The 141,016-nt window shown below is 42.6% G+C and overlaps 2 protein-coding genes across 5 annotated transcripts in view; one reads left to right on the top strand and one right to left on the bottom strand.

Annotated features, from left to right (window-relative positions):
* Positions 1-59,706: 59,706 nt before the first annotated feature.
* TNFAIP8L3 (TNF alpha induced protein 8 like 3) lies at positions 59,707-100,180 on the top strand. The gene is made up of 2 exons (XM_024741854.1): positions 59,707-59,958; positions 98,665-100,180. Exons 1-2 carry the CDS (start codon positions 59,907-59,909, stop codon positions 99,225-99,227), a joined length of 615 nt encoding a protein of 204 aa, XP_024597622.1. The 5' UTR covers positions 59,707-59,906; the 3' UTR covers positions 99,228-100,180.
* Positions 100,181-132,202: 32,022 nt separating this feature from the next.
* The window catches only part of AP4E1 (adaptor related protein complex 4 subunit epsilon 1), a 65,020-nt gene continuing 56,206 nt past the window's right edge, over positions 132,203-141,016 (bottom strand). For all 4 annotated transcript variants that reach the window (XM_024742003.1, XM_024741946.1, XM_024742135.1 and 1 more), the window contains 4 exons: positions 137,085-137,642; positions 135,784-135,974; positions 134,098-134,255; positions 132,203-133,065 (listed from right to left, as the gene is read on the bottom strand). In XM_024742003.1, coding sequence (XP_024597771.1) covers positions 132,905-133,065; positions 134,098-134,255; positions 135,784-135,974; positions 137,085-137,642 — 1,068 coding nt within the window. In that variant the 3' untranslated portion in view covers positions 132,203-132,904. The remainder of the gene's footprint in view (positions 133,066-134,097; positions 134,256-135,783; positions 135,975-137,084; positions 137,643-141,016) is intronic.

Here is a 141,016-nt window from a genome sequence, read left to right on the forward strand (position 1 = left end):
TTTTACTTCCTTTTTTTTTTTTTTTTTTACCGTGCCACAAAGCTTGCGGGATCTTGGTTCCCAGGCCAGAAGTTGGGCCCGAGCTCCTGTAGTGGGAGCTCCATGCCCAAACCACTGAACAAACAGTGAACCTCGGACCCCAGGGAATATCAATTGGAGTGAGGCCTCCCAGAGGTCCTCATCTCAGCACCAAGACCCAGCTCTATCCAACTGCCTGTAAACTCCAGTGCTGGACGTCTCAGGCCAAACAACCAGTAAGACAGGAATACAGAACCACCCATAAAAAAAACCAAAATGAAACGACAAAAAATTATGTTACACATGAAGGGGAAACGTAAAAACCTACAAGACCAAATAAATGAAGATGAAATAGGCAACCTACCTGGAAAAGAATTCAGAGTAATGATAGTAAAGATGATCCAAATCTCAGAAACACAATGGAGAAAATACAAGAAACATTTAACAAGGATCTAGAAGAACTAAAGAGCAAACAAACAGTGATGAACACAATTATTAAAATTAAAAGTACTCTAGAAGGAATCAATAACAGAATAACTGAGGAAGAAGAACGTACAAGTGACCTGGAAGATAAAATGTTGGAACTAACTGCTGCAGACCAGAATAAAGAAAAAAGAATGAAAAGAAATGAGGACAGTCTCAGAGACTTCTGGGACAACATTAAACGCACCAACATTTGAACTATAAGGATCCCAGAAGAAAGAGAGAAAAAAGAAAGGGATTAAGAACATATCTGAAGACATTATAGTTGAAAACTTCCCTAATATGGGAAAGGAAGTAGTTAATCAAGTCCAGGAAGCACAGAGAGTCCCATACAGGATAAACTCAAGAAGAAACAGGCCAAGACACATATTAATCAAATTATCAAAATTAAAAACAAAGAAAAAATATTAAAAGCAGCAAGGGAAAAGCAACAAATAACATACAAGGGAATCCCCATAAGGTTAACAGCTGATCTTTCAGCAGAAACTCTGCAAGCCAGAAGGAACTGGCAGGACATACCGAAAGTGATGAAAGGGAGAAACCTACAACCAAGATTACTCTACCCAGCAAGGATCTCATTCAGATTCAATAGAGAAATTAAAACTTTTACAGATAAGCAAAAGTTAAGAGAATTCAGCACCACCAAACCAGCTTTACAACACATGTTAAAGGAACTTTTCTAGACCGGAAACACAAGAGAAGGAAAAGACCTACAGAAACAGACCCAAAACAATTAAGAAAATGGTAATAGGAACATACATATCAATAATTACCTTAAATGTAAATGGATTAAATGCTCCAACCAAAAGGCACAAACTGGCTGAATGGATACAAAAACAATACCTGTACATATGCTGTCTACAAAAGACCCATTTCAGACCTAGGGACACAGACAGCCTGAAACTGATAGGATGGAAAAAGATATTCCATGCAAATGGAAATCAAAAGATAGCTGGAGTAGCAATTCTCATATCAGACAAAATAGATGTTAAAGTAATGACTATTACAAGAGACAAAGAAGGACACTACGTAATGATCAAGAGGTCAATCCAAGAAGAAGATATAACAATTGTAAATATTTATGCACCCAACATAGGAGCACCTCAATACATAAGTCAAATGCTAAGAGACATAAAAGGGGAAATGGACAGTAACACAATAGTAGTAGGAGACTTTAACACCCCACTTTCACCAATGGACAGATCATCCAAAATGAAAATAAATAAGGCAACACAAGCTTTAAATGACACATTAAACAAGATAGGACATTCCACCCGAAAACAACAGAATACACTTTCTTCTCAAGTGCTCATGGAACATTCTCCAGGATAGACCATATCCTGGGTCACAAATCAAGCCTTGGTAAATTTAATAAAACTGATATCATATCAAGTATCTTTTCCAACCACAATGCTATGAGACTAGATATCAATTACAAGAAAAAAACTGTAAAAAATACAAACACATGGAGGCTAAACAATACACTACTAAGGAACCAAGGGATCACTGAAAAAATCAAACAGGAAGTCAAAAAATACCTAAAAACAAATGACAATAAAAACATGATGACACAAAACCTATGTGATACAGCAAAAGGAGCTCTAAGAGGGAAGTTTATAGCAATACAATCCTACCTCAAGAAACAAGAAACATCTCAAATAAACAACCTAACCTTACACCTAAAGCAATTGGAGAAAGAAGAGCAAAAAAACCCCAAAGTTAGCAGAAGGAAAGAAATCATAAAGATCAGACTGCAGAAATACAAAGGATCATGAGAGATTACTACAAGCAATTATATGCCAATAAAATGGACAACCTGGAAGAAATGGACAAATTCTTAGAAAAGCACAACCTTCCTAGACTGAACCAGGAAGAAATAGAAAATATAAACAGACCAATCACAAGCACTGAAATTGAAACTGTGATTAAAAGTCTTCCAACAACAACAACAAAAAGCCTAGGACCAGATGGCTTCACAGGCAAATTCTATCAAACACTTACACAAGAGCTAACACATATCCTTCTCAAACTCTTCCAAAATATAGCAGAGGGAAGAACACTCCCAAACTCATTCTACAAGGCCACCATCACCCTGATACCAAAGGCAGACAAAGATGTCACAAAGAAAGAAAACTACAGGCCAGAATCACTGATGAACATAGATGCAAAATTCCTCAACTAAATACTGGCAAACAGAATCCAACAGCACATTAAAAGGATCATACACCATGATCAAGATGGGTTTATCCCAGGAATGCAAGGATTCTTCAATATATGCAAATCAATCAATGTGACACACCATATTAACAAACTGAAGGAGAAAAACCATATGATCATCTCAACAGATGCAGAAAAAGCTTTTGAAAAATTCAACACCCATTTATGATAAAACACTCTCCAGAAAGTAGGCATAGAAGGAACTTACCTCAACATAATAAAGGCCATATATGACAAACCCACAGCCAACATCGCTCTCAATGGTGAAAAACTGAAACCATTTTCTCTAAGATTAGGAACAGGACAAGGTTGCCCAGTCTCACCACTATTATTCAACATAGTTTTGGAAGTTTTTGCTTCAGCAATCAGAGAAGAAAAAAAATAAAAGGAATCCAAATCAGAAAAGAAGAAGTAAAACCGTGCACAGCAATGAAAACCCAACGCAGCCATAAATAAATAAATAAATTTATGAAAGAAAAGAAAAAGAGTCATGTACCACAATGTTCATTGTAGCTCTCTTTACAACAGCCAGTACATGGAAGCAACCTAAGTGTCCATCGACAGATGAATGGATAAAGAAGATGTGGCACATATATACAATGAGGTATCACTCAGCCATAAAAAGAAAAGAAACTGAGTTATTTGTAGTGAATTCACTACCAAATGTAAAATAGATAGCTAGCAGGAAGCAGCTGCATAGCACAGGGAGATCAGCTCAGTGCTTTGTGACCACCTAGAGGGGTGGGATAGGGAGGGTGGGAGGGAGATGCAAGAGGGAGGGGATATGGGGATATATGTATATGTATAGCTGAATCACTTTGTTATAAAGCAGAAACTAACACACCATTGTAAAGCAATTACACTCCAATAAAGATGTTAAAAATAAAAAAAACTCAACAGAAAATGATGATATTATAAGTAAACAGCCAGTCAAAATCGTATCTGCCCAACCTGCTTGATGCCATGAAGAATATCCACTCAGCTTCCAGTCCCCAAGAGCAGGAAGCCAGGTGATTACCTTCCAGATCCTGTCTCTGAAAAATAGAATTCTGGATGGACATTTCCTGTCTCTCACCGTCTGGTGTTTCTTTGTGGGGAGAGGGGTATTCTCCAAGTATCTGCTTTTGAAAACTGACTTCAAAATGGAATTTAGGAAATCACTCTCATCTCTACACCACCTCTATCTCCTCCCTAATCTCTCTCCTCAACACCACATTACATCCTGCTCCTATATGGCGTGTGGGTCCCCAGAAGTCTACTGCAGGAGAACATGTATGACCTCTGGTCAGTTGAGGTGACTTTCTCCTGGACAGGTGTCTTGTGCCAGCTGGACCTGGTGACATGATGGTAGAGGTGCCGGCAAGGCCTGACTCAGAGTGGCAGTGCTGGTGGAGAGCTCCAACTATCTCCCCAAGGCCCTCTCTTGCTCCTTAGGCAAAGGAGGCTCAAGGAGTGTTGTGAGCAGAGCCCAGAACTGATTCCTAGACCAGGGCCCCTTCCACCAGGACATTTGCTGAGCTGTTTCACTCATGCACTAATCAATCACACATTTAGACAACTACTTAGTCTACAAATGTTCAATAAGCCTCTACCGTGGGAAAGCACAGAGCTGGGGTCACTAAAAGGAGCAGGAAGAAGTGCTGGTGCTGAATTCATTTATTAGTTCCAACAGTTTTTTTAATGTGTGGAATCTTCAGGATTTTCTACATATAGTTCATGTCATCCGTGAATCATTTTACTTCTTTGTTTCCAATTTGGATGCACTTTATTTCTTTTTCTTGCCTAACTGCTCTAGCTAGGAATAGGGAGGGCTTTTTAAAGGCTCTGCCTGTGGCCCTACAAGGCTGTCTTCCTCCCTTCCCTAAATCCCCAGTATGCTAAACTAATTCTTTTGGCTTAACTGACTCGCACACGTCACAGCTAATATTTGGTTAAGGAAGGAATTAGTCTGAGAACTATCCGACCACAGATCAATCAGGCTCTTTCCACTTTCTCTTGAGCTAAGTGATCTATCATTATTAAAATGACATCATTAAATTGAACAGGTAACACCCACTGACACCTCAACATAGATTCCTTTAGAAAAGGGAGTTTTCTAAAGAAGATTAGGTCAGTATTGACTCTGGGGGAGCAGAGAAAGATTTAGAATTGGATCCAGGAGGGAATGGGGCCTCTGGAGAGCAAAGAAAAGGCAGTGGAGGCCCCTAGGTAAGGGGTGGAGGAAAAAGGAGTAGAGTTGATGGGGGGCTATGTACACTATGATTGAGGTGGCTACCTGTTTCCCATACTCCCATCCATGGGGTATCGCCAGCATGATTTTTGCTATTTTCTAGGACCATTTGTACTATTATTGACTCTGTTTTTCTAAAAATAAATATTTTTTCAAAGGAAACTTTGTATCTCTACTCAAAATCCCTACCAGAATCATTTGCCATAAATAGAATGTAACTGTAGAAAATACATACAATGAAAACAATATCATATTGTTCAATTCTAACTAAACAGTCGTCTGACAAAGGATGCCAGTCTGGGGCTTATTTTCTCTGTTAAATAGAGAGAATAGCATGAGTTAGGGAGGTGTGGAAAACATTACCACCATGCTAAATTTCTCCTTGAAACAATTAGAAAAATGAGGAAACAATTAAAATGGGAATAACTTTCTCACCCTCTAAGTCAAAGTTATTTTATGTTGGGGTGCTGTCCTATCTAAAATTACCTCCCACACCTCCAATGGAACATATGCTTAAATAAAGAAATTCTGAGGTGGAGAGAATCAGATCTGCCTTGTTTTTGTGAAAAGAGCCCAAAGCTCCCTGCCAGAGAAGACTTGAGAAATGAGGGTTATGGCTGGGAAGGGAATCTGGAGCATTTCTAGGGAGGTAACAGCGTGGAAGTTCACTAGAGGCAGTAGGGAATGAAGGCGGAGCAACACAAACATCTCTCATCCCCACAGTTAGCTTTCCTCGCAGAATCTGTGGGGAAAGCAAAAGCCATTTAAAGGCTAGAGACAAGAAAGGGAGCTAGCAAGGTCTGCTATGGCTTCAGTTAGTTCTCTGTTTACACTCCTTTTCATCCTCTTTTCCCTTCTCCCTTCTCTCTTCCTTCTCTCTCTCTCTCTCTCTCTCTCTCTCTCTCTCACTTATACATGCAGGAAAAGATGGAGGGAGGCATGCCAAAATGCCATAGGTGTATACTTGAGGGTTAAGAGTGGAAGGAGCAGGGCTTGCTTGACAGGGACCTTATTTCATGTACAAACTTTTATATGATTTAAAATTTTCAACAAATATGTACTAACTCAGTTAAAAACATTTTCATGTCTTGAATAACAACAACCAAAAAGAATGACTCAACAAGCACTATGGTAACTGTGTTTCTGCCTAATGGGAGATCTGTTTTCTGTTTAGACTCAATATGAAAGTTACTCTTTTCACCAAAGAAATTAAGTATAACGTCCCACCACCATCACATTGGCAGCAGAATATGGAGTGTTCAAATTAGAGAGGTGTAGGAGCAAGACTATAGCATAATCAATTTTTTTAAAAGCTATTGAATATTTTAATAAATAGCAAGTAGCAAGCAGTTAGCAAAAAGCATACTGAAAGATTTAATTTCTTTTAAATACCAACGATGCAGGATGCATATAAAAAGAAATTTAGCAAGTAAATGCAAATCATTTCCTACAATGCCTCTGAAAGTAGTTTCTACCATTATTTTCTACATTCACTCCTTGCTGCTTTTACATGGTATTTAACAAAATTTAAAGTTGTTTTAATTATTTGTCATTTATTTTTAGTCTTTCCCTCTCCCCATAGAATATAAGTCCACAGGAGTGGGAACCATATCTGTCAATTACAGTCTCTGGCAAATGATAGGTGCTTAATTAATTTGTTGGATGAACGGATGGATGAATGAAAACAATGATAAAGATCTTTTAAATAAGAAAATAACAATCTCAGAACAACTTACTGTTGGATAAAAATAGAGTAGAAAACTCCTTAGAGATCAAAAAACCTGCAGGATATAAGAAGAGAAAATTGGCAGATTGTAGAGAGAATACTTGGCTAAGGGTTTTCATCAGTTTTTTAGTGAAGAGAAATTGCAAATTACTACCTTAGTTTTACTGCCTAAAACAATATCTAAAACTTATAAATTGGAGTGTGTGTGTGTATACTCAAGTTAACTATAGTATAAACTCTACAGATTTCTCCAATTCATAATGCAAGTTTGGTGTTTGGAAAGAGGATGCATTTGTGGCCAGACCAACGTGGGTGTGAATTCCAGCCCCAACACTATAGAGGAGTGTGTGTGTGTTCCTGATTCAAACAAACTGTGAGGAAATATTTACAAAACAATTGGGGAAATTTGAACACCAGTAGAAAGTGAATGATGTTAGGCCATTGTTCACTTGGTTAGGTGGTACTAACAGCGTTGTGGTTACATTTATAAAGGGTCCTCATCTATGGAGACGTGTATTGTGGATGGAGTGGTACGATGTCTGGGATTTGCTTTAGAATAATCAGAGTTGGGGCTGGCTAGGAGAATGGATAAAACAAGATTGACTGTGAATTGGTGGTTGCTGAAGCTGCTGTTGGCTGCACAGGACTTCACCATTCTATTCCCTTTATTTTTGTATAAATTTGAAATATTTTCATAATCAAAAGTTAAAGAACAACCCAATACATATGTACAGGTTAGAATAACACACTAGTTCAGTGACTCTGGGTAAGTTTCAAACCTTTTCTGAGTCTTAGTTTCCTCATCTGTAAAATTGGAATATGGGGTTGGTCAAAGAAGTTTGTTCGGTTTTTTCCATAAGATGGATCTAGTAGTGCTTAGTTGTCTTTAACTTCATTCAAAACAATTTTGTTAGATTGTACTGTGACCCCTGTCACATCAGCATGAATTTTAAAAAAAAACTTATCGGGCTTCCCTGGTGGCGCAGTGGTTGAGAGTCTGCCTGCCAACGCAGGGGACAAGGGTTCGAGCCCTGGTCTGGGAAGATCCCACATGCCGCGGAGCAACTAGGCCCGTGAGCCACAATTAATGAGCCTGCGCATCTGGAGCCTATGCTCCGCAGCAAGAGAGGCCACGATAGTGAGAGGCCCGCGCAGCGCGATGAGGAGTGGCCCCCACTTGCCGCAACTAGAGAAAGCCCTCGCACAGAAACGAAGACCCAACACAGCCATAAATAAATAAATAAATTTTTTAAAAACTTATCAAAATTGGTGAATTTTAGGGCTTCCCTGGTATCACAGTGGTTAAGAATCCACCTGCCAATGCGGGGGCACGGGTTCGAGCCCTGGTCCGGGAAGATCCCACATGCCGCGGAGCAACTAAGCCTGTGCGCCACAACTACTGGGCCTGCACTCTAGAGCCCACAAGCCACAACTACTGAAGCCCGCATGCCTAGAGCCCATGTTTCTGCAACAAGAGAAGCCACCGCAATGAGAAGCCCACGCACCGCAACGAAGAGTAGCCCCCGCTTGCCACGACTAGAGAAAGCCTGCACGCAGCAATGAAAACCCAACGCAGCCAAAATTTTAAAAATTAATTTTTTTAAAAAAATTGGTGAATTTTTATGTAGCCATTTTCATATTGCAGATGGAAGAAAAAAGCAACGTTTTCAGCATATTATGCTTTATTATTTCAAGAAAGGTAAAAATGCAACTGAAACACACAAAAAGATTTATGCAGTGTATGGAGAAGGTGCTGTGACTGATCGAATGTGTCAAAGTGGTTTGCGAAGTTTCGTGCTGGAGATTTCTTGCTGGACAATGCTCCACAGTAAGGTAGATCAACTGAAGTTGATAGTGATCAAATGGAGACATTAACTGAGAACAATCAACTTTATACCACGCGGAATATAGCTGACATACACAAAATATCCAAATCAAGCGCTGAAAATCATTTGCACCAGCTTGGTTATGTTAATCGTTTTAATGTTTGGGTTCCACGTAAGCTAAGTGAAAAAAACCTTCTTAACCAAATTTCTGCATGCGATTCTCTACTGAAACATAACGAAAACGTTCCATTTTTAAAACAAATTGTGACAGGTGATGAAAAGTGGATACCGTACAATAATGTGGAATGGAAGAGATCATGGGGCAAGCGAAATGAACCACCACCAACCACACCAAAGGCCAGTCTTCATCCAAAGAAGGTGATGTTGTGTATATGGTGGGATTGGAAGGGAGTCCTCTATTATGAGCTCCTTCCAGAAAACGAAACGATTAATTCCAACAAGTACTGCTCCCAATAAGACCAACTGAAAGCAGCATTCGATGAAAAGCATCCAGAATTAGTCAACAGAAAACGCGTGACCTTCTATCAGGATTATGCAAGACCGCATGTTTCTTTGATGACTGGGCAAAAACTGTTTCAGCTTGTCTAGGAAGTTCTGATTCATCCACCGTATTCACCAGACAGTGCACCTTCAGATTTCTATTTATTTTGGTCTTTACAAAATTCTCTTAATGGAAAAAATTTCAATTCCCTGGAAGACTGTAAAAGGCACCTGGAACAGTTCTTTACTCAAAAAGATAAAAAGTTTTGGGAAGATGGAATCATGAAGTTGACTGAAAAATGGCAGAAGGTAGTGGAACAAAGTGGTGAATACGTTGTTCAACAAAGTTCTTGGTGAAAATGAAAAATGTGTCTTTTATTTTTACTTTAAAACCGAAAGAACTTTTTGGCCGACCCAGTAATAATACTTATGTCATAGATAGCTATGAGGTTTAAATAATGTAATACATATATCAAACATAAGAGTGACTGGCACATAGGGCTCATAAATATTAGCTGTTGTTGACATTAATATCATTAGGGAGGGAGACAGCACAAAATCTGGATACATATGAAGCAAAAGGTCAATCTAGGCACAGGGATTATGGGTGATTTTAATGTTCTTTTTTTGTTTGTTTAAATAACTAATATTTTTAACAGTGACTATGGATTATTTGTATAATAAAAATTAGGCTTGAATGCTGCCTCAAATCCTTTCATGAATGAAATGGAACTACCTAATGAAAGTTTAATGAAATTGAATTAATCATTAATTGAAAATTGTCAAGGATCAAGGGAAGAAGTCACAGGAAGGAAGGTGGGGCAAGGTCCAGGGGAGTGGACAAAGCTGCAAGTGACAGCGAGCCCTCTGGAGAGGAAAGAGGCCTCCAAAAGCTCTCCAAGGACAGCCTGCCCCGCACAGCAGTCCTTTCTGCTTAGTTGTTCTTTTCCTCCACTATAAAAATTGGGTCCTTGCCTTTTTACTGTCAATATATTTTCTCTTTAGAAGAAAGCAGCCTTCAAGCAGCCTCAATTATCACTCTCTCAAGGACAACTCTCAAACCCACATCACCAATTCTCACTGTCTCTGAGCTGCCTGCCAAGCAATTTCAACTTAGTATGCTCATTTTCACCTTAAATCTCAATATTTCTATAATGGCATAAATCCTGTTCCACTCCCACAATATGACACTTATTATGACACTTAGTACTGCCTTTCCAATTCCACTAGGACTCCAGTCTCCAGAGGAAAAACCTCCCTCTCTGCCCTCACAATTGATTCTATTTGACAACATCATAGTAGCCTATTATGTGCCAGGCACTAGGGTTAGAAAGATGAAAATATGTGGATTCTGCTCTCAGGAGTCAGTGCTTATGCCAGTGTCCCTGTCTGGAGCGTCCTTTGATCATTTTTCACTCCGTAAACTCCTATTCACCCTTCAGTGCCCAGTCAAATATTACCTCTTTTGTGACATCTTTCTGACTTCTTTCTCTGAGGTCTCAATTTGGCACCTGTTGCCTTGTATCATGATTACTTGCTGTGGAAGAGGCTGAGAATTGTCTTCAAATATTTAGTATCTCCTCTTTTCTCATAGCAATAGATTCCCTAAGTTTTAGCCCAAGAAGTGACCTCCCAGAATAAAGACTGCATTTTGCATCCTCCCTTGCAGTTAGTTGTGGTCACATGACAAAATTCTACACAATGGGATGTGAAAGAAAGTGAGGCAGACAACTTCCAGGGAGAAACTTTGAAAGGCGGGATTATGGTCTTCTTTCCCACTCCCTCCATCCTTCTGATTGGAGCAGAGATGGACTGTAAGCCCTCTTGGTTCAGGCAGATAAAGGCAACACCTGATGAAGCAAAGCCACCACACCAAACCTGGGATGCCTACCTCCAGTCTATCAAGTAAAAGAGAAGTAAACCATTTTATTTAAGCCACTGTTATTCCATGTCTCTGAAATAAGCAAGTAAACCTAGTTCTTAAATAATATACTTGCCTACGTCTGACCCCCCCACCCCGCCAAAGTTGTATAATTCTTGACGGTATTACACACATGTAATTGGAGTCTCCAAACAAGAGGAAGAAAAGCATGAGGCAGAAGGAATATTTGAAGACATAATGGCTGAGAATTTTCCAAAACTGATAAAAAACCCCAAGCCACAGATTTAAGAAGATGTATGAACTACGTACATCTATACAAGCAGAGTAAATACAAAGAAAACCATACCTACCATGCCATATTTTTAAAACTGGTAAAAATAAAAGACAAAGAGAAAAATCTTGAAAGCAGTCAGAAAAAAAGACACCTTTATTTGCCTAGTGCTTGGAACAGATCAAGCTCCTGAAAAATATTTGCTGAATGAATGAATGATGACTTGGGTGAGTGTTTGATTGACTCAGATCACGTTGTTGCCCAGCATGTTGTGGTAGAAACACTGGAATGGGTATCAGGAGACCCGTGTTCTAATTCCAGCTCTGTCTTAATTAGCAGTAGGAAACTAGACAACCATTTACTTCCTCCAGACTTGTTTCCTTGCTACAAAATGAAAAAGCCAGATTTCTGACTCTGATAATGGCAGAGTAGCTTGTGGCAGACCAACCCTCCCACTGAGAACATCTCAAAACCTAGACAAGATATAAAAGGCAAAAAAAGTTTAATAGTATTGGAGAGAAACCTTGGCAGCCAGTACTTAAGGAGACAGGATCTCAGAGAGAAGGGAACCAAATGAAGTGAGTTCAACAATCTGCCAGCACTTTGCCCCACAATGTTCTTTCTGATTCATCAGTAGTTCAGGATGAGTGAATAAAAACTCCAGCAGAAAAAAGAGCCTAAGAGTTTGGGAAGCTAACCTTAGCTCTCAGCAGCTGCACAGGGTTGAGGAGACAAAAACATGTCCCTTGTCCTGGAAGCTATAAAAGTTCTAATTTAAAATAAAATCTAGTAAGTCATGGATGTGTGTTAAGATCTCTGAGGTAACCACTAAAAGAAGAGTAAAAGAATTATAATAACAAGCTAGTAGAAGAGGAAATTCAATGATAAATATATTTCATTTATCCATAATCCATGGAGACAGAATGCACATTTGTGGTTACCAGGGACAAGGAGGGGAGGGGGAAATGGTGAGCAACTGCTTAATGGATGCAGGGTTTCCTTTCCGGGTGATGAGAATATTTTGAAACTAGATAGAGGTGGTAGTTGTGCAACACTGTGAATGTATTACATGCCACTGTGTTGTCCACTTTAAAATTGTTAAATTTTATGTTATATGAATTTCACTTCAATAAAAATTTTAAAATTTCAATAAAAATGACAAAAATGTGTAAAATACTTGATTTATACAAAAGAAGGCAAGGAAGAAAATTTAAAAAGGAATACAGAACAGGTGAGACAAAAGAAAATAAGAAAAGTAAGATGATAAAATTTAACTCAATGTATCAGTAACTACATCAAATGTAAATGATCCTAATATATCGATCAAAAGACAGAAATTATCATAAAACTCAACTATACTGCTTATAAAAAACACACTTTAAATATTAGAATACAGGAAGGTGAACTGAAGGAAGAAGATATACCATATAAGCATAAACCTGAGGAAAACAGTGGAGCTGACTAATACCAGACAAAGCAGACTCTGAGGCAAGAAGCATTACTAAAGATAAAGAGGAACAACTCATAATTAAAAAACTCAGTCCACCAGGAAGCAATAGCAATTCTAAATTCAATTGTACCTCACAGCACGACTTCAAAAATATGAAGCAAAACTTGACAGAATTAAAGACAAATAGGCACTCCAAAAGTCATAATGGAAGATTTAATATGCCTCTCAGTAACTGATATAACAAGCAGGGGGAAAAAAAATGACAAAAATATCCAAGATTTGAACACCACGATATACAGACTTGATCTTATTAACTCATAAAGAATGTTGTACCCAACAACTGTAGGATACACACTTTTCCCCATGTGTACCAAAATTTTACATATACCAAAACTGATCATTCTCAGGGCCATAAAGCAAGTCTCAACACAATTCAAAGGACTGAAATCCCACAAAGAATGGTCTCTGACAACAGTAGAATTAAGCTAGAATCAATAACAAAAAGATAACAAGAAAATCCCTAACTGTTTGGAAACTGAGCAACACACTTCTAAAATGAGGAGACCAGAACACATGCTCTCCTGGGTCCCTTCAAGGTCTGACAGTCTCTGAGTCTGAGCGCTTCATTTGCCAGCTTTCCACTTCATGCCAAGCAGTGCAGGCCACAGCAAATTTTCCTCATGTCTTTGGAGGCTAATGGGATTGTCAGCTTTTGCTCCATTCTCTTTGTGCGTGTGCACGCACACGCGCACGCACGAGAGAGAGGGAGAGGGAGAGGGAGAGGGAGAGGGAGAAGAGAGAGAGAGAGAGAGAGAGAGAGAGAGAGAGGGAGAGAGAGAGAGAGAGATTGATTCCCTGGGCAAAGTGAGACAATCTCCTATTTGCTCTCCTTCCTCCCTTTGCCTCCTGGGGTTCTGCAGGAGACATTTATGTTCCCCAATGACCATTTTTCCCAACTAGAGGATATACCTTCCAGATTCCCATGAGGCTCTCCCAGTCTAATGACAGTAGCCACTCCATTTCCAAGGCTGCTCACAGGAGGGGCAGCAGCAGCCACGCAGAAAGTGATGCCTGGTCTACGTACAGACTCCTCAGACAGAAGCCAGGGAGACTGACAGACCAACAGCTTGGAGACATCATTCTGCCCTGAACTCTCAGAGCTGGGCCACTTGTGGCCACCTTATTTGGGCTCCTGAAGGTGGCTGAAAGCAAGTCATATAAACCTAGCATCCCTTGATTGGAAGAGTAAGTAAGGCCTGGTGTAGACCAATACCCAAACGGCCAAGAGCTCTCTTCAGTTATCCTGTCCAGACTTGCCATGTGCTTATTTGTTGGGAAAGATTGAATACTCCTTTACACTAGGGTAAACATGATTGATAACCTTTAACAGGCATCCAAACCTTATTCGCTCAACATACTTTTATTAAGCTCCTACAACATGACAGGTACTCTGCTAGACACTAGTGTTACAAAGAGGAATCAAATGGATTCGTAAGTAAGAGAATTAAGCTCTAAAGTGTTGGGGAGAGTGTTTTCAGGAATATCCATGGGGACTATCCCATGGATGAGTCTAAAGTCCAGCATCTTCCTGAAATCAGAACCTGAGCCATAGCCAATCCTGGAGCCTAGAATGGTACAGGTCTTACTGCTCCACAGTAAAAGCCAAGAGTGGCCTTCCTCCAACACCAATCTCAGCACCAGTGCTCCTGCATCATACATTACTGGGTTCAGAAATTTTTGGAGATGGTGACAAAGTAAACATATGGATATGGGGCACATAAACTTGTTTACAGCAGGCAAAGCCACTATTACCCACAACCTTGTATTATTGGTATTGTAGCAGAGCCTCTTGGTCCCAGGGGTTGTACTGAGGCACTGAGAGGGCTCACATGTCATGCTCAGGCAGCACTGTACTTGTATTTTCACAAGTGGACAAAAAGAGCAGAAGATATGTTCCTGTGGGAGAATGGGAAGGAGGGCTGGTGCTTTGAGTGATGGCTATACGGACCGGTGTAGGGAGAGGGTGTAGCTGAGCCCAGATGGCCTAGCTGAGATAGGCAGTGAGCGCCCATCAGCCCTCCCTGGAGGTCTGCTGGGCCAGCTCTGGGCTTCCCTGCCGGCAGCTGTGATGTCTGGTGCACCTCACTCAGCTACCCCAGTAGCTCTCTACCCTAACTCCTGCCTCCCAGTGCACCTGTAACTCTGTGCTCAGAGACAGGGACCTGCACAGATCACTGTCAGCTTACCTCCTGAGTTCTGGAGCCAGGCCACCCTCAAGGCCACAGAGCTTACCCACAGTCCCATGTCCAGGTAAAGTGACTGGCAGTCAGCTGAGTACAGGTCCCATGGGCATCACAGAATCAAAGTAGAAGAGGTCATTCAGCTAATCCCTCACGGCTGGGTGAGGAAGCAGGTACAGAGGTCTCCTGCCTCCCCAGACCTAGAATAAATCCTTCCTCCATTTCTTCCCTGTCCTCCACCTAGCAGGTTCCTGTGGAGCTGTGAGAAAACACACACACATACGCAGGTAGACCCACACATGTGCACACACACACACACATCAGGTGCAGAGCTGAGCCCTGACCCGTGGCTGGTGGTTCTGGGTGTCACCCATTTGACAGTACTCACTTCCTATTTGGCTTCCCTGAGGCTTGGAATGGACACAGAGGGGTCACAAACAACCTCTCCTGCAGGGTGGGGGCAGAGGCTCCCGGAGAGACCCGCAGCTAGTCCACAAAGGCAGGGGGAGGTCACCAGCTCCTTCCCAGTGCCCTCCAGTCCCTGTGGAGTCCCTCAACACTATTTCCCAATCTGACAAATGTGAACCAAACCTGGCTTCTCAGTGACAACACCTACTCCTAGCATAAAGGGTGAGTGACAACATTCTAAAACAGGAAAAAGAAGATGAATGCCTCCCTCTATGAGAAGAAGTCCTTTGGGGACAGCCAAAGGGGAAGGAAATGAACATTTACCATGCACTTGCCATGCATCTTCACATATGGTCTCAGCAACCATCGGAGGAGGATTATCGTTTCCAGTTTTACACAAAGGGAAACTGAGGCCCACAAATGCTAGTTATGCAATTTGCCCAAAGTCACAGCACTACTGAGTGGTGGGATAGCATTCAAACTCAGGTCTCCTTAATGGGCAAGGAAAAAAGCCTCGAAGGCCAACGTGGTGATTTGAGAAAGAAACAGTATGCGGAAAGGGCAGAGCTGAGTATAAAAGCAACACGTGCATTTGAGTTCATTTTTAAAAGCCCAAATTTCTGGACTTGAGGATATGGGGAGGGGGAAGGGTGAGTTTTGACAGGGCAAGAGAGAGTCATGGACATATACACACTAACAAACGTAGTAAGGTAGATAGCTGGGGGGAAGCAGCCGCAAGGCACAGGGATATTAGCTCGGTGCTTTGTGACAGCCTGGAAGGGTGGGATGGGGGGAGTGGGAGGGAGGGAGACGCAAGAGGGAGGACATATGGGATCATATGTATATGTATAGTTGATTCACTTTGTTATGGAGCAGAGACTAACACACCATTGTAAAGCAATTATACCCCAATAAAGATGTTTAAAAAAATAAAAAATAAAAAAAATAATAAAAGCCCAAATTTCTAAAAGAAAGGAATTTATATATGGGATATGTTACATTTCTGGTAGATTTTCAAAAAATAATAGACCCTTCCCCCCTGAGCGAATTTATATCCAGTCTGAGTCCAAAGACTTGAGCCATGTAACCTTGGATGAGCCACTTAATCCTTTGGAGAGAGGCAGATTGGAGACAGCCCAGAAATGAGTTGGCAGAAGGAGGAAACTGAAGGCTGCTGATGTGAATGACAAATGCTAGAAATGTGGATGTGGAAGGGCAGAGAGAAGCAGACATCTGGGAAGCGGGATGAGGGCTGATGGCAGTGGGCAAGCAGAGAGAGCATGTCTGAGGCCAACCATCTGAGGACCTACAGACAGGGGAGGGCACTCAACTATAATCTCCATGTAGCTAAGAGCTCGTCTGATTCTGCCACTGCCCCAAGGCCTGAGGCCTAGGTGGTATTCAATGACAAGCTAAGAAAAGAGCAAAGAAGAAATTCAATCCTGTGCTCCAATGGAGAAGGTAGGATTCTAAGAGGTTCCTGAAAGGATAGTGTCCAGGGGCCCAGAACAGTGCTGGCACAAAGTAAAAGATCAATATCTGTTTATAAGATGAATTAATAAATCAGGATATCTAGTTTCTGACCCAACTCTGCTTCTCCATCAATCTAAAGAAATCAATTTAATCTCTCAGGATCTAATTTTCATCAAATGTAAATTGAAGAGCTTAAACTGGACAACCTCCAGCTCAGGTGCTCTATGGCCCCAAGGCTGAGGACCCCCCTGGGCAAAGCACACCCTCTCACAGACGAGAGTGGGATGAATGCCAATAGACCATGGAGTCCATGGATGCCAGCCCAGGGGTCAAGAATCTTCTTTGAGGAAGAGGTAGTGAGTAACCTCTGGGCTGGAACACAGGAGATAGTACAGAAAATTTATCCAATCTCTCTCTCATGCTTTCTCTTTCTCTCTCTCTCTCTCTCTCTCTCTCTCTCTCTCTCTCTCTCTTTCTCTCTCTCTCTCACACACACACACACAGAGTCCCTCTTACCTCCCAGATCACACTTACCAGCCTAGCAAAGGTTTCAGCCATGTGTGTCAGCTCAGGAAGGTCTAATCCTCGGCCCCCAACAACTCCTCAGACTCCAATGCATGTGGTCCTGTGTTATTTCAAATGTGAGATCCATTCCCCATCTTTTCCACTGCATCCCTATCCTTCAGCCATGTCTGCCACTCATCAAGCCTCCCACAGTGCCAGGGGGCATGGGCACAGGCTCCAGCCTCAAAGCACCTCTCCAGCACTGACTCCCCAGCTGACTTCGGGTAGTCATTTAACCACTCTGACTCCAGTTCCTCATCTGTGAAATTAGGAAATAATGCCTACCTGCAGGTTTTTTGCAAAAGTTAAATAAGAGAGTGAACATAAAAGAACCCTGCACACTGTAATAGGGGTATTGCAGTAGGGGAGACAGGTGAAGTTCAACTCCAAATTCAACAAGGACAAGTGGGGATTCACAACCAACAAACAGAGTGAGGGGTCAGTGGATGGAAAATCACTAAGAGGAGACATAAATGGTAGGGGGCTTCTTGCTAAACTGACTTAACAGGATGCATGCTGAAGGCAGGCCAGGATAGTCAAATACCAAAGGTGGGAGATGAGGAATTTGATCATAGACAGTGATTAGATATCAAGGGTGGGGGATTCTGTCTAAACTGACTTAGGATTCTTACTAAAACTAGGCTTAGCAAAAACAGACATGGAAGCCCAAGGTCAAAGCCTAATCAAAAAGAGGGTTCAAAGGAGCCTAACAAATGTTTGGTCAAGGAGAGTCTTGATAACCTGCCACAACTGTCCAACAATTATCAAGCCAAACACAGGGCCTTAGTGTTCTGAGTCCTCAAAATAACCCTGGAAGGAGGATCAAGAATCATCATCCCAGTTTCATCTATAAGAAAATAAGGGCACCAACAGCCCAAAGTCACACTGCTGGTGAATGACAGAGCTGGAATTTGAACCCAGAAAGTCTGGCTCCTAAGCCCATAGCCTTAATCACCAGATGACACAGCTTCCCATCTAGTTCATTTTTGATGGATTTCATGCTTAATTACTCTCTCCACAAATTTGGGGCACAGAGACCCAAAGAGATAGGGCTCTCATGCCATCCTGCTTTACAATGGGCCATCCCTTCACATCCTAATCATTACTTTGGGGCCTAGAAAGATAAGCCACTGTAATGGATGCTCCATAATGTGATTTGACCAACAAAAACATTGGTACACAAAAGAAGAAACCAGAGCAGATTTCTGCGTTAGTTTCTATTTTTGTTGTGTTCTGCTTTTGTTTGATAATAAGGGGGAGGAGACTGAACTTGAACACTCATCTGCAGCAAAAAATTTTTTATCACCCGGGCCTGGAAAACAAAATGAGTTTTAATTTCTTCCAATTTTATTTCAACTTTGCCAGTGAACATCTGTTCTCATGGGCTTGGAAGCCATAATACACGGCTAACACTTTCCAATAATTTTCTTTTGATAATTCCTCTGACAGTGTGAATAAAAGGGCCTGAATATGGATTAAACATCACATGACAGTACTTTCCCAATTCTGTGTGATAAACTGATACTTTTCTTTTTCTACCAAGATAATAAGAGGGGAAAAAATGATTTATCAGAAGGGAAAAGCATTGGACTAGGCATCAGGAAAGTCAGGCTCTCATTCAGGCTCTGCTACCTACTCTTTAGCTGTGTGACCTGGGGTGGGCAACTTCACATCTCTGGGTGTCTTTTTCAACAATGGGAGGTGACAATCTTATTCTACCTTATCCCCAAGTCCCTCCCAGCTCTGAAATTTCCTGCATCAATAATACAATATAGTGCCAGGAGACCCTCACAGCATCAGTATTTTGGCTTTGGACCTAGTTTGAGTTAACCTGGCTTGCTGGCTAACATAGGGGAAAATCCACAATTAACTGTATACATTTATGAGCATAAAAAGGACAACGTTTATGTCAGGGATCCCACATGACAGGTGACATAAGGGAGGGCATCAGAGTGAGCAAGTAAACAATAGGGAGAAGTAGGAACAGTGGTGAACAGTGTCTCTGAAGGTGGCAGCAGTAGAAATGCAGGCCCAGTGTGACCAGAGTCTGAGTTTTCAAGAGAAGATAGAAGTCTAGATTTTTATGTGAGACTTCCCAATTTTTAAAATACTACTGGAGCCAAAGAAAACATACTCAGGGTCCCAGTTAGCAAATACTGGGTCACGTTTACTGGGTCTCCATACCCCTCTCTTTGCTCCCAGAGCTACAAGTATGAACAGCATTCATTCTGTTTACTCATCTATCTCCTTGCTGGGCCTAGAACATCTTAAGGGTCCTGGATTCTATGTCAATCTTGAGTAGCACATTGTGAATAGTTAATGGAATAAAGGAATCATTATTTACAACTAAAACCTCACAAAAGACCACAGACTGGGTGGCTTAAACAAGAGAAATGTATTTTCTAACAGTTCTGGTGGCTGTAAACTCCAAGATCAAGGTTCCTGCAGGATTCAGTTTCTAGTGAGGCCTCTCTTCCTGGCTTACAGGCAGCGACCTTCTTCTGTGTCTTCACGTGGCCCTTCCATAGTGTGTGAGCACAGAGAGACAGAGAGCTCTCTGGGGTCTCTTTTTATAAGGCAATAAACCTATCAGGTCAAGCTCCACCGCCCTATGACCTCTTTTAAACTTAATTACTCTCTTGGAGGCCCCATCTCCAAATATAGTCATACTGGGGGTTGGAGCTTCAACATATTAATTTGGTGGGCACACAAAAATTCAGTCAAGGGGGGAAATTCTCTGGCGGTCCAGTGGTTAGGACTCCATGCTTTCACTGCCAAGGGCCCGCATTCAATCCCTGGTCAGGGAACTAAGATCCTGCAAGCTGCTTAGTGTGGCCAAAACAATTTTTTTTTTTAATTTAAACATTGAAACAAAAATTCAGTCCATCACAGTCACCTAATTCCAATCCACAAGAATTGACTAAAGGGATGGAGGAGGGAAAGGATAAGAAACTGAGTCTGGAGGGCAAGTCAAGAGGGGCAGGAGATGCAGAGGCCCTCAGCCAGGTTTGCCTGAACCTCTTTCCTTTTCCAGTGGCCTGCATTTTCTCAAGCCTTACTGATGCTCCTCGCCCCTCCATTACCCACTGAGCTAAGCAATGGGCTCTCTCAGGACCATGGCCTTGAGCTTTCCTACAAGCTGATACACATACAGTATTGGCTGGGCCACCTCCAGCACCCACATAGTCTCCCTTCCTCACAGCAGACCTGCCACGGAGGCATCATTATCCTCACTTTCCTAACGAGAAAACTCAGGCCCAGGCAGGTGGAGTAACAGGTCCAAGTTCATATGTCTAGTGAGTGGCAGGGCCCAGATTCAAACCCCAGTCTGCTTGGCAATAAGGCCTTTGCCCCACCCCCTGAGCATCACAGCTTTCCTGCCATCCACCTCTCCACTAGCTGCCCTGTCCCCAACCTAGAACCTTCAGATATCAGAAGCCAGCACCTGCACCACAAACTTCTGTTTACCAGGAGTCAATCCTCATATTCCCCAGATACCTCATGCCTCATCTGATCATCATTTTCCCTCAGAGGCAGTCTTAGCATGTTACAAGTAAGAAATGATCCATGGTGAGTGGCTTCTGGGGTCCCAACAAGGCCCTCCTCACTTCTTAAGCACGTTAAGTGCTTTCTTAACACTCTGCTTTCTGGTACCTGAAATTCCATTTTTTGAGCTTCCTAAATCAAACCCTAATGATAAAGCCTGGTTAATCATCAGATCATTCAGGAAGCTTTTTATTTTTTATATAATGAAAAAGCTCACTGGTTCCCCCCCCATTTATATAAGTAATAAATGTTTATTGTAAAATGTTAAACAATACCTAAAGATATAAGAAAATAAAACTCACCTGAAATTCTACCCTGAGATAACCATCACTAACACATCAATGACCTTATTTATATATATATAGGTTTTATGAGGTCTTATCACACATGCCACTTTTATTGCTAACTCTTTAAATGTGGTTTGGGGAGGGGAGGTTACTTTCTTATTCCACCTCTGTCCCCTATCACCCATAGTCTTTGGCCCAGGTCACCAATGTTAACAACCTTTCTCTATGCTCATCAATCATATGTACATACACAGACAGGCACAGACTGATAACGATGATGATAATGATAGGTTTAAAAGGGAGATCTGGATTATTCTTTGATTTATCCTTTAAAAAAAAAAAAAGAAATCGGGACTTCCCTGGCGGCACAGTGGTTAAGATCTGCCTGCCAATGCAAGGGACATGGGTTCGATCCCTGGTCTGGGACGATCCCACATGCCGCGGAGCAACTAAGCCCGTGCGCCACAACTACTGAGCCTGAACTCTAGAGCCCGTGGGCCACAACTACTGAAGCCCGCCTGCCTAGAGCCCGTGCTCCACAAGAGAAGCCACTGCAATGAGAAGCCCACTCACGGCAGCTAGAGAAAGCCCACATGCAGCAACAAAGACCCAATGCAGCCAAAAACAAACAATAAATTAAATAAATAAAATAAAATAAAAAAATTTGAAAAGAAATCATATACATTTCTCTGACTTGATTTTCTCGGTTAATAATAGCTCATGGGAATACCTTAGTCATCTTTTTTAAAACTTCAAAGTATTCCATGATATTGATAATCACAATGCATTGAACTATTCCCCTATTGATGGAAACTTTATGTCCTATTTTTGTCACTATGCAACAAATATTCTAGGACATATCTATCCATACACACTGCCTCTATTCTATGAAAGAGATTCTCTGGAATGGAATTGCTAGGTTGAAATGACGTGTTTTTAATTTTAACTGCTAATGCCAGATTTCTTTCCAAAATGTTGTAGCAATCTACCTCTCTACCAACACTCTCCTGCTTCCCACCAGTAGTAGGTGTTATCATTCTCTAATTCTGTCAATCTGATGGGTGGAGAGTGATAACGCGTTGTTACTTTTTATTTTTTTCATTTCCCTGTCTACCAGAGAGCTTGAGCATCTTTTTAATGTTCATTAGTCATTTGGGTTTGTGTTTCTGTGAATAGTCTGTCCTTATTCTTTGCCCATTTTTAACTGGATTGGTTGCCTTTTTTAAATTTTTATTTTATATTGGAGTATAGTTGATTAACAATGTTGTTTTAGTTTCAGGTGTACAGCAAAGTGATTAAGTTATACATATACATGTATCTATTCTTTTTCAAGTTCTTTTCCCATTTAGGTTATTTCAGAATATTGAGCAGAGTTCCCTGTGCTATATACAGTAGTTCCTTGTTGGTTACTGGTTGCCTTTTTACTATCAATTTGTAAGATATTAATCCTTTGGAATAGAGACAGGCTAACAGTTCACCTAAGCTTTTTCTTCATCCGCCTAAGAACAGCCAGACTACATGCCCCAGCCTCCCTAGTGCTTAGACATATCCAAAGACTTAGTTTCAGCTGCTGAATCATGGTGTAAGTGTGTGTTCCACTCCCAGACCCAGCCCATAAAATTGCCCACTTGTGAGTGTCCCTCCTAATTGTCCTTCCCCAACAACCTGGGAAGCCACATAGTAACGATGGAGCTGCAACAAAATGGAAAGAGCCTGGGTTCCTGAAGCCCTCCCTGGAAGAGAGCTGCATCCAAACAGGTCACCTACTGTGGACTTCATATGAGTGAGAAACTCATTTCTATTGTGTTAAACCATAGGGAGTAATGGGTTGATATGTATAGCAGTTAGTCGTGTCCTAACTAATACACCTACCACCTGCCATATGTTTTACAACTCTGTTCCCCAAACTATCACTGTGTATCAACTTTGCTTGTAGTAAAATTTAAATTTTTAAATGCCTATATTTTCTTGTACTCCTTCATTTTATTGTTTCTATATTCTCTATCTAAAATGATCTCTTGGAAGATTTTCAGGAATACAGATTCTAAAATCCATCCTAAAAAATTCTGCTATAAGAGACTGTAGTGGAGCCAGGAAATCTAGATATTTTTAAAGCTCCCTGGGTGATTCTGTTACTTTCCCAGGATTGAGGGTATTGCCTAGGCCATTAAAGTGCCAGCCCCTACCAAAACAGAAGTAACTTGGGGTAATGACCCCCTTATTACTCATTGATGCCACTGAGAATAATTTACCTGTCTTCTAAAAGTAGACTCCTGGAGGCATCTGGAGAGATCCTAACCTGAAGCTATGTGTTAGCCCATCACTGTAGGAGGCTACAATGGGTTCATATCCTGACTCCTCTACTTGTGTGTCCTTGGGCAAGTGACCTACCTTCTCTGGGCCTCCTTTTTCCTCCTCTACAAAGTGGAGGGTGATTATAATTTCTACTTTGTGATATGAATACTGACTTAATTTTCAGGGTCAAGCCAAAGATAAAGATACACATAAGTATATTTAATTCAAAACCTGGCACATGAGAGCAGCCCAAGAAATTGTTATTATTAATTCTAACTTAGAGAGACACTAAATACAACCTTGTGTAATCTATAATTTTGCCTGTGGACAGTTCCACTGGACATCTTCAGGCACTAAGCCCTTTCAGTTAAAGAAATGCAAATCAGAAACATCAGATATAAATAAATATTTAAAGAGCAATTAGTTTTACAAGCATAAAAATATCCCAGAAATTCTCTGAATCTCTCAAAACTTGCTCAGTTTGGTCTGTATTGTATTAGTGTATTTCTGTATTTGTGTGTGTGTGTGTGTGTGTGTGTGTGTGTGTGGGGTTTGGTGTGTTGCGGAGCAGGGGATGTTTAAAACGTTAGGTTAAGTATAAGGACTGCAAGCTCTTAAGAAAAATAATTGCTATCAGAATGACTATCATCAAACAGTCTAAAAATAACAAATCCTGGAGAGTGTGGAGAAAAGGAAACCATGATACACTGCTGGTGGGAATGTAAATTAGTACAGCCACTACAGAAAACAGTATGGAGGTTCCTTAAAAAACAAAAATAGGACTACCACATGATCCAGCAATTCTACTCCTGGGTATATATATGGAAAAAATAATTTGAAAAGACACATGCATCCCAGTGTTCATAGCATTATTTATAATAATAGCCAAGACATGGAAACAACCCAAGTGCTCAGAAAACTGGATTAAGAAGATGTGGTGTAGTAAAACTCCTAGAAGAGAACACAGACAAAACATTCTCTGACATAAATCATACCAATATTTTCTCAAGTCAGTTTTCCAAGGCAATAGAAATAAAAATAAATAAATAAACAAATGGGACCTAATCAAACTTACAAGCTTTTGCACAGCAAAGGAAACCATAAAAAAAAAACCAAAAAACAACCTATGGAACATGGGAAAATATTTGCAAATGATGCAACCTACAAGGGCTTAATCTCTAAAATATACAACAGCTCATAAACAAAAAAAAACCCAATTGAAAAATGGGCAGAAGACCTTAATAGACATTTTTCCAAAGAAGACATTACAAATGAACAGTAAGCACATGAAAAGATGCTCAACATCATTAATCATTAGAGAAATGCAAATCAAAACTACAGTGAGGTACCACCTCACACCAGTCAGAATGGCCATCATTAAAAAGTCTACAAATGGGGCTTCCCTGGTGGTGCAGTGGTTAAGAATCCGCCTGCCAGTGCAGGGGACACGGGTTCGAGCCCTGGTCCAGGAAGATCCCACATGCCGTGGAGCAACTAAGCCCATGTGCCACAACTACTGAGCCTGTGCTCTAGAGCCTGCAAGCCACAACTACTGAGCCCACCTGCCACAACTACTGAAGACTGCACACCTAGAGCCCATGCTCCATAACAAGAGAAGCCACCTCAATGAGAAGTCCGCACACCACAACGAAGAGTAGCCCCTGCTCGCGGCAACTAGAGAAAGCCCACGTGCAGCAACGAAGACCCAGGGCTTCCCTGGTGGCGCAGTGGTTGAGGGTCTGCCTGCCGATGCAGGGGACACGGGTTCGTGCCCCGGTCTGGGAGGATCCCATGTGCCGCGGAGCAGCTGGGCCCGTGAGCCATGGCCGCTGGGCCTGTGCATCCGGAGCCTGTGCTCTGCAATGGGAGAACGGGAGAGGCTGCGACAGTGAGAGGCCCACGTACCTCAAAAAAAAAAAAAAAAAGTGGTACATATATACAATGGAATACTACTCAGCCATAAAAAAGAACAAAATAATGCCATTTGCAGCAACATGGATGCAACTAGAGATTATCATACTAAGTGAAGAAAGTCATAAAGAGAAAGACACAATACCATATGATATCACTTATATGTGGAATCTAAGATATGGCACAAAAGAACCTGTCTACAAAACAGAAACAGACTCAGACACAGAGATCAGACTTGTGGTTGCCAAGGGGGTATGGAGGAGGGAGAGGGATGGACTGGGAGTATGGGGTTAGTAGATGCAAACTATTACATTTAGAATGGATAAACAACAAGGTCCTACTGTATAGCACAGGGAACTATATCCAATCTCCTGGGATAAACCATAATGGAAAAGAATATAAAAAAAGAATGTGTGTATAATGAGTCACTTTGCTCTACAACAGAAATTAGTACAACATTGCAAATCAACTATACTTCAATTTAAAAAAAAAAAGATGTGGTATACACACACACACACACACACACGTACACAACAAAATATTACTAAGCCATAAAAAAGGAATGAAATATTGCCATTTCAACGTGGATGGACCTAGAGAATATTATGCTTAGTAAAACTAAGTCAGAGAGGGCTTCCCTGGTGGCGCAGTGGTTGAGAGGCCGCCTTCCGATGCAGGCGACACGGGTTCGTGCCCCGGTCCGGGAAGATCCCACATGCCCGCGGAGCGGCTGGGCCCGTGAGCCATGGCCGCTGAGCCTGCGCGTCCGGAGCCTGTGCTCCGCAACGGGAGAGGCCACAACAGTGAGAGGCCCGCGGACCGCCAAAAAAAAAAAAAAAAAAAAAAAAAAAAAAAAAAAAAAAAAAAAAATAAGTCAGAGAAAGACAAATACTATATGATATCACTCATATCTGGAATCTAAAAATAATGCAAGTAAATGTATATACAAAACAGAAACAGATTCACAGACATAGAAAACAAATTTATGTTTACCAAAGGGGAGAGGGAGGGTGGGAGGGACAAATTAGGGGTATGGGGTTAATAGATACAAACTACTATACATAAAATAGATAAGCAACAACAATTTACTGTATACCGCAGGGAATTATACCCAACAATCTTATAATAACTGATAATGGAATATAATCTGAAAGAAAGAAAACTGAATCACTATGCTGTACACCTAAAACTAACACAATATTGTAAAACAACTATACTTCAATCTTTTAAAAATGGATGCTGGGACAATGATTCATGAATAACTGCTCAGGGTAAGTCCAGTTAAATCCCAGAAAAACAACTGCCAACATTAATTAAGGGAACCCGAATTTATTGAGGGCCTACCCTGTGCCAGGCTGTGTGCTAAGGATGTTATTTGCCATCTCCTTCATCCCTTGAATAGGCCCATGAAATTGCATGTTACTATTCCCACCTAGGAGATGAAGAAACAGGGGCTTAGAGAGGTTAAATAAGTTGTCCACAGCTACACAGCTATTAAAGAGTGGAGTCAGGATGTCCACTCAGGTACAAGGTTGCTTTTGGAGATGGTGAAAATGTTCTAAAATTAGATCATGATAATGCTTGCACAACTCTGTGAGTATACAAAAAAAAATCACTGAACTATATACACTTCAAACCAGTGAACTTTATGGTATATAAAGTATATCCCAATAGAGCTGTTTAAAAAAAAAAAAGTGCACCAGGTCTGTCTGACTCCCACACCAGACTCGTGTAAAATGCTTTCTGGCTTAAAAAGTGCTTTCACGTGCATCACCTTGTTAACGTCCAAACCGCCCCCCTTCCCCCTCCCAACACCACACTGTAGCTGTGGAAATCCCACAGGCCTACAGAGACACGAGGGATGGATAAACAAAGCCAAAACTTTTACATGGCCTCTCAGGCCAGATGGTCAGCAAAATCACAGGGGTCAGAGTGGGTATGGAAGTCAGGTATCAGAGTCTGAATGTGTGGGAGAGCAGAGCAGCCAATGCAGCTGGTGCCTTCCCATGCTCACCAAAACTGTCACAAAAACCTCTTCAGTCCACTTACAATGCCGGCTTGCTAACCTTTATTTAAAAATCAAATCTGATCTCATGGATCCCACTAGAAGCCCTCAGTAGCTCGCCTTTGCATTAGGGTTACAGGCAAAGATTTTAATGCAAAACCCAAATCCCTCAAGACCTAAGGCCTCATGACACCCTCCACTCTAGCCACACCAGGCATGGCCAGTCCCTGGCTGCCAGAGAGTGCTCAAGTCTTCATACTTCTGCCATCATTGCTCCTTATCTGCCTGAAGGATCCCAAGCAGCATCGGAGTCAATTTTAACTCTGCTCTGTGGGCCCTGCTGCCCTCCCTCACCCACAGCCCGTACCTTCTAGTTCTCTACTTACATTTTCTTCATATCTTTTTTTTAGCATTTTCACACTTCATTGGCACTATTTGTTCCTTGCCATCTTCCCCTCTCTCCACAGCCTTATCACTACAAATCCATACAGCCAACTGCCCACTTGCCCACTTACCCTCTCCACGTGGAAGGAGCACAGGCACTGTTCTGGACTGAACTGTGTTCCCCCAAAAGGGAGAAGTCCTAACCCCAGGTTCCTGTATGATGTTATTTAGAAATAAAGTCTTTGTAGATGTAATTAGTTAAGATGAGGTTGTACTGATTAGAGTGGTCCAACTTCAGTATGACTGATGTCCTTATAAAAACAGAAGACAGACATACACAGACATTCAGGAATAATGCTGTGTAATGATGGAGGCAGAGACTGAAGTGATGAAGCTACAAGCCAAGGAATGCCAAGCGTTACCAGCAACCACCAGAAGCTAGGAAGAGGCAAAGAAGGACCCTCCCCTAGAGATTTCAGAGGGAGCATGGCCCCTCCAACACCTTGATTTCAAACTTCTAGCCTCCAGAACTGTGAGAGAATACACTTCTGTTGTTTTAAGCCACCCATTTCTGTGGTTTTAAGTGAATAATCCAGGTTCTTTATTACCATAGCCCTAGCAAACTCATACAAAAACTTTATACCCATTAAGGTGAAGGGTAGCAGAATATGTCATCCCAAATATGTCACTTGAACATAAGGATTTATGACTGAAGGCAACTGAGAAGGAGCAAGTAAAAGAAAAGCTTTCTGTCCTCCCTCTATTTGCCTAAAAGCAGGATATAAATTTGTAAAGGTGTCCCTCCCTCCCCTCTAAAACAGGAAGGATAGAAACTAATCATCATAGACAACTCTAGACCCTTATTGGTCCAGAGAACCACCAGAGGAGTCTACAAAACAAAGTTTACTAACTAGCCCTTATCTTCCGTAAGTCCCCCATATATCTGCCTTTCTCGGAAGGAAGATAACCCAAAACAATGTCCTCCTCTCTCTTTAGAAAGACTTTCTAAACATTCTTTAACACCATACACAAAAATAAACTCAAAATGGATCAAAGACCGAAATGTAAAGCGGGACACTATAAAACTCTTAGAGAAAAACATAGGCAGAACACTCTTTGACATAAATTGCAGCAATATCTTTTTTGATCCACCTCTTAGAGTAATGAAAACAAAAATAAACAAATGGGATCTAATTAAACTTAAAAGCTTTTGCACAGCAAAGAAAATAAAAACAAAAATAAACAAATGGGATCTAATTAAACTTAAAAGCTTTTGCACAGCAAAGGAAACCATCAACAAAACAAAAAGACAACCCTCAGAACGGGAGAAAATATTTGCAAATGATGCAACGGACAGGGGATTAATTTCCAAAATATACAAACAGCTCATGCAGCTCTATGTCAAAAAAACAAACCCAATCAAAAAATGGGCAGAGCTTCCCTGGTGGTGCAGTGGTTGAGAGTCTGCCTGCCTATGCAGGGGACGTGGGTTTGTGCCCCGGTCCGGGAAGATCCCACATGCCGTGGAGTGGCTAGGCCCGTGCACCATGGCCGCTGAGCCTGCGCGTCCGGAGCCTGTGCTCCGCAACGGGAGAGGCCACAACAGTCAGAGGCCCGCATACCATATATATCTGGAAAAACCCCATAATTCGAAAAGATACATGCACCCCATAGTTCACTGCAGCACTATTTACAATAGCCAAGACATGGAAGCAACCTAAATGTCCATTCAGAGGGACGGATAAAGAAGATGTGGTACATATATACAATGGAATATTACTCAGCCATAAAAAAGAACGAGAGGTCTAGCACAAACAAGCGAGAGGGAGGAACCCCCACAGTGGCGCCCGCTGGCACTGGCTTGTCACGGTAGAACGAGCGCCTAAATATTTCTGCCCCAGCATGAGCTGAAGCTGCCCTCCGCCTCTTCAGGAGACTCTCCAAGACCAGCAGGTTTCCTGAATGAAGAGTTAGTGGGTGAGCTGTGTGACATCTACGGGGGAAGTGGAAAGACTGAAGGGCTTCCCTGTATTGCTCTCTTTCCTGAATTACTATCTACTTAGAGTCCCTCTCAAAGCCAGAGTCCAAGGGAAAGATATCCAAGAATGAGAACTAGAACCTGGATTTTGGTGAATTTAACAAGTGCAGAGAGAAGGAAGTTGATGCTCTTATCTGCAAATTTTGGAGAATTCTGACTAGGAATCAGAAAAACTGATTTTAAATATTTCTTATTTTTCTATCAACCAACTGGATGACCTGAGATCTGCCACGTATACACTGAATCACTGAACAAGCCATAAGATCTTACTTGAATAGCTTCTCATATGGTCACTGTAGCCATCAGACAAGAAAATATGTACAAATTACTTGTAATAACTCAAAATTCACTATATGCTACTTGCTATATTTTCGTGACACATGGTAGAATTATAAGTGTTACAAGAGATACTGAGAAGGTTTTCTGAAAATTCAGTTGAATCACAAGATTTGATATCATTCAAATCTTATTTAATTGGGTATAATAGGGGGATAAATGTTAGTCAAACTTCTACTGTTACGATATACTCCTTTCTTTCAGTCTTCCATGTGCTTGTGTAGATTTCTACTGATTATAAACAAATAAAAGAAGGAAAAAGAAAGTGAAAGTCTGGAAAGGTGAAAAAAAGAAGGAAAGTAGGCAAAATTGAAAAATGACAAATAAAAGACCAAAAAAATTTGGAAAGGAGACTAAAATAAAAGTATTAGAAGGATGCGGAATACTAGGGAGAGAAGGATAATGTTAAAAATAATTCAAGTGAGCATATTTTAAAGATCTTAATAGCTTTATTCAATGATTCATGAATCGAACAGCATCCAATCTAGCAGACAGAGAGCTCTGAGGAGCTGTAGAAAATGCAAAAGACTTAATATGCAGAAGGGAATGGGAACAAGGGAGTTACACTAGGCAAAAAGCAGAATGGTTATGGCAAGGCCACTTTCCTTTAGGGGATGGCAGATTACCTAACTAGTGCTGATTAGTTGATTCCTGACAGACTGGTTTAAGATTCCATTTTTGGGAGAGCAGAAACTGTAATTAAGTCTCCTCTCAGTTTCGTGACATGAGGCTTAGCGTAAGTGACTCCATTTGAGGCCTATTGTCTTGTTTTTAACAATAGAAAGAGGACAAGAGTGTTACAGATGAAAACAGATTAGAGAAGTTATTATTAATTCAACCCTAATAAACTTGCCTAAAATTAAGAAAGGAGTCTGCATTATTCGGCAAAAAGTTTAGATAATAATCAGCATTTTCAGATTTTTTTGTAGTGACAAAATAGCTTCAATATCTCTTATTCACATCTTTACATATTCATATATCATTTATTTTTAAGGACAGAATCATCAATGGCAGGAGGGAGAAGCATATATAAAAATAAAAGATTAAAATGAATATAAGTGACAATCACTTCTGGTCACCTACAATTTTTTTTCTTCAAAACCCAATTTTTTGGGATATGAGTGGCACTATTTTCAGGGTATGTCAGCCCTTAGACAATCCATTTCTCCCCTGGTTTCTAAAGGTGGGCAAATAACCTGTTAGGACTAATGAGACCTGAGGGGAATTTTCTGAGAAAGATTTTCCTCCTTAATAAAAAGAAAGAGATGGGCATAAAGAATTTCAGACTTGCACCTTTCCCCTTGTTCCTGCTTTGGATTGCAATTGTTAGAGGAATTACTATAGTTATCCATGTGATCATAAAACTCAAAAGAATCACTGAGAAGGTAACTCAGGGTTTTAAAATCATTGGGCCACTGAACCAATTTTGTAAAAACTACTTACCTTTGAAATTAATACTACCCAAGACAATAAACTTTCATTTTAGGCTAAAAAAAAAAGAATGAAACAATGCCATTTGTAGCAACATGGATGAAGCTAGACATTATCACACTAAGTGAAGTAAGTCAGAGAAAGCCAAATAGCATAGAATATCACTCATATTTGGAATCTAATTTTAAAAAATGATACAAATGAACTTGTATACAAAACAGAAACATACTCACAGACTTCAAAAACAAACTTATGGTTACCAAAGGAGAAATGTTGCGGAGAGGGATAAATTAGGAGCCTGGGATTAATATACACACACTACTATATATAAGACAGGTAACCAACAAGGACCTACTGTATAGCACAGGGAACTCTACTCAATTTTCTGTAATAACCTATATGGGAAAAGAATCTGAAAAAGAATGAATATATGTATAACTGAATCACTTTGCTGTACACCTGAAACTAACACAACATTGTAAATCAACTAGAGTCTAATAAAATTTTAAAAATTAAAAAAAAGAGAGACTTTCTAGACACAGGACATTTCCATTTATAGCTCATTGGCCAGAACATAGTCATATGGTCATACCTAGCTACAAGGAACGCAGGGAAATGTATCTTTCACCCAGGTGAAAATGTGGCCAACTGAAGAGTAGTAGATGAGGAATGGCCTCTTATAAAATTATTCCAATAAATAAATGAAAATGAAATTATAGAATATCACCATCTTGCATCCTCCAACAAATTAATGGATAAAAGCATTGAGCATCAACGACTGCTAATAGAAGAGAAAAAGACTGAAAAACAGACATTACATGCCTCCTGATGAAAGAACACATAACACTAACAATCCAGTTAAAACGATCAGTTATGAGTTTGATCAAACCTCTGGTAATCAGCAAAACTAAAACTGTGAGAAACTCTATAGGTCAAATAGATCAGGTTCTTCAAAAGATAAACTGTAAGAAGAAGAAAGGGATGGACAGGAACGTGCAGTTTAAGAGATTTAAGAGACAGATCAGTGTTGTTAAAGAGCAAAAGTAAACTCTGTTGTCTAGAGATGCACGATGGGGGTAATCAAACTGTGAAGATATGCAAGGAAGTGATTACCATAAAAGTTATGATCAGGGCTTCCCTGGTGGCGCAGTGGTTGAGAGTCCACCTGCCCATGCAGGGGACACGGGTTTCGTGCCCCGGTCTGGTAGGATCCCACATGCTGCGGAGCGGCTGGGCCCAGGAGCCATGGCCACTGGGCCTGCGCAACGGAGCCTGTGCTCCGCAACGGGAGAAGCCACAACAGTGAGAGGCCCGCGTACCGGGGGGAAAAAAAAAAAAAAAACAAGGATGCCAGGAGCTTCCCTGGTGGCACAGTGGTTAAGAATCTGCCTGCCAATGCAGGGGACACGGGTTCAAGCCCTGATCCGAGAAGATCCCACATGCCGCGAAGCAACTAAGCCCGTGCACCACAACTACTGAGCCTGCGCTCTAGAGCCTGCGAGCCACAACTACTGAAGCCCACGTGCCTAGAGCCTGTGCTCTGCAACAAGAGAAGCCACGACAATGAGAAGCCCACGCACCACAATGAAGAGTAGCCCCCACTCACTGTAACTAGAGAAAGCCCGTGCACAGCAGCAAAGACCCAACACAGCCAAAAAATTTTAAATAATTAATTTTTTAAAAAAAGGATGCCACAACAAAATTTAAAAGGGCAGCAAGATACCCACTATAATCAAAGAAATAACTGAATAAATTTTTCCTAAGCTGAAGATGCTCTCAACAAGGCAATGGAAAGGATGTATAAGCTGCTATACAAGAGTATTCCTTACAGAGAACAATTTCTATAAGACCTTTTGACTAAGAAGTCTGAGCCCTTAATTCATTGCCAAGGAGTTGCTCAGGGCAACCTCAACTCGAGCCAGGAAAGGCTCTGTTTCCTAATAAAGAGGAGGTGGCCGCCTGGCATAGCCACTCACACTGTGAGTCTGGGAACATAAGTTCCCACTTTAGCTCAGCCACTGCCTCCCTACATGATCTTGGGTGAGTCACCTAAACTCAGTGTCTCTATCACCCAAATGGGGAGTGAGCGTTGAATGAGGTAATCAAGAGGCCCTTCCAGCTCTACCTTCATATAATCTTATGATTCTAAAGCAGGATCTCTCAGAAGGTAGTCTGTCAACCACCTATGTTAGAATCACTGGTTGTTGAAAAGGCAGATTCCTTGGCCCCATCCAGACCTAGTGAGTCACACACTCTGGGGATGGGGCACTGGAATCTGTTTTTATTCCGAGGACCCCAGGTGTTTCTTATATGAATTAGTTTGAGGGCCCCTGTTCTAAGGTACTGTTTAGGTAGAAAGAGGGTGGAAAGGACTTCACATCTCAAACTCCTCCTATATGCCAAAATGCTAGGGCAGTCTGATTTTATATATATATAAGTAAGGTGGTACTCCCCCATCCTACAGATGAAGAAAAGGAGACTCAGAGACTTTCAGTCACAGAGAAGTAAGGGATCTGTCTGAATTGGAGGGCTTCTTCACAAAAAGTTAGGAAGGGAGGGAGAGCGGGAACTAAATTCAAACTGAGAAAGTGTCCCAGGATTGGAAAGATCATAGTTGAGAGGCCCTGTTATGCATTTGTCACTGGCAAAGCCCATTAACAATTCCCAGGAAAGAAAAACAGAATAAAGTCTAACCTTTTTTCGTCCTTTGTGCTTAGTCTAGTTTCACTCGCTCGTAGGGTACCACATGCGGGCCGGGCACTTCAGACGAGAGTTCTAGTGCGAAACGACTGCGCCGGCACCTCAGCTTAGACGCCGCAGATGACTCTGTGATTCAAGATGGCGGCAGCAGTGTGCCGTGTGTAGAGATGCTGCACCGGGCACCTCAGCTCGGCGGGCCGTGTGCAGAAGCTCCGCACATGACACTTCAATTCAAGATGGCGGCGGCAGCGTGCTGTGTGCAGAGACGCTGAGCCTGGCAGTTCAAGCTGGAGCACCTTTGAGCTGCACAGCTGTGCGCAACCGGGAAGAACTCCGCCCCCTGCCCGCTGACAAGAAAACTACAAAGCAGCGCTGCTGTCGGCCGTTGCTGAGGGCTTTTTGGGAGAGCGTGTGCTCTAGGGCGAGAGTTCCATTATTTGATGAAAGAATAAAGCTTTCCCTTGCTTCTGAGTTGACAGCGGTCTCGTTGGGTTGGCACGAGTGACACAGGGGGCAGGGGGACCCTTGTTGGGGACTGACTCGAGGGGTTCAGTAACGCTTTCAGCACAGGCACACACCATACAAAACTATATTTAGCTTAATATTGTAAAGAGGAAGTGGGTGGGGAGTAAAGGGAGGGATGACGTGGGAAGACAGAGTAAGGTCTCTCCTTTGACCAACACGGAAGCCAGAGGAAGATACGTAAACACTTTAAGTTTCTGGTGTAGAAAAATAAGTAGCCAGAAAGATCTTAAAGTTAAGTGGCCTAGAGAACAAAACAGCCAGGAATAGCTTTTGACTCCTGCATGTTAAGGAAGAATTTATAATAAAACAATATTCTGGCATATTGATTTCTTTAAAAGTTGCTATAAAATATGATCTTTAAGTATACGGATTATTTAATATATCTTAAATGTCTTAATAAAGAAAAATTGTTATAAAAAAAGGACTGAAGATGCCATGACTGTAGGTAGATCTCAAGCAGACTTTGCCTTGTAGGACAGATCATGTGTTTGAGTTCCCATTGCCAGGGGTCAGCACACCCAATATTTGGGGAGAGAAGATGATAACCTTCTTAAAGGTGAAATCTGCAAATATAAAATGATCAAAGTCCTAGCCAGAGGCATAGCCATGTGGGAGAGAGGGTAGAAAGTGCTTTCAAATATCTGTTAAACATTTTTTAAGTAAATCAAAGGATGGAAGGGGCTGCAGTAAGTAACATCCAGCTCTCTGGACAGGGAGAAAGAGAGCTCAGAGAGCCTCTGGCTGCAAAAGTCAGGCTGTGGAAAGTAGTTGAGTCGATGGGGCAGCCACTAAGATCACGGAAAGGTTTGTAACCTACTAGTGTCAGCCACTGAGGTAGACACTGTGGGGGAGGCACTTCTGCCGTGGGAGGCCAGTCACACACAGGAAAAGGTAACTAACAAGAAGAGATGGTAGAATGAGAACTACAGAGCAAGATGAGCCAGGAAGTGCTGTGGGGATACAGAGGTGTGAGATACCCTCTCAGCCTAGGGCTTCCAGCGGAGCCAGTTTTCAAAATGAGAGACTTGTAAGTCAGACTCCAAATGGGGAATGGTGAGAAAAGGCACAGAGTGTGCACACCACACGGCATAGTTGGGGATCAGTGAGTCAGTCAATTTAGTTGGAGAGGAGGGTTCCTACAAGGGATGTAAGATTGCAAAGGGCCAGACCAGGGATGGAGTAGGGGGCTCAAATGACAAGATTAAAGAGTTTAGAAGTTATCTTATAGGCAATAGGGAGCTAACGAAAGGTTAGGAATAGCATGACCCTTATAAATCCCAGATCCATATGTCCAATCTCTATATGGAGTTACAATAAAAAAGCACAGTCCTGGGCTTCCCTGGTGGCCCAGTGGTTGAGAGTCCGCCTGCCGATGCGGGGGACAGGGGTTCGTGCCCCGGTCCAGGAAGATCCCACATGCCGCAGAGTGGCTGGGCCCGTGAGCCATGGCCGCTGAGCCTGCGTGTCCGGAGCCTGTGCTCCGCAACGGGAGAGGCCACAACAGTGAGAGGCCCGTGTACCGCAAAAAAAAAAAAAAAAAAAAAACGGAACAGTCCCATCAGTTAACAACAAAAAGAATTCCAGTCGTTTACTTCCATCTCTCCCATTCATAACTCCCAGCAACGTTTCTTGAATACTTTTTTTTGTTCCCTCTCTTCCTCCATACATACTACTCCAGAGTTCAACTTTCTAGCTAAGTTCTTCCCCTTTCCCTCCAACCTCTCTGCTCCAATCTTTCTATATTGCAAAAGTCTTGGAGCACTTCTGGCAAATGGAAACACTCTTAAGCATGGGAGTGGGGAGGGAAAGAGTGAGGATGTAATACAAGGAACAAAGTTGAGGCGTAAAGGCAGCACTCTCCAAATCAAGAGGAGAGAAGGGAATATTCAAGCCTACATATATTTTATACCATCACTGTAGTGATGATGAAATATGGAGTTTTAGAAAAATGTCTATAATTATTGATCTGACCCTGAAATGTTACAGATAGATTGGATACACACAGTTTTTTTATGTTTGGGAAGTCAGTGGATGGATGGACATATTCAATGAGAGGAGAGTAAGCATGGGAGCGTGGTGAGCTGATTGATTGTGTGTCACCGGAACTGGGCACAAAAGATAGTAAGTGACCAGCAACACTGACAAAGAAAGCTAAATTTTTGTGATTTTTCTGAAGGTTAATGAGTTATGAGTCAACCACTTGCAAGTAAACATTTCAAGCTGCATATCTAGGTCTTTGGGCAGTAATAAAAATGAGAGAGTTACATTTATAATTTCATTCAAATTTATTTTGTTTTATTTTTTATAGACATCATTTCAGACTCACAGAAAAGTTGCAAGAGTAGCTAGTTATTTTGTAGAATGTCCTCAGTTGGGTTTGTCTGACGTTTTGTCATCATTAAATTCAGATTATGCCCTTTTGGTAGGAATGCCACATAAGTAATACTGAGTTCTACTAAATGTCTCGTATGAGGAGGCAGTATGTTTTCATTTAAAAATAAAATATAACGTATTATAAGGAGTGATTTTTCTGAGAATGATTATGCCAAAACTATGTTTAACTATAAAAATGAGAACAAACAGCTCCTAAAGGAACCATAGTAGGAACAACTGTAGACAACGGAGTTGTTTTCCAAGATGACACCAGAGCCTGTGGTTTTCTTCCTGTCTTCAGAAATTTTTCTGGGTGTCTCATCCTGAGTCCATGTAACCCCCAGGTGGCTTTAAAACTTTTTAAATCATGTAATTTAAGGAACAGAAGTCTTTATGATATATCCACAAAATGGAATGCTATGCAGCCATTAAGATGATGAAAAGGTAAGAATCACATGAATAGACATGAAAAGATGCCCAGAATTGGCTTTTTAAAGCAGGGTGCAAAGCAGTAGGCATAATCCCATTTTTGTAACAAAACCGCAAGAGAGAGAAATGGAGATGGAGAGAAAGAGAGAGAAACAGAGTTAGAGAGAGAGGAATCTGGAAAGATCCATACCTGGTTATTTCTGGGATGTGAGATCATAGGCAAATTTTGATTTCCACTGTCATCTGTCTATATTTTTGAATAATTAGAATTTTATAAATATTATTACTCATGATCAATACATGCAATAAAGATGCTTCCATTTTGGAAAAAAAATCTGATGTAAAACAAGTCCTGGGAGCTTGGTGACATCTCCTCAGAAGCACCTCTCTTACACATCCCTTCTTCCTTTTCTGTCTCCTAACAGAAGCCCTCACAGTCTACAGCCCTAAAAAGAAAGGGAACCCCCTCCGTTTTCCTGCCTTGCACCTAGCAGTTTCTCTGCATTACTCCCCATATTGCCTGCTGCCCTCCTCTCAGAGGAAGTCCCTTCCTCTCCCAGGCCCCTTTTCTCTGTTGTCTTGTCTCCCCCTTATTCCTGGCTTCCTTCCCAACACAGAGATTCAGAAATCTCCCCTAAAACCCTTCCCCCATTCCCTCCCATCCAGCCAAACTCCCCAGAGAGGTGTCTACCCTTGCTAGCTATATTGCCTCTTTAAGTCTTGCTTCCACCTCCCCCCTCTAAAACATTGTGCTCTTAAATGCAGATCAAATCCAATGGTGGCTTTTCTTTTCCTTTCCTAGAAGACTCCTCTGCAGCTTTTAATACCTGCATTGGCCTTCTTGAAACACCCTTTTCCATGGCTTCTAGGACAAGCTGCAGCCCCAGCCCTTCTCCCTCCTCTTTGACTGCTCATTTCCAAACCCTCCTAGTTGGGTATTTCCCCAAGACTCTGCCCTGAACCTTCTGCTCTGCTTTTTGACACTCTTCTCCTGGGTAATCTTACCTACATCAGAGACTCATCATCTTTCCTCCAAACCTCCGAGTTCTCTGTTTCAGCTCTTAGCATCTAGTTTTTTCTGTCACATGGGATAGATAGTGCTGATATTTTCATATCCACTGTCAATTACCTGCTAAGTCCAAGTAATTCTACTGCTGAAATGTCTTGTTATGAACTGAATGTTTGTTCCCCCCAAAATTCATACACTGAAGCCCTAACCCCCACTGTGATGGTATTAGAAGGTGGACATTCGGGAGGTGATTAGGTTTAGATAAGGTCATGAGGGTGGGGTCCCTCTGATGGGATTAGTGTCCTTATATGAAGAGGAAGAGACACTAGAGCTCTCTTTCCACCATGTGAGGACACACCCAGAAGGCAGCCATCTGCAAGCCAGAAAGAGAGTCCCCCAGAACCAAACCTGCCAGAATATTGATCTTGGACTTCCCAGCCTCCCAAATTGTGAAAAATAAATGTCTGTTGTTTAAGCCACCCAGTCTGTGTTATTTTGTTATGGCAGCTCCATCAGACTAAGATACATGTTAAATCTCTAGTCCCTCTTCTCCCACCCCACTGCCACTGCCCTGGTTTAGGTCCCTGTCATTGCTTGGATTGTGACAAAACCCTCTTCCCTGAGTCACTCACCTTTACACACCATCCCTCAAGCTCAGACCAGTATTCCCTTCCTGAAACACAGCCTGATGATGTCATTTCTCTGCTCAAAACCAAAATTCAGATTTCCCACAGGCCATTCCACAGAACACTTGTTCCATGGGTTGTTAATAGCTGATAGAGCAAAATAAAAAGGGGGGAGGGCAATGACCAAATAAGTTTGACTTAATGAGAAACATTGGGTTAAACAAAGTTCAACAGGTTTCTTCACTGTAGAACTCATCACAGTTCTTCATATGCTAATGAAAACTTTGAATCTCTAAGAAAGAAGTTATAAGTGCATTATTTCTCAAATTTATTTGACCCCAGAAGTCTTTTGGTTTTGTTTTTTTTTTTCACAGAATATTCACACTCAGGAAGGATCCTTGTAAGAGGAGCCACAAGATAGAAGGAACCTACGTCCCAGAGTCTGCTTGCAGCTGCCCAGGAGAGCAGCCCTACAAGAAACGTCAGGGATGGACTATTGGGTGGGTGAGAAATATGTTTTTATTGGGTTTAGCCACTTAAACTTCAGGGTTATTTGTTATTGCACTTAGCCTTTGCTGCCTAATGCAGAATACATACAGGTTTTTAAGATATCTGCCAAAGAATAGATAATCTTTTTCAGCCTGGGGAGTTTTGTCACAATAATAGGCTACAGGGATTGCAGCCTTATTAAGTGTCAGATAAGGTGATAAGCACTTCTGCAAACATTACCTCATTCAATCCTCTCGACCACCCAGCAGGGTAAATATTTTACTATCATTGCCTCATTTCACAGATGAAGAAACTAAAGCTTAAAGAGGTTAATAACTTGGAGGTAAGAGGGTCAGAATTTGAATCCAGGTCTTTTGTCTAATGGATCCTGGATCTTAATCACACTGAGGTCCTGCCTCCTAAGCCCAGGTTTTGAGGTCAGAAAAACTGGATTTCAGGTTCAGTGTGTTACCTAGATCAACAAAACATCTAGATGACTGACTTACTTCCAGTCTTTATTAAGACCAGTGGTCCTCAACCACTGGAGATTTTGCTCCCCCAGGGGACATTTGACAATATCTGGAGAAATTTGGGGCTGTCACAGCTAGGGAGGTACTACTGGAATCTAGTTGGTAGAAAACAAGGATGTTGCTAAAACATTGTATAATGCACAGGGTAGTCGCCCGCAACAAAGAACTATCTGGCCTAAAATATCATAGTGCCAAGGTTGAGAAACCCTGACCTAGACATCTTGTATCTTTTATTAACAGAGCCCAAAATGTCCAGGATAAATCCACATTCATGCTTGGCATAAGAAGTATGCTTGAAAACTCTGCTTTCTGCCTTAATACGTAAAAGCAGGAAAGGCAGTAGCCAACAAGTGGCTTTTGGTGCTCAGTGGCCAAGACTCATTGTGGGAGAGAGTCCAGCCCAAAGAAGACTAGCCACAGAGAAAGAATTTGGCTTGGCAAGACCTCAGGAACAATATATGGTGGCAGAATAGAAATTCTCTTGAAAGAATGCCAAACCTTTTTGGTTTCCTAGTAACATAATTTTCCTGAGATTTCTCTTATATTTGAATTTGCAGCATCTCCATACCTATTTTAAATCAAGGCAACAAAAGAATTTTTGTAATGACATAATAGAATCAGAGCTCCTTGGGGAGGGAGGGAAACCTAAAAGATATCTGGCCCACCCCCTACCCACATATCTGGTATATGATGCCTCTGTTTCAACATTATATGATTATGAGGAGGGGATGTCACCAGGATCCCATTCCATTTCCAGAATTCTCTGTTAGAAAGTTCTCCTTCCCAGGCACAGAAACCTGCTTCTCTGAACTCTGCTTGTTGCCTCTAATTCAATCTGTTGTTGGAGGTTGGGGTTTGCAGGAATGGATACAAGGGGACAAAAGGGGATGGAAATTGTCCTTCAGTGAAAGTTTACTGAGCCCCAGATGCTGTGCTCTGTGCTTTACACACATTATTTCTAATCCTCCAACAATGTCTCACAGCAACCTCAGGTTAATGCCCATGCACAGCCTCCCACCCCTGCCTGTTGTCTCTGTTCCTGTAGAAACATCGTGAGATCTATTTTCATATGGAAACATCCCTTTGGCACTCTGTTCATTCATTCATTCATTCAGCACATATTTACCGGGCACCTACTATGTGGCAAGCTTGTACCAGATACTGGGGATACAACCTTGAGCAGGTTGGCTTTTCAGGACAGTAGGACTGCCACATTCTGTCAGCAAGGGAAGCCCTCAATCTAGGTGACTATATTATTATTATCTGCAGCCAAAAATAATCCCTAGGCTGGCACCCTATAAGGTAGCCTATGACTTGAGTGACTCATCCCAGAGGTAGTGATGTCTAACTGGGAGGTTAAGCTGAGACACAGAGGGCTTCACCAGGTGATGGGGATGGAGAGTGTTACAGGCAGATGGAGTAGCCTATGCAAATACCATGAGTGCACGCAGTGCACTGAAAACAGGAAACAGGTGTGTGAGGCTAGAATGAAGAGCAAGGACTTGGGAGAGGTGAGAGAAGAATCAGGGTGTGAGAGAAGACAGAGGACAAAGAGGTGAGCCTGACAGAGGACTGAACTCTCCTTTGATCTCAAAATCTTCAGGGACGTCTGCAAACCTCACAAAATGCTTGCCATGATAAGTGTCCCACGGAAACTAGAGTGTGGCTGATTGCCACATCAGGGTAGATGCGAGAGAAAACAGGATGCAGGAGCCAGAAGCTGAGGGGACCACAAGACTGTCACACCCAGGGCTTCATCAAGCTGTGGAAATAGGTAGGATGATGGTGGGGGAGGATGCCTAGTGATGTCTAGAATGCAAAGAAAGAGAAGGAGCTCCCTAATTCACATCTGAGTTCTGTACATCCAAGCCCTTGGTACAAGGATTCATTTGCAGAAAGAGCTCCAGTGTATTACCATCATCCCCTCAAAAAATGTTTGCAAATATCACCAGAGGGAATAAATCCTTATTAGTGGAATTTTGGGTACTGCGGCAGGTTATTGGGGCCACACTTGGTGGCAGGGAGGATTTTGGCACCTTCCAAATCACACTCCCTGCCAGCAGCTTACTCCTCCCTTGTGCCCCAAGGTGCCACCTGAAGAAATTATCTCCCCGAAGCACCCCTGGGGACGACCAGACCCTCTCCAGCTGGTCAGGAGCCTCACCAGCAATCCCTGTGGAAGTGGGGAGACCCTAATGAAACAGCAACAGAAAACAAATTATACTGAGATGTCTCTAAATGAACCAAGGGAAATTGTGTACAATTCTATGTTTTTGCCATTATTCCTAGAAATAGGGGGTCAACTTACCCTATGATTTTTACATCTGGAGACTGAATGAAAACAGACTTAAACAATTGCACAGAAGCTTCAGAATCTCCTGAAAATCTCTCAAAAAACAATGTGAGGTAAATGTGGAAGTTTTCAAAAAAAAAACAGTTTACTGAAAAATAACTTGCAGTTTGAATGTTCTATGAAAAAATTTTCATATCATGTACATTTTCATCTCAGGCTCATTTTTTTGAAATAACATTGTCTTTAATTTTTATTTTGTTTTGTTTTTAAGCATACAGCCAAGCAAGAAGAAGGCTCTGTTCTGCCTACTAGTAGAGTTTTTTGGGTAATTGTCTTCCATGTACCCTGCTTCTACCCCCACCCTCTATCTAGCTTATTGATTACTTAAGATTGAGAGGGTCTCATTTCTCACTAAGCAGGCACAAGACCAAACCTCACAGGTAATAGGTGCTCAATAAGAACATACAGATCTGAATGGAATTGTGGGGAAAGGCAGCAGCATGGGCTTTTCCTCAGGAAAACAGGGACAGGAGGCAGCCATCTCAAAAGGTCCTCTCTTTGGGGTGCCCATGACAGCAGGGACCGAGCCATAATTAGCTTTGTGTTCCCAATCCTTGGTACCCAGAAGGTGAATGTTTGATGTAAGAGGCCAGGCATTAGGGCCAGGAAAAAGAACATTTATGCATCAGGGGAAGTACTACAAATGCAGACATTTTTCTCTTTGCAATCAGGGAACTCCAGGCCAGAGGGGCAGCATCATTTTGGATACTGGCATAGCAGAGCCATCACTGGTGAGGAATGGCAGGAGAGTTTCCAAGATCTTCATTCTTGGTGGGCAAACAGTGCGGGCAAGATATATGGATCAGCTCCTCCATGCCTGGAGCTGCAGAGCTGTCCCTGCTACAATTCTCAATTCAAAAGCTCTTTCTGAATACATTCAACTCTTATTGTTTTTATGGTTGATTTGGGTTTCAACCAAAACTTCACCACTTACCAGCTGTGTGACCTTCAGCAAATGATTTAGCCTTTCTGAGCCTCCATTTTCTCATCTGTAAAATGGGGATAATATTTAGTAATACCTATCTCACTGGGAAATCTTGACACATGTAAAGCACAGTGCCTAGCACACACCAAGCACTCAGTGAATTTCCCAACGGTAGGAGAGGCTTACCCAGGGTGAGCCTTGGACAAAATCACAATGTGGAAGGTGTTTGTCCGCAAGCCCTCTCGTAGCTCTTTTCCCCAGCAGTGATTCTGTGCAAACAGGCCAGCCTCAGAAGTGGGGTGGGAGGACTGTCTAGGAACACAGTGGGTGGCACAGAAGCCTATACGAGGCAGGGCTGGGGTTAAGAAGAACCAACCTGCAAGGTGGCCTGCTCTCACCCTGGTTTCATGGGTGGGGGAATGGGGGGTGGCCAAGTGAAGGTTGTAGGGACCATGGTGGGGGTAGGGTACAGGAGCCTGCAGAGGGATGGTACTTGCCAATGCAGAGGGGAGGGTGGGGTTACAGTTCCCCAATTCAACTGGGGAATTGCATTCCCCAATTCCCAGGGGAATTGGCAGGCAGTTTCTAAGGCCTCCTCCAGGTAAACTGGAGCTCTGGATGAAGCTCTCTGGGAGAGAGACTGCAGCTTGGCGAGTGCTGTCTACCAGGGTTTACCCCAAGCCTTCTAGGCACTCGGACAAGGAATGAGGAGTAAATGCTCCTGCCCACCTCCCTCTTTGTCCTCCTCACTGACCACCTCCCCATGCCTCCCCCAGCCCCCAGGCTCCTTGATGGTCCTCCGGCACACCCTGTGCCCCTCTGCCTGGGATGCCCTTCCCCATGTCGCTAGCTCACTAGCTGGTTCACTGTATACAGCTTCTGTCCAATTGTCACTTCATCCAGGAGAACTTTGCTGTCTGCCCATGTTAAATATCACACACATCTTTCCCCATTCCTATCACTCTCTGGCCCCTTATTTTCTTCACAGCGCTCATTGCCATCCGACCCATGACACATTTATTGGTGACCTTGTCTACCTCCTATACCATAATGAATGCCCCATGATGGCAGGGACCGGTGCTCACTCCAGTATCCCCAGAGTCCAGCCAAATGTCTAACACCTGAGCACGTAGCTGCTCAATAAAAACTGGATGAATGAATGAATGAGTGGGTGAACTGCCAAACCCCATCTGCTGGTAGGTAAAGGTCACTAACGTACTGAATTGGCTCCAGAACTGACCAGGATTGAGTACATATGGCCTAATGAATGTCGTATGTACCAGTTACTGGTGCCTTGGGAACACGGAGGAGGGGCTGAGCATAACGAAGGCAGCAGCTCAGCTTGGGGCTTCCCTATACCTGCTTCAAGTAACCATCCAGGGACGTTTTTATTGGGAGGCTCTTGTACACTGAAAGCTTCCTCTTGATTCAGTGGCCTGAATCCCTGATGGTGGTACTTCAGGCACCATGGCCAGCAGGGGAGAAGGTGTCTAGCTACTTGGCTGCCCCAAATTGCATGTCACCTCATGCCTTAAAGGCTAACTCCAATAGCAACCAAAGGGTCATTTATGCAGACACACCATTAAAGAGATGAGAGAATTTAAGTCATAGTTTCCATGGCATTACCCAGATAAATGACGGCATGTGGCTAGGGCTTGGATGAAGTTCTTGCCCACAGGTCGGGCTTTCTTTTCTCTGGTGGTTAAAATCACTGGCTGGCAAAGGACGCAGCAAGCAGGGTATCATTACTGAATAATTCTTGACGCAAAATGCAAGAAGGTCCAGGCCCCACCCAGAAGCCCATGGTCACGACGCTTGCCTGATCTCGTGGCTGAATCCATTGAGAGGAATTATTTCGGTACCAAGAACACATTTCTTCAGGGTCTATCCATATGTGAGGAGAAATGGCAAACGCCTCTCTATGTGACAGTGCCCAGAAACAAGCAGGCTCTCACACTGGTGCGTGTGACAGAAACCTCACCCACAGGTGTGGCCAACATCTGAGAGGTTTTCCAGGGAGCCTCCTTGAAGAAGTAATGATATTCTCCTGTGGAGGGTGGGGTGTGGTGGTGATAACATGGAAGGGGAAAAAGAAAAGAAAACACCCATTCTGCAAGTGTGGGCTCAGAAAGTGGGGACTGTGTAAAAGGCTGTCCCTTGGGGGCATGTCACTGCTTCCTCTCCTGCAGCGGCTCAGCCTTCCCTGCCAGCTGCACCCCAGGGCCCTGGATCCCTCCTCCACCATGACAAGTTGCAACAAAGCCCCATCCCCACGAAACAGATTCATCCGCACTTGAACAGTGTTTGATTTATGCCCGGAGAAGTATTCTAACTTATGTGCACATCAAAGCTGTCATCAATCCCACCATAGCTGGAAAGGGCATGGAGTCTGAACCTTAGCTCTGTCACTTAGCTGTGTGACTGGGACAAGCTTATTAACCTCTCTGAGCCTCAGTTTTTTCATTTGCAACATAAGATAACCTTATGTCCATGGTGCTATCAGGATTAAACATGATTAAATGCACTTACGTAAATAAAGGATCTAGAAAATGCCTGAGAGCTAGTGGATGCCCAATAAATATACTTTCCCTGTTGAAATGCCTCATTGTTTAGCTTACTAAATGATGTTATATTACTCTGTAGTGGATTATTATTTCTTTTAACTTCTGGTCTAGATGACCCCTTTTAGCTTCTTGTATTTTTGTTTTAGATATGTTTGATATGTAAGATATGTTTGGTTTTTAATAAAGCTATATGTTGGAACTAACTCAATCTAATAACACTAGCTCAATCTAATAACACTCTCAAATACTAGAGTGATTTGAGAGACATTCATTCCCACGTTAATCCATTTATACCCCACCTTATTCCAAAAGTATTTTGAGGGGCTAAAAAGAATAGATACAGCAGGATACAAAGAGATAAGATTAGTTGTTACAGGTTGGTCACAGAGTTAGTCCTGAGTTTCCTAGAAGCCAAAGCAAAGAGGGAAAGCTGAGCAATAATAAGATGCATAGTGCTTGCAAGATACCAATTGCTTCCAGGAAACACAATTTTTCCTGCACTAAGCTCTAAGTGAACTCTGTCCCATCCGCAACAGTATCTCTACAGAAGAGCTGCCTCTGATCCTGCCTGATGGTACAAACCAGGGCACCACACCTGAGGGCTACTCAATGATCCAAACAAGGTAGGTTTCTGTTGGTCTGGCTTGATCCACAGATGGGATTTTACTCACAGGAATCAAATGAAATGCATATCTCTTTCAGTTACTGTAGATGCATAACAAAATTATGACTTAAAAATATTTTATTTTGCTTACAATTTTGTGGGCCAGAAATTTGGGCACGCTACAACACAGATAGCTTGTTTCTGCTCCACAATGTTGGGGACTCATCTAGTGGCAACTCAAAAGCTGGCAGATGGAGGCATCTTCACTTACATGTCTGGTGGTTGATTGGCTGTTGGCTGGAACAGGAGGGCTCACACATGGCCTCTTCACATGGCCAACGATTCCTTGCATGGAGTCCTCAATGTAGTTGGAATTCTTACATGCCAGTTCAGGGCTCTGAAGGTGAGTGTCCCAGAGAGCCAGACAGAAGCTATATACTTTGCATACTTCTTGCCTACCTCAGAAGTATACAAAGTCCCTTTCACTGCATTCAGTTGGTTACAAACAAGTCACAAGCCCACCCAGATTGTGGGGAGAGGACAAAGACCCCACTTCTTGGCAGCAGACCTGTCAAGGTCACATTGCAGAAAAGTATGTGGATGGGAGATATTGTTGCTGCCATCTTTAAAAAATACAATATGCTATAATATCCTTTACGCAATCACCACTAAATACTGTATCTGCAACCAAGCCTTTGATAAGAATTAAGTAGATCCAGGATTAAGGGCTTAGAGGTGTCTTTCTGATGCCAAACACCAAGGAAGGAGGTCTCGGCTTGGTCTAAATTGTATAGAACAGGTTTGAGAGGCACAGTGACCATACACTAAAGGGATCAACAGATCTGGGTCCCCATGTGTATTATTCTGCTCAGGCCCCATAACAAAATACCATAGACTGGGTGCTTAAACAACAGAAATTCTATTTACTCACAGGTCTGGAGGCCGGAAGTCTACAATCAAAGTGCCAGCATGGTCAGGTTCTGGTGAGAGTTCTCTTCTTGGGTTGCAGATGGCCACCTTCTCACTATGTGTTCACATGACCCCTTCTTTTTTTTTTTTTTTTTTTTTCCAGTATGGGGGCCCCTCCCCTACATGGCTCACGGGCCCAGCCGCTCTGCAGCATGTGGGATCTTCCCGGACCGGGGCACGAACCCGTGTTCCCTGCATCGGCAGGCAGACTCTCAACCACTGTGCCACCAGGGAAGCCCACGTGACCCCTTCTTTATGTGAGCACAGGGAGAGAAAGAGGTGGTGGGGAGAGAGAAACAGAGAGAGAGGGAAAGGTCTCTGATATCTCTTCCTATAAGGACTCTCATCCCATTATAAGGGCCCCACCTTTATGACCTCATCTAACCCTAATCACCTCGCAAAGAACTCATCTCCAAACACCATCACACTGGGGCTTAGGGCTTCAACATACGAATGGGGGCACAAACATTCAGTTCAGAACACCATGGATACAGATATGCCAGAATTCAGTGTTAAATGATGTCAATTCCTGAATATTTCCAAATATCCGAAATCTTTAATCAAGTAGGCAAATCACCCACACATGTGAATTTTTCACTTGCTTTCCAATTTAGTCTTATAGCTAAAACTCAAGCCAGAGACTATGACACAGATATAAATAGAGCATCATTATATATAATTTGGAAAGGATTTCACTGGTGTACATCTGTAAGCAGTTCAGGAACACTTTCAAGCTGTGTTTACATGATATCAAACATCTGGATGAAAACTGCAAAAAAATAATCAATTTGGATTGGAAACAAAACAGAAGTACAAATCTCAGTACACTGGCCCTTGGAATACTGAACACAGAGACAATCCCCATACCCCAAGAATGAGATAATGGTACACAAGAAGGGCCGTTGGAATGACCAAGGAGGGAAAGGGGCTTCTGTGGGAAGGCAGACTTTAAAAAGAGAACTCCATTATGCAAACAGGAGATGAGAAGGGATAAAACCGAACAGTATGAAAAACATGAAGAATACAAATCTCAAAGAATCAAACTGTGGGAACCAGGAGCTTTGAAGCTTGAAAGCAATAATTTTAGCTCAACTGAAAACCCAGTTAAATCCTAGCTATCAGGGAAAGGGGCATCCAAGAAACGCAAGCCTCTAGAGAGCCAATGAATTATTCCTTTCAGCATCCCAACCTATTTTTACTCCTTCAGGCAGAAACCTTTCTAAAATGTTGTACTTATTTCCCAGGCCTCCAGGAGAGAATACACTATCCACAGATCACCACTATAGCCCTCAGTGTGGCAATAATTATGTCACATACCCTCATCCCAATGGTCCCTGCTAGATGAGCCCAGGGCCCTGATACTTTAGTTCTTGTCTCTGCCTTTTCAACGTTCTTCTATTTTCTCTTTCCATCATGTCTCGGCCTTTTTGCTTGACATGTGATTTAGGATAGCTTCCTGTGACGTGGACCCTGAGATAAGGATTTAACAAGTTTTTTGTTAGGGTGGTAATTCCAGGAAGCTCCAGCAGGGGGCTGGGAGAGTGACAGGAAAGGGAAAGCAGCCCACACAGGTGCATAGATTACAGGTGGAATTTACCCTTGTGGGCAGCTGGGGCCTCTACAAGACTGTGTAGAGCTGTCCCACACAAGGGGTGGAAACCTAGATTTTATTCCCAAATTCTGTCCACCATTCTTTGAAGGCTGCTGCCATTAGCAACCCGGCACTCCCAGAAGCCTGCAGGCGTTTGCAGTGGGAAGCCACCAGGACATAGGGGAAGGTGAGCACCTCGGGGATGTAGGCGAGGACAGAAGCTCCTCCACTCTGGCTCCAGTGCTGCCTGGAGTGGCTGCTCCACCCCTCCCTCTTGTCCTCATACCTGACAGAACTTGAAAAGCTAGACTATGAGTGAGAGTCTAAGGGACTCTCCTCTGACTAAAAGATAGCTTTTACTTTTCTGATAGCTCAAGGGTTTTTACTATCTGACTTCTCCTGGTTCTTGGTTATGTTCTTAAAAGGTGCTGTAAGACAACTGATAATCAAAAAAAAATTTTGGCCATTCAAAAATATCCAATCAAATTAATTTTTGAAGCAAAGTAAGAGTCTACAAAGAGTAGCTTGTACTGGGCAAACTCTCTAGAGATGAAAACTGCCTTGCTCTTGCTACCTCAAGTAATAGGAAATGGCCAGACCTCAGAGTCGGTGTCTAAGGTGGGGCCACCACCCCAAGAAGAACACGTGAGCGCAAATGGGGAAACTGAGGCAAGACCAAAGCACATTGGTTTACACAGTCTGTGGGACAGATCCAAGGGAGAAACTGTGGGTCAGTGAATAAGCAGGGACCCAGGGTATGCTGAATGCCGGGTTACAAACAAGACTCATCCCCTCCTCATCTTGTGGGGGGAAAGGGAATTGGTCAGGACAGGCTCAGGCATTAGCAGGGACGTGCGGGATATGTTCAAGGCATGCAAGATGTCAAGCTGAAGGTCCTCAGAACTGGCATCTGAAGAGGGCTGGGGCACGCAGCCCTGACGTATTTAAACTCACACATTGAGTTCATGAACAGCCAGGACAAAAATCCAGGTGTCTTCACTCCAACATGCCAGAAATTACCCAACACTTAGTGGTCCAGAAGCAAAGCCAAGAAGAAGATGTGGGTTCCAGGAACACCAGGGCATGCTGGCCCAAAGTTCCCTAGAACATAATTCTGGGGACAAGGGCCTGAGGCCAAGCCAGAGAGAGTCAAAACCTCCAACTATCACAGCACAGCATCCAGGCTGGCAGGAAGGAGACAGGCCTTGTGCTAGGGGAAGGCAGTGGGAGGAGCCCACACATCAGGGATGGAGCTGCAGCAAACAGAGAGCCAGAGAAATTAAGGCAGGAAGCAGGGAGAGACTGAAATGGGATGGACTGGGACAAACCCATCATTATTTTGATACATAGTCAAGGCTCTCCTGTGCATAGGGAACAGAGAATGATGGTAAAGACACAAGCTCTCAAGTGAAAAAAGAGTGACGGTTGAGGGAGCCTGAGCTCTGGCTTGGGTGTAGGGAGATTTGGGCAACACTGGAGAAGTGTTGCTGCAGCAATCAAGATACGGGTGAAGAGCTGGGAGGAGGGAGACCGTGGATTTGGAAAGGAAAGGGTAAAATCAAGAAACTTGTATAAGAAATAGCATTAGAATTTGATAGAACGGTGAACGCCAAAGTGGAAGTAAGACCCAAAAAAATCACAGAACTAATATGAAGATTACAAGTCTGGGGAACTGGGAGGCTATTGGCACCTTGGGTAACTATGGAGATTTTGGAAAGATGTGATTATTTGGAACTCAGAGTTAGCATCGCTATGACCCACCCTCCACTCTATCTAGGAGAGGAGAACATGATGCAGTTCAGATCCTGGTGTCCAAGGCTGCCCTCTTTCCTCTGGGCCACTCCCCATTCCTGCTAGCTATTGCAGCACTATCACCTGGACTAAGGAAGGAGGCAGGTGTCCCCCACACTTATTTTCTGGGACATAAATCCAATACTTGATCCTTGGACTTATCAACTTCATCAAGAGAAATGAGAGTGTGAGCTACAGGAATGGGAAGGGTGAACTGAGTTCTTGGATTCTTAAGTATGTGACTTGACAAAATCCACATTGGAAGAAAGTAACAAAAATTTGGAAGGATAGAAGAATATAATTAAGCCAACTGGAAATATGGTGTCAATGTGTCTGTCTGGGGGTAGGATTAGTTCATTTGAACAAGGTCACTGTGACTCAAATATTATATTGTAATGATGTTATCCTGAAAGAGCTTCGATAAATCTAACCACTCATGAATGTCTAGATAACACAAATTTGGAAAGATTTAAAAACCAGCTGAGACTGATACTGACAGCCAAAAGAGAAAGTTGTTGAAACACTGGAAATTCCCATGGGATGATACGTGTTAATGGTTTGACCTAAAATAAATGCTTTATTCTTGGCTATGGGAGGATTTCCCATCTATGCCATAGTGTTTGAGGTGTTAAGATGATCACATCCACAATCAAGAGGCCAGGGAAGTAATCTGGATAGTCCCAGGAGTTCTGCCAAAAGATGACATTAATTTATGGCTTTCCTCAGAGAATGATCAAAGGTTTATGGCAACCAGGAATCAGATCCACTGTTTGAAAGATTCCTCCCTTAGAAGTGTTGATGGCTTCAACTGGGCAGATTGGCTTTGAACACAAAAGAGAGGGATCGATTAAAGGACAATGCCAAGAGAAGACTTGGTGGGAAGGAAAATGTTGGCTTGAGAAGAGAGAAGAATGGAAAGTCAGAAAAACCAGAAAAGAAGGGGAGGGGAGGAGAAGGGTAGGAAAGACAGGGAACTGAAGGAAGATGTTGATGAGATAAAGAAATTAAAAAGAGGGGTTGGTCAAGTCCTGCTTTTGATAATTCCATTCCAAGTGGAGATGGGCTACTAAAACTCCTGGTAAGCAGGAGTTGAAAAGAGGGGAAAGATCAGCATTGGGGAAGAGATTTGGGAACCGAAGGCAGAGACAGATGGAAAACTGCTTGTAGTGAAGGAGAGTAAACAGTAAACTCATACTGCCATGCTCCCATAAAGGATCACGGGAGCTCCCTTATGGGAGCATGGCAGTATGATGAGTATCCGGAACTCAGGCCTGAGACCTGGGTTCTAGCCCCACTTCTGCCCCTAATGTTGGGCAAGCCACTCCATCTTTCTGAACCTGTTTCTTTACATCTAAGGTGATGGGATTAGTGACCTCGAGCATTCCTTCCCTTTTCTACAGCCCTTGATTCAACATAGACATTATGAAATCAGAGACTTACATAAATGGAATATTCCAGATTGGAGCATGTATTTAGCTTTTCTAAGTAAAAAATGCTTTGAAGGGAGGAAAAAAAGGTTTCAGTAACATTGGCGAGCAGTATTTGTTCTGTAAAATAACTAGCGAGTAAGCATTATTGAACTAGGTTGTCACATAATCATAAGAGAATTTTTTTAAAAAAAGGATTTAGGAGACTCAGTTTTCCCTCCTATAGATCAAAAGAGTGATTAATATAATCCACGAGTGGATAGTTAATAAAGATATATGCAGGAGGAGAGCCAACATAAAAGGAAAAGAGTGCTGATCTTGGGTCAGGAGCCTTGAGTTCTAATCCCAACTCTGAAAATATATAATTTTCAAAAGAGTAACACAGGGAACCAACTACAGTGGTGACAGAAAAGCTGAGAACCCAGAGGACAGTAATGCAACCTAGATATTAGCAACAGCAGGAAGCCACTGCCACCCTGGGCTGGAGGGACACAAGGGAGGAGGTACTGTTACTGGAACCCAGAAGCCGTGGTCACCTGATGGAAGCTGGAACTACAGTGGGTCCATCTGGAAGGAGTTGGAGCCACAGAGGAGATGCAGCCACTATCATAGAACTGAGGGATAGAGGGTTGAAGAGAATATCTTGGCTCTCCCTTGCCCTGCCCTCCAATCTTCTGCCAGTGCCTCACATTGGCTGGATCCAGCTGGCACCTAGCTTACAGGATGGCAAACGCAGCCTGCAAGGGTCAGCCCTTCCTCCATACAGAGCAGAGAAAGGGCACAGATGGATCTGAGGGCCAGCAGGCCGAGACTGGCCCTAGATCCAAATTCTGCTTTCTTATAACATCTATCTATCAGTTCTGTATCAGCCTTGAGTCTAGGTCTTCACACATTTGAGGACATCCATCTGGTCATGTCTTGTTTTCTTTCTTTCCCAAGCCTGACACTCAAACCTCCTCATACAGAATATTTTCCAAACCTCCTTCACTGCTCTGGTTCCCCTCCTCTGGGAGCTCCCTGGTATGTCTTCTTAAAATGTGGCACCAGATGTTCACAAGACCCCTGGTGTCCATAATACCAGATCAAATACAGAGGACTATTCCTGCCCTTCTTGTAGCAATGCAGCTGTTATCCCACTGTGGACTCGTGGAATTCACGGACAGTCAAGACCCATATACCTTTTCCATGTGATTCCAAGTCTTCCCTGACCTGTCCTAGCAGGGCAGCTACACATTTGATAAGCACAACCAAATTCAACCTCTAAAGCACTGATTTAAAAAAGTAAAAAAAAAAACAAAAACAGAATAGACCACAGCCAAGACAGAGCTCTGTGTCACTCCATTGGAGAACTCCCTCCAAGTTAACTCAGAACCATGAATCAAGGCTCACTGGGTAGGGCTGTTCAACCAGTTCTAGATCTACCTAACAGCAAGGGAATTCAGTTAAGACTTCATCAAATTCTTTTTTCTTTTTTTAACATCTTTATTGGAGTATAACTGCTTTACAGTGGTGTGTTAGTTTCTGCTGTATAACAAAGTGAATCAGCTATACATATACATATGTTCCCACATCTCTTCCCTCTTGCGTCTCTCTCCCTCCCACCCTCCCTATCCCACCCCTCTAGGTGGTCACAAAGCACTGAGCTGATCTCCCTGTGCTATGCAGCTGCTTCCCTCTAGCTATCTATTTTACATTTGGTAGTGTATATATGTCAATGCTACTCTCTCACTTCGTCCCAGCTTACCCTTCCCCCTCCCCGTGTCCTCAAGTCCATTCTCTACATAAGACTTCATTAAATTCTTTACTTAAATCACAACATGTAATATCTGTGGCAGTCAGTTCCCTTTACTTTGCACCTGACGCACAGAGGGTGCTTAACTAATACTTGCTGCCTCGAAGTTGAATAAAATTATCTTGATTTATACACCTAATGACCCTGTTTAAAGAAAGTTAACATGGTCATTTTAAGGGGACATGATAATGAACCCATGTTGGCTGCTAGTGATCACCGCTTTCTTCTTTAAACGTCTATAAACGTGCTTGTTCCAGACTTTTGCTAGAGAGTGGCAAAAAGGCCATCAATCTGTTATTCCTGAAATCCCCTCCTTTCTTACTTTTGAAAACTGGAACAATAATTGCCCCTATCCAGCCTTTGAGTATGCTCTCATCTTCCTAAACTGTCAGGACTCTAGTTGCTGCTTGAGCCTCATGGGTCTTGAGTCCCTCTTCTCCCCAGTAGGAATAAATAGACGGTTTCCACGCCACAGAGCTGTGTAAGGATCCAGGAAGATGGGAGGGAAGACATAGAGCACAGCTAAAACAGTCACTTAGGGTGCCCATGTATGAGCCCAGTGGATGGTTGTAAGAACAGCTCCAATACAGCACAGTCACGTCCTGCAGCCCCAAGAGTGAATGCCACAGGGGGCCCAAGACACCATATGTGGCAATCGGAGAGACTCCCAGCAGTGCTGAACCTATGATCCTCATCCTGTTTGTAAGACAATTTGAAAGGCTTACAAACAACCCCATAGGAATCTGAGCCAAAGCACAACAGAGACTGGGCCCATAGAGTTTTCCTCTTTCTCCCTCTTTCTCTTCCTCTTCCTTCTTTCTCAATTTCCCTCTCCCTCTGAATCAGTGCTTTACAGTCACTATCACTGCATTCACTGCCCAGGAAGCTGTCCTGTAGGCAGCCCATGAGGGCAGAAGCTAAAAGCTTGGGAGAACAGCCTGATGCCCAGATTGCCAGCCTCTCCCACCCCTACCTCCCACAGGTGTCTAGATATGGATGGGCCTCTGTAGAGGACATACTGCCCACAAAGAAATGCAGAAGGATGTTTTCCATTTCTCTCCTCAACCTATACGAACGCCCCCTGGGCTCAAGCAATGCTTGATAAATTCAAGCATGAATTCAACTAACCCACCCTCTGCCGAGAGGGATCATGCTCATTAAAATTCTTGATAACCTTAATGTCTCAGCATAGATATAGCAATTATTTTGTTAGCTATAATCTTCTGTCTTGTTTCTTTCTCCCAAGAATGAAGGAGACTGCTGAAGGTTCACAGACATTGATTAAAGATGTGTGCAGGGCTTCCCTGGTGGCACATTGGTTAAGAATCTGCCTGCCAATGCAAGGGACACAGGTTCAAGCCCTGGTCCAGGAAGATCCTACATGCCATGGAGCAACTAGGCCCATGCGCCACAACTACTGAGCCTGTGCACCACAACTACTGAGCCCGTGTGCCACAACTACTGAGCCTGCGCTCTAGAGCCTGTGCTCCAGGACAAGAGAAGCCACTGCAATTAGAAGCCCGTGCACCACAATGAAGAGTAGCCCCCCCACTCACCACAATTAGAGACAGCCCACAGCAATGAAGACCCAACGCAGCCAAAAATAAATAAATAAAATAAATAAATAAAATTTTAAAATGTGTGCAAAGATTTGGACATGAGGATGTTCACTGATGCTACCTATTTTAGCAGAAAATTGGAAACAATAGAGGATTGCTGAAATACCTTATGGTACACCCACCCATACAATAGGATACTGTGCGCCTATTAAAAATCCTATTGTCAGAGAGTAGATGCAATGATGTTCACCATCGTTAAAAGGAAAAACAATTTACAAAAGCAGAATACTGTACACACAAGGAAATTTTTCAAAAGATGTTAAAGCTATTGCAACTGGTAGAATTATGAATGGATTTTAAAATTTTCTTCTTTCTTTGCTTATAAGTTTTTTCCATTTTTTTCTACAGTGATGTGCATTGCTTTTGAAATAAGGTGGGGGGGGGGCAATAAAACTTATTTTTGCTAGCCAGGAGAAAAAAAATAGGAAAATCCCCCTCTTTCAAGGCTGTCTCCCAGCATCTTGTTCTGCCAGATGGATACGAAGCCAGCTCAGACCCCGCTGTCCAGCTTGCCTAGAGCCCCATGGAGGTCACCCTGGCTCTGGGCAGAAGCTTCCTTGGTGCCAATATCCACCTTGAGACAAGTTATTTAAAATGGGGCTATCCTGGCCAAGATCTCATTCCAAAGTACCAAGGGCCACTTCAGCCCAGAAAAACAGCAGTTCCAGGACCCTGTGGGTTTTCGAAGTAGAACCACAGCCCTGGTTTGTGAGAGGAACCTCCCTCCCTCCCTTCTCCCGGCTGTCTGCCGAAGGTTGCAGACAGCTCCCTTTCCATCCCACAAGAGAAGACAGGCAGATGAGTCATAGCACTGGCTTGGATCAAAGGAGTATTATTGTGTTAGCAGAAATGGATCTATTTTATGATCTGTTTCTTGACGCCTTACAAATAAACATGCTTTTCCCACCAGACAGACAAGTTCCTTAAAAAGCTACCGATTTCATTAGCTGAAGCTAAGAAATGACCAATAAGAGTTAGAAATTTTTGTGTCTGAAGAGTAGCCAAGCTGAAAAGATGTAGTGGAAACACTGAGGAAAGCAGTTTATAACCCTCAGACTCTAGATTCAAGTCTGCAAAGAGATGCCATTCTTCTAAAAATACACAGAGGAACTACTGAAGTCCTTTCCTCTTTTCTAAGAGCTTTCTCTTTCTTTCTTTCTTTCTTTTAAAGAAATATACTACGATTGGTTTGTAAAGGAGATTCACCACCTCAGATTTCACTGTTTTCATGGGGGTGACGGCTGTGGGATACTATTTTAAGGATTTCCTTCTCTTATACAGATTTTCCCACACTGGGAGGACAGATAAGGTATGTTCCACTAATGTTCTTCATTAAACACACATGCGTGCCAGCAGTCATTTTCCCTTTGTCTTGCTATCCCATGACAACAGATTGAATATCATAGGAAATTGGAATGGAGATCTTATTTAGTTTGGATCTCTCTTCTCCATTGTTTAATTCCACATTCAATTTTTCATTCTACGTCTGCCTCCTTTTACAGAAATATTCTATGACTGAACACAGGGACAAATAAATGAATAGGTGTTGTTTATTAAAGACTCACCTCATAGACTTTTCAGGAGCACTGTGACTAGCCCTCCCCTTCCCTCTGCCCGCAGAGTTTTATCTCTGGTCTAAAGTGAACTTCGTACTCAGTAAAGATCTGATGACTGATGGACATATCTGTATTGTGAAACTGCACTCCAAGTACTTTGTTTACTGTTGATCAAGTTCCAGTAGTGAGCTTCCCTGTTTTCTCTGAGATACACAGACGTCTCAGTGGTATTTCTGTCTTCAACCCAGACGACTTGTCCATTAAAACAAACACACAAACAAACAAAAACAAAAACGCTTCCATCAAGTGCCAGGAAAGGAAGTCTAAGCGAACAGAGAAAGTTTCACATTTCCTGTTGTTGAACCTAGGCAACAACTTCTTAGAGCAAGCTGGATAACTTTTCAATCCAATACGCTCTGTTCTCTGACGCTATCATCGTTGTTTTTCCTCAAGACTACAAAGCTATGATGCCAAACTTTTAAAATGATCCCAGCTATTTGTTTTTTGAGTGTCAACTTTTATCCAAATGTTGCTGCTACTTTTTTCTTTTCACTTAAATATGTGCTTTTAAAATATTTTGTTTTTCTAAATGGGACCCATTAGATCTAAGAACATTCTTTCCATTTATCAAACATCAACTGTGTGCCAGGCATTGGGTACTAAATTCCACACTCATTATTTCATTCACTTCCTTACAACCACCCTATGAAGGAAATGCCATCACCTGAGGAAACTGAGGGAGGTCAAGCCATTTGCCCAAGATCACACTTCTAGCGTGGGGTTCTTCTGACCCTTCCAATCCATCCAACTTTTACCAGCTAAAGTCCATGAGTTTGGCCATCCAAAAACCGTTTTCTGAGAACACAAAGGAGAGCTGTATGTGCACTCTGAGAAACCCATACCTTCACCAAAGGAGGTAGACTTCAGGGAGCCAAGAGGCCAAACACACTTGTGACACTATACTGTAGCGGTCAGTAGCAGGTCCACACATCAGACCAGATTTCAAGGCCCAACTCACCCACATACTGGACCTGAGACCACAGGAAAGTTATCTACTCTGAGACTCAGCTTCCACATCTCAAAATGGAGATAACAATATAGGTTAAATTCTACGAAACTGCCAACTTTCAACCATTTTTGACCTCCAAAAAAGCATTTTCAAATCATTCGATGTAAATTCCTCACTAGGTCGTTGTAGAGAGTAAATGGGTGCACACAGGAAACAATAAACGGCGATTTTTGGTAGACTTTTCTCTTCCCAATTTCATTTTGCGCAGGTCAGTAAAGTGTGTTTGTATTCTCTGCCCACAATTTGTATGTTGAGAAGCCAGGCTAAGGTTATGTAAGTGTTGCAGCTGATAATTCAGGGAGAAAATAAGACTGCGTGGATAATCACGAATTAACAACAAAGGATCCCCTCAGGCCTTACTGCTCCGTGCATTTCCCCCCCTAGTTTATATACAGCATCTCTCTCTCTCTCTCTCTCTCTCTCTCTCTCTCTCTCTTTCTCTCTCTCTCTCTCTCTCTGTCTCTTTTCTTTTTTGGAAAGTGGAAGGAGGGGATATTGAGAAAGATTAGCACTCTGTGTTAAAGACAAACTAAAGGTTTTAAAATCCGTTCTTGCCCCTGAGTCGGGGCCTGGAAGTGGCCTGGCTCCTTGACTAGCAGCAGAGAGGTCCTGCCTGGGACGCCCGCGAGGGCTCCCCGTCCTGGAACCCGCCCCACAGCGGCTTGCCCAACCTGCCCGCCCCCGCCCGCGCCGGGAGAAGAACCACCAGCGTCAGCGTTGCCTCCGCGCGTCGTTTACTTCCTCGCTAAGTGCCAGGCCCTGCTCTCGGCCCCTCACACGCATAATTTATATACTCCCCTCACAACCTCCCGGACAAAAGGGAACTCTGATTGTCTCCATTTTCCAGGTGAGGAAACGGGCAGAGAGAAGTTAAGTCACTCGGCCAAGGTCTCCGAACTGTGGAGTTAGACTCGAACCCGGGCAGCCCCAGCACGCCCACTCTGAACCTCCCCTTTTCCTACTTGGGTAGAGGCGCTTTTTCACCTAAAACTTCTCCAAACTTGGCCACCTCCAAAGGAAGGGGCTCAGCCTCGCCGGCTCGCACGACCTCGCCCGGCTCCACAAGTTCAGGACTCCGGGCGCCCGATAGGGGCGCGGGTGGAGGAGCGGCACCGCCCCCCGGGTATTTAACCCCAGGCTGGAGCGCGCGGGGCGCCGGACGCTCCTGCTCCTCCCCACTAGCGCCTCCCCACCCTCCTCCCCGCGCTCTCCCGGCGCACCCCACCCTCCGCCCCGCGCTCGCCTGGCAAGCAGGCACCGGCCGGCGGGCTCGGGGAGCGGGGAACGGGGCGCGGGCGGCGCTAGCCTCTGCCGAGCGGCCCCCTGGCCGCGGCCGCAGCGCACTGCCTGGCCGGAGTGCGACGCGGCAGCCCGAGTCCGGACGCCGGCCGGTCCCGTGCGCCCCGCGGACGGGCGGGGGTCTGTGGACGCCCGGCCGGCGGCATGGATTCGGATTCCGGCGAGCAGAGCGAGGGCGAGCCCGGGACCGCCGCAGGTACGAGGGGTCGCAGCAGCCCAGCCGGGAAGGCTGGGGCAGATGGGGCAGATAGGAGGGGAGGCCGGGGCGGGAAATCGCGAGTATTTCTCGGAGCGGCCAGGCGGGAGGCCGATCCCCAGCAGCCCGATCCCTTCCGGGCCGGGACTGGGATGGCTCTGCGCTGTGAGTTTGCTTTGGGGCTTTCTCCCCATTGCACTCGGGCGCTGGAGGGAGAGTAGGTGCATTTGCGGGTGGCTCTCAGCGCTGCGGGACTCCGGCAGCGGGCTCCGGTCGCCGGGCTGGTGGCGGTGGGGCAGGGTTCGGGTATTCCGCGTCCTGTAGTTTGCTGCAGCGAGGGTTGCTGCATATCTGCTTTTGGAAATAACTTTCCGAGCGCCGGCCGGCTCCTCGAACCCCGGGCGCCAGGGACGCTGCGGAACAGGTGACCCGCTCCGAGGGCGTGACACGACGCTCTGGGAAGGAAAGGCCCCCGCGGGTGGGCGGGCAGGAGTCAAACCACAGCTCGTGGTTGCGGTTCCCGAAGCTGCTAGATGAGCCGATGCAGAAGCGTTGGCCCATCGCTGCCCTGCATGCGCGGAGGAGGTCCCCACGAAGGGTCCGGGAAGACAGACGCGGCGGCGGCGCGCGGGGTCCCGGCTTCGCCTTTAAGGGGCGCCGCCAGCTTTTCACAATCGATAGTTATTGAAGCGACGGGTGGACGCTTACTTAGGAAATAATGAATGTCCTCCCCCGCCTCTCCCTGGTACTGAGCAACAGGAGGAAGCCACCCACAGCCTTGGGTCGACTTAACCGCGGGCTCTGGCCCCCCTCCACCAGCCCGCTCTGCCCGCCTCCTGCAGGTCCACGGGCGGGAGACCTATGGCCCTCCCACGTGACCGTGGCTCCCCACGCCCTCGTGGCCCTGCAGGCTAGCCCTGGCCAGCAGACCTGTGGCCTGAGAGCTGGAACCCTCCTGGTACAGGCCTGAGGGCCCGGACTAGTCCCCAGTCTTCCCAGTGTCAGGCCAGTGTCCTGAGGGTGGGGACGGGGAGACCGGAGGCACCATCGGCCCAGGTGTGGGTGTAGGAAGGCAGGCTCAGGAAGCAGGCGGGACAGCGCCAGGAGCTGTACCAAGGGCCCTACGTATACTATTCTCCTTTATCTTCACAGCACCTAGCCAGGTGGTTGTTATCTCCATTTTACAAAGGTTCAGAAAGGCTAAGTGGCTTACCCACGAATCAGAGCCAGGGAGTAGCCAAGGGCGGAGTGACTCCCTTTTTACTGCATCATACCCCTCAGCCTCTCACAGGGCGGCTGTGGTCAACACCTACAGCTGGGTGGGAAGAGATGAGGATGGAGGAAAAGAAAGATGGCATCGTCAAGATGCCCGTGTGTGAGGATGCCTGTGTGTGTGCAACGGCCACCTGCTTTGTGTAGGTATGTGTGGACATAAGTAATAAACATGAGCCCTTCTCGAACCTGTATGTTCCTGTGACTGTGAAGCACCAAGATTTTGTTTCACAGGTGGCTTGTGGATCTCTTCACATCATTTAAAAGTTCCAGTGGGTGTTTTGTGTCTATCTAAGTATATCTCTAGAGCTCAAAAGGAGGGGGAGTGAGTACATTGACACTGACACTTTACTCTCTCAAAATCGGAGGAACTAACATGCTCTCCCTACTCTCACCCTCAGATCTTTCATGCCAGTTGATGGAGAAGGGGAGGAGGATAAGGAGGCTTTGAGAAAGAGGAGGGGAGGGGAAGGGGGAGGCAGGAGACACTCAGAAGAGTTGGTACTTGGATGAAAGGGGAGGGAAGGAGTTCTTAAGGGTCCAGTTGCTTCTCCCCACAGCCTGCCCAGCAAGGAGTATCCCAGGGTGTTCATGTGTGTTTGTGTCAGAAGACCTCTGCACAACTAACAGCAGTTGTGACTACTGAGGTCAGATGGGTCTGATGAAGAATAGGGCAGCCAGCTCTCTGAGCTGTCACCATTTGTTTGTGCCTTACCGTTTTCTACAGTCATTTCTTCTTCCTCTCTGTGCTTGAATCTCAAGTTGAACATTTATTTGAATGTCACAAGCCATTCTGCTAAATGGCATTCAGTCTCCCTCATTATTTTGTCTTAAAGTATTCTTCGTGACAAAGCTTCAAAACTAGTTGCTAATTCATCGCCTTGCTATGGCTGCATCCTATCAAATGGAAACTCCTGTTGCAGCTTCAGATACTGGTTAAATTATCCATAGGAGTTGACCATCGTCCCTGTAAGTAACATGACATTCATCTGTGGACCTGTATCTGTGCAAGCTGGATGGGTTTATAACTGAGAAGCACAGTAGAAGAAGTGGGATCTCTCGGAGTATTAATGTGTGTGTCTGTGTGTACCTACCTCACAGGGAGATAAGATGAAGGGCTGCTTCCTCCTCAGTGCCCTCCCCTTCCTGAACTTATGAAAAAGCCCTGCCATAAGACAGACCTTATTAAGGTCCTGAGCCTGGACTCTGGAATCAGAAAAACTCAGATCTCAATCTCTACCTGATGGGCAAGTTACTTAACATCTCTAAACCTCAGTTTCCCCCTCTGTAAAATGGGGAAACAATAGTACAAGCTGAGGGGCGGGATGTGAGGATTAAATAACACATGAAAAGTGTTCCTCCTGGTAATCATTCAGTAAATGGCAGCTGTTATTTTTATCATCTGATTGGATTATGTTGTAAGAATACTGCTAAATAATGTACCCCAGAGCTTTGTCTTCTCATGCACATCATCTTCCAGCTGAAGTCATAAAGATGGGAACATTCAAAACTACTGCTTTCACCATCCTTTTCTTTCAGCTCTAGAGAAACTTGCACAAAGTAGAGAAGGTGGCCTTACCCAGTCCACCTGATAACCTGGAGATTAGCCACTTTCGTGCCACTTCCAATAGAAGAAGAGGCGTTAACTGCCCCCCACACACTGGTGCACCTTTTCCCTTCAAGGTAACAGGAGAAACAGGAGGTACTCACCATTCTCCTCTCCATTTTTGCCCATGTCGTAGCCTTCCCAGTCAAAAACTGGCAGAGTGAGGAAATCTCTGAGCACCACCTACTCTTTACTGTACCCCTTTCAAGAGACTTTTCCAAAGAGCTCCCCAGTATCTGCTGTGCAGCTCTCTCATCAAGCAATACCCTGCATAGGAAGTAAAGGGGGTGTGTATGGATGAGATTTGCCTTAATCTGCATTTTCTGTTTTTCAGGAAGCACAGGATGGTGCTTCTAAGTCATTCTGCTGCCTGCAGCTCTCCTCTGCCTTTCTGTCATTTTATGGTTCTTTCTATGATAAGGAAGGAGACAGGGTTTATGGAACACTGGATTCTTTCCAGAGACCCAACTTGGCAGTCTCTCCTTTGACAAGCCCACCATCCATCTCTCAGAAATCCTAGAGCTTGGTGTATTAACTCGGCAATGATTTGAGTCTTTCCTAGGAAATAACAAGCGAGTAACCATTAGCAGTGTCAGCTTTTTCCCTTTCTGACTTATAAGACAGAGATAGTCTACCCGGCTCAAGACGACAAGCTCCTTCCACCCAGAGCTAGGTGGTCTGGGGCAGTCAAGCTGATGGAGCATCCCTGTGGCTGGGTAGGTGCTACAGAAAAGCATTTCTGTGTGATGGAATCAGGATGTGGTAGGGAAACTTCAAAATAATAAAAGAAGTAGGAAAACAGCAGGCCGCTGACTTTGTCCTTCCTGTCTTTCCCATCGCCTCAGTCCTAAGCTTGGTCCTTGTGAACAAAGTGGCAAGGAGTGGGTAGGATTCAATAGTTGGCCAAGAGGAGACAAGGCGTTTCAGAAGTCAGACACCATTGAACAAAGGCACAGATAAAGAGGGAGGTGACTGGAGTGGAGGACATATACTAAGGGGTACTGGGAAGTAAAGTTAGGTGAGTGTAGGGAGAGCCACTGACAACAGGGGGTCTTAATAACTAGTACCTGATGGTGCCGAAGGAGCCCCCGTTGAGCTGATAGTAGAGCAGAGACATGACCGACTGAGATCTGGGTTTTCAGAAGCCACATCAGACAGACATGAAGCGCAGGGATGGCCTAGGCTTGGAGCCTCGTGGCCACACAATCGGAGGGGATGGTAGCACTAAGCGAGGCAGAAGAGGAAGGATGCAAATGCCATTTCAGAGAAACAAACAACAGAAGTTGGTGACAGATTGTACAAAAGCAGTAAAAGGAGAGGGAGAGTGGAAGGGGACTGGCATGTTGAGTTGGGCTGAAGCAGAGAAATGCAGGAGACTGGCTTCCCTACCCTGCCAGTGCTTCTTTTCTTTCCATCGGACACTTAATAGTGGTTACTTAAATTTTCTTAAAGGTGCTTTTCCCCTGTAGACAGTAAATTATGCTGGGGCATTGGTTTTGGAGGCTCATGAGGTTCTGGAGTTTGTTGATTCTCATTGTTGGGTTATTCATGGAGGCTATTCAGTAACCTTTGTCAACTGACAGAGTAACCTTTGACGATTGATGGACTGGCCGACCAAGGGCAGGGACCACCTGGGGATGACGTACTACTTGGCTATTAGTCATAGTCCCAGGTCTTGTTCTTATCTGTGGAAATTTTCAGGGGCCTCTGCCTCATCCACATAGTGGGCTGCTTTGAGGGTCAGGGCCTTGTCTTGTGCTTTCATGTTCCCAAGGTTTTATGGACATAATAAATGAATGAGCATCTTGAGGAGCCTCCTGAGAACTCTGCACCGAAAGGCCAGACAGGCAGCCAGAAACCTGTCCTATAAAGTAGAACTGCCAACATTGTCCTTCAGTGTTTTGCTTCAGTGTTTTAAGATTTCTTGCACTGTCTGGGACTCTGTGTTGGGAAGTATGGGAAGTGCAAAGAGAGATAAGGACATAGTCCATCCTGTCTCCAGGGCTTGGGATCAGATAGGGAGATAGGAAGCATATACCGATGGCCACATCTTAAGCCAGTGCCAGAAGACTCTCACCCCCTTGCCCTGGGATTATACCCAGGCTGTGTCTCTGTTTATATGTTCTCTCTTGACACCATCCACTTTCCACTGTGTGCTTCACAGTTATTCCTGTACATGTCTCATCTCTTGTACTGGCCTTCGCTCCCTAAGGAGGTAAAGACTGGGTAAAGACTGGGTCTTTTTCACCTGTATCAGCACCCACAAACACCACCTGCATGCCCTAAACACAGTGATAGGTTGCTGGCTGGCTGGCTGGCTAGATAGATGGACAGATGTATAGATGATGTTGTAGGTTGGTTCCCCAGGAAGCAGACTCTGAGATGGAGGTTAGCATGCAGTGTGTTTATTTGGGGATGCTCTTGGGATCAATACCTGGGAAAGAGAAAGGGAGGGGAGGGATGCCAGACTGGAGAGAGTGAGAAGCTGAGCTGCAATGCAGACCCAACAATAGCCTCGAGCTCTGGAGCTGGAAAACCCTTCAGAACTGAGTTGGGGGACTTCCCTGGCGGTACAGTGGTTAACACTCCACACTCCTAATACCGGGGGCCCAGGTTTGATCCCTGGTCAGGGAACTAGATCCCACATGCTGCAACTAAAGATCCCATGTGCCGAAACTAAGACCCAGTGCAGCCCGATAAATAAATGTTAAAAAAAAAGAAAAAAGAACTGAATTGGGGTGAGGGGCCAGGCCTTTATATCCCCTGACATAATGATTAGTCATTAGATTCATGCCATCCCTGCATCTTGGGCGAAGCTGTTCCCTTCAGCTGAGGGCTGTCTGCAGACATCACTACCAGCAGCTTGTGAAGTGCTTAGTCCTTCATTCCAGAAGGGAACCTGGGCCATACGTACATCGTACATCATGCATTCACCACAGATGGCTTCCAAAGTTCCTCAGGGATGTTTCATGATGGATGGCAGCCCTGCATACGGGCAGAGTTCAGGGGATAATTGTTGAGCTATAAACATTATCTAGACCTCATTAGGGCAATTTAGATAGCCAGATGGAATTAGCCATTTTAGACCTCACAGATCCAGTAGATATTGGCTGATCCTCTGTTTTGTGTTCAGTGTGTGGAGGTGCTATGGTAGTACACCGAAATGGAATTAGATGTGGCCCCGCCCTCAAGAGGCTTGCAGCCAGAGGGAGAGAAAACACCCACCCAAAAGGAATCTGCAAGACTGGGCGGCATCGGCAATAAACAGTGTCGGTTTTGGAGCACGGGGCATCGTGGCTTGGGGTTCTGGTGGGGAGGCTTCATGGAGGAGATGGGCCTTGAGGATAGCCTGGAAGGAGTGAAGGATTTAGATGGGGGAGAAGAGCAAGTCAGGGGAAACAGAGGAGGTGGCAAGGACAGGAGCCTGTGAGAAGCATGGCCTGGAGCAGTGGGGCCCCCTTAGAGGGCTAAAAGGGAGGAGAGGGCGGACCTGCTCAAAACATAACACTGGATGTTGTGGTGATTGTGGCCAGCATGTAAGTTTCTGGGAGCTGGAGACAGAATGTGTGTGTAAATGTAAAGCTCTATTTCCTACTTTATTTTTCTCTAAAAACACGGCGCCTGCTGTTTTATTTCTCATCAAAACCAAATCATAGTCACACTTCCCATTAGTACTTTTCTCTAACTGGTTCATTGTCCTACAGAGTTACCATTGGCTCCCATTTGAATTCACATGTAAATCTCTTTAAAGACACGATATACATAATTTTGTTTTGTTTTTCAGTCACTTGGCTTCCAACTCTTTCTGTAAAATGCCTGTGTAGGTGGGTGTTTGGGCTGTATTCTATACAAGTATAGAAATAAAGGATAGAGAAGAAGAATATAAAAAATAAGTTTCCTGTGATACCTCAATCCAAGAAAACATATGAGAGTGAGTACCTTTTCCCCAACATATATTAAGACATGCCCCCAAAATATATTATTTTTTTATACATCAGACATGCTCTTTTTAGGCAACTGCATAACACAAATTCTGAAACTGCTTTAGAACAATCTTCACGTTCATACTGGGTTTCCTAAACATCATTGCCTGGGAATAAATTTGAGCCTGTTCATGGAAAATCTAGTGTGCAGACTATAAACATGGAAGGCTTGGCAGCACAGAAAGTGCTAGACACACCCTAATAGAAACCAGTATTTTGTAATTCAGTTCTCCAGGAAAAAAAAGGGGACACTTTGGTGGTATCCAAATACTGGTTTAAACAGTTGAAAAACCACAGCAGCAGCCACTAGCTTCTAGGTTGTCTTCTGGAAAGTAAAATATGCTTTCCGGGAAACGATTCTAGCCCCGAAAGGAAGCATTTTGGTGATGCGTAGCTTCATGGAGACTCCCAGTTGATATCTGTATGGTAGAGGCATCCAGTTTCATGTGCAGGAGGAAATTCTGTAAAAGGTTGTTCTGGTGAGCACACATGTCCTGCATCCCTGATTTGGGGCCTGGGAGTTATGCTGGGAAGGTAAACAGATTTTCAGTGAGTAATATGGGAGGGAAGTGATGGGGGCTGTCAGCTGGCCTCTGCAGCAGCTTTCCTACCACGTTTGAGTCTGGTTCCTTGGAGTAACGTTAAGCAAGTCAGGGAGAGAAGGCTGGGGTTCAGGTTACAAGGTAGAGAAACTAGGTTTAAGAAGTTGTGCATATATCAAACAAGATGAGAAATTGTGAGTATAGTCTTTGCCAGCCAGAGTCCAGCCCCAGAGGGCTAGTACTGAATGTAAAATAATAATGATGTTTTGAATTTTTATTTAATTTTCTATTAATTAAGCACATACAATGTATTTCAGACTGGGTTAACTGTTTATATGGTATTTAAGCCTTCTATAGGCCTTCTGGGCTAGGTACTATAAATAACCTCATTTTATAGACCAGGAAACTGAGGCACAGAGAGATTAAGTACTTTGCTCAGGGATGTGCAGCTTCTCAGTGGATATGAAGCCAGTCTAACTAACTCCAAAAACAGTGCTCTTTACCAGGTAGACTATGTAGTTAGATCGATGGATGCCACCAGGTTCCTTTACGTCCCCCACCAGCTCCCACACAGGGCCCTCAGACCATTAAGTTCCTTCATTAGGCTCCTTCTGGTAGGTTAGGACATTATATCTCCAGAAAGCCCTGCTTTAAGCTGCAGACATTACCTGCAGTGGCCCAATAACACATGGGCAAGGATGGGCTGTCACAGGCTCCAGAACAGGGGCTGGTGAGGGGTGGTTTGGGAGGGAAGATGAGGGGAGCAGCACAAAGCAGCTGTCAGAGCGAGAAGGTCCTGGGAGGACCCTGCAGCCACGTTCATGTCTAGGGTCCTGGGAACCTGGTGGGTGGTGAATGTGGCAAACCCCAAGAGGAGAGAAGGGTTGAGAAGCAGAGTCAAGAGAGGTGCAAAGACAAACAAATGTTCCCTCTATCAGAGTGTACTTGGGTTGGGTCCTAAAGTACTTTTTCCACTCCAGCATTTAGAATCATTCCAGATACAGAATCCCTAGGACAGGGTGACCAGTTGGACTCAAGGGCAAGAGAAAACTCGAAGATGAGACTGTAGTGCAATGAAGAGAACTTGAGATTCTGAGCTGGACAACTGGGGTTTGAGTTTTTAGTGGTGTCTCTTACGTATTGTTTTTTAGTAACATTTATTTTCCACCAAAGGAATGCAAGCTCATGGTAGAATATGTGAAAACAGTACAAAGAGGAAAATCAGATTGAGCCCTAAGAATAGATGTGCTTTTCCAGAAGAATGTCGTCCAAAAGCATTCCTGAAAAGATGCAAGAGACCTTTATTTGGGGAAGAAGGGGTTTTGTAAGAAAACAAGAGTCCCCCTTCTGAAATATTTACTTGGGGACACTAAGAACATTGGCTACACTGCCAGGCAGCATCAGAACCAGAATTGGAGCCACTCTGGCTCCTCTATTGTTCCCCCAAAACATATATAATTTTTTAAAAGGATCAGAGTTATTCTGGGTGTTGGGATATCTAAGGGACCCCTGCTATGTTTCCTTCTGACACCTTCCACTGTGTTCTTGACACCCCTCTCCCCTTTTCCTCTCCTGAGCTTTCTCCCTCCCAGCACAGCTGCCCAGAGGTCAGACACTACAGGCCCACACCAGGCCCTTCCCGTGTACCCAGCCCACTTTCCAGGTCAGGAGAGCCCTACACGGAGCCCTCAGAAGATTCTTACATTTTTTTAATACCCGAGAGGAATTTGGTAGGTTTTACAGATGGACAGTGACAATTGCAAAGGTTAGTTTACTTTAATAGCTTCCAGCTTCAGAAATAGATTTATTGGCCTCTAGTTCTCCAATTATGTTTTTAAATCTTTGTTTAAATTGATTTTTCATTTTGTAAGGAAAGAGGAAAATTTGTTCATCTGTGTTAGCCTCTCTCACCCTTAATGTTTAATTCAGTGATTCAATCTCAGTCACATGAAGCAGGCAGAGCTAAGTTAATACAGAGTCAACTTTTAGCGAGCCCAGAGCAGTATCTGATGGGAATTAAACCTGAATTTTCTTGACTTTTTTTTTCCTTTTTTCTCTGACTTTGTATAATCCTGGTTTCCCTGCATGCCTCCTCAATTGCTCCTTCTGCATCCCTCATTAATATCTTTTTCCTACCTGTGTCTCCTAAGGCTGAGCTCTCGGCCTTGTTCTTTTCTAACAATACACTTTCATTTGGAAAAGACCACCCGTTTTTCCACCGTGAAGCTAAAGATTCCCAAAGCTGTGGTCTAACCCGTTCCTCTCTCCAGAGCAAGAATCCTGCCTTTCAAAGTCGTCTGGACCTCATCTGCTCACTGTCCAAGAGACACGTCAGCTCAGCTCAGCTACACCCGGACTGTTAACTTTCCATCACTTTATCTCAGCAACTCTGGTGGCCTCACCAGCTGCCAAGTCATTCAGAGTTAAATTGTGAAGTCATAAGAACAATGAAATATCCTACACACATGATTTCATAGCAAAACCGGGACATGGAGAAAGCAGGTATTATTTACAGTTTACAGATAAAGAAACAGATTCACAGAGATTACCCCAAATCACAAAGTAAGTGGTAGATTTTCATTATTTAAAGCTGCTCCCCACAAAGGGGGAGCAGAAACAAATCTAAATATCCAACCTAAACATATAAGTAAATATTCAATTAAATAGTTATTGAATTACTAAATACATAATGACATTTCCACACAGAGGAATATTACTCAGCTGCTAAGAAAACTTAATTTGAAAAACATGTTATAGGTGTTTGCATTATAATGTATGAAGAAAGCTTGATAAAATATATATACATGTATATTTATTTATTCATGCATATATAACCACATACCTATATATACATACACCCCTTTTTTAAAGATTTTATTGAAGTATAATTGATTTACAGTGTTGTGTTTAATTTCTGCTGTACAGCTAAGTGACTCAGTTAAACATATATATATTCTTTTTCATCCTTTTCCATTATGGTTTATCACAGGATATTGAACATAGTTCCATGTGCTATACAGTAGGACCTTGTTGTTTATCCATCCTATATATAATAGTTTACATCTGCTAATCCCAAACTCCCAATCCATCCCTCTCCCCTCTCCCCCAGCAAACACATGTCTGTTCTCTATGTCTGTGAGTCTGTTTTTGTTTCGTAGATCAGACACCCCTTTTTTATAGAGAGAAGGGGAGGAAAATCTCTCCCTCACATTCACATACATGCTTTTTTTTTTTAATGCTGGAACAGAATTAACCATTCTATATGATGAGTTTATAGGCAATTTTAATTTCCTTCTTTGTGCTTTCCTTCCCAATTTTTTCTCAATGCGTATGTATAACTTTCAGCAGGTTATTATTTTAAAAACAACCACCAAATGAGATTCAGTGGACTTATCCACTGGCTGTCCTTCTGACTTTCTTGCAGTTTTGTCCCAAGTCCCTCTATTTTCTTTCTTGAAACTCTTTCTTCCCTCCGTCCTCTGTGATCCACTTTCCCATCAGGCCAGGCCTCAGTGGGTCCTTCCTGCCCGCCCACTGGTGGGGGTGTGATTCCAGGCTTCTCTCTTCAGCCTTCTTCCTATTCACCCATTTCCCTGGCTTCGGCTCTGCAGCCTCTCTCCCCCTCATCACACCCTCCCCTCTGAGCCCACCTGGCCTGGGCCCTCACGCCAGATAGAGGAAGTATAAATAGTCAAGGTGGATGATGAGCTCATAGGTTTGAGGCCAAGGGCACCAGAGCCTCACCGGCCAAACAGACCTGCTGGGTGAGCTTGCTGACTCCGCCATTTTGGCTCTAGACTGTGGCCTTACTGTTGCTCACTGACCAGCAGTGTGTGTAGCTGGCATCCCTGACGCTCACTCCCTCCCTGACCCCCATCCCAAACATGAATGACTTTCACTTTCCACTTGTTCATCTACACATTGATTTTGTGTCTTTATTACTTTTACAATTAAAAAAAAAAGAGGGGGGCATTTAAAATTCTGTTATAACAGGATTATTTGCTTTTAGTAGGTATTGGTCTGCCACCCCCAAGTTTGGTCTTTCCCAAAAAACTCATTATTGAAAAGTTATATGAGGGACTTCCCTGGTGGTCCAGTGGTAAAGAATCGCCTTCCAATGCAGGGGATGGGGTTTCAATCCCTGGTCAGGGAACTAAGATCCCACATGCCGCGGGGCACCTATGCCCACATGCCACAACTACTGAGCTCACACCCCTCAACTAGAGAGCCCACATGCTGCAAACTACAGAGCCCATGCGCTCTGGAGCCCATGTGCCACAACTACAGAGCCCATGTGCTACAACTAGAGAAAAGAAAAAACCCGCACGCCACAACCAGAGAGAAGCCCGCGCACGTTAACGAAGAACCCGCACACCATAACAAAGAGCCCGCACATCGCAACGAAAGATCCCGCGGGCCTCAATGAAGATGCTGCGTGACACAACTAAGACCTGATGCAGCCATAAATAAATAAATAAAATTCCTTTAAAAAAAAGAAAAGCTATATGATAATATTATATGTATCTATTTCTGAAGGAATTAGACAGAAATGTATTGAGGTCTTGTAATAACCTATAATGGAAAAGAATCTGAAAAAGAATATCTGTAACTGAATCACTTTGCTGTACACCTGAAACTAACACAACATGGTAAATTAACTATACTTCAATTTTAAAACAAGAAAATGTATTGAGGATTTCTTGTGCATCTTGGAGCTGAAGATAAGAGATATCATGGTCCTGGTATTCTTCACTGCCTTCCTGTCTCCACCTTATTTTACTCTAGTCCATCAAATAGGGGTAGCCCAGTCAGGAAGCTTGTAGAAAACAGAAGTGCTCACCCTTTAGACTCACATTTATCAGAGTTTCTAACCTAGTTTTAAATTAGCCCCAACCACCCTTAATGATTGATATTCCCCATCAACCAGGATTTTGTCTATCTTTACTTTTTTTTTTTTTTTTGCGGTACATGGGCCTCTCACTGCTGTGGCCTCTCCCGTTGCGGAGCACAGGCTCCGGACGTGCAGGCTCAGCGGCCATGGCTCACGGGCCCAGCCAATCCAAGGCATGTGGGATCTTCCCGGACTGGGGCACGAACCCGTGTCCCCTGCATCGGCAGGAGGACTCTCAACCACTGTGCCACCAGGGAAGCCTTATCTTTACTTTCTTGATTTATATTATAAAATATAATTATTTTACCCCTTTTCAGATTTAAAAACATAATATATATTAACTATGCATTTTCAACCCTTCCAGAAAAGTTCTTCCTTCCATTGAAAAAAAAAAAAATCACTTTCTTAATCTTCAAGAGGAAAGCAGTATGAGTTTCCTTATTAAGCAGCCATATTGTCTTATTAATGGCAAGTGGGTGAATATGACCACTGTGATTTTTAAGGGAGAGATAAGAGGATATGAGAGACAGAATAATTGAGATAGGAGTAAATTCTTACAGAAAGCAGGTGTTTATGTCAAGAATGATGGATGGTACATCCTAAGACCAGCAGGTGTAGTAAGCACCCAGGCATTATCTCTAGAGAGTTGTCACCCAGCTTTCCCTTCACCCCAGGAGGCAAGTCAGTGATGGGCTGATGCTGATGCATGAAGAAGTCTAGTTCCAACCATCCTTGGTTTTCTTTGTTTCATTTTTGTTATTAAAAAAAAAAAAAAACCTCTCCACATAAATATAGCTCTGCCATATTGTTGTAACCCAAGAGAGTGGCTGAGGTCTGAGCCAAGTCTGAAGAGGGGTGAAGGTTGGTGATCATTAGGGGCTGAGACTGTCATACAGGCAGGATGCAGGCCAGGCAAGGACTAAACGCAGCTGGTCAGGGGGTTGGGTCATGTGGCAGGGAAGCCAGAGGGGCAAGGGGCTGTAGGCCAGGCCCATGCTCTTGAGGGTCACTTGGCCTGCAGCAGGTCTGCCAGTCACAGCTGCCCCAGCCTTCTTGGGCCTCTCCACCCGGATAGTAGCCCCTTTTAATATTAAAGAGTCCAAAACTTTGAGAAAAGCTGGCTTCCAGCAGGGGCCCTCTGGCCTCTGACCTCTACCCCAGGAGCAAGTCCTTCTCCTGACTTCCCTTCCAGCCCATCTCCCTGGCCCCAGATCTCCCTGCCTCATCCTTGGTGCCTCCCTTCCCTGCAGCCCCTCGCACCCAGGTGCTCCTCTCCATTTCCTCTGCCTTGGTCCCCCCACCCATCACACGAGCCCTCCTGGGTGCTAGAGGGACTAAGGCAGTGGAAACTTGGAGAAGTATGGCTTGTGAGTGGAGACTTGTCATGAAGCGAAGATCTTTAAGCTTCCAGAGAGAAAAACCAGGCCCTTAACGCACTAGTTTTCCAAACAGCAACACCGAGGGCTAAACAACAATGGTGCAGTGTCTTTGAATTCTCAAGGCGAATGACTGGTGATGTAGAGTTCTGAACCCAGTCAAACCATCAGTCAAGTGTGCAGCTAGACTACAGCAGCAGTCCCCAACATTTTGGCATCAGGGACCGGTTTTGTGGAAGACAATTTTTCCACGGACCTGGTGGGGGTCAGGGGGAGGATGGTTTCGGGATGATTCAAGCGCATTGCATTTATTGTGCCCTTTATTTCTATTATTATTACCTTGTAATATATAATGTAATAATTATACAACTCACCATAATGCAGGATCAGTGGGAGCCCTGAGCTTGTTTTCACTTGCCACTCACTGATAGGGTTTTGGGGTTTTTTTAAACATCTTTATTGGAGTATAATTGCTTTACAATGTTGTGTTAGTTTCTGCTGTATAACAAAATGAATCAGCTATATGCATACGTACATCCCCATATCGCCTCCCCCTTGCATCTCCCTCCCACTCTCCTTATCCCACCCCTCTAGGTGGTCTCAGAGCACTGAGCTGATCTCCCTGTGCCATGCAGCTACTTCCCAGTAGCTCACTGATAGGGTTTTGCTGTGAGCCTGCAAGCAATTGATTTATTATGGTCTCTGTGCAGTCAGACCTCTCTGCTAATGATAATCTATATTTGCAGCCGCTCCCCAGCCCTAGCATCACCGCCTCAGCTCCACCTCAGACCATCAGGCATTAGATTCTCCTAAGGAGCACGCAACCTAGATCCTTCACATGCACAGTTCACAGTAGGGTTCGCGGTCCTGTGAGAATCTAATGCCGCCGCTGATCTGACAGAAGGCGGAGCTCAGGCGATAATGCGAGCGATGGGGAGGGCCTGTAAATACAGATGAAGCTTCGCTCACTCACCTGCCGCTCACCTCCTGGTGTGCGGCCTGGTTCCTAACAGACCATGGACTGGTACCAGGGGATTAGGGACCTCTGGACTAAAGTCATTGTATGATAAGTTAAATCTCAAAAAAATTACCTTACCGTGTTCCCTTCCTCAGGGAGCTGCCAGGTCAGGAGTGAGCCAACTGAGGCTCCCAGGCCCAGTCAAGCCTGTTTCCTGCTTTTGTATGTCCAACAAGCTAAAAGCATTTTTACTTTTTTTAATGGTTACATTATAAATGGTTTTATAGGTACCTTTTGATACTTTGGGCCCTTTATTCTCTAGCTCTTTAAGGTAGTTTGCTGATGCCTGTGCTGGACAAAGTGTTCCACTGAAATGGAGAGCAAGTTAAGAAAGAGGAAGCCATAAGACCCAAGAAGCAGGAGATGGACACAGGAGAGAAGGGATGAAGGAGGAAGGGAGAACCGGGCTGAGAGCCTGGAGCAGGCTTAGAGGGAAATGCACCTAGATTTGCGCCAGAGCACAGAGCGCTCCCAGAAGAGTCTGCAAAAAAGAAAACTGAAGTGGTAGATTAGTTGATGTGTTTGAACCTTTTGAGAAGAACCTTATATTCTGCTAAGAATTTTGAGAGTGAATTAGATAGAAAACTAATCAAAAGAAAAACAAGGCAGCGTTTAACGCCTGGGAGAACAAGATGAATAAGAAAGGAAATGCAGTCATGGAAGTTATAGAACATATATGACTCAGCTATGAATGGCATCTCAATCCCAGTAATGTAATCACTGAAGTTTGATTTAACCAAATATTGAAATAGAATAAAATCGGAAGGTGGAAGGAGAAATGAATGGAGAAGAGAGCTAAATTCTCACCTTCCTTAATAGGAAGTTAAAAGCAAATAAAATCAAGAACTAACAGTATAAGCATGTAATTTAAATATGTAGAGGTAATTATTAGTTGCAACAGCTAAAATAATTTAAAGTGTTTTGCCTCCAAAGAGCCAGCATCAGAAGTGGGCCAGAGGATGCTGCGTTTCGTTATAAGCCTTATAGAATGGTTTGACTTTTTAAATAATGTACCTTTTTAAATAATGTAATATTACTTTGAAAATAAGTTTTTAAAAATAAAATGAAAAAGAAAAGTGACTGGTCAGCCCAGGGCAACCATGCCCAGGTGGGGAAGGGGCACAGTGGGGCAACCTCAGGCCCCTGAGTGGAGGAAGTAGGCGTCAGTGTCCCGAGGCCCCGCCAGCTCCAGTTATCATTATTTTTCCTGACATGAGTGTGAGTGCATTTCAATAAAATGTCAAGACTGTTAGCCATTCGTTCATGCAACAAACAGTCTCTATGTTTCAATCCCTGGCTAAAGTCGCAGCAATGAATAAATCATGATTCCTGCCCTCAAGGAGTTCACAGACTGGTGAGATATAAAGTCACTCATCCAGCCAATGGATGATTGCTCTCCATGGTGATAAGAATATACCAGAGGGAAAGGTGGTTGCAGAGAAAAGTCCCTCAGAGGTCAGAAGTCCTTCAAGGGAGCCCTGGAGGGTGAGGGGGGAGCCGATGTCCAAGCACAGGGGAACAGAATATGCACAGGTGCAGAGGGGACCCAGGCATAACAGAGCAGGACAGGTGACACCTGTGTGTGGCCTGAAGTCAGAAGCTTAGAGTTTGTACAGGATGAAGCTGGAGAGATGAACAGAAGATAGATTATCAGCTCAGCAACCGGCATGCCATGCTCAAGAGTCTGGACTTTGTCTTCAAGGCCATGGGAAGCCAGTTAGTGTTCTCACTGGTGGAGTAGCATCATCAAAGCCAGTGTTCATCCCAGTGTGGAAATTAGAATGGAAGCTGAGGTAGAGAGGTAAGTGAGGAGATGGACAATCATTCAGGTGAGAAATGATGAGGGTCAGTACCAAGGTGGTATCAGTGAGACAGAGAAAGGCGGATACAATTGAAAATGTGAAGGAGGCTGAATTGACAGTCTGATGCCCCATTAGATGTGGGAGGTGGGAGAGAAAGAAGGCAAGGATGGCCCCCAGGTTCTTGTCCAGACACTGGGCAGGGGGCAGGGCCACATATAATACAAGGAGGAGGGTGCAGGGGGAGTGGGAGAAAGGGGATGAGGGAAGTTTTGAGCATGTGGAGGGTGAGAGGTCTGTGGCAATCTAGGTGGAAAGGTCTGGCAAGCAGTAACCTGTGGGGGTGGGCAAGCGGTGACATCTCACACTCAGGGACAGTGCGTGGCAAGAGAGAAGAGGGCCTTGAGTAAACTCAGAACACCTAGACTTCAGGCATGGACAGAGGAAAAGGAGTCCTGGCAAAGGCTGAGAAGGACCAAGAGGGGAGATCAGGAAAGCAGAGAACGAGGGAGGTTCGAGTGCCACTAGAGGTCAGGTGAGCCAAGGACCCAGGTGTGTGCCTCGGGGTGCTGCTGGCATTCCCTGTCCCAGAAATTACAGGATAGTTAGCATATCTGGCTCCGCCCACCAATGCCTGTAGAACCCTCCACTCACGTGCTGTGACAACAAAAATGTCTTCCCATGTTTCCAAACACTCCTCATGGACAATTAGAAGGCACCTTGTGAGAGCCATTGCCATTGAGTTTGGGGTGAAAGCCAGGGAAGGACAAGACCACAGTTCCTCTGTCCTACTGTGGCCGTCCCTCCTCAGGCCTCTTCCTGGGCCCCCAGGCTCTCCTCTCCTCAATCCCCATTCTTTTCCCCATGACATCACTTCCTGGGTTGACCAGTCAGTGTTGGGTTTTGAGGTTTAAATCTAAATATTATTGAGCTCCTTCTATGTGCCAGGGACACCATGGTGGACACAGCAGTCCAGGTTCCCCTCTCCTGGAACTTGCAGTGAACAAACAGGTGACACCAGGTGGGAGGTCCTTGAACAGGCCCCAAGTAGAGAGTTTGTTCTGGATAGAGGGAGGGCTCAGGGGAGGGGTGGGAAAGAGGACAGCAAGGGGTGCTTGGATCTGGAGAGAACATGCACCAAGCAATGGGTGAGACCAGGAAAAGGATGAGCTACTTTCTCTTGGGGGCAGAGAAGTGGGATAACAGGGATGTGAGTCCTGATGAGAAGAACTGGTCCTAGGGTTTTGGATACAACTCCTGTATGCAGCTGCGTCAGCACAGGGCAGTCTGCTGGGGCTGGCCATCTGCAGCTTGGTCTTTGGGTGCTGAGGTCAGCACAGGGAGAAGCCTTGGGGAGAGCCTGCTGACCGCTGCTCTGTGGCAAGCACAGGCTGACGGCTGACAGAGGAGTCAAGGGCCCCAGGAAGCCAGGGGGTGGGGGGGATGCATTTTGGAGGAAAGCCAAAGGAAAGGAAAGCTGGAGGCTCCAAGGTCAATGCCCCAGGCTTTCAGAAGGAGGGAAAAGCAGGAGGCATTCCATTGCTGAAGCACTGGCATTTGCAGAGCTGGGAGAGAGCTTGGTGGCTGGAGGGAAATCAGTGTGAGAGAAGGAAAGCTGAGAATCCCTCCCACTGACATGGGCTCTCATCTCATGAATACCCAGTGTGGGGTTTTTTTGTTTTTTTTTTTTTTTTAATGGACTTAAAAACTCAGTTTCTGATTCAGAAGAGGTTATTATTAAATTGAGAATATAAAACAAATTAGTGGAATCATCTAGTCCAACTCCCTAATAGACGAAGATACCAGGAAGGTGAAGACTTGGGCCCAGCACACACAGTGAGTGCCCTGGGGGGCAGCAGGGGCAGGCCTGGGTGCTGGGCTCCTTCACCCCCTGCTGTGGGCTCAGTGGTGAGAGTCAGGACCAGGGGTTGGCTCTCCGGTTTTCCCTGTATTGGGGTTTTTCCCCATACTTGGGGATCAACTCCATGGCCACAGCCCTGGCATCCTGACTCCCCAGGACAGCCATTATCAGCATCTTAGAGTGACTGCACCCAGTGACTTGATTTGAAACGGTGAAAGTTTTGGGTGGTATTGTCTTATATTACCATGAAGTATAAAGAATTTTATTTGGAAGCTTTTACTACCTTTGAGACAAGTATGAGGAAAGTTTAATTTAGAAAGGAAGCCTCAGAGAAAGACACATTTATGGGCAACTTCCAGAGAGGCAAGTTTCCACAGCTACTCCCCTGTTCAGAGTAGTTCCATCAGAGGAAGGCTACCAGCAGAACTAAGGAGCCCAACCTCAGGGTACCTTGCAGGAGAGCAAGCTATCCGCCACCCCACCTCCCATTTGCAAACTGGGCCAGATACGACCGTGGCACCAGTGGATATCCAAACTGTGTCTTACTCACGTCTCAGATCTCAGATGCATGAACAACAAGAACAACAAAAAACAGTTACTACAGAATACAGGTACGGGGTGTTATAAGTGATATATTACATATGCCCCTTTCCTGTTGTTTCACTCTCATACTGACTGAAATCCAAAAATGTCATTGTACAAAATTCTTACTTCACTAAAATGAAATTAAGTAGAACATTGAGCAAGGCATACTGCTGGCTGCCAAATCATCTCCCATCCAGAAGTACCTTCTGGTTTCCTCTCCCTCATGTGTTTCAACCTCCCTAGTACAGCTAACTGTTTATCTTTTTTTTTAAGCTACTGAGGGTTAACATATTACTGTATTAATCTAATTACAGTACCTTCCAAGAGCCTCAGTTCTTTAGGCTTAAATACCCACTGTCTCAGGCTATATTTTTTGCAAATATAGATTAGAGTTTGTTCCATTTTATTGCCTGCTATTTTTAAAAAACTTTTTAGGCTTTATATCTATCCAAAAATTGGAGAATTCCAAAGACTGACATTTTTATTGCATCAGTCTATTTACTAATTTCACGTATTACCAAGTTGGCATCCTCCCACGGCTCTGAATTCAGCATCCTGCTGGCATCCTTGTTAGCAGTCTGGTGGCCTGAGCCTGAGTTTTTGAGCACCTGCCATAGTGAACAGTTTGAGATCTGCCAACAGAGAGAGAGGATCACCCAGAGAGACAGACATGGCCTGTGCTATTCTGATCCCCAACAGCCCCTGAGTTTTAAAATAGCTTGTAAGCATGAAGGGACGTGAATGGGGAGGCTCTGGGGGTGGCAGGAGGGATGGATGCTGCTGCCATGGAGAGAGCGTTCCTGATGGAATTGAGCACTGAGGGTGGGGTGGGGTGATGCATCTTGGCCCCCAGGTGATGCTGCTGCTTGTGGGGCACAGACAGTCAGCTCTGTGTGAAAGGCAAGGGACGGACCTCATGCTGAGTTCAGTACATTTTTTTTTTTAGTGTGTTCGGTTCAGTCTACATTTTGTGAATACACACCTCATTCCAGTATGTATCCTGAACAGACAGACTGGGCCTCAAAGCCTGAGAAAATCATTCATTCAGTCATTCATTTAACAGACATTTATTGGACTACTTCTACTGGGTGGACACTGCCCTAGTTGTGAGGGGTCACAAGTCCCCCGAGCATTGGTCCTGTGAGAACTCAGCACCAGTCACAGTGCAGCAGCATGGGGAAAGGACTGTGCTGGAGTCGGGTGCGAGGGCCACCATCCCCGGGAAGAAGGATGTGAGGGATGGCCATGGGCTCACAGTGGGAGGAGGCCTTCAGCTGGAACAGACAAGCTGTGGCTATGCCCCTTCTACCTAGGCAAGGGTCCATTGGATTCACCTGTGGGCATGAGAGGCCCTGCTGGTACTATTTGGATCTCATCTGTCTGACTATCTTTAGCGAGTTGGGCTAGGGCACAGCCATCCTTGTGAAGGGGTGAGCCGCCCTTTGGCTTCTGATTTCAATATGACTTCTGACTGACATGGACAAGCAGGCCTCTGGTAGGAGGGCTGGGATGGGGGTAGGTGGAAACAAGGGGTCTGTCTGTGGGGCTCCCTCTCAGCATCACCTGCCACCTCCTGGCTCAGGAAGGAGCATTAGGAGGGAATACTGCCATATGCCAAGAGAAACCTTTGGACACCCTTTCTCCCTACATGCAGACTGGTGCTGGGTTATTCGTTACTGTCCCCAGACCCTTTATAGCAAAACCTGGGAACAAATTAAAGTCTATCAGGAGAGGATTGGGAGAGGAAATGGGAGAATTGGGAGAGGAAATTATATCATCAAGATGATGATATAATCCATTTATTGACAAAGAAAGATATCCACAGAGTGTTGACTGAAAATGCAGATTAAAAAATAGTGTTCATTGATCCCATGTTTGTGAATATTAAAGTGCATATGCCTGGGAGAGTATTTGGAAGAATATATACATGCTAACCATGGTGCATGGTGGGATCATGGCATATTCATTTTTTTCCTTTAGCTTATCTGTGTTTTCTGACTGTTCTCAGTGCTCATGTATCAGTTTTTATAATAAACTTATTAAAGAAAGAAAATATTTTGAGAAATAGCTCCTCAGTTTCCCCTCTTAAAATAAAACAAGGAGAATGGTATTTAAAATTATGCTAGTAGGGCTTCCCTGGTGGCACAGTGGTTAAGAATCTGCCTGCCAGTGCAGGGGACATGGGTTTGAGCCCTGGTCTGGGAAGATCCCACATGCCGCAGAGCAACTAAGCCTGTACACCACAACTACTGAGCCTGCGCTCTAGAGCCTGCAAGCCACAACTGCTGAGCCCACGTTCCACAACTACTGAAGCCCGTGCGCCTAGAGCCTGTGCTCCACAACAAGAGAAGCAACCACAATGAGAAGCCCGCGCACCGCAATGAAGAGTAGCCCTTGCTTGCCACAACTAGAGAAAGGCCGCGCACAGCAACGAAGACCCAACACAGCCAAAAATAAATAATTTTTAAAAAAATTATGCCAGTAGATGCATATCTACTAGATATGCATCTACTGGCATAGATTCTCAGAATTATCTCAATTCCTGAGATAATTCTCAGGAATTATCTATTCCTGAGAGTGATATACCATTCAGAGTGACTACCTACTTTGTAGATGCTCTACGGAAAGAAATAAAAATCTAAAGATTTTAGATTAAGATTTTAGATTTTAAACTCTAAAGAGTGGCTACTTGGTGTCACAAATGGCTTTGTGGACGCATTTTACTAAACTTTCAGAAAGCCGTTAATCCTTGTCTAACACATACAGTCTCAGAGAATAGAAAAAGAAAAAGCAACGCAATCCATTTTATGAAGCTAGTTTACTCTGACATCAAAATCAGACAAGGACTATACTAGGAGAAACTTATAGACCAATCTCACCTTTGAGCATAGTTGCAAAATGCTGAATATGATATTTATGAATATAGAATTCTTCAGTATATTAAATACATGATCAAGTAGGGCTTATCCTTGGAATGCAATGATGATTTAAATGAAAAGTCTCTTAATAACTGGTTAAATTCACATATTAAGAGATAAACCATATAATCATCTCAGTAGGTACAAAGAAAGTATTTGATAAAATTAGATATACATTTTTACCTTAAAACAAACAAAAGCCTTAGCAAACTAGGAACATAAGGAAGATTTCTTAATAAGTAGCATCCATCAAAAATCTACAGCAGACATTATACATGGTGGGGAAATTTTAGAAGCAACCCTGTTTAAGTCAAGAACAAGACAGGGATCCCAAATAGCACCCTTACTATTCAGCATTGTACTAGAGTTTCCCACCAGTGCAATAAGGGAAGAAAAAGAAATGGGAGGTAGAAGGAAACAATCATTTTGTGCAGGCAGTGTAGTTGTCCACATTAAAAAACCCAAGCAAGTTAGGACTAATAACAGAACTTAGCAAAATTTTTCAATTGGAGATAAATATACAGGAATCAGTTGGGTTCCTATACATCATTAATAACCATTTAGAAACTATAAGAGAAAAAAATTACACTTAGAGTAGCAACCAAAACTATTTGGTACCTAGAAGTAACAATAATGAAAGATATGCAAGAGCTTTATGGGGATGACTATAAAACATTATTGAAGAACAGAGAAGATGTTCTGACTAAATGGAGAGATATATCATGTTAATGGATGGGAAGCTTACGATCATAAAGATACCAGCTTACCTCAGATTAATACAAGGTGTTCATGGCATTTGGTCAAATGACCCAAAAATTCAGTTGAAGGAGTAAAGGCAAGAATAATCAAAACAGGGCTTCCCTGGTGGCGCAGTGGTTGAGAGTCCGCCTGCTGATGCAGGGGACACGGGGGACATGGGTTCGTGCCCCGGTCTGGGAAGATCCCACATGCCGCAGAGCAGCTGGGCCCGTGAGCCATGGCCGCTGAGCCTGTGCGTCCGGAGCCTGTGCTCCGCAACGGGAGAGGCCACAACAGTGAGAGGCCCGTGTACTGCAAAAAAAAAAAAAAAAGAATAATCAAAATAATTTCTAAGAAGAATAAAATGGGGGGAACTTCTCTATGGCCAATCAAGACTTATTATGAGTTACAGTTATTAGGAGAGTGTGGTTTTGGTACTGAAATAGACAAACTGACCAATAGAATAAAGTAAAAAACTCAGACCCACGCAATAAGGGAACTTGTTAAGAAGAAGGTGGCCTAACAGATCAGTAGCAGAAGGATGAACTATTCAATACATTGAATAAATTATGAGGAGAAAAATGTACCTCCTACAACATCCCCAAATAATTTCCAGATAGATTAAAGACCTAAATGTGAAAAGCAAAACCTTAAAACTTTTGGAAAATATATAAGACTCATTTATCAACTCATGGCAGGAAAGGATTCTTTTAACACAAAATATAAAAACCACTAACCATAAAGGGAAAGACTGATAAATTAGTTAAATTTAACTAGAGTAAAAATTTTAATTTCTATACAGTTAAAGACACGATAAATAAAGTTAAAAGGTAATGCTACAGACTGGGAGGAGATTTTTACAAGTCATGTGATCAGCAAAGAATTAGAATCCATAATACATAAAACCTCCTACAAATTAACAAGAAAAAGACATACAATCCAATTAGGGGGGAAATGACTACATGAATAAGCAATTCACAGATGAGAAAGACCTGACTGCTCAATACATACAAAAATATATTGAATCTCAGTAACAATCAGGAAAAGGCATATTGAAACAAGATACCATTTTGTACTTAGCAAATTGGCAAAAATTTTAAAGGTGGACTATCTGAAGTGTTGATGAGGAAGTAGATCCACAGGAACTCACACACTGCTGCTGGGAGTGAAAATTAGTGCAATCTCGCTGGAAGCAATTGGCAGCTGTGCTACAGGACTTGGAAGTTGTGTTCTAGGTATAGAACCTGGGAGGCTATTGTGTGTGTGCACAAGGAGACACGACTGTGGACTTATTTGCTTGCAGAAAGTGGAAATAATGTAAATGTCCATCAATAGGAAACATGGACAAAGAATATATTCATATAAGCAATGAAATGACTAATTAGATAAATCTTGCAAGAAAGATGTTGAATGAAGAGATGCAGAAGGATCTGTGCAATGTGACACCTTTAACTGAAGTTTACAAACACTCTGAACAATATAATGCTGATGCATGCATACTCATGAGGCAAACGTATAAAAACATGGATGAGACAAAAAGACACCTCGACTTCTGAAGTGCAATTAGATCTGAGGAGATAGAAGGGAAAGAAAGGGAGTTGAAAACAAAAGAAAGAGAGTTGAAAACAAAGAGGGCTTCACCCCCGCCTCTGTCTTTGAGGGCAGAATATTAAGATTTGTTCCATCTGGGTGGTGGCCATACAAGTAGAGTTTGTTATATTATCTTCTGTTTTGTCTGTATATTTGAAATGCTTCATGGTTTTTTATTTTATTTATTTATTATTATTTATTTATTTATTTTTTTGCGGTACGTGGGCCTCTCACTGTTGTGGCCTCTCCCGTTGCGGAGCACAGGCTCCGGATGCGCAGGCTCAGCGGCCATGGCTCACGGGCCCAGCCGCTCCGTGGCATGTGGGATCTTCCCGGACTGGGGCACGAACCCGCGTTCCCTGCATCGAACCCGCGTTCCCTGCATCGGCAGGCGGACTCCCAACCACTGTGCCACAAGGGAAGCCCCATGGTTTTTTAAAACATTAATTCTTCGGAGCAAAAAAACAGCTCAATCTCCATCTTAAAATGGGCAATAATTCAAAAACACATTTAAACTAATTGATGTTTATCACCTCAGGAATGGCAGTTTAGTGTGGCGGCTTGAAGCACGGGACTCTGGGGCAGTCTGCCTGGGTCTGAATTGAGCTCTGCCACTTCCCAAATGGTAGTTTTAAACAAGCTGCTTAATCTCCCTTTGCGTGGTTTCCTTGGATGTAAATTGATGATGATGATGATGATGATGGTGGTGGTGGTAGTGATATTGGTACATGCATGTTAAGTTGTTGCAAGGATACAATGAGTTACTGTGCATAATGCACTATATACATAGACTCTATTTTTATTTTATTATGCCTGAGTACGACCTACTATTCAGAGAGACACTAGTTTTTTTTTAGATGCAAAAGAGAGTGGGGGAGGGGATGAATAAGCTTTGTTTAAAGAAATCATGTAAGTAGATGTTGTTTTTAGTGATGATTGCTCTTCTACTGCAGTGAGACAAAAAATATCTCTCAGATCTCCAAAATTAACCTGTTGAGTTGGAGATGATTCACCCTGCCCCCCACCCCCACCCCAGTGACTTCTCAAGTATCTGCTTCAGTTAGCTCTGGTAAGTAAAATGATCACTCATTCACTTTTCAGAGCTAGCTGTAAAATCAATATGAAAAACAAAACCACCACGCAACTCTGTTCAAATATATAGAATGCCCTCTAAAGATGAGAGCTACATCTACCTTCAAGTTTTGATGAATAGGTAGTATTGTTCTATCACATCATAAGACTGGCTTTTTTTGTATTTAAGAAAAAAATTATGAAATGTAAATCTTGTTGCTAGATAGGAATTTTAATTGAGGCATGATTAATGTCTCAAATAAGTGAGAAATCACAGTCATTAGGGAGCCTGGGAAAATCTTCTAAAAGCAGATGCAGGAAGGCAAGGATTGCAGGCTTTGTCTAGATTTGATTTGACTCAACTGCAGCTCTCTTACTAGCCTCGGAGCTTTGAATGAATTACTTAAATCTGCTGTTCCTCAGTTTCCTTATCTATAAAATGGGACTTATTACAGTCTTTCTTTGGCAGACCTCTTGTGAGGATCAAATACATAGTATATACTACCTCAGGTACATAATCTGTGCTCAGTAGTTAACATTATCTCTGACATGATTATTAATTGAACTATGAATCCCTCAGTGCGAATGAATGAGTGGATTGGGGGCATCTACGACAAAATGAGATAATGAGCTGGAAGGTCTTACAGCTGACCCTGCCAAAATTGCTTCACTTCACCTGAAACGATGTTATTTCAAGGCCCAGGAAATTTTTTTGAAATGAAAAAAAAAAGTCTTCATCTTGAATGTCATCAAATGCTGGTTTTAAAGTGTAATTACTCAGTGTAAGGTGTCACAATGATCTGAATCTGCTTTCCTATAAGAAACACCCTGTTTTGTCTACTATTGCATGCCCTTTCTCAGCACCCTAAAACATCCAGTATTAACTAGGAAATTTCATCATATCTGGTCCCCCCAAAACACTCAAATCCTCACTCCTGACTGCTGGATGAATGAATGTCTAGGACTGAGCAGCCACCCAGGGCAAAGCAAAACTCTGTGCCTGTTCCCAGGCCTGACCCAAAGGCAAGATTTCAGGGGCACCCAAGCCCGAGCTAGAGGCAGGACGACTGGCCACATGAAGGGTAATGCAAAGTGGTGAAGACTGGCTAATGCAACACCCCTCCCCTGCATTTGGCTGTCTCTAGCAATTCAATCCTTCCTCCTTCCACTCTCCACCCCAATCCTACTGTACCCAAGCCTGCCTCTCACTTCCTATCCTCATTTTAAAATAATCCATTTTCTTGGTGGGGAAGGAGGGGCGATTTGGTGGTGGGCCACGAAGGGGAGAGAGAAGCCCTAGGAGGGCTATCATGTGGTTCTGACTAACTTGATCCCCAGCAAGCTTTGAACACAGAGTACATTTTAACCACTGAAGTAGGAATTTGCATTTTAAAGGAATAACCTGTTTATCCCTCGGGATCTTTTTATTTTTTAACATCTTTATTGGAGTATAATTGCTTTACAATGGTATGTTTGTTTCTGCTGTATAACAAAGTGAATCAGCTATACATATACATATATCCCCATATCTCCTCCCTCTTGCGCCTCCCTCCCACCCTACCTATCCCATCCCTCTAGGTGGTCACAAATCACCAAGCTGATCTCCCTGTGCTATGCAGCTGCTTCCCTCTAGCTAGCTATTTTACATTTGGTAGTGTATATATGTCCATGCCACTCTCTCACTTCATCCCAGCTTACCCTTCCCCCTCCCTGTGTCCTCAAGTCCATCCTCTACGTCTGCATCTTTAATTGGCTAATTATTTAGGGAAACTAGGTCTTTTCACCATCAATTGCTTGATGGATAGGGACATGGTTTGAATGGGGAAATGGGGAGCTCAGGGTAGAACATGTTGAGTTGGAGGTGCCTACTGTACAGGCTCATGTGACCATCTCTACCTAGATGCCCCCCCGGAACCCCTCGAACTCAGCGTGCTCAGGACTGAAGTCACCTTCCCCACACATGCTCCCAGATGCCTGTTTCAGTTGGTACTGCCTAATGTTCCCCACCCCACATCTCCCAAGCTAGAGGAAGCACTCAGCATCACCCCTGACGCATCCCTCTCCCCCAAAGTCACACAGTCTGTTCCTTATTGCCTCTCCCCGTCACCCACAGGACAAGCTAAGATCAAAATCACAATAGGTCTGTCTTGCTAATTGCTGTGGCTTCCTACTGCCTTGGGGAATATCTCGAGGCAAGTAAAAGTGTGTAAAATCCATATTTCAAACCATCTTATTAGAATTTTTGAAATTTTTATAGCCCATTTCTTGTTTGATCTGACTAGATCAGTACTGTTACCTTATAATTTGGCTGCAGAAAAGCTCTTACGATGAGGAGGATAATCGTCAGCTCTGCCATGTTCTTGCCATTTACTTGTGCTGGCATGATTAGTGTATTGTCTTCAGGCCTCAGTTTTGTTTCTTGCAGGAATCTTTTGAAATCATTGGTCCATTTCATAAGGGTTAGTTTAGTTAGAACTAAATAATATAATCAGTGAGTCTGTTTAACCAAGCACACGCAAACATATGCCAAAAAAAATCAAAACTGCTGAAAGGCAACAAACAAATGAGAGAGACACACTAAAATACTCCCCGGGAAACAGGGGGATCTTCCCCTTTCCTTAGAATGCCACACACCAGTGGGTCCCAAGGTTAGCCTGAATGTTAAATATTAGTAAAGCTTAACCCATCTCATTAGAAAACAAGGAAACAGAAATAAAGGTTCTAATGTTTTCATTTTGCACACGCCCTCAGAGTGCCTGGTGGAAGCTGCAGCCCTTCAAGTCACGGTGACCCACTGACAGGACCCACAAGCTGCTTGCTTCTTACTGCAGTCAGTGGAAATCTGGGGACCTCAGGTCTTCTCAGCATCAGGGGTGAGCCCAGGGGACATGTCCTCAAGGCTCTCTTGGAGGGTGGGGAAGAGACCAAACCTAAGAAAGCCTCAAGGGTGTGCTGGATTAACCCCCAGTCAGAAAAGTCTATTTCCTATCCCTCCTAGGTCATCTAAGTTTTACTGTGATGCCTTTTAAATTATCCCAAAGTACCTTTCTTAAGCCTAGAAAAGGCCATCTCATTCAAGTATGACAGGGATTAGACCTAAAAGGCATTTTTCATGAGCTGCCAAGCATTGATCATTTTCTGTGGGGGGAGGGAAGGATCAAGATTTTGCTTGTCTCTAACTCAAAGATCCTAACATCCCTTGACCATTTCACTTCATTGTACCTCCTCCAGTGCCGTCTTTTTTCTTTAATACTCCGGCAGTATACAAACCACAGTCTTACTATACAAGGGAAGGAAAATGTTCTCCAGTTTGACTCCACTGGAGATGCAACACCTCAGTTAGTCTTTCTGGAAACTGTAACAGTGTTAGGTTTGCATTTCAAAAAACTACTTAAGGTTCCTTAATAGTTTTGTCCCCATAGCTACATAGGGACCTAGAACTTAAGCAGAGGCAATGTCTTCTCTAGAAGGTGTTGTATCCTTGTCATGGATATCCCATCCTGCAGACCACCTCACCCCCAGAGCCAACCCCTTCCTTATCATTCATCCAGAGAACCGACCAGGAAGCAGGAAGGGAGGGGGGAGGGTATTACTCTCCCCCGGCTCCTGGCCCCTTATTGGCTGTGAAGGATGGAGCTTAAGGGACATGACTGGCCCAATCAGCTTTTCTGGGTGCCTGTGCAGGTGAGCAGGACAGGTGCTCATTGTGAAAGTTCACATTCAAAGTAGTTTGTAAGGCCGCTCCGTCTCAAGGAAGCTTGCTTGAACTTTATTTCCAACAGTTAAATGTAAGTGATTGAGTGCCAGAAACTTGGACTACCTCAAATCACCCTTTGCCCAGGCCTTCCCCTCCCCATGCCCCAGAGACTCCCCTCCCACCTTCCTTGTACTCTGGACCTTGGACTTTGACAGATGGTGCTTATTAAGCACCACAGATTGTTTTTCTCAGGGTACCGTCTCCACCCCTAACTTCTACTTAACATTTTTAGCTAACTCTCTTCCTTGCCATTATCCTAAGCCGTTTACAGAAGTGAAGTGATATTGTGTGAGTGCTATTAGATAACTTTATAATTTTGAAACAGCTATCCATCCTCATAATGCAAGTTTTCCACACACTCCTTAACCAGAGGTAGAGAAGTTACCAAGTCCTGAGAGTAAGGAGAGAAGAGCTGAGTCTGTCCCCTAGCCCCTCTCTGCCACAATCCCTCCTGGCTTGATGCTCAAAGCTCCTCTCTGGGCTGTAACTGACAGCTGAGAGCCTGTCATCTTTCATAACTATCATTTATATTTCCCGGAATGTATTACTTTGCCCTTACCATGCTGAAGTTCATCTGCCTCTTTTCTGCCCACTCACCCTTGACTTGGTAAGATCTTCCTGCTGTTTATCACCACCAGCTTGGCATTTCACCATCCGGGAGAGCTTAGTGTTTTCTAGAAACGTGGAAACATCACCTGTGCTACAGCTGAACATCATTTATAGAAGCATCAGCTCAGACTAGCCCCAGCATTTTTCCATGCAGTGAAGGGCCCACTTAAATTATCTTTTGCCTTCTCTCTTCAAACTAGTTCACTACCATTGTCACACCATTTTCCCAACATAGTTCTGGTACTTTTTCTTTCCTTGTAATGTTCCAAGGGTGCTTATTCTCAGAGCACTGACTCCATAATCCTTTCATCTGAGCTTCTCCATCAGATTTGGTTTAAGGAAGCCCGTTTTTTCCTACAAGGATGAACTTTGCAGCTTCCTCAGTCTCCTCTCCTTGTGCTAGTTAGGTGAGCTGCATAATAATAGCTGCATAATCACATTTTTATTTCCATTCTCAGAGATTCTAAGCTACTGTAAACAATCCCTTACTTTTCATGGCTGGGAAATGGGAACTTTTGTTCAAAAATGGTTCAGAGAATCATTGCTGGCTAAAAGAGCCTTCTTAAGGCTTGTACGCAAGAAAAAAAGAATAGTTTTTGCCACGACCTATCCTAGATCTTCCCTGTGTTTCCCACAAACAAACATGTGCATGCCAGTTAGGCCTGTTTCCCCAGGTATCCCAACTGCACTCCTGACTTTGGCTTCCAAAGCTCACACTCTTCCTCTCAGCCCATAGTGTTCCTCCCTGATGGGTCACCAACATGGTCCCTCTGTAAAAGGTGGAGACAGAAGGATGGATGGAAGGAAACAAGCCCAAGATTTCCATCTACAAAAAGTCTGCCCCACCCAGCTCTCCCTCAGTGCACACACTCTCCCTTAAATCGTGTGTGCGTGTTGGAAACAGTACTGGCTCTCCAGCCCTCCCCCTGGGAGTTGTCAGAGTTGACCAGATTGGTGTCTTGATGTTATTTCATCAAATAAATAACAAAACTACACAGGTATCTTTACTACAGGACTTCTCAGAGCCTTTAATAAGCTACCTGGTATGGCACACCATGAAAAGCCAGCCACAATGTGTAGTCATCTACAAACTCATTTAGCTCACCACAAAACTTTCTCCCCTGGAACATCTGATGGGACTAGTATTCTGTAAGATACACATTGGGGCATGCCGTGATCAGTGGGCCCTACCTTCAGCATGTCAGAATCATGCTGAATGTTAGAGAGCTTGTGATTACTGGCCCTACTCCTAAAGATTTTAATACTGACAGTCTGGAGTTAAGTGTGGGAATCTACTTGCTTGTTGTTAAAGCTTCCCTTATAATTTGATGATCTGTAATTCCTCTGCTCTAGCCTCTTGATTGTTGGGCTTCAGAGATTTGATACCTGTGACCCTCCTGAGCCCACACCATAGAAGCTTGTACCTCAAGTCCCTTTGTAGGTAAATAACATGTTCTTTTACAAGAGAAATAGCTGAGAACATATGAGGGAAACCACCCAAGGCCTTTGTGATTGGGGGAAAATTGCTGGCCTGTTTGGATAACTTTAGAAACCACTCCCTGATATTGTAGCCATCCCCATGTATCCACATTCAAGTCTACCTTCAGAGCCCATAGAGCTTCCCCCAGCTGTTCTCACTCATGCCAATTTGGGCTGTTTCACATATTTAAGTATTTTGTTTCATTTGTCTATATCTCTCCTTCCTGCAGGACAATATTCAGAGTAGGACCCAATTAAATATTGGGGGGTGGGAGGACGTCCCCCATAGCACTTCTTACAGAGTTGAACAAATAGTAAATGCTCAATAATTGCAGAGCAACCAAGGGACAAAAGAAACCTTGGCCCAAAAGAGACCCCCCCCACAAAAAAAAAGGTTGAGATTGACTCTAGAATTTAAAGTAGAGAAGGGGGCTTCCCTGGTGGCGCAGTGGTTGAGAGTCCGCCTGCAAATAATTGCAGAGCAACCAAGGGACAAAAGAAACCTTGGCCCAAAAGAGACCCCCCCCCCAAAAAAAAAAGGTTGAGATTGACTCTAGAATTTTAAAGTAGAGAAGGGGGCTTCCCTGGTGGCGCAGTGGTTGAGAGTCCGCCTGCCGATGCAGGGGATGCGGGTTTGTGCCCTGATCCGGGAGGATCCCACATGCCGCGGAGCGGCTAGGCCTGTGAGCCACGGCCACTGAGCCTGTGCGTCCGGAGCCTGTGCTCTGCAACAGGAGAGGCCACAACGGTGAGAGGCCCGTGTACCGCAAAAAATAAGTGTGGCAACAAGAGTATACAGCTTACCCTGCTGAGATGATAGGATCTTCAATATTAGGTATGTATCATCTTCCTCCCTCTGGAATTTTTCCTTTGTTACTTCCCTGTTCTTCATTTTTTAGGTCAATGATAATATGTATCACTAGTGGCTCAGGAATAGGGTGACCAACTTGTCTCAAGTTGTCTGGACTTTTCCAATTTTAGCCCTGAAAGTCTACCATGCAGGAAACCCCTCAATCCTGGCAAATCAGGGCAGTTGGTAACTCTACTCAAAAAACACAGTTTTCTGGGACTTCCCTGACCGTCCAGTGCTTCCACTGCAGGGGGCACAGGTTCAATTGCTGGTCGGGGAACTAAGATCCCGCACGCCTTGCAGTGCGCCAAAAAACAAAAAAACAACAATGAATAAACCAGAGTTTCCTGACCAGATAAAACTGAGAAATGCTTTACCACACTCTACTCACCTGAAGTAGTTTCCTAGAGCTACTGTAACAAATTACCACAAACTCAGTGATTTAAAACAACATAAATTTATCATCTCACAGCTTTGGAGGTCAGACATCCTAAATGAGTTATACAGGTCTGAAAATCATTGTGTCAGCAGGGCTGCATTTTTTCTGGAGGCTCTAGGGGTAATCTGTTCCCTTGCCTTTTTCAGCTTCTAGAGGCTGCCTATGTTCCTTGGCTGGCGGTTCCCTCCTCCATCTTTGAAGCCAGCCATTTTACATCCCTTCGATCCTCTCCTCCCATCACCACATCTCCTTTTCTGACTCTCTCTCCCTCTTTCACTGATAAAGGCCCCTGTGATTGCATCAGGCTCACTGGCTAATCCAGGGTGATTTCTCCATCCCCAAATCCTTAACTTTAGTCATGTCTGCAAAGTCTCTTTTACCAGATGAGGTAACACACGCACAGGTTCCAGGACTAGGATGTGGACATCTTTGGGGGTCATGATTCTGCCTACCATACCCACGCCTCTCTGACAGTTGATAAAACACCCTAATCAATTAAAGAAATATATATTTTTTTTTTTAAGAAATATTTTAAAAGTCTTACAAGATTCTGTTTAATGTTGCTTAACCCAGTGTTTTCCAAACTTATTTGATCAAGAAACTTTATTCAGAGAGTACTATGAGAAGTGAAATGAGTCGGTCAGGGAAAGGCAAATACTGTATGATATCACTCATGTGGGATCTAAAACATACAGCAACAAACTAGTGAATATAACAAAAAAGAAGCAGATTTACAGATACAGAAAACAGACTAATGGTTACCAGTGGGGAGAGGGAAGAGGGGAGGGGCAAGATAGGGGTAGAGAATTCAGAGGTACAAACTATTATGCAAAGAATAAGCTACAAGGATATATTGTACAACATGGGGAATATAGCCAATATTTTATAATTATAAATGGAGTATAACCTTTAAAAAAAAAAAAACCTCTTTACTCCCCTCCCCAGACTAATGGTTACTAGTGGGGAGAGGGAAGAGGGGAGGGGCAAGATAGGGGTAGAGAATTCAGAGGTACAAACTATTATGCAAAGAATAAGCTACAAGGATATATTGTACAACATGGGGAATATAGCCAATATTTTATAATTATAAATGGAGTATAACCTTTAAAAAAAAAAAAACCTCTTTACTCCCCTCCCCCACCCCCATCCCCCAAAGAACACCACTTAACATCTCATGGAATGCTGCTGCTCTTACAAAAGAGCAGGACTCAAACTGGTGTGCACACCACGGAGAGACCAGAGACTTTCCATGCGATGAGCAGATGAGGAGAGTTTTGGGGGAACTGATTTATAAATCCAATTCCTCTTTCTCACTTCAATACTCTTTTCTTATATAAATGTATTTAATTTTTTTTTTTTTTGGCTGCGTTGGGTCTTCGTTGCTGCGTGTGGGCTTTCTCTAGTTGCAGCGAGCAGGGGCTACTCTTCGTTGCGGTGCGAGGGCTTCTCATTGCGGTGGCTTCTCTTGTTGTGGGGCACATGCTGTAGGCGTGCAGGCTTCAGTAGTTGTGGCACACGGGCTTAGTTGCTCCATGGCATGTGGGATCTTCCCAGACAAGGACTTGAAGCTGTGTCCCCTGTGTTGGCAGGCGGATTCTTAACCACTGCGCCACCAAGGAAGCCGCAATACTCTTCGAAATTCATCTGTCAGAGCAACAATCTGAGGTCACAGGGTGGTGAACTTTCCTTCTTTCCACTGTTTCAGTCATGGGGTTCCCACCCATAAGGAATCTTATTGCAACAAATACATTTTCCTGGGTTGGAAAACCTGGTCAAACAAAGGGATGATGTGAAGCTTTGGTGTTGGTGATGCCTCTCTTAATCAAAGCACTATAACCTGCCCCTACCCCATCTCATTTGGAGGTGCATTTCCATTAAAACTTTATTTTTTATGTTTAGTATTTATCAAAAGTTTAATACTTGTACCCAAAATAATTAGAATGATAACTCACTCCAGAAGGAATTTTTTTAAGGACTGGAGATTTTGATCACTGGAATCGTCTTTTAATTTAAATTTCAATATGTATGGATCCTTTGGTTATAGAGAATTATGACAGATTGATCAAATAAAACATTTTCAAGCATAAAAACAGATATCAAGTTAAAGTTTCTGAATGTCATAGAATAGAGATACAATTTCAAGGAGAAAAAAGAATAATGTAGCAACTCTAATTTTTTTTAACATCTTTATTGGAGTATAATTGCTTTACAATGGTGTGTTAGTTTCTGCTTTATAACAAAGTGAATCAGCTATACATATACATATATCCCCATATCCCCTCCCTCTTGCGTCTCCCTCCCACCCTCCCTATCCCACCCCTCTAGATGGACACAAAGCGCCGAGCTGCTCTCCCTGTGCTATGTGGCTGCTTCCCACTAGCTATCTACTTACATTTCGTAGTGTATATATGTCCATACCACTCTCTCACTTCGTCCCAGCTTACCGTTACCCGTTCCCATGTCCTCAAGTCCGTTCTCTACGTCTGCATCTTTATTCCTGTCCTGCCCCTAGGTTCTGGAGAACCTTTTTTTTTTTAGATGACATATATATGTGTTAGCATACGGTATTTGTTTTTCTCTTTCTGACTTAATTCCACTCTGTATGAGTCTCTAGGTCCATCCACCTCACCACAAATAACTCAATTTTGTTTCCTTTTATGGCTGAGTAATATTCCATTGTATATATCTGCCACATCCTCTTTATCCATTCATCCGATGATGGACACTTAGGTTGCTTCCATGTCCTGGCTATTGTAAATAGAGCTGCAGTGAACCTTGTGGTACATGACTCTTCTTGAATTATGGTTTTCTCAGGGTATATGCCCAATAGTGGGATTGCTGGGTCGTATGGTAGTTCTATTTTTAGTTTTTTAAGGAACCTCCATACTGTTCTCCATAGTGGCTGTATCAATTTACATTCCCACCAACAGTGCAAGAGGGTTCCTTTTCTCCACACCCTCTTCAGCATTTATTGTTTGTAGATTTTTTGATGATGGCCATTCTGACCGGTGTGAGGTGATACCTCATTGTAGTTTTGATTTGCATGTCTCTAATGATTAGTGATGTTGAGATCCTTTCATGTGTTTGCTGGCAATCTGTATATCTTCTTTGGAGAAATGTCTATTTAGGTTTTCTGCCCATTTTTGGATTGGGTTGTTTGTTTTTTTGACATTGAGCTGCATGAGCTACTTGTAAATTTTGGAGATTAATCCTTTGTCAGTTGCTTCGTTTGCAAATATTTTCTCCCATTCTGGGGGTTGTCTTTTTGTCTTGTTTATGGCAGCAGCTCTAATTTTTAAAGGAGAGCTTGCTCCTGTCATTTTAAAACGGACAATAATGGATGTTGTATCACTGTGGTATGTGGTATGTACACTGGACACTTTTAAAAGAATAATTTAACACATTGATTTTAAAGTATCAATATTTATAATATCTAGACATTTAATCTACTTAGAAATTCTAACTATTTAACCATAAGGTGAAAAATACTTGCTGTCAAGTTAAAAAATATGCAAGGAGGCACTAGCTTTTCAAAATTCTTATGGGGCTGTAACAGCAAAAGGTGTGATGACCACTGCTCTGGATAAAACTTCTGGGAATGCTGGTGGTGAAAAGAGCAGGGTTTGGAATCCAGCTAGCAGGGAAGCCTTGGTTAAAAACACCAGCTTCACCCAGCTCTTAGGGTTAAAGCCATGAAGTGCCTGGCACAGAGCCAGTGCTTCCTCATTCAACAACAGCTGCCGTGGGCCACCAATGCCCTGGGCTTGGGATGTCCAGTGGGGCTTGGACACAAATCCCTGCTCCCACAGAGCTTACATTCCAGTGGACACACAGTTGATCTGTTGCGTCTGTGTAAATGCGTGTGTGCTGCATTTCCAGAGAACCTCTTCAAATACCTTCTTCTCAAGCAGTTTTTAGGAGTTGTGTCTACAAAGAAATGACTCATTTTTTGATATTCCAGAACAGATCCATCTAGATTCCATTGTTCCCATCAAAATAATCACCTAAGGAGGCATATACTTATTTCGGTGACAGGGCCAAAGCTCAAAGTCTTTAAGTTTCTCCTGTGGAACTGATTTCAAAGCATACAGCACAATCTTTTAAACATCCTTAATGCTGGTAAATATTTGTTTGGGGAGGAGGAATTTGATGTTTTTGGAACAAAGGTTATTTACACAAAGGTCTGGGTGACCACGGTAGATGATCAGACCGGGCAGAAATATTATTTGTCTCAAACTCTGGAAGGGCATAAATCTCACCGTAAGGAAAAGTCAAGAATTACTGTTTATTCCCTTCACACTGAAGCTGAAGGGAAAATCCTGGCTGTATCAGGGTCACTTGCTCCAAAGTTGCTTAAAGAGTCTATGGTCTCAGACTTTTAGGAGAGAGCTTCCTGGGGCTGTGGGAGACCCGTGGTGCCTGCTGCTTTAGTTCTGCTGATCCCACTTTAGTGACCCCACTCAAGGCCATGACCCTGCAGCTTACATCTGGAAGAGGTCCGTTAGCAGAAGTAGCTGTCCTGGAAAGACCCAGGGCCGAGGGAGCAAGGCTGGGCTGGGAGGGAGGGAGTCAGTCCATGAGGAGATATGCGGGTGGAGGAAGTGCTGCGGCGTATGTCTGAATTGTGTTTAAGTGTTAACTGAGTCCGTGTCTGCAAGACCTAAGCACCAGGGATTAATAGCATTCCACTGAGGGGATGGGTCTGAGGTGGGCAGAGGGGGTGGGATATGAGTTGGGGAGGGGCCAGACAGGATTGCAAAAGCTAGTATGTGTGGCCACCTGTCTGTCCATGCTGCCTGTCACTTCCATGTTGCCACAGAGCACTGGACAAAAACTCTAGAGATCCTAGAGCCGTCAGTTCTCAAAGGAAAATTTATTCTTCTGCGGTATTATTCTGGCATTTAACTTAACAAACACCATTCCATCCCTGTGCCCAGAACTGAGCTAGGTGCTGTAGGAGATGTTGTCTCTGTCCTCCAGTGACTTGAATGTCCTTGGGAAGATAAGAACGATGCACACACGTACTGCTGACTGTCAAATATCAGTTCCAGCTAACTGGTGACTTCATGGAGTAGTCGATCCAATCTAAGACACCATTGATTATAAGATGCCTTTTATGCTCTTAAGAAAGAAGAAAATGCTGCCAATTAAACTGCAAATGGTTGCATTCTTATTGCTTAGAATTTTTATTTTACACTTATTGAAAGATCCCTTTTAGACTTACTTGTACATAGTGTTATTTCTTTTAACATAATTGTTCTCATTCGTTCATAAAGTGGAAAGTAACGGGGAAATAAAGTGGCTTTGGTTTTTCTAAGCTTCCTCACATTCAGGGTACTTCTGTACTCAGCTGAAGCATCTTTGCTTGGAACTGTTGATGTCTGTGTTTCCCACAAAATGTGGTTCTGTGTGCCATCGAGAACGTTGGTGAGCAACATTTCTTACAAGAGTACTCATGACTTATTCCAAATCTGTCTCCTATTATGTAAACTGATGCACACACAGGTAATGCAACCACAGCACAAGTACCACCTCGCAACAGTGACTATAAGACACATCCCAATTTCCAAGATATCAAACATGAAAAAAAATACATCTTAGACTCAATGAAATATGAATTCTGAGAGTCAGTCAACAAACACTACCACGGGGCTTCCCTGGTGGCACAGTGGTTGAGAGTCCGCCTGCCGATGCATGGGACACGGGTTCGTGCCCCGGTCCGGGAAGATCCCACATGCCGTGGAGCGGCTGGGCCCGTGAGCCATGGCCGCTGAGCCTGCGCGTCCGGAGCCTGTGCTTTGCAACGGGAGAGGCCACAACAGTGAGAGGCCCGCGTACCGCAAAAAAAAAAAAAGAAAAGAAAAAATACTACCGTGATCAACCACCCAGGTCTGTCCTAAGAATGGGGTTGGCATTGGTGCTACGTTCTTATCATTAAGCAATAATTTCCTTCTGTAAATTTGCAAAACTGAATAGTTTCCTGGGCAGTAATCATTGTAGGGAGTTCTTTGTGAGCAAATAGAGTCAAGGAGGCTTTTTGCATGAAGTAAGTCAAAAGCGTGAGATTTGGCCCGGACATGAGGAGACCACGTCTAGAGAGGAAAGAGCACAATTTAAAAGGTTCAAGAGGGTAGACAAGCATGTCATGTGGCAAGCACAGTGGAGTAACCGGGCTGGGGTGGGGTTCCATAAAAGAGTCGTGGGGTATGAAGGCATGAATTTTTGCTGTAAGAACGTAAGCTCAAGTTAGTATGTTTCACTTGTAGAAACATAATAAACAGTTCCAGTATTTCTATAACTTTTATTTCTTTTCTTACCATAGGTCCTGATGTTTTTAGTTCAAAGAACCTTGCCCTTCAAGCCCAGAAGAAGATTCTGAGCAAAATAGCCAGTAAAACTGTGGCCAACATGCTGATTGATGACACCAGCAGCGAGATCTTTGATGAGCTCTACAAAGTCACCAAAGAGCACACACACAACAAGAAGGAAGCCCACAAGATCATGAAAGACTTAATCAAGGTGGCGATCAAAATTGGGATCCTCTACCGGAACAGCCAGTTCAGCCAGGAGGAGGTTGTTATCGTGGAGAAGCTCAGGAAGAAACTGAACCAGACAGCCATGACAATCGTCAGCTTCTATGAGGTAGAATACACCTTCGATAGAAATGTGCTCTCCAAGCTCCTACATGAGTGCAAGGACCTGGTGCATGAACTGGTACAGAGACACCTGACACCCAGGAGCCACGGGCGCATCAACCATGTCTTCAACCACTTTGCTGATATGGAGTTCCTCTCTACCCTTTATAGCCTGGATGGAGACTGTAGGCCCAACCTCAAGAGGATTTGTGAAGGAATCAATAAATTGCTAGATGAGAAAGTCCTCTGAATGCCTTCCCTCCTCCTGGACTTGGCTGCATTCGTGTTACAGCACCCAGCGTGTTCCAGGTGAGAATCAGGAAAACAAGAAGAAACCCTTGTCAAAGATGCCCATGTTCTGTCCTGTTCATCCCTCTGATGTTGATGCTAGATTGAGCTCAGGTGTGTTTATCACCTAAGCTCTCTGCTGAGGTCTGTACTTAAAATCTCCTTTGTTTGCAAGCCCAAAGGACATCTCATCTATTCTAAGCAGAAAAGCTGCCCTACTCATCTAGGTGGGCCCAGTTCATCTTGTGGAATGGAAGGAGCCCTGGACCAGGGGTCAGAGGACATTGGTTTGGTTCCCAGCTCCATCGGTTACAATCTTGCCCTCTGGATCCTGGAACCATCATGCCCACCTGCCTACCTCCCAGGGCTGCTGTGAGGATCAAATGAGATTATGTTCATGCTTTTAAAAACTAATAAAAGGTCTAACTAGTTTCTCTTTGGCATGTGGCAGGGATCAACCTGGATCTAGACTATTAAGCAGCAGAGAAAAGAACAATAGTTTCTAATGGGCTGGGTTTGCAATTTGTCTCTAGATGTGCTGTTTCAAACAAAATAAAAATGAATCCAAAGGTGTGAAAAAGTATAGCTGCAAACTGGAAAAATATTTTTCAAGAGCTATGTTTTTTAGGTCTTAGATGTGCAGGTTTATGGTCCTGCAGAGGGAAACTTTCTGGAGTGGGGAGGGGGAGAATGGAGAGAGAGTTTCCCACCCATCATGCAGAAGCAGAGAAGAACTGTGCTCCCCCTGCCCCTGCAGGACTGGCCTCTCCCCATCTGAGGGGCACCATCCGGGAGGCACAGGGAAGGTTTATGCTGGCACGCACAGGAGAGTTGGGCAGAATGAAGCCCTATCCATCTTTCTTGGTCTTTCACAGTCGTTCTGTGCTGTTTTCTCTGGTTTGTTAATAAACTGAAATTACCCTTCAAATAAGAGGTTTTGGAGTTGTGATTCAAAAATCAAATTCCTTGGAGTTAGATACAGTGTTAGGAATAATGGGATTGAAAGGAAGAAGACAATGAAGAGTAAGAGCTTTGCACTCAGACCCTAAGGGAAAGTAGCCCCTGGGGTAGCACGTATAGGGTGGAGCCTGTTCCCCTGGTTAGTGGGGAGCTAGTTCATAGACACTGTGACCGCCTTTTCTGAATGTCTCAAATCCTTGCTTTCACACAAAATATTTAATGCCTTATAACGTTGTCTGGAGGACACCACCTTAAGAGATTTGCCCTTCCATCATCACCTCCTGTCCTGTTATGCTTCTCCTGTATCTGATGATAATGCAAAAATACTATATTAGCTCAGCCCCATGGTTCATCCCACCCCATGGCCTCTCTCTAGCAGAGATGGTTGGTGCGAGGGTGTGAAAAGATGGTCACTGAACCTGCTGTGGCCATTCAGCCCCAACTGGCTCCCATGTCAACATCAGTATAAAGTATCCTGTTAAGTTCTTCAGCTACCAGTATTCAAAATTACTTCACAGGAAGGATGTCCAGTGGGGAATAGGGAATAGTTAAGTCAGCCCCTGTCTCCATGTTTGACAAACATGGCCCAGCCCCTTCTCACAGTCCCGAGGACAGAACAGTGATGCCCTGTGCACATCTGGGCTGGGGAGGTCACTGGTCATTTAGGCAGTGCCCGTGGAAGGTACGGGTGAGAGGCTCCTCCCTGCCCACCTGCCACCAGGCAGCAAGCAGCCCAGCCACAGCCGAATTTTCACATACAGAGTCCTCCTCGATGCCTGTGTTGGTGTACTTGTCTGATGAAGGACCGCTTTCTAGTATGATGGATGGTTCTAGAAGGAGGTTCTTTTTTCACTAAGTAGGTGGACCTACCCAGAGAACTCAGCCCTGCCAAAGGAATGGGTGGAACTGTCTCCTGTCCATCTGAGACACAGCCGGGAAGAAGGCAGGATCCCCAGCCAAAGAGGACTGCGGTTCTCCCCTCTCCACAGGTCACAGCACAGTGGGAGGTCCTGAGCCTCAAGCCACTGAAGGAATGGGGTGCAATGACGGTGTGGACCAAAACGTTCTACCACCTTAGGCTTCCCCACTGAGGCAGCCAAAGGGCACTCTACCACGAGGCCAGCCAGGTGTGTCTCCATCTTATCAACAGTAGCCAAGGGAACCTGGGTTACCCAGGCACAAGTAACCCACCACGCCTCTAAAAAGTCAACACCTATCCTGTGTATGCCTTTCAAATATACCGCTGGCATGTAAATTCATGTGATGATTGAGTTTCATGGGCCAGCAGAAAAGCTTACAAATTTCAAATATTTTACATAACAATCTAGTGGCCAAGGAATCTCATTATTGGTTTATCCTGAAGACTCTAACCACGTCACTTAGTGCCCCTAAAAAGCTGTTTTGGTTGAAAACAATGTGACAGAGGCCAGCAGATGCTTATAAAAATAAGACTCTGTAGACATACATTTGTGCTTAGAACTCTGTACTAAATTTTCGATAGTGAAAACCCACAAAAGCAAAGTTACAATATCTACATGTAGGTGGCACCTTAAAGAAAACCGATTTCAAAAGAAGCAACAGTACTGAAACACTCACTTGCTCAAGCCCCACGCAAACTTCAGAGAGCAATGCCTGGCTCAGCAACCCAAGGGCAGAGACAGGACCCATTCTTTAAGGGTTGTGGGGGTGGCAGGAGCAGTTTCATCTGGAAACATCACTGAGTCTTCCACCATCCCTGAGCACTCAGCTCTGTCCCCAGGGGAGGACACCACCCCTGGTTGTGTCCTTCTTTGTGTGTCTGAACCCTACAGAAACACATTCCCTGCTGGCTGTGCCTGCCATGTGTCTGTTATCACTCTTCTTCCCTGTGTTTGCATTTGTGAGTCTTGACACCCTCAGCAACTCCAGGTCTCTGCTCAGTGACAAATCCAAATGAAAAGACTTCATCATCTGTACTTCTCCTCCAAACTCCCATCTCACCCATCTGTACATTTTTCAGCAGCAAATCAGCACATTCATTGGCTGCTCCAATGAACTTCTTGTATCCATTTATATAAAAAAAGAAAGGAGCTCAAATCAGGCCTACGCACCCTCTGCCCCAATATTTTGGGGGCTTTAAAAAAGCCCAGATGGTCCCAGATGTCAAGAGCAAAACCAATCAGTGAAAATTCTAGATCAGCCAACTCTGGCTGCAAAGACATTGCATTAGCAGGAACTGTCCAGGGATGGAATGGGATATTGACAATAGAGTCATGAATCAGATGGCCTTTGAAGAAAGGGTTTCCAGGGCCCTCCCAACTCAGAACTGTGTGGTCAGTGGGTTTCCTTTGTTTAGTGTGATCCTGCTATAGGGCCATAGCTCAAACCAGGCCACCTCTTGCTCTTTCCTTAGAGGGAGGCCTTGCTTGATAGGGGAAAGACTCTTCTACAATCCTGTTCCTCAAAATGGCATCTGGAAATCCCTGAAAGTTCTGGGGGAGCAGGGGTGAGTGGGTTAAAGTCCATGAGTTCTAAATGGAGTTTTTAAATTTTTGTTTCATTCTGACAACTTAAAAAAAAAAAAAATCAAAATCAGAGACTTCCCTGGTAGCCCAGCAGTTAAGACTCTGCGCTCCCAATGCAGGGGGCCCGGGTTTGATCCCTGGTCAGGGAACTAGACCCCGCATGCCGCTACTAAAGATCCCACACACTGCAACAAAGATCCTGCATGCAGCAAAGAGATTCCCACGTGCCGCAACTGAGACCCGGCGCAACCAAATAAATAAATAAATATTTTTTTAAAAAAATCAAAATCAGCCTCAGTACTTTCTGAGTCACATAGGGATGACTACCTTATAGCCACGTGGTGCCATCCGTCTTCAGGGTCCGAGTTTCTCTTTGTGTTTACAGTGTTGTTCATGCTGATTGATCAAGTGAAAGAAAAGAATTTAACTTAATGCATTTCTCTAACTACCTGGGCATCCCCTAGGGGTCTGCAGGCATAGCTTGGGCATCCATGAGTTCTTCATTTTGAGAAACGTTGCTACAACATATGAAAGTATAGGCTTGCAGAGAATGAATGAGTGTTACCCTGCCCTTGACGGTGACTCGTTTTGGGGGGCTCAAAGGTTGAGGGGTGAACCTGTGTCTGGGGGACACATAGGCCTTCTACAGAAAGAGGTGGGATCTCACATGTCCTGCCTTCCCTTTGAAAACTGGCCAGAAAAAGCTACCATAAGTAATCAAAGAATTGAACAACCCATCCTGGCAATTCTGATAATAAATCTCAAAGCACAAAAAAGGCCATCGCTGGACACACCAGACACTGCTCCTCCCAAGGAAGGGAAGAGTGGAGAAACCTTGCAAAACCTCCTTGTGAAGAAAAGCCACCTGCACCTGCTCATACTCTCCCAATCCAGCAGCACCTGTTGGAGTGCAGAGGCCCAGGTATCAGTTGTGCGGTCCCAGGATCCTAGGAGCTTATTTCTTATCTGAACTTAAGGCACGTGACACTCAGAATTCCTCCCAGTGTCAGAAGAAGGAGTGGTCAGCCAGAGCAAGCTCTCTTTCACACCTTAACTCCAGCACTGGTATATTCTCATTATATTGGTATAGTGGTATATTTATATATTCCTCAGTGACACTACTAACCTGTCCTTTCCCTACCTTGTCATTTCTTTGCTGAGCTGGGGTAGGTCTCTACAGAGGAGAGGTCTGGCCACTCACCCAGGAAGCTGGAGCTTGGGCAGCCAGGGTCCCCCAGGCTGTGGTATAGAGCTCCTCTTGCTGACTCTAAGGCCTTTCTGGACCAGCTCCTGGGACAAGGGAGTCTGGGGTTTGGCTCCGCCTTAAGGAGGAGCTGGGTGGGAGCCAGAGCTTGGCACAGAGCAAGTGCGGAGGCTAGCAAGGAAGCCGCAATTAGCCTACTTTATGGAGGGAGAGAGCACTCTTCCAGCCTCTCTCACTTGTGAAAGAAGAGCTTGTGGGCTGGTCCCTGGCGGGTAATTGGGGTCCTTCCACCTGTCAGAGCAGCAGCTTCCCTGCTGAGAGGGTCATACTTCCTCAGTGATAGGATGGGGCTACCCCTGCTCTGTGATTCAGAAACAGTTACAACTTGATTTTAGAAACAGGTTGTTGAGTTTGGGTTTGGGGAGACCAGGTAGATGAGTATTTTGGGTTTTATTTTCTTTTCAGCTTTCATAAGCAGCAGAAGGTATAGACTATGAAACAAGCCATGAGTCAGGAGGTTTAGTCTCAGCTTGCCCAATACCTGGTGATTTCCTTATATCAATACTTCACTTCTCTGGGCCTCAGTTTCCTCAACTGTAAAAACAGAGAGTTGCACAAGGTCTCTAAGAATCCCTCCAGTCCCAAAATTTCACATTCTGAGTATCATAAGAGGGAAGAAGCTCTGCGCATTTCTATATTGTATGTTTCTTAGAAGTGAAGCTGTTCATTATTTAAATGAAGCAATACTTCCAAATGGACTGAGAAATGACACCTCAATGATTCCCTTCAAGATCTTTCAGCATAGAAAGTAAAAACAAAAACGAAAACAGAGAAACAAAAAACCTAGGAATAAACCTAACCAAGGAGGCAAAAGACCTATATGCTGAAAACTATAAAACACTGATAAAGAAAATTCAAGACAACTAACACAATATTGTAAATCAATTATACTCCAATAAAAATTTGAAAAAGAAAGGGGGTCTTCCCTGGTGCCGCGGTGGATGAGAATCCGCCTGCCAATTCAGCGGACATGGGTTCCATCCCTGGTCCGGGAAGGTCCCACATGCCACGGAGCAACTAAGCCCGTGAGCCACAACTACTGAGCCTGTGCTCTAGAGCCCGTGAGCCACAACTACTGAGCCTGTGTGCTACAACTACTGAAGGCCACGTGCCTAGAGTCCATGCTCCACAACAAGAGAAGCCACTGCAATGAGAAGCCCATGCACCGCAATGAAGAGTAGTCCCCACTCGCCACAACTAGGGAAAGCCCGTGCGCAGCAATGAAGACCCAACACAGCCAAAAACAAATAAAATAAATTTATTAAAAAAAAGAAAACCAATAAATAAAAAAATTAATTTAAAAAAAAGAAAATTGAAGACAATTCAAAGAAATGGAAAGATATTCCATGCTCTTGGATTGGAAGAATTAATATTGTTTAAATGGCTATACTACCAAAAGCAATCTACAGAGTTAATGCAATTCCTATCAAAATACCCATAACATTTTTCACAGAACTAGAATAAATAATCCTGAAATTTATATAGAACCACAAAGGCCCAGAATTGCCAAAGCAATCCTGAGGAAAAAGAACAAAGCTGGAGGCCTACCCCTTCCAGACATCAGACTATACTACAAAGCTACAGTAATCAAAACAGTGTGGTACTGGCATAAAAACAGACATATAGTTCAGTGGAATAAAATAGAGAACCCAGAAATAAACCCACATACATACGGTCAATTAATCTATGACAAAGGAGAGAAGAATATACAATGGAGAAAAGACAGTCTCTTCAACAAGTGGTGTTGGGAAAACTGGACAGCTACGTGTAAAACAATGAAATTAGAACACTCCCTCAAGCTATATACAAAAATAAACTCAAAATGGTTTAAAGACCTAACTATAAGACATGACACCATAAAACTCCTAGAAGAGAACATAAGCAAAACATTCTCTGACATAAATTGTAGCAATATTTTCTTAGATCAGTCTCCCAAGGCAAAAGAAATAAAAGCAAAAATAAACAAGTGGGACATAATTAAACTTACAAGCTTTTGCACAGCAAAGGAAACCTTCAACAAAATGAAAAGACAACCTACAGAATAGGAGAAAATATCTGAAATGATGAGGCCAACTAGGGGTTAATGGACCTAGAGAATATTATGCTTAGTGAAATAAGTCAGACAGAGAAAGACAAATACTATATGATACCACTCAAATGTGGAATCTAAAAAATAATACAGGGCTTCCCTGGTGGCGCAGTGGTTAAGGATCCACCTGCCAATGCAGGGGACATGGGTTCAAGCCCTGGTCCGGGAAGAGCCCACATGCCGCGGAGCAACTAAGCCCATGCGCCACAACTACTGAGCCAGCGCTCTAGAGCCTGCAAGCTACAACTACTGAAGCCTGCACACCTAGAGCCCGTGCTCCGCAACAAGAGAAGCCACCACAATGAGAAGCCCGTGCAACACCACAAGGAACAGTAGCCCCCACTCTCTGCAACTAAAGAAAGCCCACACACAGCAACAAAGACCCAATGCAGCCAAAAATAAAAATACAATTTAAAAAAATTAAAAATAATACAAATGAATGTATATACAAAACAGAAACAGACTCACAGACATAGAAAACAAATTTATGGTTACCAAAGGGTAGAGGGAGGGCAGGAGGGACAAATTAGGGGTATGGGTTTAACAGATACAAACTACTATACATAAAATAGATAAGCAACAAGGACTTACTGTATACCACAGGGAATTATATTCAATATCTTGTAATAACCTATAATGGAATATAACCTGGAAAACAAACAAAACTGAATCACTATGCTGTACACCTGAAACTAACACAATACTGTAAATCAGCTATACTTCAATTTTAAAAAAAGATTTTTGACTGTAGATCTAAATTCGTGATTTCAGAAGGGAAAAGCTTTAAGCCAGAAAATGCAAGGTAAAAACCACAAAGACCAGTGAACTGCACAATGTGGGCCCAGGTAGTCAGCCAGTCACCAGCTTAGCAGGAGCTCACTGCTATTCAATGTTAGGACTGATCTTTTACTGAGACATACATTTTAAGCTGAAACGTGTCCAACTCCAGTAATGTATCTCTGTAGAGATAACAGGGTAATATGCAAAGTCATGAATAAGTCACTACCGATTTGAGTCAAATATCATGGGAAACTATCAGAATTACTTTAAAATATATTAATAAAGCCATTCCCCCAACAAATGGGACATTTTATGGAATTCTCAAAACCTTCCCCTGCATTGTTTGAATCATCTTTAATACATATCTTTACACAGTATATTCCATGCACCTTGGTGTTGCGAACTCACCTTTTTATTTTTTTATTTTTAGGCATTTTATTTTAAATATAGCAGTGTGTAAATGTCAATCCCAAATTCCCAGTCTATCCCTCCCTCCCACCCTTCCCCACTGGTAACCATAAGTTTGTTCTCTAAGTCTGTGAACTCACCTTTTTAAAAATAGGTTTATTGAAATATAATTCACGTAACATACAATTCGCCTATTTAAAGTGTAGAATTCAGTGGCTTTGGGTATATTCAGAGTTTTGTGCAACCACAACCACAGTCAATTTTACAACATTTTCATCACCTCAAAAAGGAACCTGGTACCCTTTAGCTATCACCTCCCAAACCCACCTCACCTTACTAGCAATATAAAAGTGGCTCGCCCCTCCCCCACAAAATATCATAAACAGTAATTTATCAATATTGGAATTGCCCTATGATTGTAGATTCAGAGCAAACAAATCCTGATGACACCCATGACTAAGACTCATTATGCTGAACCAGGTTGAGCCTCAAGCATCCTCTGTTGAAGACAAGCCTCATCAGCCTCTGCATGGGGGGGAAGGGGGGCGGATTCAGCTAAGTGTAAGGAAGAGTGGGTACTGAAGTCTCAAACTAGTATTGTAGAACCATCTATTTCTCTCTTTGATTCTATCACGTCTTGCTTCATGGCTTTTGATGGTCTGCTATTAAGTGCATAAATGTTTATAATTGTCATATCTTCTTGCTGTATTGAACCTTTTATCAATATACAATGTCCTTCTTTGTCTCTTGTAACATCTTTGGATTTAAAATCTATTTTGTCTGATATTAGTATAGCCACTCCTGCTCTGTTTTGGTTTCTATTTGCATGAAGTATCTTTTTCTATCCTTTCACTTTCAACGTATTTGTGTCTTTGGATCTGAAGTGAGTCTTTTGTAAACAGCATATAGTTGGATCATGTGTTTTTATCCATTCTGCCAATCTCTGTCTTTTGATTGGAGAGTTTAATCTATTTACATTTAAAGTAGTTACTGATAAGGAGGGACTTACTTCTGTCCTTTTGCTATTTGTTTTCTATATGCCTTATAGCTTTTTGTCCCTCATTTCCTGCATTTCTTTCTTCTTTTGTGTTTAGTTGATATTTTGTAGAGAAATGTTAAAATTCTTTCTCATTTCCTTTTGTGTATAACTATTTTCTTTGTGGTTACCCTGGGGATTACATTTGACATCCTAAAGTTATAATACTCTAATTTGAATTTATACCAGTTTAACTTCAATAACATACAAAAACTCTGCTCCTTTATAGCTCTGACCCCACCCCTTTCAGTTGTTGATATCACAAAATGACATCTTTATGCATTGTGTCCCTCAAAACATAAACAAATAATTCTTTTAAATGTACTAGTCCTTAAATCATGTAGAAAACAAAAAGCTGAGTTACAAATTATTGTTACATTAATATTAGCTTTTATAATTGCCTATGTATTTACTGCTATTGAGATCTTTACTTCATAAGCTTCAAGTTACTGCCTAGTGTATTTTTTTTTTTTTTTTTTTTTTTGGCTGCCTTGGGTCTTCGTTGCTGTGTGTAGGCTTTCTTTAGTTGCAGCGAGCGGGGGCTACTCTTCATTGCGGTGCGCGGGCTTCTCACTGCAGTGGCTTCTCTTGTTGCGGAGCACAGGCTCTAGGCACATGGGCTTCAGTAGTTGTGGCTCGTGGGCTCTAGAGCGCAGGCTCAGTAGTTGTGCAGCACGGGCTTAGTTGCTCCGTGGCAAGTGGGATCTTCCCAGTCCAGGGCTCGAACCCATGTCCCCTGCATTGGCAGGCATATTCTTAACCACTGTGCCACCAGGGAAGCCCTGCCTAGTGTCTTTTAATTTCACCCTGCAGGACTCCCTTGAGCATTTCTTCCAGGGTGGGGCTAGTGGTAACAAACTCCCTTAGCTTTTGTTTTTCTGGGAACGTCTTAATTTCTCCCTCACTTCTGAAGGACAGTTTAGCCAGATATAGGATTCTTGGATGATGATTTTTTGTTGAAAACTGGACATTTGAATCTAATAATGTGTTAACTTTGGAAATGAGGTTCTCCCCTTTCCCAGAGCTTGCTAGATTTTGTTGTTTCTGTTGTTCTTTTATTGTCACAGGCTGTCTCTGTGCCAAGCCTGAGGTATAAACCTAAGGTCTTCTCAGCTCCTTTCTGAGCTTGCACTTTTCCCTGGGCATGCATAGTCACTTTCTAATTTTCCCCATATATGAAGGTGATTTTGAATGTCCTTGTCTTTGATACCTGGCTCCCAAAAAGGAAAAAAAGAGAAATATGACAAGGGGAAGGTGCCAGTTCTCTAAATCCCCTAGAAGTCACATCAGCTGGAAGATGAGGGACTTACAGCAATGGTGGGAGGTACGACAATGATCACCTGCACCTCTGTGATCAGAAGGAGCAATCAGTGATCAGAACACAGATCCCCGATATTTGGAAGACAGGGTCCTTTTTGTCCACCTTGGTTCCTGCAAGCTGTGCGTAAGATGCTACAGGGATATGCGCACAGCTGCCTGCCACGTGGCTGGGGATAGGGAATGGGTAGCTACTACTGTGCTAAGAGCTGAAATTGACCAAAATTAACCTTCCAGGTCTTCCTCTGCAAGTGACAAGCCTTATTCAATAAACTCCGGAGTTCCAAAATAGTTATATAAGACAAATTCTGCCAGTGCAATTGTTATTCTAGGTGGGGAAACACATTTCCTGTTGCTTCTTACTCCACCACCTTCCCAGAATCCTCCTTGGCACATTCACCCTTGGGTCCCCTGTCTGTTCACCCCATGCCCTAGCACATCTATATATGCAGGACCTCCAGTTTTCCTGTTCCACCCCCTACCTGGGTATTCAGACTATTGAAGAGGTCATGAATTCCTCAGCAAGGGGCATCACAGCCACATGTCAGGATTTATTGGTCCCAGAGAACCAAGGACCCACCTCTTTAAATCTCTCAACTCCTCCTCATTTTCTTGCAGTCATATATCCTGTTACATTTTTGCCTAATTTTCTGCCAATGTGATCAAATTCCTGAGAAAAAGAGAGGGATCTTCATGCTGTGTGTGTGTGTGTGTGTGTGTGTGTGTGTGTGTGTGTAAGGCTCAGTAGCCATGGCTCACGGGCCTAGCCGCTCCGCGGCATGTGGGATCTTCCCAGACCGGGGCACGAACCCCTGTCCCCTGCATCGGCAGGCGGACTCTCAACCAGTGCGCCACCGGGGAAGCCCTTTTTTAATTTTTTTAAAGTTAAATTCTGTCAACAAATTTCCCCCAAGCTCTCTAACTACGGACAGTAGGGTTGTTTGAAGGATTCTTGGCAAAACTTAACATCTGCAAGAACTTGAACAAGGAAAACCAGCCCATGAGCATGCATGCTTGATGCCGCTGAGCCTGGAGCAGGTTCTCTGACCATGACGGGTAGAGAGAAGTGGTAACATGTCGCCTCCCATCTCTCCCCTCACTGCCTCTCACCCTCTGAGTGATGTTGGTCTCACTTGTGGACTAATAAACACTGCGTTGATGGGAGGGGAGACTGCAGGCTTCTTTACCCTGAAGAGAACTGCAGCTTGACTGGGTTGCTGAACTGGGCCTTTGTGAGGAAAGAGTTCCCCCCGGCTCTCCTCCCCCACCTTGTAAATGCCCAGGGAGAAAAGGCCCACAGGGGAGTGAGTAACCCTCACAGTCTTGGCTGGCCAATTCCTTGCTTGCCTGTGAGTTCCCAGAGGAAATGCAAACAAATCAGACTACGCTTGGCTGCTGGCCAATGAATCTTTTAACTTCTTCAATAAAAAGTCTTTAAAACTTTGATTCTGACCCAAATCTGCTCTAGCATAAAAACTGCTGGGGCTCAAGTCTCTCTGTTGAGGGAAACAGTGTGTCTGTGGCATTTGAATAAGGATGTTTATCTCAGAAATGGTTCCTTGAGCTCTACCAGGTTCTAAAATAAGCTCACTGCATCTCATTTCAGCCTTCAAACCTTCCTGAATATCAGGTGTGTGCTTACCTACACCCCTTATAGCAGTTGTTGGGTGAATTTACTTGTGAGTGCTCTTAACTCCATCTTCTTTCTTTGTAAGCCCCCAATTTTGCTTTGTAAAAGGGCCCAGAGGTTGCTGAGTTTCCACTGAAACCAGGACAAGAGAGAACAAACACTCAAGCAGGAGGCACTTAAAAGGTGTTGGTCACTGGTATTCACTATCCAAAGTGGTCCTGGAGCTACCACATTACAAAAAATAAAAAATAAACTTAAAGAATTGGTGAGATATAAGGTATAGTTTTGTTTTCTTTTAGACTAAATGGTAAATTAGATATTTTTTCATTCCCCCTTGTTGCCGCTTACTTCCAAAGCAGATTATATGGCAGATACCTGCTCTCTAAAGCCACATCTCCTGCCCTTATAAACAGAAGTCTCAGGAGGAGGAAGAACCAAGTTTTCCAGACCTAGACATCTCTCCTAGTCTCAAATCAATACTCTTACCACCTTTACTGCCACTTCTTCCTAGAAATAATATTATTGAGTTCACTTTGAGCCTTTGAGAGGAAGTCTGGAGGAAATCAGTTGCCAGCAAACCACTAAGCAATGGTTTTTTAATCTACCCTGTCACCAATTTACCTATACAACATGGACATTCAAACAGCAGCTGAACCCTCAATGTGTCTCCTGGGTATTGAACTTGAACCTCCTCAACCTGAAATCTGCCAGCTCCAAACCTGTAGCATACCTGGGAACCCAAAGCCGTCAATAAGTTTCCCCAGAAAATCTCAAATAGCTGGAAAAGTAACTGGGAGGAGAGGATTCCAAACTCAGAGAGAAGAGAGAATCACAGATCAGACCCCAGGCATGTTTTTTCAGAAAACTGGCATGAGCAATAATTGTTAACCCATTTCTGTATTTGCTCCCTTAATTAACACCTTCACAGAGTCAACCCCAAACTGTTCATTTCCACCTAAATGACTTTTAGTGACAATAGATGGGTACCAACTCCATTTCAGAATTAATTTCCTTTAATGGCACACTTCCCGACGTGTCACAGGGCACTGAGTATTATAAAGTAACATTTTTTGTTACTGTTAAAGTGCCAGTTTAAATTTATATATGTACATAAATGTGCTGAGTCTAGTCTGTTAGGTCACCACCAAATCATTTCTAAAGATGAACACCATTAACCAGAGCGGGGGGAAAAGAGGTTCTAAAGATGTCTGCTCCTCGCATTCCCAATTTAGGCATCCTTTCTCTCTTTTAGCCTGGTGGCTATACACAACCCACATCATTTCCCCCCACCCCACTTCCACCACACACACACACACAATTTACTTTAGTCACCCATTAAACAATTTCATTCTATCATAATGTTTGTGGATGAAATGTGATACTTGACCTCATTTTGTTCTGTTTTCATTATCTTGTTACCACTATATTGAAATATTTACATGGAAACTTCTAAAATTGGTCAGAACTTTGTTGGAGCAGACAAATTATGAAGAAGATGAAATAACATATTCGTAGATATTTATAATGTTGTAACTTTCTAAAGCACTATGAGGTCAACTCCTCATATGAAAATAATATTGCAAGAGCTGGTATTTATGCCAAGTCATAAATGACTATGTTGGATGCCTATTTTGGGTAATGGCTTTTCGGGTTTTGGAAGAATCCCTCACTGTAGGTCATTTTATTTGACATTACTCCTTTCCCTGGGGAATTTCTGGATGACTGTTTAAGGGCAGGCTGATCCTGGAGGGAGGCAGCCAAGGCTTCATATAAAGGGGTGTGGTCATTGTCACCTGCCCAGGTAAACAGTGGTTTCTGTTGTTCTCAGGTTGTAGCAAGTCCTATCTCAGGCTGTCTTGAGGCAGTTGAGGATTCACAAAGCTGCGCATTTGCTTCTGCTTCCCCTCTGCTTCCCCTGTTTCTATCCTTGTTCCCTACAAGAACTAGAACCTGATTGCTTTGGAGCTCAAACACAATTGCCTGCCCTGTCATTTCTCCATCTCACCATCCCTGCCCTCTCCTGAGCCATTAACCCAAATTCCTCCTCTATGCTACAATTTTACCCCTAGAGAACAGGACTTAGCTATTCCGTTGATCAGCAGACCTTGCTTGGAAGCCCACTTCAGAAAAACAAATAACAGAACATTTCCTGCTGTTTTCAATCTATGGTCTCTCTGAGCCCATCTTGTTTCACTTCTGGCCTCCCAAATTCTGGTCCGTTTGAGAAAACGACAGTCTCTCAGCAGAAAGGACTGACTTAATGTAAGCACCACAAACTTGGAGAAATTTTAGGAGTTCCTAGGGAAAAGCCTAAAATTCTAACATTGGGACTCCTTCTTTTGAGAAAAGCATCATATTGCCATACATTTCTGTGCAAAGTTTAAATATTCCTGAGAAGGATACACAGTAATCCATTATCATGTCTAACACCTTGGCACAGCTGTAGGTCAAATAGCTAGCTGTTTTCTTGGAAAAAAATGTAATGGAATATTGATGTGGCAAGTTTTGATAGAAGATAGAGGACAGGGTATATAAAATACAGAAAACCCAGGAAGGCATAGCACAGTAACCCTAAGTAGATTCCCATAATGGAATGATGTGGGCAACATTAAGCACCTAAAGATTATGACAAAAAGAAAATAGAGAAGAGCTCTGAATCAATCAAGGTTCAGTCAAGAAAACAGAAAGCACTCCAGACATTTTAAATGAGAGAATTTGGTACAGGGAATTGATTATCAAGTTGATGAAGGCTGAGAAGCCTAACAGGGTACATTAATGCACCCCATAGATTGGCAATGACATGAACCCAAGCTGCCACCAATCCTTAGGGCTGAAGGGACCATAAAAAGAGGGAATGTTACTCTCAAGAGCTAGGGTATCTTTTTTTTGTGTGTGTGGTATGCGGGCCTCTCACTGTTGTGGCCTCTCCCGTGGCGGAGCACAGCCTCCAGACGCGCAGGCCCAGCGGCCATGGCTCATGGGCCCAGCCGCTCTGTGGCATGTGGGATCTTCCCGGACCAGGGGCGCAAACCCGTGTCTCCTGCATCGGCAGGCAGACTCTCAACCACTGTGCCACCAGGGAAGCCCAAGGGTATCCATTTTTGAATAAAAACTTGAAGTAGATTTTAGGCATGTTCTCGCTTCCATTTCCATGTAACCCCTTTTTTCAGGATTCCCAGCCTGGGGGTGAAGATCTCTTTGTAGATTACATAAAAGATTAAAGAAAGCCACTGTACCCCCATGGAACTCAGTCTAGATCCCATTTGGCATCAAAGAAATGTTGAGTCTTTTCAGGTCTTTGAATAAACGTAAAGGACAGAAATGAATTTGATCAACCCTTGCCCCAGCTGCCTCTCTCCCCCAGTCCATCAGAGGTAGGGTGACCATATATCCTTGGTTTGCCAAGGACAACCTCAATATATGCTTGTCCTGGTATCACATCTTTTTAGCATATGTCCTGGAATTTTCACCTTTTAATAAAGTATTATTAAGAGGTAAAACTATAAAACTCTTAGAAGGAAATATAGGTGAAAAATCTGCATGACCTTAGATTAGGCAATGATTTCTTAGATATGACACCAAATGCACAAGCAATCAAACAAAAAAATAGATAAACTGGATTCATCAAAATTAAAAACCTTTGTGCTTTCAAAAGACACTATTAAGAAAGTGAAAAGACAACCCACAGAATGTGGATAGTATTTGCAAATCATCTGATAAGGGTCTTGCATCCATAATATATAAAGGACTCATGACTAAACAATAAAACAACAAATAACCCAGTTTCAAAATTGGCGAAAGGTTAACAGACATTCCTCCAGAAAAGACGTGATGTTGAGCACATGAAAAGATGCTCAACATCATTAGAATTAGAGAAATGCAAATCAAAATCACAATGATATATCACTTTACCCACTTCACACACTAGATATAACAAAAATAACAGACAATAACAAGTGCTGATGAGGATGTGGAGAAATCTGAAGCCTCATGCATTGTTGGTGGGGATGTAAAGTGGTGCAGCCACTGTGGGAAACCATGTGGCAGTTCCTCAAAAAGTTCAATATAGAGTTACCATATGACCCAGCAATTATACTCCTAGGTGTATATCTAGGAGAACTGCAAACATATATTCATGTAAAAATTTATACACAAATGTTCACAGTAGCATTATTCATAATAGCCAAAATGCAGAAACAATCCAAATGCCCATCAACTGGAGTGGATAAACTAAATGTGGTATATCCATACAACGGAATATTAACAATAAGTATTGTTAAATGCTACAACATGGATGAACCTTATGCTAAGTGAAAGTAGACAAACACAAAAGACCACATATGGTATGATTCCATTTTTATAAAATGTCCAGGATAGGCAAATCCATAAGTATGAAATAACATTAGTGGTTGTCAAAGGCTGGGGAGACGGCAAAATTGGTACTAACTGCTAATCGGCACGGGGTTTCTTTTGGGGTTGATGCAAATTAGATAGTGGGGATGATTGTTCAACATAGTTAATATACTAAAAAACACTGAACTGTACACTTTAAAATGATGGATATTATGTTATATGAATTACATCTCAACAAAAAATGCTAAAATTTAACAAACATAGTCTTCAGAGAATATTATCAACAATTTCAAACTTATGAACTATAAAATATAACTTTGAAGAAGATTACAGGCAACTTTGAGGAAAAAGTTAATAACATATCTTTCAATGCATTCTTCAGAAAAACACCAGTGACATATCTTGGGACAGAAATGGCTAGGAAATGTGAATATGTTCCAAGAAAAATAATTCTACTTACGTTATTTTTTTTTAATGATCAGATAATCAGTGTAAAGATATAAACTTTTGCTTTGATATACATAGATTTGTGTTGTTTTTTCCCCCAAATTTGTTGAAAATAGTTTTTTATTTTATTAATCATAGTTTTTTATTTTATTAATCCACCAATATAACAAAAGCAATTTGTTCATCAATGAATATTTCAAAAATTATATAATTCAAATTATATTTAAGCCATCATTCACTTTTAAGTGTCTTAGTTTCCACCACAGATTATATGATCACCCTACTTAGAAAGAAATAATCCAGAGTAACAGGTAATAGCTCCTCTGTACCCTGAGGAACCAGGACACTGCACACCCTTACAGAGGAGAAGGTCCCCTCTGAACACACTGTGGGGCTCCTGCAGTTACCTGTGTCCCTACCGTCACTGCTCTCTGCCATTGGATAGTTCTCCCAAACCGAGAACTCCCTAAGGGCAAGGACCCGGTCTCATTCTCGAGGAACTAGCACGTAACTGACCTATAAAAGGTGCTCGAATGATGAAAGGGAAGAAATAACGGGAGGAGGAAGAGAAGGAGGGAGTATTACCGCCACTTGCTCTATTCCTGCAGCCCCAATCCTCCAGAGGTCGTGCCCCCCTCTGTTCTCTAGTATGAGGTCTGGGAAGAAGCATGAGAAGCCTGGTGTGAGAACTGGCACTTGCTCCCTCTCCTCTCTGGGCTTCTGGACTGGCAACAGCACCTCCCCGGACCCACAGTAAAGCCTCACATCCAGCCTCAGACAGACTGCCCTGCCCCAGAGAGAGATACGCATCTCCTGACCTCTGGTCCTGAGGCCCTGGGTGGTCTGATAATTCTTTACTATGCCCTGTTGAGAGCAGTCAGGGCAGAATGGCCAAGAAACTTAGTACTAAGAGGATCTCAAGTTGATGTGGCTGAAATAATTATTTCATTGAATAATTATATATGTACCTGTGTGTGTATCTGTGGATGTATGCTGGATTAATCTGCTTATCACTCATTTTTGGTGGTGATTATTCTAATAAAAAACAAAACCAAAAAAAAAATACCAGTGAATAATCAATTACCAATGATTAATTTGTTAAACATAGTTTTCCTCTGGCTTCACAATTACCTGTTTCAATTAAATAAAATAATCACAGCATTATATAATTTCCTGCCAAATTAATCTAAAGTAAAAAGAAATTACTGTAATTTCTCAATTTTCTTTAGACTAGCTGGACTTTTATCATTCCGAATGGCTCCAAATCTGGAAGTAACCAAGAAAAGAAAAAGCAAAATGTGTCTCTCTCCAGTAGAAAAAGAAAAACCCTCCCAGTGACAGGCTTGTCAATCTGCTCACGGAAGTTATGGCACCTTCTTATTGGCAGAACACCTAAAGGGCCAGCTGCTCCTCACCAAAGCCAAGAGGTGTGAAAGAAAAAAAGAAAATAGGCAGATGGTATTCAAAGACGATCATAAAATCCCAATCTAAGTCCTAACTCTACTTCTAGATATCTGTGTGACCTTAGGCAAGTCACTTAAACTCTCTGAGCCTCAGTTTCCTCATCAATAAAATAGGAAAATAATATCTGTCTTCAGGGCTTTAGGGAGATTAAGCCCATGATAGTGTTTGGAACAAACTTCTGACCCAGTGGCACTCAATAAATGTTTTCTGGTTGTTTTGATGACAAATTACTTTTCGTTGGAACCCTTTTGGATTTAATTAGGGGTAGAAAGTCATTATAGATAGTAGATAAATTATATAGAGGAGATTGCAGAATACAAGTTGGGAACCCCCTAATGTAAGGGAAGTTGACGTTTTTATTTTATTTTATTTTAGCTATGCCACGCAGCATGCAGGATCTTAGTTCCCTGACCAGGGACTGAACCCATGCCCCCTGCAGTGGAAGCGTGGAGTCTTAGGCACTGGACCACCAGGGAAGTCCCGGAGGCTGATATTTTAAACCAGCTTTGTACTCTTTAAAACAGAGAGGACAAATAAGTTTCATTCTGAGTGGCAACTCAGACTAACTAGTAGTGGATGCCTGAAGTGCTATGGCAGAAAGGATTCTGAAGCTGAGTCCTGAATCCAGGGGCAGGAGGGATGTGATAGATTGCGATGTCCACCCCGACCTCAGAAGAGGAAGTGAAGGCACATGCCATTCCTTATCTTCTATGCACAAAGGACAAACCTGCAATGACTGTGGTAGCCAACTTGACAAGAGAAACTCAGACAAGTAATAATACTTCTTAAACCAAGATTTTAGTTGAGAAACAATTTATTTTAAAAAAAACTAACAGAAGTGCCAATACTGGTAAGATCTATGACACTACAGGGACAACTCCTCATGAATATCCTACTTTTCTGACTTCTGCCCTTGAAACTTGAGGGAGAGGTCGGGAATGTATACTCTTTTGGACAGCCCAGGAGCTGACAACACTTTCAACATTTATAAGTTCCATGTCCTTGGAAGGAAACTTTGAGAAACAACAACCCTCTCCCCCGCTCCCTCACTCCCCAAAATACCTACTATTCACAGACAAATCAGTAGTTCGAAGTCCACGGTATTCTCCCACAAAGAACATTCCCAAATACCACTGCCAATACTGGAGTTTTTAGCCTGCAGTTGTTCCAGCAAAGGCCTCTGCTTGTGCCTTTCTGGCCTGCCTGGCAATGTCTGTTGATGCAAGTCTTCAGAGGCTTCACTCTGATGGGAAGATTTAAGAAGTCCTCTTCTACTCCACTGTTTTCTTAATCAACACTTAGCTGCCACAATAAGGGGCTCTCCCTTTTGATGCTAACTGCACTCCCTAATTATAGGTTCATTATCTTTAATAACCTGGCAAAACCTAAAACATACAGAGGAGGGTTCTGTGTCTACAAAGAGTGACACATGCCTCTCCTTTCCAAATTTTATACAGAATTTGATCAAGTGCCTCAGGAATCCCTAGAACAGGGTAGGAATGTGTCCTTCATGAAGTCAAAACCTGGTTAGGGCACTACCTCCTTCGGCCAAGAGTAACAAGAACTGAATTTACCCTCTTGCCTTAAATAACTAGGAAGCTGGAGAAATTATATGAAATCGTGATTTGTTTAGACTTTGAGAAACAACCAGCAAAAGATTCTAATTTCCCTGAAAGAAGGGGAACAAAAGCAACAACAACAGCTATCAAGCCCTGTGATTGTCCCACCTTACTACCTGGAAGCAGTTTCCAGGGCACAGGATAGGGAGGAAAGTTCTAAGAGTTCAGGGAGGCCAGGATGGTTATATTTGGGAATAGAAATAGTTGATGTTTCACCAGCCAAAGTGCCCTCGTGACACAGAGGAAGAATCCTCAGAAAGGTGTTGCCTTAGGGGGGATAAACTAACCCTAGACTAAAGATTGTTCTGGACCAAGCTTAATAAACCTTAAAGGCAGGTCTTGAAAAGATCAATCCGATTCCAAGTACCTTAATCAAGCACCAGAACAAACCCAAACACCATGTAAAAGAATATAGTAAAATCTAGCACCCAACAAGCTAAAATTCACAATGTCTGGCATGTAAAAAAAAAAAAAAAAAAATACCGGGCATGCAAAAAGGCAGAAAAATATGACCAATAACAGGAGAAAATACAATCAATAGAAACAGACACAGTCCCCATGTATAATGGTTAGCACTCTGGACCCTGAAACAGACACAGAAATGCCAAGAGATGCTGGAATTATTCAAAAAAGACATTACAACAGCTATCAAAAATACACTCCAGGGACTTCCCTGGTGGTCCAGTGGTAAAGAATCCACCTTCCAATGCAGGGGATGCAGGTTCGATCCCTGGTCAGGGAACTAAGATCCCACATGCCGCGGGGCAACTAAGCCCATGCACCACAACTACTGAGCTCATGTGCCTCAACTAGAGAGCCCACGTGCTCTGGAACCCACGCGCCACAACTACAGAGCCCACGCATCCTGGAGCCTGCACGCCACAACTACAGAAGAGAAAACCCACATGCCACAACTAGAGAGAAGCCCGCATGCCACTACAAAAGATTCCACATGACTCAGCTGTGTGCTGCAACTAAGACCCAACGCAGCCAAAAATAAAATAAAAATCTTTAAAAAAATTAAAAATAAAAAAATAAAATTACACTCCATATGTTTAAGAAACTAGGAGAAAACCTGAGCATGATCAAGAGAGAACATGAAGGTATAAAAAGGACCCAAATGGAACCTCTAGAGATGAAGAATATTATGTCTGAATTGAAAAACACATTAACAGCAGTTTAGACAAAGGTAAATTAGACATAGGAAGGAGACAAAGACAAGAACAAATAGATATCAAATTCTTCCAGAAGCTGAGGGAAATTCTTCCTTTTATTATTATTATTACTACTACTTATGTTCTGGCCATGCCACTCAGCATGTGGATCTTAATTCCCTGACCAGGGATCGATCCCACGCCCCCTGCATTGGAACCGTGGAGTCTTAACCACTGGACTGCCAGGCAAGTCCCTGAAATTCTTCCTTTTAAGAAGACATAATTCTCTTGGAATTGCCATTAAAGTTTAAGGAGAATGGATTTAATGTTAGGATTAGCAGCAAGGAAGGAATAATCACTGATTGTTTTTTCTAGATTTGATCTTTTTAGGTCTATAAATTGAGATCTTGGTTGAATGTTAGTTCCAAGATAACACTCTTCCATAGAAATATAATGTAGTCACATATTTAAATTTAAATTTTCTAGTAGCCACATTAAAAATAAAAATAAAAATAGGTAAAATTTTAGTAATATATTTTATTCAATATATATAATATATTTGAATATTATAATTTCAATATTGTTACTATAAAATTTTAATATTTTACATTTTTGTACTAAGTCTTTAAAATCCAATGCTTATTTTATACTGAAAATACATCTCAGTCCTGACTAGTCACATTTCAAGGGCACAGTTACCACATGTGTCTAGTGGCTAACATATTGGACAGCATAAGTCTATGCAGTTGCATTAGTCAGGGTAATACTAGGTGTTGCAACAAACCCAAAAGTCACAGTGGCTTAACACAACCCAAGACTTATTGTAAATTCGGGTTACAGTCCAAGGAGGTTGATTGGGAAAAGAACTCTGCCTCATTCAGGGACTCAAGCTTCTTTTAGGCAGTGGCTCCGTCGTCTCCTTTCTGGAGACTTTCACCAGATTCTCTTTATCCAGCCACCTAATGAGCAAAGAGTAGGGCATGCCACTGAAGGAGCATCAGCTACGGGCACAAACTCTCTTCATAGCAAATCACCATCATACAAGAGCCCAGCCAAACCACATACGCACTTAAGACCTCTGCTTGTATTACATTCACTAACATTCCATTGGCCATACCAACAAGAATGGAAGGAGAAAGGAGAAGGGGAATGAAATATGCTGAACAAAGAACCGTCGCATCATGGACAGTTCAATTTGAAAAGTCTCTGGAAAAGGAGAAATTAAAGCTGAGCAACTGGTGTGTTTCCTTCTCCACTGGTAGTGGTAGCCTTGCTGCTCCCATATTCTCCAAGAAAGACAGAGCATAGATTAATAATAAGCAAAAAAAAAAAAAATAATAATAATAATAATAAGCAAAAATATGATATGAAAAAACTGATCATTATAGAAAGTGGCTCAAACTTCATTACTAGGGGCATCTTAATGACCTACAATCTTTTTTTGGAAACCCCTTTTTAAATAGTAAAATAAAACATAGATACAGAAAACCACACTATACAAATGGATAACTTAATTATTTTTTCAAATTTTATTGAAGTATAGTTGATTTACAATGTTGTGTTAATTTCTCCTGTACAGCAAACTGAATCAGTTATATATATATTTATCATATTCTTTTCCATTATGGTTTATCACAGGATATTGAATATACTTCCCTGTGCTATACAGTAGGACCTTGCTGTTTATCTATCCTACATGTAACAGTTTGCATCTGCTAATCCCAAACTGCCAATCCTTCCCTTCCCAAAGCCCCCTCCCCCTTGGCAACCACAAGTCTGTTCTCTGTGTCTGTAGGTCCGTTTCTGTTTCATAGATAAGTTCATTTGTGTCATAGTTTAGATTCCACATATAAGTGATATCATATGGTATTTGTCTTTCTCTTTCTGACTTACTTCATTTAGTATGATGAAGTAAGTATCCATGTTTAGTATCCATGTTGCTGCAGATGGCATTATTTCATCGTTTTTCATAGCTAAGTAGTATTCCATTGTACATATATACCACATCTTCTTTATCCACTCATCTGTAGGTGGACATTTAGGTTGCTTCCATGTCTTGACTATCGTGAACAGTGCTGCTATGAACACAGGGGTGCATGTATCTTTTCAAATTATAGTTTTGTCTGGGTATATGCCCAGGAGTGGGATTGCTAGATCATATGGCAACTCTATTTTTAGTTTTTTGAGGAACCTTCAGTACTGTTTTCCATAGTGGCTGCACCAATTTACATTCCCACCAACAGTGTAAGAGGGTTCCCTTTTCTCCACACCCTCTCCAGCATTTGTTATTAGTAGACTTTTGAATGACAGCCATTCTCACTGGTGTGAGGTGATACCTCATTGTAGTTTTGATTTGCATTTCTCTAATAATTAGTGATATGAACATCTTTTCATGTGTCTATTAGCCATTTGTATGTCTTCTTTGGAGAAATGCCTATTTAGATCTTCTGCCCATTTTTTCACTTGGGTTGTTTGTTTTTTTGTTGTTACTGAATTGTATGAGCTGTTCTTGTATCTTGGAAATTAAGCCCTTGTTGGTTGCATCATTTAAAAATATTTTCTCTCAGTTCGTAGGTTTTCATTTTTTTTTATGGTTTCCTTTGTTATGCAAAAGCTTGTAAGTCTGATTAGGTCCCATTTGTTTATTTTTGCTTTTAACTTAATAAATGATTAGTAAAGGGGAAACTGTTGTAATACCACCCAGGTCAAGAAATAATACTTTGCCAACCACCCAAAAAGCCACTCAGTGGGCCCAATTACAACCACAATCTCCTCCCTGCCCCAAAGTAACATCACCCAACATTTATTACAATCACTTCCTTGAATTTCTTTTAGTTTTAATAACCAACTATGCATCCCTAGACACTATAGTTTAGTCTTGCCCATTTTTAAGAAACTTGGTATGTCTCTTTTAATCCAAAGATTCCATTCCATCTCTTTCTTTTCCTTATCTGTTGAAGGTCTCCAGGGTTTTCCACAGTCTGAATTTTGCTGACTACAAACTTGTGATGCAGTTTAACTTATTCTTGTCTCCTCTGTATTGTGAGTTGCAAGCTGGCAACTTTATCCAGAGACTTAACAAACTCATATTATTCTACCACTTTGGTTAAGATTATAGGTGATTTGTATTCTTTCATTGGGAGGCACAAAACATCTAGTTGCCTTTCTCTGTGGTATTAACAGTCTTTAGTGTTCAATACCTAGATCCATTAATTCACTGAAGATTGCAAAGTATACATATTCTATCATTTGTTTTTCATTTATTAGCAGGAATAGTTTATTAAGAGATGCTTCTCTTTATCTACCATTTGGTTATCCAATGGTTTAATCTCTTCATTTGCTAGTTTTCAACACAATGAATTTATTCCCTACAATCCTCCAGCAGTAAGCATTACGAACTCAAGGATTTAAGCATATTTGGATTTCAATGCATACCTACATTGAAGCTCAAATTATCTCATTTTTGGCCACTGGAAGCCTCTCTTTGTTATGACTTTACTGGTCTTTGATAGATTCTTTGTTACTTGGTATAAAAGATATTTCAGGCTCATCTCACATACTTTCTGTCCCAGACCTGGAATCAATCATTTCTTTGGGAAGCCTTAGTTTCTTTTAGTGGGAAATAGTGTTATACTTCAGGACCATAATCTGGGCAGTAGGGGTGTGTGTGTGTGTGTGTGTGTGTGTCCTCAACACAAAACGAGAACTACAGAATTTATACACCATCTTCTATATTGTATCTGTATTTACTTTCCTCCACTCTGAGAATACTGGTCTCAAGGACCATATACAGACTATGATAAAATTGAAATACCCCATAATTACTCATTTGTTTTATCCCACATTACACAGAGTCTCAGATAATACTACCACAACTGTTACAATTACAAAAAAAATTTTTTGATTTTGCATATGCTTTTTATATTTCCCTCCTTTCTTTCAGTGGTACTGTATCTGCATTGTTAGTGCATATAGCCATTATATATTATACCTTCTCCCTTTTAATTCTTTTATTGCTAGTTCTACAAATAACCATACATTCAATGCTCACAACCAGTCCTTATGAATCTCATCCTCCGGAAGGGTTCATAGGAACAATACTCCCTGACTACTTATATGTTGATAGCAGTTTGTTCTCTTTAAACTTGGAGATCAGTTTTACTGAGTGTAAAATCGTTGGTTCACATCTTCCTTTGAGTATCTAAAATATATTATCCTATTTTCTTCTGGTATAAGCATGTGTCAGTCTGATAATAATCTGACTTCTTTATAAGTTTCTTGCTATTTTTTCTTAGATGACTATGGAATTTTTCTATTTTTAAAAGAGTTTAGTAATCTTACTAGAATGTCTTGTCTTGGTGTTTATCAGTTGATAGTCTCAGGTATACAGTGTACTCCCTCTAGATACAAATTTTTTTTTTTTTTTTTTTTTTTGCGGTACGCGGGCCTCTCACTGTTGTGGCCTCTCCCATTGCAGAGCACAGGCTCCAGACGCGCAGGCTCAGCAGCCATGGCTCATGGGCCCAGCCACTCCGTGGCATGTGAGATCTTCCCGGACCGGGGCACGAACCCATGTCCCCTGCATCGGCAGGTGGACTCTCAACCACTGAGCCACCAGGGAAGCCCCAATTTTTTTTTTTTTAAATTGTACTTTCAGGAATGTCCCCTTGAGTTACCCTGTTTAGGATTTGTTTTGGTCCTGTGCTTTGGATTTCTTCTTCAGGAGCTCCTATAAGCCATATGTTGGACTTTCTTTGCCTATCTTCAATATTTGATACTTTCTCTTGAATATTTACCTCTATTTCATTTTGTTTAAAAATATCCTCAGGCTTCCCTGGTGGTGCAGTGGTTGAGAATCCACCTGCCAATGCAGGGGACACAGGTTCAAGCCCTGACCTCGGAAGATCTCACATGCTGCGGAGCAACTAAGCCCAGGCGCCACAACTGCTGAGCCTGTGCTCTACAGCCTGTGAGCCACAACTACTGAGCCCACATGCTACAACCACTGAAGCCTGCATACCTAGAGCCCGTGCTCTATAACAAGAGAGGCCACCGCAATGAGAAGCCCATGCACCGCAAAGAAGAGTAGTAGCCCCTGCTCACTGCAACTAGAGAAAGCCCGCGCACAGCAATGAAGACCCACTGCAGCCAAAAATAAATAAATAAAATAATTTTTTTTAAATCCTCACTTTCATCCTCTATTTCCTTTATGGCATTATTTTTTGTGTTTATTCACGTTTGTGTTTCTTCTAGTTTACAGTTCTGAAATTTTTAATTTTTATTTCTTCCCTAATTTCTGTCACATTTCTGAGTTTATACAGTACTAATATATGCTGTCCTTTCACATCTTAAATCATTTTTAAAATTTCATCTAGCTTGTTCTGAAACAGTAGGTTAACAGTTTTGATCTATTTTGTGAGCATGTTATACTAGTGTGCTTTTATTTTCTGTAGAGATATTATCCCACGTCTTAATATCTCTCTCCCTCTCTCTCTCATAATAAATTTATATGGGAGTTGACCATAGTATTTTTCTGTTGCTTATATTTTTATAAAATTATTTTCCTAAATATTTAGAGACATACTTGAAAATAGCTTTTCTAACTTCACAAAGCTTTCTTTTTTCTGTTTTTTCTATAATGTTAAAAAATATGGCAACTTGCTTTCTGATGTTTTCTGACTGCTAAATTTCCTCACTTTTATCTGGACCCTCTCTTTCCTTCATCTTTACTGTCCCCTCTTTTTTCTTTTTTTCCATAATGATGTTAATAAGCTGATATAAGAAACTGGTAAGATTATGATCACATGAACCACTATGTGCATTACCTCATTTCACAGTAACCCTATAAGGTAGGTATTATTATTATCCCCATTATACAGATGAGAACTAGGGCACAGAGTGTTTAAGTAATTTTCCCAAAGGCACAAATTAGTAATTAGTTAAGCCAAGAATTATAATTTGACGATCCAACTTCAATTTGCAAGTTACCTAATGACTTCCACTGTACTTTCCCACTCGGACTTGAGAGACCCTCATCTCTCAAATCCTACCATGCTATCATTTTAAGAGCAAACCTAAGCCTGCTAAATTCAAACACTAAGCTGATACTGCCATAGGACCTACAGCTTTTTATATATTCACACAAGATTCCTCCTCTGTACCTACCCAATCTTTCCAAATAATGCCATTACTTACCTCCCACTCAATAGCTAATTACTTTTAATCAATCCCCATTGCAGGAAGGAGTGTGGGGAAAACACAACCAAAATAAAAATCCCACTGAGGAAGCATGGGGTGAGATGGCATCTAAAACTGGGCTTCTCAAACTTCGCTGCATGTTATAATTACCTTTGGAGTTAAAAAATAACTGGAGCCTACGTCTGACCCCTCAGAGAATCTGATTATGGTCTAGGGTATGGGATTTTAAAAAGGTCCCCAGTCTAGTGGATAGCATGGTGATTATACTTAGTAGTATTCATGTTGTATATTTGAAATTTGCTAAGACCTTAAGCGTTCTCACCACACACACACAAAAGTAACTATGTGAAGTGATGGATGTGTTAATTAACTTGATTGTGGTCATCATTTCACAATATATATTAAATCATCATGTTGGACAACTTGAAAAAATCACACTGCACAACCTAAATATGTACTTTTTTTTTTTTGGTCAATTGATGCATTTTTTTCCCCACACCACCAAGCAATTCCAATTCTAAGTGGACACACACTGGCTGTCCTACAAATTAACTCAATTCTGACACTATCTACCTGGAGATGGCACCAGATCTTAGAAATTAAAGGCTGTTTCACAGGACTGCCCCACTTCAGACACCAATCACAAGTCCAGGTTGTCACCTATGCTAATGACCCAATGACTATAAACTGGAAGGTCCCACAACCCACTTCTCCAGTTCAATTAATTTGCTAGAGTGGCTCACAGAATTCAGAGAAACACTTACTTACGTTTATCAGTTTATTATAAAGGATATTAATATAAAGGATACAGATGAACAGCCAGATGAAGAGGTACATAGACTGAGAAACAGAAGCGTCCCAAGCACAGGAATTTCTGTCCTCATTAGAACTGGGGTGTGTCCCCTCCCAGGATGTGATGCATTCACCAACACAGAAGCTCATCAAATCCCTTTGTTCAATAGTTTTTTTAGAGCTTAATCTCCAGCCCCCAAACCTTCCCCTTCCTTGAGGTCAGTGGGTAGGGCTGAAAGTTTTAACTGTCTAATCACTTGGTCTCTCTGATGACCAGCCCCTTTCTGAGGCTGTGTGTGGGCTCCACTCCAAAGTCACCTCAATAGCATTAACTCAGGTGTGCTCAAAAAGGCTCCTTATGAGTAACAAAAGACACTCCTATCACTTCTGTAGGTGAAGACTCGTCCAATATTTGGGTTCAAATCATTTCACCTTTCCCATAGCTCACAAAAACTCTTCTATTTAACCCCAACAACCATCAACTAAGATAAAAAAACTAAATTCTTACATCTTGATATCCATCATCAATGAGGACCAGTTTGTTCTAGTCACTGACATTGCCCTTACCTTTATTAAATTATGTGGTAGCAAGTCAGAGCAAATGCCTCTCCCTAAGAATATATAAGCCTTGCCTCTGTTCCTATTTGTCACATAATATAAAGGGTGGAGAAGATGTGCAAACAAATTCTAATTACTTTTCTCTCACTGAAGCACAAATAATCTCTAGACTCTAGTCTCTAACCATTTGGCATAAGTCCTGTCAGACCCCATCAGGGAAAAAACTTCCTGAAGTCAGCCATTTAGTCACATTGGCAACTTAATGTTTTAAGAAAGGAAAAGTATGCATCCATTTAGGAAAACAGTTTAAAATAAGTAGAGGAAATTGATTCCCTCTCTTGGAAAAAAGCCCATAAACTAGCTGCAACCACCTACAAGGACCCATTATTTTTTCAGCATTATAGGTAAACATGCTTGACTCTCCCCACTGGTAGGCCCATCTGCTCTGCATCCAAGCCACAGTCTTTAAGTTTTCACAGTTTTCTGGGACTCATTTTTGTGGGTATCCTCCTATCCTGGATCCATAAAGTTTCCCGTGTGATGCAAATGAGACACATTTCCTTTTAAATAACTCCTTTCCCTGTGCTTCATCCCAGAGGGCCAGTTCTTTCCCAACTTTCCTGACACTATTGACATTATTAATGTCAATATAGTTGTCTCTCCCATTATCAGTTCTTACTTTGATAAAGAAGTGATACTAATATAGCTGGTAAATCTGCCTTATCATATTCACTAGCTCCCTATCTTTAACTTCACTGACCAAATGTCTACTGCTTCCTGTCCTAGAACAAGTTCTTCTAGACCAGTAAAACTTCGTGGACATCAAAGTCCCCATTCTCCAAGTCATAACTTCTAGCTGTAATCACATTGCATTTGCAGAGATCTCTTAAATGACATGGCAAATTATCATGGGACTTAGCCTTAAGCTGGTAAGGTTCTCATCAAGTGGTCATATTTTCTCTCTCCTACCTGGTTCAAACTGGCACGAGCTATTTTCACTAGAACGCTTTTCTGCACTCATATCTTTAAACCAGATCAGATCACTTTTCTTTATTTCTGGGAGAGCCACAGTATCGCTAAAATCAATCCCTGGATGTTACGTGGTCTCAGATTACTTATTTTGAGGGGACAGGTCTCTTTAGTCATTCATTCAATAAACTGAGTGACTATCAGGTACCAGGCAAAAGGGACATAAAAATACACACCTGGTTCCTAACCATAAAAAGCTCATGTCTCTCATTATGCACATACATAACGAGTAACTTCCATATAATCATTAACTCCAGTCCATTTGGCTGCAGGCCACCCTTCTTTTTAGTTACTGCAGTGGATGTGAGGCATTTAAACCTCCTTTACCTTCTGTGGCCCAAAGATGGGGTTTCAAGTCTCAGAACATTTTTTTTGCTACACAGTATAGCCAACAAGAGGCATCAGTGAGATCCAAATACCATTTCTGATCTAGCTTTGTGTTTTAGGATACACAATACAGAGATGGCCAGGAGACTCAGAGTCTTTGGACACTAAGTCACCACCTGACTTACCGTGTTTCTTGCATCTTGAGGAGAGGAATACAGAAACAAAGCACTCTGCTTTGAATGCTCTGGTCAGGCCAGGATGAAAGCAGGGGATAGGGACAGGCACCTGAGGATCGATCCATGCTCTAACCTGTCGGAAGCCCATAAAGTTTTCTCTGAACATCATATAGAAAGAGCAGTTATCTTTATTTTTAACCAATTAGATGACATTCTTTGGGGCTGTAATGAGTATATTACTCTTTTCATCCCATTCCAATTGCTTCTGCTCTTTTTAGCTAATGCCTATCTAATTACTGAATAGTATTACTTTTATTCAGCTATTTAGATGATAAAGCATATATATAGACCAAAGAACAATATAGATCACATAATATTTATTACGTTTAAATGATTTTTTTCATATTACAGAATTCAACTCCAAAATAAGGTAATTAATGCCTGGTAAGCTGTTATTCACTTGCATTTTTCCCTCCTAAATTTTGAAAACAAACACCTTAAAAGACATGTGAATCGGTTCAGTGCACTTTTAGTGACTCAAAATCATGAGACAAAGACCACATTTATCCATTAAAAAAAAAAAAACTCGATATTTTAAAATATTCATGACATGAACTAAAATAAAGGAACAAATAAAATACTGCATTTTCACCACAATTGTTTTGGTAGATGACAGAATATTGTCTTGAATAATGCTCCTCTGCAGAGCGTGTGTGGCGCTTGGCATGCTTGGCACATTAGCACTTGGTAACTGCTCGGCCTCCACCAGCAGTTTTTTCAGAAGGACCCTTACTCGGGGGCCCACATTCCCCTGAGACTAATCTGCCTGACTCCACAGGGACTATTCTGGTGGGAGCCTGATCCTTCTTGCTCCACCTGCTCTTAAGGCTTTCCTGTCTTCCCTTCATTCTCCCCAGATTCACACTTGTTGCCACCTGCATTCTCAGCAAAGATGCCCAGCACAGAACTCACACAGCTGAGTCTCCCCCACAATAGCTCTCACTCCAGATGTTGCCCCTTTACTTGACTAAATTATGACTAGAAGGTAAAGAGACGATCTGCCCACAAAAATTGTTCTTCCTACTTCATAATCACATCTCCTACAATGCAAAAAAGGTTGGTGATGCCTGATCTAGAACTTAAAACATTAGTTTAGGTAGAATATATACTGCTCTAAAGTTCTTTAAAATCTACTCTTTCCTATTACTGTTTGTTTTTAAAAACCATAAAAATATAAAAATGTAAACATTCTACTAAACATTTCAGTAGAAACTGTTACCCTACTTTCTATGTAGTGGGTTTGGAAAGAACAAAAGTGACACCATGTTCCCCTTGGCAGACCCCAAATCATGCTCCCAGCCCTAACCTACCATTACACATTTCCCACCATTAGACAGAGCTGTACACCAAGCATGTCTCTCATGAAAACTGCTACTGTCACCCATGAACACCCTGTAACAAAGCAGTACAGTAGCTCACTGTAATCTCTCCCAGCTAGCTGTCCATCTGCTTGCTGGGCACCTTACATCCACTGCTCCACACCCAGCCTTGGTGACCATGCAAACACATGGAAGCAGGGACACAAAAACCAGAAGCACCTCTTCTGCCACACTCTACATTCCTTTGCAAAGTGAGAGGGCACTTCCTATCTCTTTGTCAGAGTATCAGCAGAACCAGGTAGGGTGGGAGGGTGCTGCTGACAGATGCAGGAATAAAGAGAAAGCTGATGAGTCTAGCCACCAATGTCCACCACTCCCCCATCATTCACATTCCCTTCATCATGACACTGCTGGGAGCTTGAGGATGAATCTGATCTTCTATTCAAAGGAAGAAACCTACTCAGGAAATTCTAGCCACTTCTCATTGCTCTTGCAGCAAGGTTTCACTGTATGTTTTTCAAAAGCATGAAATTAATGTGTTATTTTTTTTATCAGTAACTTATAAATTAATTTTTTTTAATGCTGCTTTTGTTTTTAGGGAGAGATATGCTAAACACAAATGACTAATGAACTCTATCAGCTTTGGGGAATCTCCTCAGCATCTTTATCAGCTATGATTAATAATGAGATAACCTAAATCCACACCCGGGTGATAAACAGTACCAATTAACCAGGGTATTAACTGCAATGACTTAAAACTATATTACCTGAATAGTTTCCATGGTGAAGTATCAGAAAAAGTGAAATAATAAATATTTTCCACAGCACCATAAGGTTTTATAAAATACTATTTCAGTTTTTAACATTAATGTATAATCTCAAGATTCTGGTCTATCATTCATATTAGGCTTAACCTCTTTTCTGACAAAGGCCATATATATAGGCACAACTATAACATAAAAATCATATATTTTACTGAAGAACCTGTATGGTATACTTAGACAGTCACTCTTCTGGTTGTATCCATTGAGTACTAGTGGATTCAAAGCCCAGGAAAGATGGTTTTGCCATTTATACTCTAATCACAAATTTTAATTTGCCAAAAAAAAAAACCCCAAGTGGAAACTAAGATATTTGCCATAACTGAAAATCCTTTTATACCTGTTTGCTTTAGTACTGTGTGCTCTTACAGGTTTTGTTTCTATACAATATTTTGTAAATGGCTCTGAGTTTGTAAAACAAGAATACAGTGATTCATTTTGAATTTTAAAAATAAACGCAAGTGGAAAACAAATTTTATAGCCTAACTGTCTGTAATTATGTGTAACAAGTTACCTATAATAAAAACTGTACCGGGCTTCCCTGGTGGCGCAGTGGTTGAGAGTCCGCCTGCCAATGCAGGGGACACGGGCTCGTGCCCCGGTCTGGGAGGATCCCACATGCCGCGGAGTGACTGGGCCCGTGAGCCATGGCCGCTGAGCCTGCATGTCCGGAGCCTGTGCTCCGCAACGGGAGAGGCCACAACGGTGAGAGGCCCGCGTACCACAAAAGAAAAGAAAAGAAAAGAAAAAAACTGTACCACAGATTGGATCCCCCCAGTATCCAACATGCTCACAGATCTCCTGAACTATTAGTGTGTGCTGTGTCAACTTAGTTCAATACTGATCTAAGCAAAACATTACTGAAAGTAATGACTTGCCTACCAAATAGCATACATTGCATTCCAAAGCCAAATTTGAATTCGATTTGGGATTATTAAGTCCATGTCTCCCCTCCACTAATGCAGAGAACTGAGACTTGGCTTTACTATACATCAGGCAGCACTAGAGTAAATCTGCTATAAAATTATTTATAACAAAATAAATATTTTCAGTCCCTCTACACTAAGTAATATATAAATCATTAGCAGTTTATAACATTAGCTTAGGTCACTGTTTTAGGACCCAAACATACTGTACAATCCTGAGTAAAAGGTTAGGGGTACAGTTTCTTGGGGATCTTTCTTGATCAGGAATCATAAAGAAAACACATAAAACCACACTTATAATAATCCCCATTTTCATTAGAAGTACCATGAGTCCTTTTTACTTTGGTAAATTAGTTTATCTATGTAAACAATTTATTTTGAGGGAGTAAAATATAAGCAGAGCTTCTGCTAGGATCCTTCCATCACCTTTTGACACTGATATAGTAAATAATCAGGAAGAGTAGAGCAGGAGGATCTGAACCACAGGGCTAACATGTCACCATGAACTCGGAAATGCAGCAAGCAGGGGATGGATGGGAGCAGCTGACAGGCCAACAGCCCTTCATTGCCTACAGCAAAACAAAGTGAGAAATTCTTTAATACAAAAAGACTTCAACAGACATTTCTACAAAGAAGATATACAAATGGCCAATAAGCACATGAAAAGATATTCAACATCACTGATCATTAAGGAAATGCAAATCAAAACTAAAGTGAGATACTAGTTCATACCCATTAAGATGGTGATTATCAAAATAAATAAATAAATAAATAAGTGTTGGTGAGGATGTGAAGTAACTGCAACCCCTGTGCATTGCTGAATGTAAATGGTGCAGTTGCTGTGGAAAACAACACAACAGTTTCTCCAAAAATTAAATATAGAATTACCATATGACTCAGCAATTCTACTTCTGGGTATCTAACCAAAAGAACTGAAAGCAGGGACTCAAACACAGATTTATTTGTACACCCATGTTCAAAGCAGCGTTATTCACAATAGCCAAAAGGTGGAAGCAACCCCAGTGTCCGTCAAAAGATTAATGGATAAACAAATGTGGTATATTCGTAAAATGGAACAATATTCAGGCTTAAAAAGGAAGGAAATTTTGACACATAATATAGATGAACCTTGAAGACATTATGATAAGTGAAATAAGCCAGTCACAAAAGGACAAATATTGTATGATTCTACTTAGATGAGGTAACTAGAGTAGTCAAATTCATAGAGACAGAAAATAGAATGGTGGTTGCGAAGGGCTGGAGAGGGAGGGGCAATGGCGAGTTAGTGTTTAATGGGTACAGTTTTAGTTAGGAAAGAGGAAAAAGTTCTGGAGATGATGGTGGCAATGGCTGCACAACATGAATGTATTTAATGCCACTAATCTGTACATTTAAAAATGGTTAAAATGGTAAATTTCATTATGTATATTTTACCACACAAAAAAATTCTTTAATAAAGTCTGAACAACACACTTATCTGAAAGATACTCATAACATGAAATACAGCTCTAAGAAATCTGACACTTCTAAGAGTTGATTTGCTATCTGATTGTAAGAAAGCCCCTATAAACACAAGATTGCCTTTTTAGAACACTACAAACCTATAATGTCAACAACATGAAGTCTTAGTTCCTGTTGCAGGGCCTTTAAGGTAGAAGGCAGAGCAGCTTGTGATTCTGACATCTTCACATTTTGTTTCACATCATTTGCGAAGGATAACCAGAGTTTACCAAAGTCTTCAGTCGAGATTTTTAATGGCCTGAAAATAATTTTTAAAATTAGATTTATGTCCATTAAGAATGAAACAATTCTAAACAGACAAATACATTTCAAATGACTCATGGGAATAAAAAAAATCACTGTAAATGTAAATCCCACAAAATCGATGTTTTTTAAACCAAATATGATTAGAATACTTACCATTATCCTCCAACCTGAAGAAAATGCTGAAAGCAAATGTTATTAAAGAACAAATGTCTTTTCAATAAATCACCCAGTTCTCTCTTTTTCTGAGTATTAGTCATTACAGTAAAATTTCACCAAGTAATTTCATGAATCATTCAAATATAAAACTTTTCTTTCATGTATACTTTAGATTTGGGGATGAGATACTCTATCAAAGTCATGTACAAGAGTAAGAATACAAAGAGTTAGCACCTTAAGCAAACTGGACCAACAGAAAGGATTTTAATAAATGTATTTTTTAAATGGTTCAGGTAATTGAAGATCAAATAGTTAACCATGGGGTATCTCTGAGAGGAATTACAGGAAATTTTTATATTCTACTTATATTTTTCTATAGCATTTAAATCTTTATAACTATGTATTGAATTTATAATTAGGAAAAATATTTTTTTAAGATACAGAGGATTTTATTAATAAGCACAGAAGAACCGTCTGTGTCATATATGTTGTGCTTCTTCAGGTTACTAATGCTCACCATGGGACATACCTTCATAGTCACAGAATGTAAGTTTTTTGAAGGCTAGATTCTATCTTTTCAGCACCACAGGTATAAATAAATACTCTGACAGATTTATAAACATGTTCTTACTAAAAGACTTTAAAGAATGGGCAAAAATTATAGTAGTCTAACACAGGTAGATGTGTGAAGGTTAAAAAAAATTTTTTACAGATATTCATTGGTATTCTGCATTCTTGGTTCAGGCAGGCTTCATTTTTAAAAATGTTTGAATACAGTATAATATATTCATAATACTAAATAAGAGCAGAAGGGTTAAAAGGTTGTTTTCAATTATTTGGGTAACTGCACAATGCTAGTAAAATACTAAATACTGTATGTCTAATAAAAGTTTAGTAACTTTGTTGAGCCATTTTCTTGCAGATCTCTAAAACTTTAATGAACAGACTTTACGAAAGAATTAATCAAATAAATGAAACACAAATGAAAAAGACTTTAAAAGCTTTTTAAAAAGTCAGGCAGAATCTTTGAAATTATTTCAGTTTAAACATTACTTTAATATTACTTTCTCTCAGAAGTTCTCCAAGATCACCAGCCAACTCGAACCTATATCAGGTCCCACACCATAATGGCCCATCATATCATTTACTTCCTGTTCATAGCACAATTCACAATTATACATGCATTTATGTGATTGTTCGATGTCTCCTCCCTAGACTGAACACTCCCTAAACGCAGGGGTATGTGTAGTTTTGAGTTGTTACACTCCCTAGCACCTAGTACAGTGCTCTGTCCAGAGAAGAGGCCTAATGAATATTTGCTGAATGAAGGAATAACTTGAATTAATATTCTAAAAAATATTTACCTAATGAAATCTAATAGTGATAAGTTTACTGAAAATTCGAGCTGAACAGAATGAGTATCCATCACTTGGTAATTTATAAAACCAGAAAGATTCCCTTCTGTAAAAGGTTTTTCCATCTGCACACTGTATTGAAAGTTTTTGGTGCTTTCTGCTTCTATTACAGGCAAGCAGCATCCAGGTTGCTCAGTGATCTGTAAATAAAAGTAATGTAAGTATTGAAGAAGGGATCAATACAGGCTATAATATGAATAACTATTTTCTATTTAATTGAAGTGGTACAAAAGCATACAATTGTGAGATGTTAATAACAAGCCACACCATGAAGATAACTGACAACTTCACTTGAGAAAAATTCACTAGCACAGACAATTAAGAAATAATAATACATAGGTCAGAATTATGTAACAAATGGTATTACAATGAAAATGTCTGTATGGTTTAACAACAACAAAAAACAGATTAAACTCTAGTCATGTGTCTCTCAATACTAGCTAGTACCAGTTTTTTTTTTTAATTAATTTATTTTTTTTTGGCTGCATCAGGTCTTAGCTGTGGCATGCAGGATCTTCATTGAGGTATGTGGAATCGTTGAGGCATGCGGGATCTTCCACTGTGGCACGCAGGCTCTTCACTGTGGTGCACAGGCTCCAGGGCGTGCGGGCTCTATAGTTTGCTGCACGCGGGCTCTTGTTGAGTCACAGTAGTTGACTTGTTGAGCTCAGTAGTTGTGGTGTGCAGGTTTAGTTGCCCTGGGGCATGTGGGATCTTAGTTCCCTGACCAGGGATCGAACCTGTGTCCCTACATTGGAAGGTGGATTCTTTACCACTTGACCACCAGGGAAGTCCCTAGCACCAAATTTTTAAAGCTAGAAGAGTGCAAAAAAAAAAAATCTTTCCCTCTCATTCTCCACCCTTACTCAAGCTCTGGTGGTAAAGCTCAGACACCTGAATTGGGTTTTGTGTTTTTAAGTTCCACAGGTGATTCTAATGCACATCTACAGTCAGGAACTTCTGCCCAGGTCAGGCCCAGGTAGTATCCCATTCAATATATTCTAGCTCATAGAATAAATTGGGTCAGTTTTCTCAGTCTTCCCCAATACATCTTTATTATGTTTCCTTGTCTCTTTTGAATAAATTTTTCCTACTTAAAATAATAAAACAATCTGTCACACCTTTCACTGTTTTTGCTTAAGAGGAAAGAAGGATGTGGGAGAAATTTACAAGCCATCAGATGAGTCAACAGCAGAAACACTAAGTAATGTTTCTTACACTAAGAAACATTAAGTAATTCATTGTCTTACCTTGAAATTTTCTGCAGGAGCAATTTCTAAGTTAGCACTTTTCAGTTCTGAAGCACTCTTATTAAAAACTGACCAGACCATCAACAAACACTCATCTTTCCAAATTTTGTAAGAAGACACTGATATGGTTTCATTATTACAGACCTCCGTAAGATCTGAATGCATGTGTTCAGTAGTTTCTTCCAACAAAGAAGCAGCTAAAGATATTTCACTGGCAACTGAGGCTGCAGTGGACTGGGGAGGGTGAAAAACTTCCATGTTGTTATCAGCAAACAAAGAGGGTGCAGACAGCCTGCAATTTGAGATTTTCTCAACCAAGGGCAGTTCTGTGAGTGACTCAGAATCTAAAAGTTCTGAATTAAGAGAAAATTTCTTTACTTCTTTGTCTCCTCTATCCTGCAAATGATCCAAATAATAGTCTTCTTCATAAGTCACATTTGATGAAGAACTAAAGGAAGAACAGGTCATATTTTGAGCAGTGGTTGTTTGCCCGCTTTTGGTTTCCTTGACTTTTGATTTCCTTCTGAACTTGTGAGAAAGGGTATCTGCTTTTCCTAGCTGCAAAGATAAAACATAATAATAGAAAAAGAAACCATTCTACTAAGTCATGAGTTTTAAACTTTTTTTTTATAATTTCAAATGAGCAATGTACTAACTTGCTACGGTTCTACCTATAAAGCATAGATTAACAAAAATTCAGGGATGAATAAAATGTTAAGCCCTAAAATTCTGACAGCTACATAACTCTGAACTAGTAAGCTAAATCTATTTCTCACTAGAAACACATAAAATCAGAAAAAGAAATAACATCAAAAAGTCAATCATGAACAATTCTAAAAACTTGTTAGACTTAAGAAAACTAGAGTACAGAACTGCACAAATTAAAAACAGTGAGAAAGCTAGCCATTTTTTGAGTTTCCAGAGTTGTCCTGTAGAAGCTAAGATACCCTCAAATACAGGGATGGGTCAAACTTTGGTTCAGTAATCTATAATAATCCTGTTTTCATGACCTGTGAGTCGATAAACAGGGAAGAAAAACTGACTTCACCTCAAGAATCAGCTAGTGTGGCTTACTAGAACACACGGCAGGAAAGAATTCTAAAAGTAACTAGGGATGTTTGGTACAGACTCAGGAGATGGGAACAGCAAACTTGTGATTCTTGCGCTAAGCTTCCCAAGGAAATGTCTGCGAATCCATCTAAGAAGAGTGATGGCTCAAGTGCCCCCTTGCCTCACAAAGTTCTAGGTAGAATCAGTGCAGCAGACTGGGTCTACTTTAAGTTCATCCTCCTGGAGGCTTGAACACTGAGTGGCCATCTTTCACACGATTCTAGTTAACCAGAATTCTAGCTCTCTTCCAAGTCTCAACAGCTAAGTTTGTCTCTTACCTTTCAATTCACAAGCCAAAAAACAAGAACTAACATTATATTAACACAAAAATGAAAACAAGTTGGGGACTTTCCTGGAGGTCCAGTGGTTAAGACTACGCACTCCAGGTTTGATCCCTGGTTGGGGAACTAAGATCCCACATACCGCAACTAAGCCCATGTGCCACAACTACTGAGCCCACGCACTCTAGAGCCTGTATAATGCAACTAGACAGCCCGCACGCCACAACTAGAGAAGACCCATTGCAGCCAAAATTAATTAATTAATTAATTTTAAAAGTTGGGGGTTTCGGGGGGAGGAGGACTTCCATTTCCAGTAGCCATGGGACTCGAATTAGATGTACATTAGACTGCTCAATATTGTTCCTCAGGTCACTGATGCTCTGGGTTGCTTTTTGTTTTGTCTTTTCTTTCTCTCTCTGTTTGATTTTGGATAGTTTCTATTACTTTGTCTTCAAGCGTATGATCTTTACTTTTTAAAATATTTATTTATTTATTTATTTGGACGTTCTGCATCTTAGCTGTAGCACATGGAATCTTCGTTGCAGCATGTGGGATCTTTTAGTTGCAGCATGCAGGATCTTTAGTTGCGGCACACGGGATCTTTAGTTGTAGGATGTAGGATCTAGTTCCCTGACCAGGGATCAAACCCGGGCCCCCTGCATTGAGAGTGTGGAGTCTTAACCACTGGACCACCAGGGAAGTCCCCGATCTTTTCTTCTGCACTGTCTAATCTGCTGTTAGTTAGAATTAACACAAGCCAGAAGACACCAGACAGACAACTTTGTTAAATTACTTAAAGAAAAGAAACAGTCGGTTTCTGCAGAGCTGGAACTCCCAGCTCGGGGTCTCTTCCCTCCGCCGTCACGGAACTGCCCCGGAGCGTGAGGGGAGGGCGGCCTCACTGAGGCTACTGGCTCTGGAGGGGCCCCAGTGGCCGAAGCCGCAACAGTCGTGGGGACAGCGGGCCGGCCAGGTGGATGAAAGGCTCTTGGTGCTGCAGCCAGGAGTCAGTGCTGTGCCTCTGAGGTGTGACAGCCAACTTCAGGACACTGATCCACAAGAGACCTCCCAGCTCCACGTAATATCAAATGGCAAAATCTCCCAGAGATCTCCATCTCAACACCAACACCCAGCTTCACTCAACGACCAGCAAGCTACAGTGCTGGACATCCTATGCCAAACAACTAGCAAGACAGGAACACAACCCCACCCATTAGCAGAGAGGCTGCCTAAAATCATAATAAGTCTACAGACACCCCAAAACACACCACCAGACGTGGACCTGCCCACCAGAAAGACAAGATCCAGCCTCTTCCACCAGAACACAGACACTAGTCTCCTCCACCAGGAAGCCTACACAACCCACTGAACCAACTTTAAGCCACTGGCGACAGACACCAAAAACAACAGGAACTACGAACCTGCAGCCTGCAAAAAGGAGACCCCAAACACAGTAAGATAAGCAAAAGGAGAAGACAGAAAAACACACCGCAGATGAAGGAACAAGGTAAAAACCCACCAGACCTAACAAATGAAGAAAATAAACAAATGGGACCTAATGAAACTTCAAAGCTTTTGCACAGCAAAGGAAACCATAAACAAGACCAAAAGACAACCCTCAGAATGGGAGAAAATATTTGCAAATGAAGCAACCGACAAAGGGTTCATCTCCAAAATTTATAAGCAGCTCATGCAGCTCAATAACAAAAAAACAAACAACCCAATCCAAAAGTGGGCAAAGACCTAAATAGACATTTCTCCAAAGAAGATATACAGATTGCCAACAAACACATGAAAGAATGCTGAACATCATTAATCATTAGAGAAATGCAAATCAAAACTACAATGAGATATCATCTCACACCAGTCAAAATGGCCAACATCAAAAAATCTAGAAACAATAAATGCTGGAGAGGGTGTGGAGAAAAGGGAACCCTCTTGCACTGCTGGTGGGAATGTGAATTGGTACAGCCACTATGGAGAGCATTTTGGAGGTTCCTTAAAAAACTACAAATAGAATTACCAGATGACCAAGCAATCCCACTACTGGGCATATACCCTGAGAAAACCATAATTCAAAAAGAGTCATGTACCAAAATGTTCACTGCAACTCTATTTACAATAGCCAGGAGATGGAAGCAACCTAAGTGTCCATCATTGGACGAATGGATAAAGAAGATGTGGCACATATATACAATGGAATATTACTTAGCCATAAAAAGAAATGAAATTGAGTTATCTGTAGTGAGGTGGATGGACCTAGAGTCTGTTATACAGAGTGAAGTAAGTCAGAAAGAGAAAGACAAATACCATATGCTAACACATATATATGGAATCTAAGAAAAAAAAATGTCATGAAGAACCTAAGGGTAAGACGGGAATACAGACACAGACCCTACCAGAGGATGGACTTGAGGATATGGGGAGGGGGAAGGGTAAGCTGTGACAAAGCGAGAGAGTGGCATGGTCATATATACAGTACCAAACGTAAAACAGACAGCTAGTGGAAAGCAGCCGCACAGCACAGGGAGATCAGCTCGG

Source organism: Neophocaena asiaeorientalis, unplaced genomic scaffold (assembly GCF_003031525.2).
Source record: "Neophocaena asiaeorientalis asiaeorientalis breed wild unplaced genomic scaffold, Neophocaena_asiaeorientalis_V1.1 scaffold17, whole genome shotgun sequence".
Classification (NCBI taxonomy): Eukaryota; Metazoa; Chordata; class Mammalia; order Artiodactyla; family Phocoenidae; genus Neophocaena; species Neophocaena asiaeorientalis.

Coding starts and splice junctions, on each gene's coding strand:
- TNFAIP8L3 (XM_024741854.1), top strand. CDS start 59,907: ATGGATTCGGATTCCGGCGAGCAGAGCGAGGGCGAGCCCGGGACCGCC. Junction 59,959..98,664: donor CGAGCCCGGGACCGCCGCAG/GTACGAGGGGTC, acceptor TTCTTACCATAG/GTCCTGATGTTTTTAGTTCA.